Source organism: Diceros bicornis, chromosome 2, assembly GCF_020826845.1.
Source record: "Diceros bicornis minor isolate mBicDic1 chromosome 2, mDicBic1.mat.cur, whole genome shotgun sequence".
Classification (NCBI taxonomy): domain Eukaryota; kingdom Metazoa; phylum Chordata; class Mammalia; order Perissodactyla; family Rhinocerotidae; genus Diceros; species Diceros bicornis.
The window spans coordinates 21,997,372-22,103,593 of record NC_080741.1 but is presented as its reverse complement, the minus strand read 5'-3'; the positions used below and the strand labels follow the sequence as shown (position 1 = coordinate 22,103,593).

The window sequence follows — 106,222 nt, the reverse complement described above, 5'->3', positions numbered from 1 at the left end:
AGTCCTGCCTGACACATTCCGTTTACTGACAGAGACGCAAATGTGAGAAAAACCTCCCTTCTATTTTTAAAAGCTGCTTCAAGATCCACAATTCTGAGGTTGCTGGTGGCTCTGGCATTACCGTTTCATCTGGATAGAATTCTGGGCGACTAGAATAGAAAGGGGCCCCACTCCAGCTGTTTCTAGTACAGCTTTTGCTTTCAGAGTTTGTTTCTCACCTTAGAAAATGCTCGAGGCTTGTGAAATACTTATATGTCCTAGGTGTCACCTGATCAACAAGAACAAGGAAAGCACACACATGCACATACACTCACAAAACCCACTGCTTTGTGGATGTGTAAAATATAAACTGACATTTATTTTTGTTTTAGCTCTTAAAATTAATTGTGTAATGAGCAATTTGCTGAAGGAAGTTGGGGGCTTGAGAAAAGATCTATGTGAGTAGAAAATACCAGAAAATGTCTCAATAATCTGCATTTAAGAGGAAGAGACACTGGGGAATCTGCCTCCGCCACTTCTTCCCACAGCTCCCAGGATGAGCTCTGGGGCACAGAGGTGGCCCCAGAGCCTGTGGGATACGGGCTGTGTGAGTGCAGGGCTGTCCATGCAGTGGCCAGAGCCCACCGCACAGTCTCCCTAGTCCCTCTCATATAGGCGCCCATAGAGTGCTGCCGTCACCAGGCCAGAGGACAGTCCACCCTTCCTCAGGAAATAGTGGTCATTCTCCCAGCCGAGCTGGTCAGGGGTTTCCAGGGTCATCCCTGAGGTCAGAAACAGAGGGAAGATATAGGAAGTACTGAAGTTCCCCCACAGGTGAAACTCAAATAGTCCTGTGGCCTCTGTGATCTCCTGCCCGCAGGTGTCAAAGCCAAGACCCCCACATTTGACCAGGGCACAAACTTGAACATAGTAAGTGCCATGTATGGTGTGGAGGCCATCAAAGACCCCCAGGGCATACAGCTCTTTGGACAAAGTGGGCCTCTGGTAAAGTAAGTAACAGCAGAGGCCATTCGCACAGACTCGGAGATAGCCTTCCTTTCCCCACACAGGGACCAGGGTGAAATTGTCGTACATCATCTCAGAGAAAAATATGGGAGGAGCATTCATGTTCCACTTGGTGGCTCCATCACAATGGACTTCTTGAGCATCCTTTTCACAGTATGGATCACCTGCCAAGATTTTTAAAAACTTAGTATGGGATGGGTCCATTTTACCTGTGGCATTCTCTGTACCAATGAGACCCAGTGGATTTTTGGCTACCTGGGCAATTATAAGGTGACCTTTGGAGTTTTCCATGTCATGGTGCCAAAAGGACTTCAGAGGGGTATGTATGCCACTTCCAGTCATCCCCAGAGACTGGTGGTGGATGTTAGCAGCCAGAAAGTTGATGCCAAAGGCAATGGCAAAAGCACTCTGAATCTGAATAGCTGCCAAGAGCGGGAGCTGGTTCATCCAGGCGGTCGGATACACAATGTGCTTCACCTCAGAGTCTCTGACGAGTCTGATGGCAGGGTCGAAGAACAATATATCAAAGCAAGTGAAGACACCAAACTTGCCAGCAAAAGGGGTATCAAAGATGATGTGATCCACTTTGAGAGGGGCATCAAAAGCTGCCTCAAAGTAGAGGTTTTGTTTGCGGTAGCGGTCAACAAGGGTTCCATTACTGCTGAACACAACATTCGTGTTAAACTGGTATCTTCCATCATTTGGGCACCCTGGGTCACTGCTGTGACAAGGCTGCTTTGTCCCGAGATTGGCCACCAGGAACATCTCTCCCTTGATGGCCATACAACTCAGGCGCTGGAGGACCTAAAGAAAAAGAAAGGTATAAATAAATGGATTTTTAAAATCTTACCTTTTGCCTTATAATTTTAAAATAGGAAAGTACCTGTATTGTGTCCATAATATATACACAGCTATTATAAATCAATAAAAAAGCAACTACCACTGAAAACATGCAAAGAATATGAACAAGTGATTCATAGAACAAATGGTCAACAAACATCTGAGAAGATGCTCAACCTTATTAGTAATAAGGAAATGCAAATTAGAATAATAATGAGATACCATTTTTCACTTTCATAAGATTGGCAAAAATTCAAAAGATTATTCTATCTTGCATTGACCAAAGGGTGGGAAAACAGGCACTCATACACTATGACTGGGGATGTAAAGTGAAACCATAATCTTTTAAAGGGGAAATTTGGTACTCTCTAAAATAATCTAAGATGTGCTTATCCTTCAGATGAGAAACTCATTTCTAGGAATCTTACAGAAAAACTTGGACATGTTTACAAAAGTATGCAAACAAGGATATTCATTGAAACATTGTTTACAATAGCAAGCATTAAAAAAAACAATAAGCATATAGCATGCTAAAAAAGATGTCAATAACTATGAAATGCATAGAAAAGACTATAGTTGGGATGTACAACACATCGTTGATGGCAGTTTCTCTAGGAAGGGAAGTAGGATGAAGGGTGGGGTGTGGTGAAGGTGGACTTCTATTTTGTCACTTCTGTTTGATTTGTTTGTTTTATAAGCATATATCCATGTATTTCTTGTGGAATTAATAAATAGAATGACCAATTGATGAGTAAATGCCTCATAGCACAAGACATTATTTACTGACAATGTTGGCACATGCAGTTTGGGGAGTTTGAGCCTGATTATTAGGATCTGAGGGTCTCCTTTCAGCCTCATTTAACATATCTTGGCTTTTGGCCCCCGGCGTGGTTCATCTCTACATGCTTTTGGCCTACTGAGGAGGAAAGCTGGGACCCTCACACACCTCTGTGTCATTGAATCGATGGGGCTCCAGGCATGGGTTCCATTTGACCAAGCGAGGAGACGGCATGAAATCCAAAAATGGGTAAATGGATGTTCTTGTAAAGTTGAATCCATGAATGCCATCTTCTGGAAACACTATAATCTGTACACCCTGTAAGTCAAAAACATCAAAGTAGAGTATGTTACCAGATAATGGGAAGCACCACTTCATTTGTTTGTTCATTCTTTCATTCATTCATCTGAGAGCCATCAAGCAGTTGCTCTGTACCAGGAACCAGAGGTAAAAAGATGGCGGCTGGACTCTCATCAGATATCTTAGTCTTGGGGAAGCCGTCATATTTGGCCTGATTCTGAGAGAAGAAAAAGTCTTCTAGGAACAACCATTAACTGTGTACGTGGGGCACGTAAGGGAAGGAGGGAATGAGTGAGCTTGGCTGAAGGTAGCAGGAGTTTGCCAAGCAAACAGATAGCACAGGTTTGGAGTTCTTGGTGGTGCAACGGGAGATGGGGCCTATTATAAAAGGCCTTGAATACTGAGCTCATTAACAGACGTAATATCTCCAGTCCAGTGGTTTTCAACCTTCATTGTTCATCTAAATCAGATGGGCAGCTTCTGAAAAAACACTCTTTGTTTAGGGGTGATGCTGGGGGCCACCCCTAAAAAGTCTGCCTTAATTGATTGTGGGTGGGGTCCTGGTAACAGTGTTTGTTTAAAAGTCCCCAGGTGATTTTAATGTGCAGCCAAGGCTGGGACTCGCTGGGCGGGTGGGTAAAACTCAAGAGTGTTGATTTCAGCATCGAAACAAGGACTTGCTATAACTTGCAATTCCCAGATTGGGAATTAGGAGGCTCCCTGCAGAATCCTGATCACCCTACAGGCCTTTCCCCACACCTGGAGACACCCTGGGCTCCCTGACTGTGACAGGCTGCGGCCCCCTGCGACGTCTGCAGCAACCTGAGGAAATCCAAACGGCAGCCCTCAGCGCCGGGGCCTCATTCTGCTGCTGCTCTCCACTCACTCGGCCTAAAACGTCAAGCCTGGAGCACTGCTCCAAAGTGAAAGGTGGAGGAGGAAGGCAGAGAAGGCGTGAATAATCGAAAATAACAGGCAACTTGAGTCATTTATTTCTGGAATGTACGGCAAACTCTTTCTTGGGAATTTTTTTATAGTTCTAAAAGCTTCAAAAGCTTAACTCTAGAAAATTTGGAAAACAGAAAATATAAAGTAAGAATTTATAATCCTATAAGATGAAGATACTTATTGTTACTATCTTGGCTATTTTTATTTTGTGTGTGTGTGTGTGTGTGTAATTGAGATAATAAATACACGGTTTTCCATCTTGACTTGCTCACTACACAGCACATCAAGACTACAAAGACACTTTCACGAATATCATTTGTAATGGCCACATTATACTTAAGAGGACACCACAATTTATTCTCTATTTTTGGACATTTGAATTGTTCCCAGCTTTTTGTAATAAAAAGAAAACTGTGGTGACCATCTGCATATAGGGCGCTCAAAACACTTACTGAATGAGTGTTGTACACAAATCTCCAATTGGATTATTTCTCTAAAGTCTTATAAGTGAAAGTACTGGGTCAAAGGCATGAAACATTTTAAGTTCTCAACATACACTGCCAGATGATGCCAATGTACACTCCCTCCAGCAGAGTATGAAATTGGCCATCTTACTGCACATTATAAAGAAAAATTATCACAAACTTGGAAATAAAGCACGATGAAGAATGTATGCCTTCCCAAGATATACTAGCGTACTGATTACCAGGCTCACTTAAGGATTATTTATCTAGTGAATGTACCACTGTTTGACTTTGTTATTCAATAAAAGATCACCCTAAAGATTACAATTTTATTGTCCCGTAGGACATTAACCAGTTTTGTATTTATTAGAAAATTCATTTCAACATTCATTTGACTGACTGATACACACATTTCTCTTTCTCATATTCTCTTTCGAACCAGCTTTACCATCTTACTGGTTCCTGCCTTAATTAATGAGTTAAATAAAAGCTTTGACACATGTCCATTCTATATGTGTGTAGTCATGTTTTTAACTTTTTGAAAATTATACTGGGACAATATTTTCCTTTATTAAAAACAAAACTTTGAGAGCATTGAATGGTTTCTATGGACAATAACATTTAAGTTATGTATACATTTTAGATTAATATTAAAATTAAATTGCATTTCCTGAATACCTATCTGCCAGGAACGAGGAGAGCAACCACACTCGAACTAGGGCAGCACTTCGGGTTTGATGCGATGACCAATCTGTTTTAGGAATGTTCTAGGAAGTAATTAGCGTTCCTGATAAATGGCTTGAGCAATTTTCTGATAGACCTTAATGAGATCAAGAACTCCTGAGGAATTAAGGATGCTAATCCAGTGACTGACCAGCCTAATATCTTTAAGCTGGACTCTTTTTCTTCCCTATAAATGCCTCTAGCAAGAGAGAAATATTTCATTCGGCTTGTTCAGGAACCTCTGCCCTTATAACAAGTCTGATATAAAACTCTGACACATGCTTGGCATCAATTTATCTTAGCAGTTGCTTTAATACATATAATCCTGTAAGGCAGCCGAGATATCCGTAAGCACTAGGAATGACAAGAACAGTAGCTTCATCCCTGCTCCTCGACCACAAAGAGAAGGAATGGTGCCTTGTAGCTGGCATGGGTTCAACAAGAACATGGTATATGTTTGGGGGGCAGGTTCTCAAAAGGCAGTGCCTACAGGTGCAGTCTCTGGTTTCAGTACGGCATTTGCATATGTCTTAGAATGGTCTTGTGGACAGGACGGAGAAGCAAGAGTAGGGGATATTTTAGCGCCATGCAAGCAAACACTCTGTGCAGAGAAAGCTCTCGAGTGGGTCTGTGTCATCGGGAGGTCTGAGTGCACAGCCTGGGATTTTTTTACACTGGCTTCAGCGGAGACACAAATGAGGTGTGTATCAAATGTGTGAATGACGTGAAGTTAACTGATACACAGGATGTCAGAAAAGGTCTCCAACTAGCTCAACAGGCCCGAATGATGAAATTTAACAGCATAAATGTGAAGGCCTGCTCTCAGGTTAAATACTCAACCGTATAAGTACAGGATGGCAGTGGCAGCGGGTGTATCTGCATGTGGGAAAAAGGCTCAGGGGTTTTAGTTGACAACAAGTGCCTTATGAATCCACAGTGAGATGTGGCTGCCGAAAGTTTTCTGGGGACAATGTCTAGAAAAAGAATGGTGATAGGTCTCCTCCAAATTTTGCTCGTCAGACAGAATCAGGAGAGCCGCATACAGCTCTGGGCACGGAGATAACCTGGAAAGTCTTTGGTAGTAGAGCTGGAAACAGCATCTCTCAAGGAACTGTGAAGGGACTGGGGACATATAGCCTGGGGGTGAGATGCCAAGGGGGCCATGACAGCTGTCCTCAAACTTGGGGAAGATGGCATACCCTGTAAGGGACTCAGTCTGCTCTGTTTAGCTCAGAGGGAAGAACAATGGGTGGCACTAACAGGAAGGCCAATTGTTGCTCACTGAAAGGAAGACCTTTCCAGAAGTTCCCACTGTCCTCAAATGGAATGAGTGGACCTGTGAGACAGGGAGTTCTGGGCCACTGAAGGTGTTCAAGGAGAAACTGGATGTCAGGCTAGGAACAAAAGAGAGGAGTGTCACCCGTCAGAAGAACCTGGACCAGGTCTTTAAGCTCCCTTCTAACATTAGTTTTAGATATAGTATTTATATGTACCATAAGCTAGAATTTTTTAATGTAGCCACAGTGGCCGTCCAGGCAGTCCTCACCACCCTGAACAGAGACAGGGACCACGTGTGGCAGGACCTGCTGGCAGGACTGGGTCTGCCCTCCCGGACACAGGGAGGTTTTGCTGGCATGGAGTCTACCTCCTGCGCAGGCAGAGCAGGGCTTCGTCAAGCAGCTAGGCTTGGTCACCCCACCACCAGGGTTAAAGGCCAAGCTTCCCTTTGGTTATGGGTTTCCCAACAGGGCATTTTCTCTTACAGCAACATCTGGCACCGACATGTCCCTCTCTACCCCACCCTTCCTGCCAGGAGTGGGAAATGCGGGCCAAGCAGGAAGCCTTCACAAAGGCTGGCACCATTCTCCCTTTGTCCATTTGGGCTCGGTTCTGTCTGGACTGAGACCTCAGACTGTTCATGGGCTGGTACAGAGACCAGAAATGAGCCCCCAAAACTCTGACAGCAGCAAACTGCAGTTCTGTGGACGCTCACTACTTCAGTTAAACACTGAATGCCTCAAAGAGCACGAGAGGCCATCATGTCCAGTGGTTTTCAAATTTTTCTGCACATCAGAATCCACTGGGGAGCCTTAAAAGTCTCCATGCTCAGCCCACACCCCATCCAACTCTGTGGGCGTGGGCACCCACATATGTTTACAACTGGCCACGACTGCTCCGCACAGCTACATTTGAGAACCAGGGATCCAGCCCCTGGCTTCTCAGACTTGAGGTGCAAAGCATCACCTGGAGATCTTGCGAAAATGTAGATTCTTATTCAGCAGGTCTGGGGCGAGGCTCAAATTCTGCACTTCTCACAAGCTTCAAGGGGATGCTGATGCTGCTGGTCCAGGGACCACTGAGTAGTGAGACTCTAGCCAACTGACTGCTTCAACTCAGTGTTACCAGCTGGACTGATTTTCCAGAGGGGCTGCAGGAACCACTGACCGAGGGCTAAAGAGCAATTTGCTCTGTTCTGTGAGACAAGCTAACGTTCTAACCCAGGAGCATTTCTTGCCTTTTGGGCTGCAGTCATCACTTGCTCTTCGTAGATGTCAAGGTTCTGGTTCATTAGCTCCAAGGCCTCCTTGCGGCTGGTGAGAGCTAGCGGGTTCGGACTCAAGATTGACTGGTGCTCGTACACGGCAGCCACGTAACATCCAACCTCTTGATGTTCAGCCACGCAATGCTCTCCGGTGTGGACTCCCAGGGCAGCCACGTAACAGCCGCAGAGGAAAAAAGCTAGCTGGCTGCTGGCTCCAGACATAATGCAGACCATACATCTGGAATGTAACGGGGCAAGGGGAAAACAGCTGAATAAAGAATCCTGCCAAGAATTTCACTTTCGCAGCTGTGATTTATTAATCCCAGCAGTTAAACTCACCCACCGTGATCCTGCAGCTCAAAGAGTTTGTTTCATGTTCCTAATAGAAGGGTACGTGTTTCTCTCCAAACACGTAGCAAGCTATGTTTAAAATGCCTCACTGTGTTAATAGCCTGGTTTTAGAACATTTCCAAAACAGACCCAATGTTTGCCAGGATTTTCTTACCCAGTCTTCAGCAAGACGGCAGTGTGTCACTACACGCTTTTCTAGCTGCGCATTTAGGTTTTAGGCAATAATAATTATTCCGATTATTTTACAAAATTCTGGGACATATTCCACATCCCACTGCCTGCCGTCCTTACACACATACATCCTACAGGTCAACCATACCAGCTACCACCGTGGTGATCCTAATAATACAGCTCAGCCTTCCAGGCCACAAAACCTGAGGGATTAGAATTCTTCCCGCATTTCTTTGGTTAGTAATGCATATAAAGGCTAAGTCTCCCTTTACTGAGCACAACACTCTTTATTGGGACCAGGGAAACTGCTGACTTCTACTCAAATGCCAGCACCTACTCTCTGGAGTGGACAGGTGAAAAGAAGTCTCTGGATCAAAGCATGGCTTTTTTTCCTCTTTGAACTTGAGAACTGCCATTGCACATCAACTTCTGTCTCTGTGACTCCCGAACTCTTGGTCAAAAGCATACTCGTCTGGAAATAAAATCTTTTTGCAGGGACAAAATGCAATTTTCTAGAAGACAAACTAGAATTTTCTAGAAAGTAAACTCAGCTTGGTAGCTCCTACCATAAAAGATTAGAAGTAAATTACATCACTTATAATGACATCTTTGTGTGCCTTTTCTCCCCAAGAATAGGGATTTTATTTCTAAGAGTTACGTGTTACTGTTTTAGAGTGAACAATCCAATTCTGCCTTGAGAATCAGCCTGCCCTCTGAGCTGAAGCCCCTTCCGTGGCACACGGACCTATTGGGGGGTGTGCCCAGGCCAGGCCACTTGCTCTGTGGAGATGTGCTGGGGCTGACCAATCGCCCAGGAATCCAGATTAAACATCAAGGTAACAAAGACAAATCAAGGAATCAAGTTGCTGCTCTTTAAAAAGAAAATGACACCCTGCCCAGTCTGACTCATAACTCCTGCGTTTGCATTTCAACACCAAACTCTCCAGGCCACAAATCTCTTTTTAATTTTCTCTCAAAAGTTCCAGAAACAAAAGTAACAATAATTATTTTCAGCAACAGAACAGGGACTAGGGATGCTCAGTCAGAATCCTCACAAAGTCCAATACTTAGAATGAGCGAGTTCTCCCCGCCAACCATGCCCCATCTCAAACCATTACTTCTTTCCCCAGAGAATAACTGTACCACCCGAATACCAAACCCCAGGACTCGCTGCCACTCATCTGGGACACTGTAAACAATGTTTTAAGATGAGAACAAGGGGCCTTTGAGTAAGCAGTCATGAGTTTTTGAGTAGAAACAAAAGTATATTTGATAAGCTTTCTTATCTGAATTTTGCCTCTGAAGACCAGCAAGGAATAATTTAAAAAGTCTCAAAATCTATTTTCTATTCCATCTCTAGTTTCATAATGATGGTAACAGGGAATGGTTTTGGGGGGAAAATTTTATCTTCAAAGTCATATTCACCATATTTCTAAAGTATAAGGCTATGGCCTCACTAAGAGGTGGGGAAACTGAGGCTGGGGGACGGGCGTGCGAACCAGTGCCAGTGGAGGCAGGTCGAGAGTTCCCAGGGCCGCGAGTGGTGTTCCCAGCACCCCCCTTTCTCAGGCAAGAGCTGTAAACCACCAATTTGGGGACACAGAACATTTGTTTAAGTTTCAGGGACTTGCAATCCTGCAAAACAAGGAAACTGCGGAACCAGCAAGATATCACATTTCTTTCTATTTTGAGAAAATAAAATTTAGATTATTTACAACAGGAGCCTGGTAGGAGAGCTGGAAACGGCAATCACTGTGTGTGAACAAAGGCAGGTCGATAACAAGAGGTTATGCAGATTCAACCAGGTATTCATGCTTGAAAGAAGCAAGCTTAATGAGGTGGGAGAGAATGAGCAATTACAATAAAAATAGGTACAACAGTTTGCCCTTCCGAAGAGTGGTGAAATAGCAGCCATTTTCACCAAGTCCGCCAATGCTGGCTTTCCCTCTTTATTTGGCACCACTCAACTGTCGCAGGAAAAACCAAACAAGGCCTGAGGCAGGGATTTTGAAGGGCTCGGCAGGCAGAAGAGGGGGCGTTAGTGATGAGGCAGGACGGGAAGGGCTGAGGCAACACCAGCCGTTTCCAGGGGTTGCCAGGTGCTGGCTCATGATAAGCGAGCACAGGTGGGCTGGGGTGTGGGGGCTCCCTGGGAACAATGGGGCCCTGGAAGTCAGGGGGTTCTTGGGAATCCAGCAACTGATCTATCTTGAGGGCTGGCCAGGACCTGGACCACAGACAAAATGGTGACCAGAGACGTGTGCCTGGTCTGACAAGGTAGGTACGCACTCTCTGCCATCGGAGGGCATTTGCCACGTGAGACTACACTGCAGGAAGGGCCCGGCATGGATGCACCGTCGAGGAGACGGTGTGCTTCCCTACCCTGCTTCATATACTCTCAGGGCTCACCACAGCCCACTGGGATGGGGGCATCAGCCAGGGAGGCGCCGGGAATCCCGCTGCCAGGCAACAGCAGAGCTGGGAGGGCGCTCACCTCGGACACTCATGGGACTCCGGGGCGTGAGCCAGACGCGGGGCAGGTGTCAGGGACACAGCAGTGAACGAGCCCAGCCCTTCCGCGTGGGGCCCCCGCTCCGGATGTATGAGGAGACCGATCACAGTCAAATACATACCTAGTATGGCGCATGGCGGTAAGTGCAGAGGAGAAATACAGGGGGGAGGACAGGGAGGGCCCGGCCTGGGTGGGGTACAATTTTAAACAGTACGGTCAGGGAAGGCCTCCACGAGAAGGCGGTGTCTGAAGGAGGTGAGAGAGGAGGCCTGGGGGAAGTGTTCCAGGCGGAGGGAATGGCTCCGTCAAAAGGCCCGAGTGGGATTTTGCTGGGTGGTTCAAGAAACAGCAAGGAGAGCAGTGGGTTGGAGCCCGGGGACCAGGGAAAGGCGGCAGCAAGTAAAGTAGGAGAGAGAAACAACAGGGGCCGGCTCACTGGCCCTGCAGTTGCCCGTCCTCTTCCATTCTCCTCTGTTACAGCAGCCCCGTGAGAGCCAGTGAAAGCCTGAGTCAATCTCCCAGTGACTCCCCACTGCCTGCGGAGTAAAAGCCAAAGAGCTTAGAGCAGCCAACGGGAATGAGCCCGGAGACAGGAAATCACTGATGGGTGGCCAGAGAACTGCTGGGGTGACATCTTTAAGCAAGCATCCTGATCTTTTAACTGCCCTACAGAAACCCCTGCTTCTCATTTCATAATGAAAAATGATCCCCCGACGCTAATCCTGATCAGGAAGGTTCTTTCGATCTATGAGGACAAGAAATCAAAGTCTAAATTACATGGAAATCTATTTTGTGGAAATTTGGTAACATGTCAATCACTAGATATTTTTACACCAAAGGAACTTTTATTTTCCACCTTGCTAAATGACTCATCTTGATAATTAGCTGCGTTTCCTTCCTAGCCATGCTATTACAATAATGTCTTTTGCAATAAAATGAAAGGATTATTATTAAGGTATTCTTAAGATAATTTCAGAGGCAGGTGTATATATTTAAAATTTTATATATAGACCTATTCATCTTTTTAATAAAAGATCTTGTCACTCTTACTCGTCAGGGAGAAAAACAGTCCAATGATTGGAAAAAGAGGCAGGAAAAGTCAGCAGAGGAAATGTCATATCCTCTGGAACAAAGCCGGAGGGACCTGCTAAGTCACTAGGAATCAGCACAGTACACGTTTCTATGTATATCTTGACAGTGCTTGCCAAGAAAAGCCCTGTGATGTTCCAAAGAGAGTTTTAAATTTATTCTCAAGATTTTTGCCAATTCCTTGACCAAATCCTTTTACATAAGGAGGAGAAATAATGTCCATCTCCACCTAATTTACATAATCTGAATTTAAAGCAGTCTCAAGAGAGATCTTTTATTTCCTCGAAAGCCTTTGTTTCCTGGTTTTCCCCTCTGATGATGCTAGAAGTGAGCTGTCCAGGACCGACCCCGGAAGCAGCAGCCCCACAATGGTTTTAGCTTGGACAGCTTCGTGCAAACCCATCCACCAACAAAACTGTTGACGTCTCAGTTGTAAATGTCAAGTGTAAACACTTGGGAGCGGCAACGACGATGACGTCGAAATTCAAAGCTGAACTCAAAATGGTGAATGAATTACCAAGTCCTCTGAGTTGAACTGGTAAGTTGTAATTTCACTTTTTAAAAAATTCCAGCTATTATCTTCAAACAAGAGAGTGACATACAGGAGCATACCTTTGGACCAGGCCTTTGATTAAGGCCTGTTTCTGCTCCATTGACTAGAGTAAGTCATCTTAGGACACGAAATGAGCAATCAGAGGACCGTGACACTGGAACCTACATACGGTACGTCATCCTTCTTTTCCTCAAATTATCTTCATAATTTAAAGCAAATAAAACTTCTCCCTGAAATGCCCAGGTGTTGAATGCAAGAAGGCGCTTTCTTTCTCGTTTTGTCGTGCGGATGGAGAGCCCCAGCTGAGGCTGCCTCCACAGGATTGCTACTGCCATCCTGTGGACAACTCGAGTATCATCAGCCCAAGTGGGTATGTGCTCTTAAGTCCCACAGCGCATAGGGGTTCTGAAGCACTAAATGGACAGTATGTTTCCTCTTTGTCTTCTCCTTTTCACTTCTAACACTTCATCTATCTCTTTTACAGTAGAAAAACTAGAAAACATTTGATTTTCCAAGATCTGGGTCTCACGAAATCTGTTTTTTATTCGTCATGTTTCCAGGACCTATTGTGTCTTCTATATTCAAAGTTCCAAATTTGTTGCAATTTCTTAGCTTACAGTTGTGCACTCCATAGGATGTGACTGGACGTGCAAAGCGACACGGCCAGCCACACTGTGACACAAAGCACTATGCACGGGGACATCTGGCTGAGTTAAGGGATCTATAGGTTTATACCGACGTACATTGCATTTTACATGTTAACATTTTCAAACCATTTTAACATCCATTATTTCATTTTATCTTCCTGTCACATAAAGCAGTGAAAGCAGATGGTAAAATTCTATTTTCATGGTAAGAGAAAATCTCAGGACTAGTTAGTAGTGAGAACAGAGTAGAAACCAGGGCTCCTGGTTCCTGGTCCAGCCCTCCTAGCACCTGTTGAACAAGTGGGGCAATTTATCAGTCAAACCTACAAAGACCACTGTGGGGTCTTCAATGCAGCTGCAGCAGAAATAAACAGAAATTCAAAGTAGCACTCCCAAGGGAGATGCTGGGTGGTCAGACCAGAAAAGAGGTTCTCAAATGTGAGTGTGCCATCAGAATCACCCAGAGGGCTTGAACACACAGATCTCTGGACCCCATGCCCAGACATTTTGATTCAGCAGGTCCGGGGTAGGGCCTGAGAATCGGCATTTCCTACAAGTTCCCAGGTGATGGTGATGCTGATGGTCCTGGTGTGGGGTCACACTTGGGGAACCACTGGGCTAGAGGCATATACAACCTATACTCCAACCCCTACCTTTCCCTCATGTCAAAGAAAGGCACAAGTTATAATCATCACCTTTATTTCCCAGTGCCTCTCCAATAGGGCTGATAGAATTTGGGCAGATTTTAAAGCATTTCCACCAAATTTGGTGAAAATGAGCAACACAGTATTTCAATACTCAAACTAAGGGGAAAAAACCTCCCCCAATTTGGTCAGGTTCATGCCTTAGCCTTGACAGGAACGTCATTGCAGACGCAGGCTGTTTCTGGTTCTCATTTGTTTAAACAGAGTTCCTGATTTTAAAAAAATAAAACAGGGGCAACAGACAGATATTCTATTATATAGAGATATTCTACTACATAAATAGATAGTATGACTAGATATTCTATTATATATAATATGAATAAATAAACATGAATAATTTATATTTATAAATTTAATTAAAATATTTTTAATTAAAATTCTTATACTTTAAATTTATTCATAAATATATATTTACAAATAAATAGGTAATCTGAAAAATCTTCCAACTATATTCTGCAAAAACGTATCAGATTTTCTTTTCAAAAGTATATCTGAAATCCTTGGGGGTCAAAATTGAATAGCTGTGGAAGTAAGTCTTAAACTGAGTCCAGAGACCTTGACCAAAGAGCAAGGAAAGAGCAGAGAGAAGGCTTTTTTCACTGCCAGTCAGTCTTGGGAGAGAAGAATGGTGGGGCCACTTGCAGCTACTCTGCTCTTCTAGAATGTTTATGGCTTCCAGCTGGGCTTTACCTTCTTGATCCTCCAAGAATTATTATCAATTTCACTAAAACGAACCTCAATGGGTGTCAGCAAGGAATTGTTTTTCAAAGCCCTTGGGAAATTTCTCCTCCATTTCCTTGTTGGACTACCTTCAATCAGAGTCATCAAAAGAACCACCTTCTAGATAATGAGGACCTGAAGGCTGGACATCTAGGAGAAACACAACGAGTGCATGGAAAATCTGATGTCCTAGAACCACAGGTCAAATTTTTCAGGGAAGATGTGCTCAGAAACGTGGGCAATTTAAAGGCTCTTCATGATTATTAAGTGTATGGTGGACACAACGTCTCTAAGGGTATGGTGGGCAAAACATCACTACATCAAGTCCTATCACCCCTCTGCTCTTATCTGCCAGTGCTCAGGAGTCAAAACCAAATCACAGGACCAACATGATGGTGGAGATGCCCTGGATGCAGACAGTTGAGAACAATGGAATGGGTAATAGAGCCAAGGAACCGTGTTGCCCAAGTCAAAAGAACAATCCTTAATAGGACAGTCTGGAAACACTGAGAATGAATGACAGTAGGAAGTATGAAAGAAACAACAAAGAAAGCTAAAGTAAAACACAGTGCTAGAGAAAAAATGCCAAAGGCCACTTCCTCCTGTGGAGAGGCCAGGAAGCACATATCTGGGAGGGCAGAGTCAAGATCACCAAGAGAGACACAGCAGAGAATCAGCAACTAGGTCCAGACGCTGTCAGTTCCGAGTACCTGTGGAGAATGCCCTTGACACAAGCATGGTGGGAAGATGTAGGCGACCCACAGCATAGGCAGGTCAATGGTGTTCATTTAGAGGGCAGCATACAATCAAGAACAACAATGACCTTTCCAGACCCATTCACAAACTTGGCAGTCTTCTCCATCCATGGTAGGGTAAACGTGTAGAGAAATGGTTAGTGTCTCCACCTTCCTCTCTCTTCCTGGAGGCACTGAGCATTTCTGTTTTCTTCTGCTTTGGCCAGACTGGTAATTACCTGTGTGCCTTTGTTCCTCTAGCAAAGGTCCCAGCTCAGCCATAGTTGCATCCTCATCACTGAAACAAGTGCCATTGCCCTATGCCATCCAGACCCTCCGGGGGGCAGACAGCTGACTGGCTCTCCTATGTCCAGCAGCTTTACCCGGCATGAAGGCCCAAGTCCTCCAAGCTTGGGGCTCCCTGGGGTTGGTGCAAGTGTGGGGTTGGGTAAGGGAGGTTTCAGACTCTCCCATGGTAGTTGGAGCTACATTCCTCAGCACTAGGGGAAAAGCAGAGGAGGATATTCTAGCTCTTTTTTGGAAAGAGGTTACTGCTAAACTTGAAGAAGGATCAATATCCAGAGCCAGGATTTAAGCCAAATCGATTTTGTCCAAAAGCCTACATTCTTTTTATGCCACCACATTCAAAACAATGAGAGGAAAAGTGTGATTGAATAAGTGATATTAGGATGACTGAATAACAATTTGGAAATAAATTTAAACACTTTAGGCCATATACAAAAATAAACTCAAAATAAGGAGTTAATATTGAATGTAAGGAAAACTAGCATAAATTAGAATTTGATATGAGACATCTGATGAAACAACTTTCTAAAATTTAAAGCAGTTAAAATAACAGCAGAAACAGATAGACAAATTAAAATTTACATGCAAAATATACACATCAAGACAACATTTATAAACAGGCAAGGAACAAGAACAGATTGAAACAGGAAGAAAAATCATAAACAAACACTTTGAAAGACTTTGAACTTATGTGCAAAATAAACACTAACTGGTACTATTCAAATATATTAAATTTGGGAAAAAATTAAGGTAAACTAGTAGAGTGATAGTGAACAGCAATTTCTTACTGGGGAAAAAAAAGTTTGACAATTTGTATTATGAATCACACACCGTCTACTTCTGGAAGTTTATCTTAGGAAGTCATTCAAAAGAAGAAAAAAGTTAGTTGAAAAAACAACACACCATGGAAGTCAAGACCATGGGCTTTTGGGTTGCAACACATCTGAGTTGAAATCCCGGCTCTGATACTTACTCATTATATAAACTTGGGTAAATTATTTTAAAATAACTAAGCTTCAATTTCTCCATCTATAAGTTGGAAATGAAAATATCTGATATAAAGTGCTTAGTGTTCAATAAGTGGAAGCTAGCTAAAACTGAAGAATAAGTCCCAATAGGTGAAAGCTGGAAACCAACAATACAGAATATGATGAAAGTTATGAAAGTTAATGTATATAAACCAGGTGGAATACCAAGCAAAAATTTAAAAGACAGTTATGAAGACTCTGCTAATGGAATATGTTTAAGATATGCTAAACACATACTGAAAAATTTTCTATATTTACAAGGATAATAGCTAAGTAAAACATGCACACATTTTTTCTCCTGCTTCGTTCTTGAGCTCTGCCAGATAAATTTCATGTCAGTTCTTCCCTACTTAATCTATAGATTTAATGCAATCCCAGTCAAAAATCCCAGCAAGTTATTTGGTGGATATGTACAAACTGATTCAAAAGTTTATATGGAGAGGCAAAAGACCAAGAACAGCTAACACAATATTGAAAGAGAAGAACCAAGTCGGAAAACTGATACTACCCGACTTCAAGACTGACTATAAAACTACAGTAATCAAGTCAGTGTGGTATTGGCAAAAGAACAGACAAATAGATCAATGGACAAATAGAGACTCCAGAAATAGACCCACATAAACATAGTCAACTGATCTTTGACAGAGGGGCAAAGGCAACATAATGGAGCAAAGATAGTCTTTTCAACAAATGATGCTGAAACAAGTGGATATGCCCATGCAAAAAAATCAATCTAGACACAGATCTTACACTCTATGTGTGTAGTCCAACACCACCAAGCAATTAACTCAATTCTGATACTATCTACCTGGAGATAGCCTCAGATCCCACAGGTTAAGGCTCAGTCCTACAAGACTGCCCCTCTCCCTCACTTTAGATGGCAATCGCAAATCCAGGTTGTTATCTGTGCTTCTGACCGACTGGCTATAAATTGGAGGTTCCCACAACCCTCTCCTCCTTTTCGATTAATTTGCTGGAGCAGCTCACAGCACTCAGAAACATTTATTTACATTTACTAGTTAATTATAAAGGATATTATAAAGAATACAGATAAAAAGCCAGATGAAGTACCTAGGGCGAGGTATGTGGGAAAGGGTGCACTCTCCCTGCCTCTCAATGTGTTCACCAACCCACAAGCTCTCTGAACTCCATTCTTTTGAGTTTTTATGGAGGCTTCATTATGTAGACATGATTGATTAAATCACTGGCCACTGGTGATTGAACTCAATCTTCAGCCCTTCTCCCCTCCAAGGAGGTCAGGGGTGTGGGGGGAGGGAATGAGCCTAAGCTACAATCCTTTAACACATGCTTGATTCCCCTGGCAATCAGAAGCCATCCTTAGGGGTTTCTTGAAAGTTATCTCATGAACATAAACTCAAATGTGGTTGAAAGGGGCTTGTTATGAATATCAAAAGACACCTTTATCGCTTTTATCACTTAGGAAATTCCAAGGGTTTTAGGAGCTCTGTGCCAGAAATGTGGATGAAGACCAAATATATATTTGTTATTATAAATTACATCACATACTCTTCACAAAAATTAACTCAAAATAGATCATAGACCTAAATGTAAAGTGCAAAACTATAAAACTCCTAGAAGATAACATAGGTAAAAATCTAGATGACCTTGGGTTTAGTGATGACTTTTTAGATAAAACACCAAAGGCAAGATTCATGAAAGAAAGAATTGATAAGCTGAACACTTCATTAAAATTAAAAACTTCTGCTCTGTGAAAAACAATGTCAAGAGAATAAGACAAGCCACAGACTGGGAGAAAAATATTTGCAACAGACACATCTGATAAGTGACTGTTATCCAAAATATACAAAGAACTCTTAAACTCAACAATAAGAAAACAAACAAACAAATTAAAAAATAAGCAAAAGATCTGAACAGACACCTCACCAAAGAAGATACATAGATGACAAATAAGCATATGAAAAGATGCTCCATGTTATCTGTCATTAGGCAACTGCAAATTAAAACAACAATAGATACCACTAAACACCTATTAAATAACCAAAATTGAGAACACTGACAACACCAAATGTTGACCAGGATGTGGAGCAACAGGAACTCTCATTCATTGCTGTTGGGAATGCAAAGTGGTGCAGCCACTTTGGAAAACAGGTTGGTAGTTTCTTAAAAACTACCATATGATCCAGCAGTCGCACTCCTTGTATTTACCCAAATGAGCTGAAAACTTATGTCCACACAAAAACCTGCACATGAATGTTTATAGCCACTTTATTCATAATTGCCAACACTTGGAAGCAACTGAGATGTCCTTCAGTAAGTGAATTGATAAACTGTGGTATGTCCAGACAATAGAATATTATTCAGTGCTAAAAAGAAATGAGCTATCAAGCCATGAAAAGATATAGAGGAAATTTAGATGCATACTACTAAATGAAAGAAGCCAATCTGAAAAGGGTACATACTATACGATTTCAACTATATGACATTCTGGAAGAGGCAAAATTATGGAGACAGTAAAAAGTTCAGGGGTTGTCCAGAGTTGGGGGGAGGGAGGGACGAATAGGTGGAGCACAGGAGAATTTTCGGGCAGTGAAACTATTCTGTATGATACTATAATGATGGATACATGACATTACACATTTGTCAAAACCCACAGGATGTACATACAACACCAAGAGTGAATTCTAATATAAACTATGGACTTTGGGTGATAATGATGTGTCAATGCAGGCTCATTGATTGTAACAAACGTAGCACTCTGGTGCAGGATGTTGATAGTGGGGGAGCCTGTGCATGTGTTGGGGCAGGAATATATGGGAATTATACTCCTGCTATACGATACGATACGATACGATACTATAGCCATAACGAGTATATGTACTTCACGGTCAACTTTGCTGTGAATCTAAAACCACTTTATAAAGTATTTTAAAAATAAAGTAAAAAATAAATAACTGAAAATCAAAGCAGTTAGGTGGTACTGAGACATTTCTCAATCTTGATATCCAAAGATTTTAGATTTTAGTGGCTACACAGGGCAGAAGACAAGATCTTGAGGTTGGAGTGAGATCTGTGCATATTGGAGTGATCTCTCAATGGGCTATGTCTTCATTGAAAGGATGGACAAAACCAAACAAACATATAAACACCTGCTTGCCAGCAAAAGTAACTATCTGACATGGAAACTTGTATATCTCATCTTGGGCTTCGAGTAGGGAAAGAAAAGCATCCCCTGAGAAGTTATAAACAAAGGTTTCCTTATGTGGGTTTAAAGATTCATATTAACACAACATACATGACCCATGTAACCCCCCAAAATGAACACAAAATAGTCTTGAGATGTTAACAGTCCTGAAGTGCTTGGAAAAGTCAATCTACATCCTCTCTAAAGGAACTTATCTTCAACCCAGGCCACCCATAAGTCGCACAATGAGAGATCAAGTAAGCATGATCTCACAATTCAAAATTATTGAACACATAAGAAAACAAACTAGCATGCAAGAGAAACCATCAGAGAAGAGAGTCAAAATAACACAGCAAAATCATACCCCCACAACCCCCAACAAGACTTAAATATAAAATATATATGATTATGTTTATGGAACACAATAAAAATTTTATAAACTCTGACAACATAGAAATTATAAAACTAATAAAAGGTGGGTGGAGATGGGGGAAAGAGTAGTGTAGTATGCAGGAAAGCAGAAGGAAGGAAATAAAACTGGAAATCAATAAACTAGAAAACAGAAAAATGATAGAACTAATCAATAAGTCCAAGAGGATTTTATTTTTTTATTTTATTTATTTTATTTTATTATTTTATTTTATTTTTTGTGTGAGGAAGATTGGCCCTGAGCTAACATCTGCCAATCCTCCTCTTTTTGCTGAGGAAGACTGGCCCTGGGCTAACATCCGTGCCCATCCTCCTCCACTTTATATGGGACACTGCCACAGCATGGCTTGCCAAGCAGTGCGTCAGTGCGCGCCCAAGATCCGAACCGGCGAACCCCGGGCCGCCACAGCGGAGCACGCGCACTTAACCACTTGTGCCACTGGGCCGGCCCCAAGAGGTTGTTCTTTGAAAAACAAAAAACAAACCAATTATATAGATAAATCATCAGCTAATGTAATTTTTTAAACAAAGGAACAACATATACAAAATAGGTAATAATGAGGAGGAAATATCTACAAATGCAGAAGAAATTAAAAGAACAATGAACAATCTCCTCATTCAATTATATGCTGATAAACTTGAAAATTTAGATAAAATAGATAATTTCCTAGGAAAATGTATTTTATCAAAACTTACTTTAGATAAAAGAGAATAGTGAACCAGGCCAACAATCACAGAAGAAGTAATAAAGTTATCAAACAACTATTCCCTCCCATCTTCCACCCTTAAAACAGGCCCAGATAATTTCCAGAGGAATTCTTCCTAACTGTAAAGGGGCAGATTATCCTAATAGGCTACTTGGTGTTCTAGAACATACTAAAAGAAGAAAAGTTTTTCTTATGAAGTGATAAAGTTCTGAAAACAAAACCTGACAAAGGTAGGAGCTCCACAGTGTTAGCTAGGACCAGGAGCCTTCTCTCTTTGTGCCTCTCTGTCCTCAGCACGCAGCCTCCACCTTCAGTGTCACCTTGTGATGGCAAGAGGCCTACTACAACTCCAACACCATGCTGCATGGAAGAAGAGTAAGAAGGCATCTGCCGGTTCAATTAGCTTTCCCAAAAACCGTGTCCGCGGACTTCATTTAAATTGCTTTGGCCTACAAGGAGACTCATGACCACTCCTAGCTACAAGGAAGGCTGGGAAGTAAGGTGCATTACCATCTTGAATAAAATCAAGATTTTGCCAGATAAAATACAGGAAGCCCAGTTAAGTTTGAATTTTGGATAAACAAGTATGTTAGGACATAACTTATGCTGAAAAATTATTCATTGTTTTGTTTTTCTAAATCTGGGAACTCTACTCGTAAGTGACCAAGTAACCATTACCCTGACTTTTACAGTTATCACTTCTTTTATTAAAAAAAAAAAGCTTTATCACCCAGTGTGCATCCCCAGGCATTATAGTCCAGTCTTCCCAATTAAATAAAATTGATATATCCTTTAAGTCTCTTTTAATCTACCAGTTCCTTTTCCATCCCCTTTATTTCCTTAAAGTCAACTGATTGAAGAAGCTTGGTCATTTGACCTATAGCTTTTCCAACAGAATGAATTTTGCTTGTTGCACATGCATGGCGAGGTTCAAATTTTACCTCTTTCCTTGGTATTTCTTGCAAATTGGCAGCTGGATCCAGAGACTGGATCAGATCACATTCCATCCCTTAGGCAAGACTAGGGGTGGTAGTGTGTTCTTTCATCATGAGGCATATGTCTGACTCTCTTTTCATGATCTTAACACAAAACATTAACACTTTATGCCTTTATTTATTCATTAGGGGTTGCAAAATGCCAGTATTCTAATTCTATAATTTCATTTTTATTTATTAATTGAAAAGCTTCTTATAAAGAGACATTTTATTTTATCTACTATTTGGTGATCTAGTGGTACAGTTCATATAGGAAAGGCAGGATAAATGCTAGATTCTCTCCCATTCTTTTTAAAGTCCGTTTTCAAGATAATGAATTGGTTCTTTATTATTCTCTGAAGGTGACAAATTCTTAAAAATATCATTTTTGAACTCATAGATTTAAACATATTTGATGGGTTTCTCTCCATTGAATTATTATCATTACTGAAACTCAAACTATCCCATCCTTGGCCAGTCATAGCCTCTTCAAGTTCGCTCTTGATTCCTCCTGACATTACCCTAGTAGTTTCTGATAGCTTCTTTGTAATCTGACATTAAGAGATGTCCTAAGCTTATCTTGTACATTTCCTGGCTCAGATCTGGAACTGGCCATTTCTCCAAGAAGCCTTGGGTCCAAAACTGATCCTTTGAAAAGACTAATGAAATAAACAAACCTCCATCAAGATTGATCAAGGACAAAAGCAACAAACATACACGAGCATAAAGGAAAAATTAAAACGGAACATAACTATGATTACAACAAAGATTTTAGAACTGATTATTGGATGCTCTGCAACAAATGTATACGGAATGGATATGTGGATAAAATGCATAATTTTCTGGAAAATAAAATTTACCAAAATCCTCAAAAGACTGAAAAATGAAGCAGACCAATTACCCAAGAAAAATTAAATTATCAAATACTCAATCTAGAAACGCTAATCCTGGTCTATTTTTCAGGGGAATTCTCCCAAACATTCAAAGAAAAGACACATACTGTGTCTTTTTTATACAAACATATTTATACATAAGTATTTTATAGAAAATGTTCTAAAAATTTTGTGTGTGTTCTTTCCTTTTCTTATTCCAAAATTTTTTTAAAAGATGATATAACCTTGATACCTAAGCTAGATAACGATAGTTCAGGAAAGGAAAATAATGTCTGACTCTCACTCTTAAGCACAAATGCTGAAAGCCTAAATAAAAATAATAGAAAATTGCATTAAGCAATGTATAAGAAGAAAATCATCATGGCCAAATTGGGTTTATCACAAGAATGATGAATCATTTAATATGAGAAAGTATATCAACTTAATTCACCACATTAACAGATTAAATGAAACAAAAATGCTACTTACTAGTGCTTCTTATCTATATTGTACTGGAAGTCTTAGCCAGTGCAATAAGACAAGAAAAAGAAATACAAAAGCTATAAGAACAGAAAAAGAAGAAACAAAACTGTCACTTTTGATATGATTATCTACAAAGAAACCTAAGAGAATCTATAAACAAATTATTATCATTAATAAAAAAGCATAGTAGGGGCCGGCCCCATGGCATAGCGGTTAAGTGCGCGAGCTCCGCTGCTGGTGGCCTGGGTTTGGATCCTGGGTGCACACCAATGCACCGCTTGTCAGGCCATGCTGTGGCGGCATCCCATATAAAGTGGAGGAAGATGGGCACGGATGTTAGCCAGGGCCAGTCTTCCTCAGCAAAAAAAGGAGGATTGGCATGGATGTTAGCTCGAGGGCTGATCTTCCTAACAAAAAAATAAAAATAAAAAAAATAAAAATAAAAAAATAAAAAAGCATAGTACAGTAATTAAATTTAAGACCAACATATGAAAATTAATTGCATTCTAATACATTGGCCCCCCAAAACTAGAAAATGCAAATAAATAAATAAAAAGTAAAGTACTTAGGAATAAATCTAATAAAATATTTTTATTGAAAGACATTACGGAAGACTAAAATAAATGGAGAGATATATCATGCTAATGGCAAGATAGACTCAATAATATATAGATATTGTTCTACCCAAATTAACCTATAAATTCAATGTAATTTCAATCAAAATCCCAATGAGTATTTTATGGAACTTGATAAACTGATTCTATAATCTGTACAAAAGAGAAAAAGGCCAAAAAATAGGTCTAGTAGACAGAACAATGGCCCCTCAAAGATGTTCACATCCTAATCCCCAGAACCTGTGAGTATGTTAGGTTACATGGCAAAGGGGAATTAAGGTTGCTAATCAGCTGATGGTGAGACAGGGAGATTATCCTGGATTATTCAGGTAGTCTCAATGTAACCACGAGTGTTCTTATGAGGGGAAGAGGGGAGTAGAAGAAAGAGAACCAAGGAGATGGCAGCATGAGAAAGATTTGACCTGATATTGCTCACTTTGAAGATGAAGCCAAGAATATGGGAAGCCTCTAGAAGCTGGAAGGAGCAAGGCATGGATTCTCTCCTAGAGCTGCCAGAAATGAATGCAGTCCCCCCAACACCTTGATATTATCCCAGTGAGACCCATTTCAGACTTCTGAACTACAGACTGTAAGATATCTTATCTTACAGACTGTAAGATAAATTTGTTGTTTTAAGCCATTAAGTTTGTGGTAATTTGTTACAGCAGCAACAGAAACTAATTACAATAGACAAGATGGTTTCAAAAGAAGAAAGTAGAAGGACTTGTCCTACCAACATAAAGACTTACTTTAAAAATATAAAAATTAAGATAGTGTGTGATTGGTGTTGGGATAAGAAAAGAACAGAGAGTTCAGAGACAGACCACAAGTATATGGAAACTTGATATATGACAGAGAAGACATTATGGATCACTGGGATAGGAATGAACTATACCATAAATGGGGCTTGGACAATGGATATTTTGGTAAATTGATTGCAAAAAGGGCTAGCAATTATTCCTCTCTCCTTATTCATGTTTCCTTACCATGTAACTTGAATGCCATCCCACTCAGAGTCTGAGTTCAGCCATGTAACTTGCTTTGGCTAATGGGATGTTAGCAAACATGACACACAAAGGCTTCCACAATGGGATCTGTCCCCTTTCGCAACCTGTTGCCATCATATGAAGATTCCCAGGAAAGCTTGCTGAATGAGGAGAAACACATGGCTCAGTGGCTATATGTCTGCCATTCCAGTGGACAATCAGTCAGTTTCCAATGGCAGAGTGACTTAGCTGATTAGCAACTGACCACAGACACCGGAAGAAGCCCAGCTGAGCCCAGCCTCACAGGATTATAAATTCAATAAACGATGGTTGGGTTACTGCACAAAATTGGTGTTCACTTGCCCGATGCACATAAACAAGCCAATTAATTATGGCATCAGCCTTTGGGAAAAGAAATCAGCTTTATTTTGCGAGATCGATCTGCAGGGAGAACAGGGGGCATGTGCTCAGATCTGTCTCCCCAATTTAGGATTGGGGTGAAATTTAAGAGGGTAGGGAGAACAGGCTGGCATGCTGGTGGGACAGGCTTTGATTGGTGGGCTTCAAACATTTATGGTTATGTTTTAAACATTTATGACAGGGTTCTAAACATTTATGATGAGGTTCTAAACTTTAATGATAGGGTTCTAAACATTTTTGATGAGATGGGGAAGGAATTTTAACACCAGATCTTCCTGAATGAGGGATCCCTTGCTTCTGATAAGAGTCCAACTTTCAAGTTCCAGTCATGTCCCGGTCCTTGGTTCTGTGGGAAGGAGGATCTTTGGTTCCGTGGTCATTTCAGGTCAAGGTTTCTTCTTTTGTGTGTGCTCTGGCTATGTGACTTTGCAGATTTTCTGAAAGGCATTTTTTTTTTTTTGGTGAGGAAGATTGGCCCTAAGCTAACAACCATTGCCAATCTTCCTCTTTTTGCTGAGGAAGATTAGCCCTGAGCTAACATCTGTGCCCATCTTCCTGTATTTTGTACATGGGATGCCACCACAGCATGGCTTTATGAGCAGTGCATAGGTCCACACCCGGGGTCTGAACCCGCAAACTCTGGGCCGCTGAAGTGGAGCATGCAAACTTACCCACTACACCACTGGGCCAGCCCCTGAAAGGCAATTCTTAATCACTCTGTTGATAAGAGATGGGGTCAGTTGAACTGGTCCTGGAGGGCCCGCAGTTACAAATCTGCCCTTTTTGTTGCTCATTCCTCAATCTTGAGGGACACAAGAGCGATGACTGCTCTAGCTTCTTCCTGCTGAAAAGGGGTGTAGGTTGTTTCATCTCATTAAACCAGTCTCTTAGTAAGACAGTGATGCAGGTGGGCTCCCAAAGTTTGGCCTATGTTGTGTAAGCAAGTAACCAGGTATTTAATAAAAAGCATTTTTAGAGAAACAAAAAGAAAAAGAAGGTCAATAGTTGGAGCAAATTATAAACCAGTTTTTGAGCCCAGGGGGCAGCCAGTCAAAGGATTTCTAGATGTCAGAATCAAAAGCATGTTTGCAGCTTGAAATGTCTCTGATAATGTCATCGGGTGTTCAAGTATCTTTCTGAGTGGCTTACACAGCAACAGACATGAATCTCCCTTAAGCTTATATCAATATGTCCAGCTTCAGTTTGCAAGGCTTCAGAGAAAAGGGCAGGTTCGGTTCTCAATGATTCCAAATGAAAATGATGGAAAAAATTGAAAACATTAGTTTGGAGATTTGTAGCCAGATATTTCAGGAGACTAGAATAATTCAGGATCTAGTCTAGTTAACAGATATAAAACAAAACCTCAAAGACAATTATCAGAACTAGAACCTAATATCCATGAATGTGTATCACAGTTTGTATTGAAACATAATTTTCCTCTCTAAAATCACCCTCATTTTTACTAAAGATAGCCAAATTAGGACTAATTGGTTGGCAAAATGAGTCTAGTTTCAATAAACTTAGCCCAATTATTTACATAAACACAGCAAGAATAGCAATTGATCATATAGGCTCTTTTAAATCTGCTTTGCTGGGACTTTTCACAAGGAATCTCAGATTGAGCCTTAAAGGCTCCTTAAGGCCAGTAAAGCCAAGCCAAGGACTTTTCATCAGACTCTGCCTGCAATACCTACAGATCTGGAAAAAAAAGTGAAATCCTCACTTTTCCAGGTCCCCAAAATATCCTGAGGTTCCTTGCACCTGTCAGGGAAGTGACCTTCTTCATTCACTTGGTAACTGCTGGGAAGCCTGTAAGCAAGGTACCAGGCCAATATTTCCAAGTGGCTTTATTGCATGAAGTCCAATCTTTGTTCCTCAGAAGCTGTCTTGTCATATCTGACTCTGCAAGTTTCTCTCAAATATGACATTCCAGTGAAAGCTCTGGTAATATAACCAATGTTTACAATTTTGCCCTGTTATAAGGAGAAGAGACTCTTATTGAACTTATGCAAATAACTGTATTGCCATGAAAAAAATACTCACTCACTAAGAGTTTCCAAATTCTGGAGGGATCAGGCAGGGAGAAAAAAGAAATAAATGTTTCAATTCTGCTTATAAAAGTATAATTTACCAAATTGCTATAAGTCATAGTTAGCTTAAGAGAAAAGAGAAAAAGGTTTCCTTAAATCTGGAAAAAAACAAAACATTAAAAATCAGCAATATTTCAAATGAAAAGTCATAAAAATTATAATCATCCTCATCAGTTCATTCAGTCTTGTGTAATCAATTCTTGATCTTAATCTTCTGTTAGCAGATTCATGATATCATCAGTTTCTCTGTTAGAGTTCTGTAATTTCTCACCCAGTTCAGTTTTATGATCTGAAAGTTTATCAGAAACCTGTATTCTAGAGCAAGTGTCAGAGTCCTTTCCATGAATCTCTCTGAAGATGAAATACATCTACAAAAACATCACAGTAAAACAACTATCTGCAAATGACAAAAGACTCAAAAAGGGCACTTGATAAAGAAACTTGGCTATTTCTGTGACATACAACACTTCAAGATAATAACTAGAATTATGGCTGACAGCTGGGACAGATCAGAATTTTAGGAATGTTATATAATTTTTAAAACAATTATATCAATAATATTTACCTGCATAATATCATAGGTCCCTGTGAAACAATGCTTAGTTATCCATTTAACCATAGTGACAATTAAAGATTTTCAGGCCAATGCAGAAAATTAAATAGCTGTAAGAAAAACCTTAGCACCTGTGATTAAAGACCTGATAAAAACAATACAGGAAATTTATTTTGATAAAACATAAAATCCCTACCCTTCTGGTAGGCTACTCAAAGGAAAAAAACCTTTCATAATCTCTTCAACAAGAGCAGACTAAAAGTTCAAGAAAATTATCCTTTTAAGAGTGAGAAAACCAAATTCTAATTTTGTACCAGCTTGCTTTTGACAATAAAACTGATTTACTTAATTAGATTTACTTCAATCTTAGCCAACGTGACCATACATAAAACTCTTTTTTAGGGTTCCTCTTCCACAAACCTTCTATAACTTTTTTTTACTTCAAAATTTGTCCCATACCTTCCTTTTATTTCCCATCTAGTACTTTGGGACAAATTTATCTTTCTTAACAAAACAACCAAAAATGTTTCCATTATTTATACCCTCTTTACTGAAAACATACATCTTACTTTCCATGAATACAAAGAATTTCCTTTCCCAGCTTTAATTACGTATATTAACCAGAACTTTTAACCCTTACACACCTTAGTGAAAACTAAAAAGTAAGAAACTATGAACTCTCTTTTATATTAGCATTCTAAACACTTTTCATAATTTCTAGAAACGTGCTACTTCATAGTACAATACATATATATATTTTTTGCTGGGGAAGAGTCGCCCTGAGGTAACATCTTTTGCCAATATTCCTCTTTTTGCTTGAGGAAGATTCGGCCTTTGCTAACATCTGTGCCAATCTTCCTCTACTTTGTATGTGGGTCGCCACCACAGCATGGCCGCTGACAAGTGGTATAGGTCCATGCCTGGGAACTGAACCCAGGCCACCAAAGTGGAGCACACCGAACTTAACCACTAGGCCACAGGGCCAGCCCCTCAGTACAATTTTTAATAAATTACAAGACATGTTTACTAATAGACCCAAACATCTTTTAGTTTCTTTGTAATAAGAAGCCAAAAGTAGATAAACTGAGACATGTTTAGCAATAACGTTTCAGTATTTTATCTTATTTGAAAATGACCCAGATAGTCAATGAATTTTTTTATCATTTAATTTCATCTAGCCAAACTTCAAAGTTTCAAGTTATAAGAGAGATTTTGGAAGTTATCTTAAATATACATGACATAACACATAAAAAGTTCACCCAACACTTTTATCTTTTTCACATCTATTTAGTTTATTCATTCCCAATAATTATTTGGATTGCCCACAAAACTTCGTGAGACGTTAAACAAAATTAGCTATCATTTTTAAGTTATTTTTGCTAGCCAGTTTTGCAATAGCGATAATATCAGCTTATTTCACCAAAAAATGTAGAATAAAGGCTGCATGTCTGCATCATATCCAATGCTGATAACTCTGAGGACACGTCCATTTTTTTTTTTTTTTGTGAGGAAGATCAGCCCTGAGCTAACATCTGTGCCAATCCTCCTCTTTTTGCTGAGGAAGACCGGCTCTGAGCTAACATCCATTGTCAATCCTCCTCCTTTTTTTTCCCCCAAAGCCCCAGTAGATAGTTGTATGTCATAGTTGTACATCCTTCTAGTTGCTGTACGTGGGATGCGGCCTCGGCATGGCCGGAGAAGCGGTGCGTTGGTGTGCCCCCGGGATCTGAACGGGAGCTGCCAGTAGCGGAGCACATGCACTTAACCGCTAAGCCACAGGGCCGGCCCATGTCCATTTTAATCAAACCAACAAGCTTAAATAAGTTTTCAGTTACCAAAGATTAATTTATATCACGTTAACTTGGAAGACATTTGGGTTAGTTGCTATTATATTTAGAAATAATTTATATACACACTTACTTTAAGCCAAGTGAATAGAGCTCTTTAGAAATTATACCATCTGGAGGTAAAATATCACACATATGTAACATACATATAGACATACATACACAGAAACTCCACAGCTATTGTTTTAAAATTACTGCCATTAATCAGGTACAGTAATACAAGGCTCCCTAGTTATGAATCCAAATTTTGTTTTAAGCCTTCTTTACTAATATTTGTGGAGAAGACACTCAAGATGCTAGATTTTTGGTGAGGGTGCTCTTATGGCCATTTTTCTTTCCTTTTTTCCTTCAGTCTTAGGAATTGGTGATGGCCTAGATATTTCCTGGTGAGTTTGTAAGCTCTTTGAGATAAGGGAAATGGGTGGAATCTGAACTGCCTCTAGAGCTGCATTTCCAGTCTTGCAAGGATAAAAGAGGTTGACCCATACTTTCAGATACATTTTTTCAATTTAGAAGTTTTTCCAATTTAAGGACCCATCCTCTGACCTTTGACAAGCAGGATATTAATAGTGACTCAAACCAATAAGCTTTTATGGCTTAAGTATGGATGCAAGAGGCATTCCCCAAAAGAGAGTGCAAAAGAAGCAGCCAAGATCCAGAAATTCACTCCCAAAAATAATCCAAGAAAGCAAAGGCTTCTGCTGCACAGGTGGTAATGCACTAACAAGCAATGAAGGTTGAGATGACAAAGGCCCCTGATGGACTGGGACCACTCATGAAAAACACCTCTGAGAGCTGATACAGCTGGACAAAGAGAGTACATCTCGGAACCCCAGTCAACTCAACTGGCCACCAAGATGCACACCAGTACGTGCATCCTCCAGATGGCAGAGACCAAAGCAGTCACAAAGCCAAGCTCTCAAGACACAGAACAAGACAAAAGGAAAAAACCCTCATCTTATACGCACATTAACAGCTTTAACTACGCCTTGGGTCTCTTGGAGCCAGATTAATACCTAGGAGGAAGGTGTTGTGGGGCTGGGGATTGTGTGTGCTTTACAGAGTCCGTTGCATGGACATTTTCTTGAGGTCGGTGGAGGACTCATCATCTACCCCATTCCATAACCAACTTACCCTACCACAGGAGTCTTCTCGAGGTGGTGAGCGCCCTAATGGCTCTTAACTTCTCGATCTGTGCCCACCAATTTTTCAGTCTTTTACGGTTTCCAAGATGGCCCTTAGCAACACCTTCTACCTTATGTGCATACTCCATAGGTGGGCGCTACAGCAAAGTTTATTGCGGCCCACCCAGACAACAGGCTTATGGATATGCCTGCTTCTTGCCCTATGGTATTTTTCCTTTTTATGACAAATGACCCAGAAGACAGAGACAAGGAAAAATAGTGAGCATCTCTGGGAGGAGAAGGATCAATAAACCAATGAGCACTTAGTAGCTCATACTACATACTCATAGCTAAAAGTTGCCCAGTTTGGGAAAATGCAGCCTAAGGGGCTACAGGTGGGGATCTGATTAGTGTTTCCTATTGTTTCAAAATTTAGACATGGCGGGTCAAAAGTATACTTATGCTGCAGCTAGAACCAGATCATGAAAATTTCAGGTATCCCCGAAACCAAGACCTTTACAATGAAGGCCAAGCCAAGGCTTCCTTCTTGTGGCTAGTGTAATTCCCTTGAGGCTGACGCGGTTTGGTAGGACCCTTAGCCACAAACAGGAGTGCAACCTGCATTTCTCCTCGACCATCTCTGACCGCAAAATGGAGTGCAATCACATTTTCGTCCCACCGTAGTTTTGAAACCATCTGCCCCCCCCAATCCTGAAGATTATCAAGCCAAGCCCTCAGGACACAAAACAATCTTGGTAAGATTCTGCAGTTCTTTGTAAACATATACAGCCTATGGAGCCTTTAGGTTGAAAGGTAGAGCCCTTGACTCTAAAGATTTCTTTGTTTCTCGGTTTAAAAGCTCACAAGGAGCCCAAAGTGGCCACTGTAATTTTAAATTCCTGGGTTATCGTGTCAGCTGTTTACAGTTATCCTCATTTTAGGGGGCTTTTCCCAAGGTGACTGCAACAAACAAGGTAATATCTAAAGAGAGTTTGTTACAATCACCAAGAAACTCAGTCCCCAACAGCTAATTTTAATGAATAAAACAGTCAGACATAGACAAACATGAACAGACACCGAAATCCAATACTCTGGGACCCTATCCCATAGCTCGGGACTCTAACTCAATCCTTTTGAGTGCCCCAGTGGCTGGAACCTTTTACATTGTCTCCCTTAAACCCACGATCCTAGCTTTGGGACTTTAATCCAGCAAAAATCACCAGTGGGGCCTCTAACCTACGATCCTGATGAGATATTAGACAATTTTAGGCACAGGCACATTTTAATGAGGTCACTCACCCAAAAGACATCTGATCCTTGAGCTGTTTTCTTCTCCCAAAGCAAAAAAAAAGGCCTTGGGGCTTGGAGCACCGCAGCGGGAAACAGGAATCCAATCAGTCGAGCCTCTAGACAAAATCATCTAGGCGCGGCTCGATGAAAAGACCCCATACCCCATCAGGGGTTCCAGAGCCTTGGGCGGGTGGTCACAGGACCCAGTACCTTTGTGGTCACCAACTGTTACTGCACAAAATAGGGGTTCACTTGCCCAATGAGCATAAACAAGCCAATTAATTATGGCATCAGCCTTTGGGAAAAGAGATCAGCATTATTCTGAGACAGATCTGAGGGCACACTCCCCCTGTTCTCGCAGATCGATCTTAAAGTGAACCCCAATTTTGTGCAGTAACAGTTGTTTTAAGTCACTGAGTTTTAAAGTGGTTAATTACACAGAAAATCTAATTGATATAGATATTAAATGGAAAAAAAACCCTGGATTGCTACCTCCCATCATATATAAATATGAAAAACTAAACTTTTTGATAAAAATATAGAAAAAATATCTCTGTAACCTCAGGTTAAGGAAAGTTTTCTTAAACAAGCTACAAAGAGTATAAAACATAAAGGAAAAGAATTGTCAAATGTGACCATATACCAAAAAAACCCCCACAACTTTGCACCTCAAGAGTAACTATAAACAAAGTTAAAAGGTAAAGAATTCAGAATATATAAAGAACATCTACAAATAAATAAGAAAAAGATCATCCAATAAATAAATGGGCAAAAGATATAAACAGGTAACTCACAGAAGAAGAAATCCAGATGGTATATTGATGTCTAAATCTATATATCTAAATTCATATCTCTATCTCTTCATTAGTAGTCAGGTAAAGGGAAATGAGAAGCCATTTCACATCCATCAGATTGGCAAAAAATTTTAAATTCCACAATTGAGGATGTGGAGAAAGGGGAGTTCTCCCCCATACACAGATGGTGGGAGTATAAACTGGCACAGTAACTTGGAGACCAATTTGGCAATATATAACAAAATTGATGATGACCCACTCCTAGATACATATACATAAAACTCACACATGTGCACAAGGAGACATGCAAGAATGTTCAGAGAAAACTGTGAACATCGACAAACTAAAAACAACCTAAATGTCCATTGCCTAAAGTACAGATAATGTGGGAATCATAAACAACAAATTCAAGACAGCAGTTACCTCTATGGCATAGGGAAGGAGGCGTAACGGGGGAGGGACACACAGGGGGCTTCGCTGTATTTGTAATGTGTTTCTTAAGCTAGGGGCTGGGTTCATGAGTGTGTATTAATCTCTGTTGCTATTCATGTGTCTGACAGATGTCATAAATATTAAATATATTTTAAAAATTGAATAAAACAATAAATCACAGCTAAGCTCTGAAGAGGAACTCAAAAGTTATGATGCAGAAAGAAGTCCAAGGGCTTGAGTTTTTCATCTTGAAGATGTCCTTCACCTGGGATTACACCCCAGTTCAAATCAAACCCTAGGAATCATTCAGAGATTCTGCCCTACAGCTGATTCTTTGTTTCTTGGACAGAGAATAGGTTAAAATCAAAACAAAACAATAAGGTACAATTTAAGAAGCTAAAGGAAGGGGCTGTAATGAAGGCTAATGGCAAAACGGAAGAAACAAATGAAAACAGAAAAGCATTTGAATCCTGGTACCATGTTTCCAAGCTAATAGCTGCCACCTTCCTCTCCCATGGACCACCCCCAAGTGTGTAGTTCCATCATATTAAGAAATACTAGATTATGATTTCTAAGCCATTTGAGATAAATCTCTTATGTCCTCATAGCATGACATATAGTTGTCACCATTTCCTGGTGCATTTTACACAAAATAAAAATCCTTATCAGTGATTTAATAATTGCTGATGTCAAATTACCCCAATTTTGCTTTAAAACACACACACACACACAAACACAATGGACTAAGACAAAGCTAAAACAGGGAAACAACAGGTTCCTTCAGTTTCTGCCCCGCAGTGTTCCCTGCTCCGGTTCTGGGTCTTGCTGGCATTAAAATGCAGAGGAAAGATGAAGGGCTTGCAGGAATCCGACCTTTCTCCAGGTCGCATGATGACTGGGAAAAACTCCAGTTCCTGTCCACTGGCTACGGCATTAAAACTGTCCCTGACAGTTCAGTCATAAAGTTGCTTTTCTCTGGTTTTGCTTTAAGCCTCTCTCCGACCTTTGGTACTCTGCGGTCCATAAATTTAATGAGAAGCAAACAAAATCAACTTAACCTGTTTTATTTAAAGAACCAGTTTATTATATTATTTTATTTCCTGCTCTATGTTGACATATTTCCTACAGCAGATTTCCTGCTGTACAGTTTTCAACGGTGGTTTTAAAAATAGTGTCCTACATAGATTTCCTTTTTTGTTATTGTTGCTTGCTTTTTGTTTGTATTTAAAATATTCAGTTTCAGTTGTTTTATTTCAGCCATTTTACTTTTATTTTCAGCCATTCTATAATGCATCACAAATAAACCCTAATTCATTTCTTCATTTGATAATCAAATGCTTATCATTTTGATAAAATAGGTTTGTGAGAATATTTTTCACAGGTTCAGTTAGTGTTATGCCTTTAAATAATCACAAAGATTTTTAATGACTTTGTTAGTTTACTGAAATTAAAACATACTATCATACTATTTGGGCCTAAGGAGTTACTACCTGTGCAAGCTGGATATTTTAAATCTCTAGAGAGTATATTTTCTCTAGACACTATATTTGCAACTTTTACTAAATTACCTGGTTGCCTGGACATTCTTTTCACCCTGATGGAAGAAAGCCACCAAATAACTCTCTCATAATCTCAGGTCCAGAACCCACAAATAGAGTGATCAGTATAAAGACTCTTTGATGACTGGCTCTGCACTTTGGAGAGCATGTCATCACTACCTTAGCCTTTTCTTTAAAAAAAATTAGATTTGGGCCAGCCCAGTGGTGTAGTGGTTAAGTTTGTGTACTCCACTTCGGCAGCCTGGGATTTGCAGGTTCAGATCCCAGGCACGGACCAATGCACCGCTCGTCAAGCCATGCTGTGGCGGCACCCCATATAAAACAGGAAGACGGGCACGGATGTTAGCCCAGGGCCAATCTTCCTCAGCAAAAAGAGGAGGATCGGCAACGGATGTTACCCCAGGGCTAATCTTCCTCACCAAAAAAAAAAATAAATAATTAGAGTTATTCCTCTTTTGACCTCCTTCCACCAATAAATAAATAAACAAAATTCCAATAATATATCCAACAAATAAAATTCCACACCTACCACCAATGAAAGTAATAAAGAATGTGGTTAATGCTTACAAAGCCTGCACCAAGGGCCCTGGATAAGTTACAAAAGAATCCTGGAACCCTGTAATTACAATTGGATTGAAAGGAGTTGCTCCCAGTGCCTGCTAATCCTGGGGGTGAGGACTCTCATCATTTCTGCTGAATCATCAGACCTAAGTGAACAGTGGAACATTGTACCCTGAACAGAAAGGTGTAAGCAAGTTTAAACAGTCTGACTTTTCCCTTTGCTAAAGGGCAGAATCCAGTCAGTTGAGAATTTATCCATTTGCAAAACCAGTTAATCTGAATTCAGTGGGTTTGTTCCAATTCATAGTTCAATTCTCACTAGACTTTATTACTGAGTGATTCTGTCAGTGATCCTTTTGACACAGAAGTAGGCACAAGGCCCAGGAACTGACTACCATCTGTACAGTCTGTGCTGCCAATGTTAACCCAGCCCTGAACCTGTAAATCCAAACTGATCAAGAGTATTACTTTGGTAACAGACAATCACACATTTAATTGCTATTAATTCACGCCTCTAGTATGAGTACAGAGCCAGTGGTTCTCATGTTGGGCTGCAAATCAAAATTAGGTAGCAGCTTTAGAAAAACACGGGTACCTAACTTCTCCTGAGAAGCTGATTCAGAAGATATGGGATAGGGTTCAAGCAACTGTATTTTTAAAAAGCTTCCCAAGTGCTTCTGATGCAATGGGGGTACAGATTGTCACACAGATATGATATAAACAATACTACAGAGGGGGGTTGAGTCCAGGCTTCTCAAACAGGGACAGAAGACACTATGCCAAGGTGTATGGCCTGGGCCTTGTTTGTTCAGCAAGAGCCCACAAGCCCATTGCAACCATGTGTCCTTCTGGCTCCCTTCTGGGCAGGATTTGTAACCATCCAGGGCCTGGCCAGCCGGGATCTTACCTTATCTCACTGAAAGAACATCACGTCTTAAAGGGACACAGAGCCCCTCCACCTGAGCTACTGTTCCTGGGAACGCCAGTCATACCAGGGACAGCCTCTTGGCAAGCATATAGCCTTTGTGTCCCCTGCCTATATAAGCAACCCCCTCCCCGCCCACGGTTGCAGGTGCACAGTGCTGTCCAGCTGGCAGCCACTGGACCTCCCTGTAAGTTACTCCCAATAAACCTGTATGTCTCGTTCGCCGTCTCTGGGTCTTTTCTTTGGTCTGTCCGCAACCTATCCCGCACTGCTCACCCAACTAGGGGTGCAGCCAGACACAAGGACTATTCAAAGCCACACGAAGAACGTTTTGCATCTTTCTGGAATGTCAATTTTACTTGACAAGTAAGTAGATTAACTAGGTTCAAGAAACTCATCTCTTGCGGCCTAAGGGCTGAACAGTGACTACAATACAAGATTGGGAGTGTGTGGCATGGTCTGGATCCAAGAGCTCTGGGCAAGTTACTTATTTCCTTGCCTGGGAACTCAGTGTCCTCATCTATAATAATATTGATACCACCTCAAGACAAGGTTGACATAAGGGAAGCCATATTGTAGAAAAGAAACTCTATTGTAACTTTGAATGACCTCTGATTAACCCAGCAAGATATGCACCCTCCAGGAGATCTAACTACACTGTAGATTTGACCATCCCTGCTTGTGCAAATACCTCCCAGCTGCGATAAGATAACCCCGTTCTTCTGCATTCCTTAGGAATGAGATGACCTCCAAAAAGAGAGTCTATGCTGATAGCCATCATCAAGGAAAACTGAAAGATCTGGCATGGCAACCCACAGTCTGTAACATCAGAGGGTTGATATCCCTACCCCCCTCCCTTATAATCCACCAGGCTAACTGCTATCAGATTTTGTGCCCCCTTAAGATGGTTTTTTTGGACATTAGTCAGCCAACTTCCCTCCTGCTAATGAGCTGTAATAAAATGCCCTTTCTCTCCTACCACCTTGCCTCTTGACTTGTCTTGTAGCACGCAGATGAACCCCCTTTCCAGGCGGTAACAATATGGGAGTAAAGGGTGCATTCTAGATTTAATTGACGCGTATTACTACGCTTCACGGACTACAAAGCCTAAGCTAGGAAAGCGTAAACCAAAAAGGGTATAAGTAAAAGCCTAGAACCCAGGGGAGCAGAAGCAATGACAACACGAGCCAAACATGACCTTGCCCAACGACCCGCGACATCTAGCCCACCTGGCTCCGGTAGCCCGCAACCCGCCCCCGCCACCCCCCGCAGCGGCCGGGAAGGAGGCGGGGCCGGGAGAGTGCACCCGTGCCACACCCCTCCGCCCCCGCTCCTAGCCCTCCTCCCCCTCAAGTATGCGCATGCGCTACTCGCCCTTCGCGGCCCGAAAGGGCTCGGGGAGGTCGGCAGACATGGCGAGAGGCTACCGAGGTTTAGCTTCTTACCTGCTCGGCACAAGCCGCAGCCTCCCGCCCGTCCCGCCTCCTCCTGACACTCTGACCCACTGAATGGAGAAGCCGGCTCTCATTGGAGAAGGAGTGTGTTTACATTCTGCCCTGACAGCGGACTGGTTGTAGCCCCGCCTCTTCCTTCTCGCTGTTTAATTCGGTTGGTCGCTCTCCTCCTGTCAGTCAGAGGAGGGGTCCCCCAACTGCGGCCCACCTGTCTTCCGGGTTTCTTTCGCTGGGTGACTCCGTGTCAGCTTGCTGTCCACCGCGAGAGGGCCGTGGACATGTCGGAAAGTAACTTGGCACAGCGCAAGGAGAGAGACGAGATGCAGGTGTCTGGTGCTAAAGTCATCGCCCAGGCCCTGAAAACGCAAGTACGACAGTCACGACAGGATTGAAAGGCTCCTACGGAAGCCGACGCGGGCCGAGATGTTGTCTTGGAGACGGGGAGCGCGGTGGGAGTGGGAGGGAGGGAGGTTTGCAGGTTTTCCTTTCAGCGCCTCGGGAGGGAACGGAGTGGCGGGCGTTTATTTCGCCCTTGTTGGTCCCCAGGGTGTGAAGTACATGTTTGGCGTCGTCGGCATCCCAGTGATCGAAATCGCCGTTGCCGTCCAGGAGGTGGGCATCAAATACGTTGGGATGAGGAATGAGCAAGCGGTAAGTATGGACGCTGGGAGCCGAATGCGTGATTGGGAATGATTAATAATGATGGCAAATATTCATTGTAGACACTCAGCGCTTACCGCTATTCCAATACTTTACACATATCAATCACAACAATCTTATGAGGCAAGAACTAGTGTTAATCCTAGTTGACAGGGGAGAAAAGTGAGGCACAGAGAGGTTAACTAATGTGCCCAAGGTGACAGCTGGTATTGGCAGAGGCAGGATTCGAACCCAGGGACAGCTGGTATTGGCAGAGGCAGGATTTGAACCTAGGTATTCTGGGTCTGGAGTCCATGCTCTTAATTCTATATGATATTGTGCTCTGCCAAGTCTAGAGTGTCAGAATTGGAAGGGACATTTCCTGGTCTGAATCTGGGCCCCCTGTCCTTCAGTCTCATATCTGTTATGTGTCTGTTTCTGTGTATTGTTTGTCTTGTCTGACTGTCCTATTAGACTGTGAGCTCCAGGAGGCAGGGATATTATTTATTCTTGACACATCTGTATCCCCAGCCGAAGTGGTGCCTGCAGATGATAGGTGCTCAGGGAGTACCTGCGAGGTGAATGGGTGAAGGCCAAGTCTCCTGTTAGATAGTAGGCGGCCCTGCAAAGTGATGGATAACACAAATGGTAAAGCCATGGCTGGAACTCAGGTGTCCCAAATCCTACTCCAGTCCTCATTCTTCCATATCACACTGCCGCCTTTCTTAGATCTTACTGGGGAGCACGAGAAAGGAAGATAGAACTGGATGTTGTCCAGTTCTGGACAACTGGATGTTGTCAATCCAGTCTCAGTTTTGCCTCTGTCAGCCCTGCCTCGTCCTTCTCTCAGCAGTGCTAGCTTAACAGATCAAGAACCCACTTCCGCAATGCCGTATGCTATCAGTCCATCTAAAGCTAACTGTTCCTGCTTGCCACTCCCACTGTTGTGCTCTAATTGAAGTTCTTGCCAGCTGTTGCGCAGACAGCTACCTTGACCTCCTTCAGAGGTGCCCTTCCCTGCCACCCCCTGTGAGCTCCTGGAGAGCAGGAATTGTGGTTCATTTGTGTGTTACATAACCTGTGGGAGATATAATGAAGAAATGAGGTTTAGTCTTGACTTTCAAGCTGGTCACAGTCTGGGAAGGTGAGGGCAAGACACAGAAAAAAATTTATCTAGTATAATAACTCAGAATAGATACATGTATAAGGAACAGTGTATATAAAGAGTGACTGGTTCTCTTTGTGTGGGGCAGAGATTACCTGTAGAGGCAATGTTTGTTCATGCTATTTCATCAAGATAGCTTAAAGGCGTGGTGGGCTGTGAGACTGGATAGGTATGCCAAGCTGAGGTGGTAGAGAGTCTATGGCTGGAAAAAGAGTGTGGATGTTTCTCAATAAACATTGGGTGAAACTGTAAAGGTTTTTCTAAATAGTGGGAGATGTAATTAGATTTGTACTTTAGAAAGATTATTTTCATAGTCATATAAAGTATGGATCACAAGGGCAGCTTGAAGTTTTATTTCAGTCCCTATAAGCTTAGCTGAGGGCCTCCCTCAGTCCCAGGCGCTTTGTTGGGCACGGATATGGAGATGAATGATAGACAGTTCCTGTCTTTGAGGGGCTTATAACCTGCTGTGGAGACAGACACAAACAGACAATTTTATTATAATGTGATAAGTGCTGTGTTAGATATATCCAGGGTGCTATGGAAGCCCAGAAAAGGGTACCTAGGCTCAGCCTAAGACCTCAGAGAAGGTTTGCTGGAGGTGTCTTGAAGGATGAGTAGGGACTAACCAACTAGGAAGCAGAGGATAGGCTCTTCTGGAGATGATTCCTCGGTTTAGACTTGCTTGACTGACTAAGTGGGTCATGGTGCCGCTGACTTAGACTGGGAATACAGAGGGAATACAGAAGGAGGAGTCAATTTGGAGGGAAAAGGCAATGAATTCAGATTTGGACATAATGAGTTTGAGATGCCTGTAGGACACTCCCCGTGCCTATGCCCCTCAGTCAGCCTGACTCTTTGGAGTAATCAAAGGAAGCCTGAGCTAGTGCCTTAACTAAGGGTAATGACCAGGTGATTGAAAGAGAATGTGAGAACAGAGAAGCCGTTCAAGAGGCAGAAGAGGACTTGGCGTCCAAGGGCAAGTTTGTACTAAAGAGAAAGGTGTAGTTGGTTGTGATTTGGCTGTCTTTCATCAGATCCTTAGAGTAATCAAGACATATATTGACCAGTATTCCAGGAAGTAAGCATACTGTGAGGAATTTCACTGTTATGGAGAGCTTACTGTGTGCAGGCACTATTCTGAGTGTTTTACGTGTATTGACTGATTTCTTCCTCACAGCAATGCTGTGAATTATGCTCATTTTATAGATGAGGAAGCTAAGGTGCAGAGTAACTTGCCAAAATTACACAGTAGAAATTAGGAGAGCCAGGATTTGAATCAAAACAATTTGAGTCGGGGCCCAGTCCCATGGCGTAGCGGTTAAGTGCACGTGCTCCACTGCTGGCGGCCCGGGTTCGGACCCCAGGCGCGCACCAATGCACTGCTTGTCAGGCCGTGCTCTGGCGGCGTCCCAATAAAGTAGAGGAAGATAGGCGCAGAGGTTAGCCCAGGGCCAGTCTTTCTCAGCAAAAAGAGGAGGATTGGCATGGATGTTAGCTCAGGGCTGATCTTCCTCACAAAAAAAAACAAAAAAAAACAGTTTGAGTCGAGTCTGCTCTCTTAAGTACTATGAACACTGTTCTGCCTGTAAGTAATTTGGTAGAGAAATAGATTTTTTTATGATCATAAAACCAGTTCCTTTTCCACTTTGAGTGTCTGTTACCAGAGAAATATAATTTTTGTTATATGTAGTTTTGTATTTTGCATTCTGCAGCAACATTTCTTACCCTGCTTTTAGTAAGTGAGCAATGTTCCTGCGTCCAAACAAGTGTTCTTGTTGCAGCAGATATTTTATTTTATGCATTGCCTTTCTTAGGAATTGTCTTAATTATTGTCCTATGTGAATTTGGCCTTATGTGCAGAAGGGAAAAGAGACAAGGGGCAATAGAGAATAGCAACACAGAAAAAGTAGAGCCTTTGTGCAGCTTCTTAGTTGGGCATATGGTAGTGGTGCTGGTTAAGAGTATGATTCATAAAAACTTATTTTTAATTTTTTACACTTATAGTCCTCACGTAGATTTATTTAAGTTCAGTATACTACACATAAAGTTGAATGAAGGTTAGAAAATGTATTATTATTATTTCTAAAAAAATGAGAAGAAATAATACTGGAAAAAATGATGTCCCAGACTAAGAAGAAGGATTTGTTTGAGAGGGCATTTAGCATTTTTCCAGGTTATCTTATATTTAATTTAGCACCTCCCTTCTCTTGCTGTTATGAGCTGAAGTGCAGTTTCAAAGTAAAAACTAACTATATGCAGGCCATAAAGGAAATCTCAACAGATCTCCAAGGATTGAAAACATACAGTATATGTAGCCTGACCGTGTGGAAATAAACTAAAATTCAATAACAGATAACTAGAAAATCCCAAAACATTTGAAAATTAAATAACACATTTGATACTTGGTAAATATTTGAAAAGATTAGTAAAATCAGTAAACTTCAGGGTAGACTGATCAATAATAGAAGAGAAAAAATATAAATTACTAATATCAGGAATGAAAAAGGAGACATCACTGTGGACCCTAATTAATCAATGGGTTGAAGAAGAAATCACAATGGAAAATGGAAAATATTTTGAATTGAATGATAATGGAAAGGTGAGATGTCAAACTTGTAAGCTATAGCTAAAGCAGTTCTTAGAGGAAATAGTTTGAAATGAGTCTATTAGTAAAGAAGATCAAAAACCAATACCCTAAGCTTACATTTTAAGAAGCTAGAAAAAGAAAACCAAATGGGACCCAAAATGACAGGAGTAAAATAATAAATACAAGAGCAGAAATCAGTGAAATAGAAAACAAATGAACAGTAGAGAAAAATCAACAAAGCCAAAAATTGGTTCTTTGAAAAATTTGATAAATCCCTAGCAATGCCAATGAAGAATAAAAGAAAAAAAACACAAGTTGCCAATATTAGCAATAAAAAAGAGAACATTCCTATTGATCCTCTAGATATTTAAGCAACTGTAAGAGAGTATTATGAATAAACTAGATAATATGGACAAATTCCTTGAAAAAGTAAAAACCAGATTAGATATTAAACTGTTATTTGAAATTTACAGGTAGAACATTACTTGTTAAAATGGAAAGCATTTCGATTCCTCCTTTACCATTAACTTCTAGTCTCTTACTTAGTAGTAAATTATCATACACTGATCCCAATATGCTTAAGTCCCGGTGTTTTTTCTTTGTAGGCTTGTTATGCTGCCTCCGCGGTTGGATATCTGACAGGCAGGTAAACTGACTTTAAAAGAAAGTCAATTTCTTTTAAAGACTGTCTTAAACAGAGGTTCTTAAGAAATTACTTTATAGGGGCCAGCCCAGTGTCGTAATGTTAAGTTTGCGTGTTCTGCTTCAGCGGCCTGGGGTTTGCCGGTTCGGATCCTTGGCGTGGACCTATTCACTGCCCATCAAGCCATGCTGAGATGGCATCCCACGTTGAAGAGCTAAACTCTACAACTATGATACACAATTATGTACTGGGGCTTTGGGGATAAAAAAGAAAAAGAGGAAGATTGGCAAAAGATGTTAGCGCAGGACCAATTTTCCTCAAAAAAGAAAATAAATAAATAACTTTATAAATGCAAAATGGCAAACCGAATTATATGGAGATACCTTTTCCTTGAGTGCTTTAAGCTTAGAAAGTCATCTACGGTAAAGCATTAAAGTTTGATTAAAAAAAATTGGGGCAGAACCCTCACCTGACCATGCTGGCATCCTAATCTCAGACTTCTAGCTTCCAGAACTGTGAGAAGTAAATTTCTATAGTTTATAAGCTAAAAAAAAAAAGAAAAAAAAATTGGGGCGGAATGCTACATTTCAGAATTACTTTCTGTTAAAGATCAATTGATGTTATATTTATTTGTTAAGAAATTTTTAAACAACATTTTATTCCCCACACAAAAATGTACTCAGCAGTCAAAAATTTGCTTCTGTATGCTGTCAACTTGATTTAGCCCAAATATAATAGGAACAAGATATGAAGAGGTTAGTGAAATTTAAAAAAAAATTCTGTTTTGCTTTTAGGCCGGGAGCATGCCTTGTTGTTTCTGGCCCAGGTCTCATCCATGCCTTAGGTGGTATGGCAAATGCAAACATGAACTGTTGGTAAGTAGATTGTTATTATTGAAAACGTTTTCTTAAAAATTTCAGTACATGATTTTACTTAGTGGAGCAACACTGATCTGGTGTGGGAAGACGTGGAATCAAGTGCTTTGAGGGAATGGCTTAGTAAAAAGTTAAATTAAGAAGAGTATTAGGAAGAAAATAAAAAAAACATTAGTAATTTCTTTACCTAGAGATAAACACTGTTAACATCTTGGAATATATATGTATATATTACCTGTATCTATATATGTATGTGAATGTGAAGAATTATTTTTTAAAGATCCCAGCTCAGTATGCAAGAATGTATTTAATTCTTCACTTTGTCTTGCATAGTTAGCAAGAAAATTGAAATTCTTATATTTATTGAGTTTGTTGGTTATGTTTTAATCAATTCATAAGATATTTAATCTTCCTAGTGCAAGGACATTGTTTTCTTTCTTGACATGTGTTTCTTAAACTTTCTTCTTTCTTCCTTCCTAGGCTTTCTCTTTCTTATCTACTTTAGAGTCTGATATTTTTTGAGTAACTTTAGCTTTTTTTTTTCTCCTTGAAGGATAAGAATTTTATTGCTGAGGAATTTCTCTCATTCTGCCACTTCCAAAATAGACTCACTTCGGAAAGTGTGAAAAAATTTTCTCCTCCTCTTAATCCCAAGAATAATAGTAAGGGCCTAAAAATTCATTTTACATCACCACACCTGGAGGTTTAGCATCAGCATCTAAAAGGGGAGGGAAAGAGAGGAGCATGGAGGAAAAACATTTACTATAAATTTTAGATTTTTCTGAAATTGAGGAAGGGTTCTCCACATCAGGTTGTTTCCTAAATCTTTATAAATCTACAGTTTTTAAGGGAAAATGTAATTCATTCTCTCTCTCTTTTAACATTCATTGAGAGTTCATTATTCGTTGGGCACTCTGCCGAGTATTTTATATGTTGATCTCATTTGTAATTCTCCTTTAAAAAATGAATGTTTCAGGCCCTTAATTGTGATTGGTGGTTCCTCTGAAAGAAGTCAGGAGACAATGGGAGCCTTCCAGGAGTTTCCTCAGGTACCCAACACTAAGATTTTTCCTCCAGAGTTTAGTAGCATAGTCACACACCATTAAAATTTATGGAGAAGAAATTAAAACTTCTGGCTGCAAAATAAACAAAATAAAATAGAGGTGGCTGAGGTAATTTAAAGGTGATTTTTCTTAACTACAGGACAACCTCAGTGTGGATATTAAGAAAGTGTAGGCTTTGGTTAGGAGCAATCTTCCAAGAAATACAGCTTTTTGACAGGCTTTTAAACTCTGAAAGTATGTTCTTCAAAGAGTCAAGAAAATGCGGGAATAAAAATGATTTGGGACTATGCCTCTCAGACTATGGAAAAGTAAAAAGTTGAGAGTAAAAATCCTACTCAAATGACTATCAGTAGACTCTGGACAAGTTCATTTTTATTTTTGAAGGCTGAGGGAAAGTATTTAAAAATTTTTAAAAACTTGAAAGAATTTATCAACAAAATGCTACGGTTTTAAGAATAGTTATAGAAAGCACATAGGTGAGAGTGAATGATTAACACTTAAATATGAATTATTTGAGCATTTACAGCACAAAGTTATGAGCAAAGTTAAAACCATTAGGGAAAGTCTATTGTTAAATCAGAAATCATTATGAGAACTTCAAAGTATAAACATGGAATTAATATAAAATACTAGATCTTGGTATAGGTTAATGAAAAAGTTATATTTTTATACTCTTAAAAGGGAATTGAAGTTTTACTTAGTTAATGGTAGAGAATAACAACAGGTATTTACAAGATGCTGATATATTTGAAAAATAAGTAGAGAAGATGTTATTTAAAAGGAAAATTAGGGGGACTGGCCCAGGTGGCGCAAGCAGTTAAGTGCGCACGCTGCGCTGCCGCGGCCTGGGGTTCGCCGGTTCGGATCCCGGGCGCACACAGATGCACTGCTTATCAAGCCATGCTGTGGTGGCGTCCCATGTAAAGTGGAGGAAGATGGGCATGGATATTAGCCCAGGGCCAGTCTTCCTCAGCAAAAAAGAAGAGGATTGGCAGATGTTAGCTCAGGGCTGATCTTCCTCACAAAAAAAAATAAATAAATAAAAAAATAAAAGGAAAATTAAAGTTACTGCAAAAACTTGATAGATGAAAAAAGAAAGCAGAGGATAACGTTCATGACAAATATTTTTTCCTGAAAAGGGAAATAGTAGTTTATTAGATGAAATTAAAAATTTGAGGAGAAAGATCACAGATTTTATTGAAAATCCAAATATCTGTTTCTTGTGGGAATACTTAAAACTAAACGACATGACCAGAACAGATTGAAAGTTAGCGGGTAATCTTAATTCTGTCAGGCTTGTGGGATTGAGACTACCGACTGTTCCATAGATTTCTATCATTCCTGTGGGACTAACACCACCAATTGTTGCATACATTCCATACCAAAAATATCAAGAGAAGTAGTTTCTATATAATGCTTCAAAGTACATTAAACAGTGAAAAATTACCACTACTGAATTTATGTAACCCAAACAGCACAGCAACAAAATATGTAACAGGAAAACTGCGAGAAATGTAAGAACAGATTATTATTGTAATGAGATGTAAGAGAGGAAGGTGTGTATTCCTGGCTGTGGAATTTCTGGGTCCCAGGATATCCTCATTTTAATTTTTAGCAGACATTGCCAACTTCCTTTCCGTTTATACTCTCACTAGCAGTTTATGAAAGTGCCTGTTTTCCTGTGTTGTGATAGATGCTGAATGTTATCTAACTTTTTCATTCTTGCCAATCTGAGAAATGAAAATGGTATCTTATTTTTATTTGCTTCCCGAATCATATTGAGGCATAAATTTGACTGTGCTTTGCATAGGCTTTTAAGAAACAGTCCAGGTAATGCATTTTCTCCGTCTTTCCTCTAGACGTAGTAGAAAGTAATGACTTCACATTTTGTCTTTCTTCAGAAGAGTAATATGATCTGTGAGCTGAAGTGGTTTTCTTTATGCATATAGGTTGAAGCTTGTAGATTATATAGCAAGTTCTCTGCCCGGCCAAGCAGCATAGAAGCTATTCCCTCTATTATCGAAAAGGTACAGTATTTAATTACAAGCCCTCAAAGTCAAGTGGTTTTTCTCAGTTGCTCGTACCTGTATTATTTTTGTTGTCAATAGAATGAGCAACATATTCAGGGCCGGCCCTGTGGTGTAGTGGTTAAGTGCGCACGCTCCGCTGCTGGTGGCCCGGGTTCGAATCTGGGCGCGCACTGACGCACCGCTTGTCAGGCCATGCTGTGGCGGCGTCCCACATAAAGTGGAGGAAGATGGGCACGGATGTTAGCTCAGGGCCAGTCTTCCTCAGCAAAAAGAGGAGGATTGGCATGGATGTTAGCTCAGGGCTGATCTTCCTCACACACAAAAAAAGGAATATATTCAGGCAGTTAAAAATGATATTGTTAAAGAGCTAGTTACATTTTAATGTTTGTTGCAATTATATTTAATTATAGAAAGAGAAAAGTTATTTTTTGGAAAAGGTTTCTCCTGTGCTTTAGTTAAAAAAATTTTTTTTTAATTATAGAAAAGTAAAACGAAAGATATAATGAAACCCTAGGTGCTCTTTCTCTTATGCTTTTGTAAAAGATTATTTTTGAAAATTAGTACTAATGCATATAAGACCATCTCTTAGTTAATTAAACAGCATATTATAAATTAATTTTAGTTAACCAGCATTTATATGTAAATTACATTTGAGCTGTTTCAAAAGCATGTGTTACAGAAACCATTTGACACAAAGTCACAGTTTCTGAACTTTGCTCAATCATTAGGATTAGGAAGCGGTGAAAGTACATGTTACGAAGACTTGGCAGGCAGAGCCTAGTGAATAATTTCTAAAACTAAAGAGTAATAGAATATGAATTTTAAAGCCCTAAGTGAGTATTTTCTTTCCTATCTCTCTCCTTTTAAACAAAAATATCTTTTAAAATATATAGAATTAATAGTGAGCCTTTTAATTTTAATTAAAATCATTTCTCCAACTAAGGATGTCCAGAAAAATTGAAATAGTGTTCATTTCATAATTTTAAGTTTTTTTTAGTGGAATATGATAATAAGGATTGAGATTTTTAAAATATTTTCTTCTATTGGTAATAAATTTAGGCGGTGAGAAGCAGTATTTATGGTCGTCCAGGTGCTTGCTATGTTGACATACCTGCAGATTTTGTGAACCTCCAGGTGAAGATGAATTCTGTAAAGTGAGTAATAGTTATAGTGGAGTTCTTTCTTAATTGTGTTATAATGCTTACTTTTTAAAAAGAATTTACCTAGCAGCTTATAAGTTAATCTTCATTTGTCTTTTGATGATTTAGTAATTAAACTGAATCCTAGCCAAAGAGCTTAATTCTCTTAATTAAAATGGTATAATTTAGTAATTATTTTGGAATTTAATTACTAACTCAAATACTTAGAGCTCCTGAGCTCCTCATTGAAATTATTCTTCCAGTAACCGTAAATAATACATCCTCATTAATATAGTGTGGTTATTTAGTCTTTATGGTGTAAATCAAAAGATGAGATAGCTGTTAAAAAATTATTGAAACTCAGCATAAAAAATTTTAGTCTGTCTCTGATTTAAAAATATTGCAACACCAGATGTTACTATGATTTGCCAATTTCCCTTATTCCTTAAGAAACACTCAGTGAACAATAGGTACAAGAAACATTTTTCACTGGTATCTAAGTCACCCCTGGTAAGGATGGGTACTTGGGTTAATGCATCACCCTGGGTACCATTTAGTACATTCCTGCTCTCATGGACCAAGTGGTCCTCTAGTGACTACAGAGAGACAGGAGGCGTTTCTGTACACTCAGTATACCAAGGAGCAGTTTCTATTGGGGAGAGTCACATAAAAAGGACATCTATTCCTCATCATACCTATACGTGATAATCAACATAATATTATTGTGAGGGGGAGGGAGAGATGAGCCTCAGGTAAGTTAACTCTGTAAGCCTTTTTAAAAATTTTTGTAAAGATTTGAATGTCCTTTTTTTGTATTGTATCCTCAAGTTTTGTACGGTATAATGTTTATTAATTAGAGTAAATGAAATAAAACACTGAGGACTTGGTGTCCAGAAATACTTAACTATGACAGTTTTAATATTTCTTTTACTAATGCATATTGTGGTACTAAAATATTGACTTACTCAGTTAGTAGAAGTATAGTTAGGTAGTTGAAAGCATGGCCTTTTGAGACAGAATGACCTAGCTCAATCTGTTTTTGCCACATGCCATTTGGGGACCCTGGCAAGTTACTTTCTAAGTTTTTTTTTCCCCAGTGGTGAAATGGAGATAATGGTAATACTTGATCTCATTGTTTTGAAAATTAAATGAGAATAAATGGCACATAGTAGATGTTAAATATTAGCTTTTAGTATGTTTTTTGCTATTACTGCAACAACCACTACTACAATGCAAAGCCAGTGACTCAAATTTGCTGTCAGTGAATTACTCATTTTGTTATTAGATGATATTACGGAATAACTGTTCATTGACTCGATGTGATAAGGATATGATAGTTATATAGGAGAAAGTCTTTATCGTTTAATGGTGCATGGGGAAGTTTTTAAGTCTTAACGTCTGTAATATACTTTAAAATGGTTCAGGAAAAAAATTCATATGCATGTTTGTGTGTGTGTGTGAAGCAAATGTGGTAAAATGATATAAGTTGTTGAACATACATGGTGGATATATGGAGTTCATTGTATCATTTTTTTCTACCTTTTTATATACTTGATATTTTCACAATAAAAAATTTAACATGTGGCCTCTTTGAATTAACAGAATTCTTTATCTCCAGGTACATAGAGTGCTGCATGCCACCTCCTGTTAGTATGGCAGAAACCTCTGCTGTGTATATGGCAGCATCTGTGATTAGGAATGCTAAACAGCCCCTTCTCATCATCGGGAAAGGTAGCGTTGAATGGAACTCTAAATCTTGCAAGGCTTTTGAAAAAATGCTGATCTGTTTAGAAATTGTCTTCATTATTTATTAACATCTGCTCTAATGTTTGAAATTGGAATGAGAGTTCTCTTCATCCATTTAGCATTATTTATTAGTTTTGAAATCATAGAATTATTCTAGAATGCCCAGAGATCTTGCCCTTTTAAGGGAATATCACCAATTACATTTCTTTGGTCTTATGTGTAAAATGTATGTATTTTTTCCATTATAAAAGTAATATGTGATCATTATAAAAAATTTTGGAAAATCCAGAAGATTAGAAAAAAGAAAACCTTTCATCCAAAGATAACCATTTTTAACATGTAGTGCTTTTCTATTCCCTTTTGCATGTATATTTTGTATACTGTGGTCATACTATATAGACAGTTTTATATTCTACTTAATTCATTTAACATTATAACAACATATTTTCATGGTCTTAAATTTTTTTCCTAAGTATAAATTTTAATGTCTATTCATGTATATACTAACACTTTGCTGGCAAATATTTAAATCTTTGCCAGTTTTTGTTTGTTTGGAATACCTGTGACAAACATGTTTGTGCTTAAGGCTTTTTCCATATTAAGGCTATAAGATAGATTCCTGGAATGAAAACTGAGTTAAAAGGTACTCGTATTTTAAGGCTTTTCGTACATATTGTCAAATTGCTTTCTCGCAAGGTATTGTAGCAAATTCAGCAATTTATTATAGTATTCATTGTATGTTCTAGAACTGAGGGGATGTGAATCGCCTATGACCATACTAGTCAATTATCAACTACTTAGGAACTAACTACATAGAAACTAAAATAGTTTTAATGAAAATGGTGGACAACAGAAAACAATGCACGTCAGAGCTGAGTCGAATGCAGCTATATGATGTATTAGCTTTGCCATCTTGGCGACCAACTGCTTTTAGTCTTAGTTACCTCACTTGTAAAATAGAGATATTAACTACCTCAACAGTATTGTTATAATCAAATAACAAAAGAAGTGGAAAGAGCTCAGTGGATGCTGATTTTCATTCTTCCTTTAACCAGCATTTGATGAATGTTTATGATAAGGCAGGGATTATAGAAAATATTTGTGAGGTATACAGAGAAATAATGGTCCCTACCTATAGGAAGATAGAGCTGGTAACAAATAAGTGTGGTATACTCTTAAGTGGTGTGTGTAGAGAGGTGGGGTGGATTCTCAAGGGAAGCAGCAACAATTTGCTCCTGTAGATGGTGTGGAAAGACTCCAGAAGAGATGACATTGTGGCTACACTTTGAAAAAATGGATGATACGTCACCAAGTGGATGAAGAGAACAAGGGCAATCCAGGAAGAGAGAACCAACTGGACAAAAGATATTGAGGCAAGAAGGAGAATACAAGGAAACTTGCTGGATGAAAAAAAGGAACTATTTTTCATCCTACGTGTATGAGAAAAGATCCTAAAAGTAGTTTTATTGGGGGGATCATTTTGTTGAATCTGGATGTACACTATCCTATATACTGGGATTCAATAGAGAATTATAAGTTCCAAATATGGTGTGATATTTTACTAGCCTTGAAAGAATATAAAACTAAATAACTAAAAAGAAATATAGTGACCTTGATGACATTAGAAATTAAATCATCCCTATATTCAAACAGTGAGTTGTTTTCATTGTCATTGAGGGCATAGGGCATATGGTTATTTTGCAGGCACACAACCATAAAAACAAATGATATGTGAGCCCTGTTGGAATCACAAAATTGTAGAGCCTATGAAGAGATCTACAGAGCTTTAGAAACTTATGCCCCTTGTTAGAATTTCCTTGCCTAGACTAGGAAACTGTACAGTCCAGATTAGCTGGTGGTGGGGATCAACATGTGAGGTTAAGGAGAGCCTTTCTCTGTCAGGGCAAAGTCCTTCCTTGCCCACCTGGGCCTACCAGTAAAGATAGTGTGTTCAGAGAATTGTGAGTAGTAATTCAGTAGAACTGTAACATAGAACAAGCACATGAGAGCAGCAAGAGATGCAAGATGCAACTTTGTTTTGGGGTAGACATCCTTCAGAATAATTGGGAATATTATTGGGGGTAGGGTGATTAGAACTATTGCTTTCTTAAACATTTTAAAATACCAAAGATAAAAACCATAGTCACAGTTTGTTTTGGGTTTAAGCCCTGTATAAGCAGGAGCATAGTTGAGAAATTCTAAAAGCAATTTCTCATCAACTATTTTAAGGGTCACAGTGCCTGGAGCTTAACTGACTTGTCCAATATATTTGCATTTCTTGTAGGTGCTGCTTATGCCCACGCAGAGGAGGGTATCAGGAAGTTGGTAGAGCAATGTAAATTGCCTTTTTTGCCCACCCCCATGGGAAAGGGCGTTATTCCTGACAACCATCCAAACTGTGTAGGTGCTGCCAGATCCAGGTGTGTGGCATTCCAGATTTAAAATACAATGACTTGGCAGATTTCAGGCTAATTTAAATTATTTTATGACTTTAATGAATCTAGAAGTTCTGAAAGAATCATGTCGTTTTAAGCACACCTGTTTCTTTTTAGATTTTTCAGTACTTTAAATATGTTGGTCACTATCTTCTGATCTTCGTGGTTTCAAATGAGAAATCTGCAATCGTTTGAATCATTGTTCACCTATATGTAATATGTTGTTTTTCTGTGACTGCTTTCAAGATTTTTTTTGTGTGTATGTGAGGAAAATCAGCCCTGAGCTAACATCCATGCCAATCTTCTTCTTTTTGCTGAAGAAGACCGGCCCTGAGCTAACATCTATTGTCAATCCTCCTCTTTTTTTTTTTTTTTTTCCTTTTTCTCCCCAAAGCCCCAGTAGATAGTTGTATGTCATAGCTGCACATCCTGCTAGTTGCTGTATGTGGGACGCTGCCTCAGCATGGCTGGACAAGCGGTGCGTCGGTGCGCACCTAAGGTCGGTGCGCGCCTAAGATCTGAACCCGGGCCACCAGTAGCGGAGCGTGCGCACTTAACTGCTAAGCCACGGGGCTGGCCCCATCTCAAGATTTTCTTTCTCTTTGATTTTCAGCATTTTGATTATATGTCTGGACATAGTTTTCTTTTAGTTTATCCTGTTTGGAGTTCTCTAATCTTGAATCTATAAATTTATGTCTTTCACCAAATTTGGAAAGTTTTGGACATTATTTCTTTAAATTTTTTTTCTACATCAATCTCTTTTTCCTTTCCTGGGGTAACACAAATATTAAACATTTTGATGATGTCTCACAGGTCCCTGAATATCTGTTCAATTCTTTTCAATCCTTTTGTCTCTTTTATATTTTTTATTTCTCTTCTGAGAACTTCTGTCTTCTCATTTATTTCAAGGGTATTTTGTTTACCTTATGGAGCATAGTTATAATTAACTGCTTTAAAGTCTTTGTTTACTAGTTCCAACATCTGGGTCGTCACAGAATTGGCATCTATTCATTATCTTTTCTTGTGAGAATTGGTCACATTTTTCTAGTTCTTTGTGTACTGACTAATTTTGGATTGTATCCTAGATTTTTAAATATTATGTTGTGAGATTCTAGGTGGTATTAAAATCTTCTGTAGAATGTTTGTTTGTTTGTTTTAGCAAGCAGTTAGCCTGGTTAAGTTCATAATGCCAGTTCTGTCTTACTGTGGGCAGTCATTCCAGGCTCAGTTCAGTTTCAGAGCCTTTGCTATGCTGCTTTGGGTCTGCCCACACATGCACAGCCCAGGGGTGAGCCCCAGATGTGTGGCGGTTCATATCCAGAATTAGGGATTTCTTTTCTCTTTTCTCTAGTCCCCCACTCTGCCTGATTTCCAGGAGTCCCTTTTCCTGGCCCTTGTACGACACAACTAGGGCTGCCTTTGGGGCAGAGTGGCAGAAAAAAAGAAAGACAAAAAATAAGGGCGATTGCCCCCATACTTTTCAGACTACAGAGGCCCCTTTTCTCAATTCCTCTTGCCTGAAAAATGAAGTTTCTCTTGGAATTTTGGCTTCTTTGGAGCTGCCACAATGCAGCTGTGCAGCAGGGCTGCCCTCAGAGCATGGCTGGGAGAGAGAAAAAGAGAAAAAGAAAAAGATCTGAGCTTTTTCCCCCCATGCTCTCTGACTTGCAGGGGCCCCTTTTCCTGATCCTCTGGCCAAAAGGACAGGGTTTCTCTCCAAGTTTTTGCTGTCTTCCAGTTCTATAAGCAGGGCTGCCCTGAGTCAGAGCCAGGAGATAAAAGAGGGGGGAAAAAAACCTTGGAAACTCACATCCTGTGTGGGTCACTTCTTTGACTCCCCTCCTCCCTCTACCTACTATGGTTTACTTTTCCGAGTCCTCAGGTAGTTGCTTTTTCTATTTTGTTGAGTTTTCCATTGTAATCAGTCAGAGAGCTAGACTGTAGTGGGCTCACCCAATCCTGGCTGGCACTAGAAGTCTCCTCTTTTTAGATTTTTAAAACACACTCTTTGATAAGCTATACATTTTTTCTTTTAATTTCTTGAAACTTCTTTATTATGAAATATTCTAAGTATACAAACAAGAAGAGAGAATAATTTAATGAACACTTATGTAACTACCACTCAATTTTATCAAATATAATGTAATATTAAGTAATACATTGCTTTAGGGTTCTTTATTTTTTTAAGAAATAAAAAATTACAGATACATTTGTAGTCTCCTGCATATCTTTCCTCATCTCATTCCCTCCCTCTCTCTCCACAGTTCACCACCATTATGCGTTTCATGTTTTTCATATTCTCATGCGTGCACTAAAATTAATTTTGATGGTTTTTAAAATGTAATCTTTGCTCACTTAATGCTTTCTTAATAGATTATACCTTAATCTGTAAAAGTATAGATTACACCTTTACTTTTTATTCATGTTACTATACATTGTATAGTAGCCAAATTAATTCTTACACTACTAAGTTGTTTTTTTTTTAATATAGTTTACCTTGCGTTGAGCTGAAGTTTATCTTTGTTCTAACCAAATTTTAAGAAGGTGATATTAATGACATTAATAGTGTAAAAAAAGATTGCAAAGGGCTATAAATGAGTCAATGATGTCAAGGGTTTTAGAGCATCAGTAAGAAAATCCATCCTTCCAACTGCAGTTTTTATCTCTTTGTTAAATTGGGTGCCACAGGACCAATACAGTGTATGAATCAGAAGCTGATTCTGAAGACTACTAGAAGCTCTAAATTATTTAGACTTTTATAAATACTTTAGAAATTAATTTTAGAATAATTCAAATAGGAAATACAGATATACTTTTTGTGTTATATCAGATTTTTCTTTTTAATAGGGCCTTGCAGTTTGCTGATGTAATTGTGTTATTTGGTGCCAGATTAAATTGGATTTTGCATTTTGGACTGCCTCCAAGGTATCAGCCAGATGTGAAGTTTATCCAGGTGCGCAGAGAGGCAAGGTTTAAGATCAGAGCTGTCTCTAGTGGACTCTCCCTCTCAGCCATTAGCAGCGCTGCTTTCTTCGTGGCTTTTGTAAAGAACCATTTCTCTTCTTACAAAAGTAGAATTTTACAAATTGTCTGACGTAATTATAGGTACCAAAGGAAGCTGCCTTTTCAATCCTGTGAAATGTAATGTACCACTTTATTTCTAACCAGAAAACCTTTCAAAAGCAAGTTTTAAATAGTTTGGAAAGCATAATTTGCCTCTTCTTCATAGTTCAAGTATATTTAAAGGTAAACCAAAGAGTTTTAAGTAGGATGGTAAGTTAGAACAAAGCATTCAGTATTGTTAGGTACTGAGTTGTTCTTTTAGATGCCAAAACTTTCAGACACCTTTTGGTTGGAAATCTCTAAACAATGCTGCTTTTACCCATGTCATTAAACAGAGTGTTTGGAATATACTCTGATCTCTCTTTGAGGACTCTTATATCATTGTGACCCTCTTTATAAGCCAGTTTTCTTACTGGTGTGGCAAGTACTGCCTACATAGTGGCAAGCAAACCTGTTCACCCTACACAGATTGTGTATTTAGGTCTTTAGGTATTTGATGATCCAGTTGCAATTGCTATCTTCTCCGTATTTACCTTTTACTTCTTAAGAAGTCAACTTCTAATGGTCCCTTTCCTCCTGGGGCCACTGAGAACTAAAACCACAAACAAGCAAGACCTGGGTTGTACCTGGAAGATGCTGCCACTCTTGATTGTCCCTGTTGATTACAGAATATAGTGCATCCCCTTTGGGGTGGGTCAATTTCTCCTCCTTACACAAGCTATTTTCACTTGCCCATGGCCATTCAGAAATGGAGCTTCTGAGTAAGTGGGACGTAATCATGCCATGTCCTAGGAGTGGTTCTCTACTTCTAGGTCCTTGGGCGAGCAGCATCCGCACAACCTGGGAAACATGTTAGAAATGCACATTTTTGGGCCACCCCAGACCCATTGAGATCAGAAATTCTGAGATAGACTCTTGCAGTCTACAGTTTAACAAGCCTACCAGGTGATTCTGACAGTTCAAATTTGAGAACTCCTGCTCTAAATAGGAATTCTAGTGTAATTAAGTGGAACTTTATTATTGATTAGATTCAAAACTATAATTGATCAAGTCAGATGCATGCCTGTGGGTATAATGGAAAAATACCAAAATTCTACAGAGTAGATTTTAAAATGAGAGAAGATGATGAGGTTTCTATACTAGCTATGACACTCATAAAGTTGTATGGATTTTTACTTTTATTGAGAAATTTCTTCAATATCAGAATTTCTTTATCATATGTCATGTATACACAGTTCATTTATTCAGCCTTAATTGACTTCTTAAAGATTTTAAGAGTAAACATGGTTTGTTCTTCAGCCTTATCTCTTTTTTAGGTTGATATCTGTGCAGAAGAATTGGGGAATAATGTAAGGCCTGCTGTGACTTTGCTAGGAGACATAAATGCTGTCACTAAACAGGTAAGAGCTTTTGCCTGGGTTTTAGTTTATGTGGCTTGGTCTTTAGAGAATAGTCAATTCTTGAAAATGTTACAATCTTGATTCACTTGGTGACAGGTCTATTAATATCTATTTTTTTTTTTTTTTTTTTTTTTTTTGTGAGGAGATCAGCCCTGAGCTAACATCCGCCAATCCTCCTCCTTTTTTGCTGAGGAAGACGGCCCTGGGCTAACATCTGTGCCCATCTTCCTCCACTTTATATGGGACGCCGCCACAGCATGGCTTACCAAGCAGTGCATCGGTGCGCGTCCGGGATCCGAACCAGCGAACCCCGGGCCGCCGCAGCGGAGCGCGCGCACTTAACCGCTTGCGCCACCGGGCCGGCCCCTATTAATATCTATTTTAAACAAAATTTATTATGGAAAGCTATTCTTAAACATAAGTTTGGAACTTGGTAAATCCAACTCCTTGTATATAACTCCTTGTGTATACAACTCCTTGCATAACTCCAACTCCTTGTATCATTTTTATGTAAGTTAAGCAAGCATTTTTGGAAGATGATTTAAAATTTAAAGGCATTCGGGGTGGGGCCGGCCCCGTGGCTCAAGCAGTTAAGTGCGCGCGCTCCACTGCGGTGGCCCAGGGTTTGCAGGTTCAGATCCCGGGTGCGCACCAACGCACCGCTTGTCAGGCCATCCTGTGGCAGTGTCCCATATAAAGTAGAGGAAGATGGGCATGGATGTTAGCCCAGGGCCAGTCTTCCTCAGCAAAAAGAGGAGGATTGGCAGATGTTAGCTCAGGGCCAATCTTCCTCACAAAAAAATTAAATAAATAAAGGCATTCAGTAGGCAAATAGTGATTTACTAAGTAGGATTCAGCTATCTGAAAAATTATAATACAGCTTCCAGAGGAACTGAACTTACAGCCAAGAAATGGCTTTATGTACTGGAAGAATCTAACTTAGTATTTCTTTAGGCAATAAAGAGATTTTTAACTCTTCAAATTGTAATCAGTGACTTGTCCAGATTCTTATTATTTGTACATAATTTATACATCTCATTGTGACAGAAGATAAAATATAGTCACATTTATCACTTGATTTTAGATACAAATTGGTATTTTTATCATGATTGTACAATATTAGGATGCAGTCCCCAATCACATGTTAAAGCCCTCTGGAGCATTTGGTCTGTATCATGGGAATCCTAGGTATTCGGGGCTCTCGGCCTTCCTGCAAGGGTGCTATGGAGGGGGTGATTTTGTTTCTTGTGTCAAAGACTGAGGAGGGCTTAAAAGCCCCTGCCTGTGTGGTGTGGAAGAGGTAGCCCTTCCACTGTGTCCTGTGGGAAGCCCGGCATCTGGCAGAAGTCCACACTGACCCAAATAAAAGCTTTCCATCTTACCTATTTATTGTCTATCAGTTGTTTGCTGCCTAGGGGAAAAACAAAGCGTATGAGTGATGTGAAGGGCAGGATAGTAGAGCAGTGTTGTCTTCTTTAAGAAGAGATTTTTGCATTAATATGATTTAAGTTTATTTTCAAAAAAGAAAGAAAAAGTTTGTGTTCTTTTAGCTTTTAGAACAATTTGATAAAACACCATGGCAGTTTCCTCCAGAGAGCAAGTGGTGGAAAGCTCTGAGAGAAAAAATGAAGAGCAATGAAGCTGTATCCAAGGTAACACGGGACCCACTGAAACGCAAGAATGCTTCAGTTCATGGTTCATTCAGTTCTGTCATGACGTAGGCGTTCCTAAAAATCTCCCTGCCATGCGAAGTCACGCAGGAAAAACCACAGGGCTCATGGGAAAAAGGGTTTAGGGGCACAACTCTCAAACACTTTGTGAAACATTAAGATAGGAACCTAATAAAACTGGTGGCCAAGTTTTATACATGTTAAATGGTTAAGAAATATATATAACAATAAATATGGCACTTTACCTTGAAAAAGACCTGAAGCTTCTTGTGGAAGTGGGCATCGGAAGGGTTATAGCTTGTGAATTACTGTAAAGTGGTGGAAGGAGGATCTGACATTGGACAGAAAGTTGTAAGAGCCTGTGTGGATGAGTGTCAATGTGTGTCCTCGGTTTGACCTTGGCACCAAGTCACACTTAGATCTTTTGGAACCTTAAATCCTGGGGCATGTTTTTCTACCTTTGAGATGTAAGTCCTTCAAGGCATATATTTATAATAGATAGGTGTTTCGTCAAAATTGAAAATGTGATCTAATGTGTAGCCTTCTTTTTCTTTTTTTTAATTTCAGCTTTATTGAGGTATAATAGACGTATAAAATTGTAAGATATTTAAAGGTACATCATGGTGATTTGATATACATATACATTGTGAAAAGATTCCCCCCATCTAGTTAATTAACACGTCCCATCACCTCACATTTATTTATTTATTTATTTATTGGTTAGAACATTTATAGCCTTCTTTTTCAATTAACTTTTGTATCACTGCTGGAAATTCTTTTGCAACTTCCTTGTTTGCACTCATGGTTTTGCTTGATAACTGAAGGCTTTGGAAATTGTAGTAATATGTGAAACCACCAAACCATCCACTATGAGCACTAAAATGAGCCACTTCTGCAGGATTTGGCGATTTCTGTTTAAAAATCTTCGTGTATAAATAGTGTTTTCTCTTTGATTGTGAGAAAGATTGTTCCTGATTTTTTTCAGTTTTGTGTATTCCTATGCATCTTGGTTTAGCTGGGTGCAGTTTTCTGTGTTCATGTGGTATTTCTCACTGATGGAATCACGCATAAGCAAGTATGAAGTTTGAGTTGTGCTCATATTGTTCCCTAATATATTAGTTGTCTTGGAATAAATTTGCAGTTTCAAAACAAGCAGAATTGATTACACATGATTCTATCTTTAATTGGAATTTTAATCAGTGACTCTTTCTCCTATCAAGAGCCAGTCTCAACTCTATTTCCTGAATGGTGTCATGGTTAATCCCTTCTTTTCCCTAGGAATCACCTTAGTATAAGATGGAAGGAACTTGCCTCTCTTCTCTGGTATGGGAGTATAGGAGTGTCCCTCGTCTATCTTGGGTATAATCTCCAATGGACTAAAGTAGCACAAGTGAAGAGGCAGTGCTGGGACCAGATGGGACTGTTGCTGCTAAAGCCCCACGTGGCTTTCTCTCAGCTCTGAAAAGCAAATGGCCAGACAAAGGCATTTACCTTGCTGTTTTTTCCTCCATTCAGAGATTCTTTAGAATAGTGAATGAAGCATATCTGCTTTATCCTCCAGTGCATGTGGGGAAGAACCAGATTTTCATATTTTCTAAAATTCTGACTTTACTTTAAGCTTAGGGCCATATTTCAGATGAAAATATTCTAGTATAAAAATTTCACTTTTTCTAAGGCAGTGTTTTCCTCAGAGTGCTCAAATAAGACTGTTTAGTTTTGTTTAACCTAGTGTTTCCAGCTAGCTTTACTATAGGAATTCTTGGTCTTTAATATGCTAATGTGCATTGTGGATCTCCAGGAGGAGGGACGTTCCCTGGCTTATTTGATTGTATCCCAAACTGGGACTGCAGAACCTCTTTTTCTTAGCATGTCCTCCAGGACTGTTCACAGATCAATTAGCTTCTCAGAGTGGCCATTTGGTGGCCGTTTGGGAACCTCGTAGTTTGTAGTTGTTGCCTATTTGCAAATAAGTTTGGTAGTAGCTTTTTGGGACTGTTTATTTTCATTGTATCTCAATCTAATTTGTTTATATTTCCTTCTAATATTTTAGAAATTAGCTTCCAAGAAATCCCTGCCTATGAATTATTATACAGTATTCTACCATGTTCAAGAACAACTACCCAGAGACTGTTTTGTGGTAAGTGAAGGAGCAAATACTATGGATATTGGACGCACTGTGCTTCAGAACTACCTCCCTCGTCACAGGTAAGGCTCCTAAAAAAGAAATTATATTGAATTATATTGTGTTAAATTTGAAACTACAATAATGCAGACTAATAAAACGTTTGAGAATTATACATGTTCAGTGTTTAAGGACATATTTCATATAAAGGTATTCTTAGGTGAGGTTTTGTAGAGTTTTAATGCTTGATATGTCCTCGATATCATGTGATAATTTGTATTGTCATTGTTCTAAGGATATATTCACAGTCTTCCAAGCAATCACGAGTGACTTTTTTCTCTCATTCTGTTTATCCTTGACAAATTAGTTCCTCACAGTCTAAAAACTTCGTATTAAAGGAAGAGAATGTTTTTATGGTTCTTTATTTTTCAGTGAACCATGTGACTATAACTAGATTTATAACATGCTTCAGAGGGTTTCATTCTAACTTTGTTCCCCAACAGGCTTGATGCTGGTACTTTTGGAACAATGGGAGTTGGTTTGGGATTTGCCATTGCAGCTGCTATAGTGGCTAAAGATAGAAACCCAGGACAGCGGGTCATCTGTGTGGCAGGAGACAGCGCATTTGGGTTTTCTGGCATGGAAGTGGAAACCATCTGCAGGTAAAACAGCATTCTGAATCAGAGCATTTCTTTCTCCAAAATGTGAAAAATTATACACAAGACCCACTAGCCTAAGTATTTGTTAATACTTACCAGGCATTCACCATGTGCCAAGGGCCCTGTGCGTAGTGGTGTGCCGCATCCTGAAAATACTAAATAAATAATCCCAAGGTCTTTCTCATCCAGGATAGCATGTTCATGACCTCTTTACCGCATGCCAAAAACTTGCAAAACTGTAGGGAGTGGTTTTGAGGTCACTGAAAAAAAGTTCTGGTCTGAGAAAAGCTTGTTTTCTGTGGGGAGACAGCAGAGCTTGGTGGGTAGGAACACAGCCTCTGGGTCAGATGGCCTGGGTTTAAATACTTGCTCGACCACGTCAGAGCCAAGTGACTTGGGTTAAGTCACTTAACCAAACTTCAGTCTCCTCTAAAATAGGGATAGGAATAGTAATAGCTCCTACCTCAGAGGACGGTTGTGAGGAACAAATGAGATAATCTGGGTAAAGCTCGAGGTGAATGTCAGCTTTTCAGATTGTGTTTATAATTATGAGCATTCATGGAGAAATGCATGGGTTATAGCTCCTACTGTAGAAGTATGGGGAGTTTTTCTCCCCAATTATTTAAACTCTCGTAAAACCATTCTATTCTTAGCCAGGGCTCTTATTAGGACTTTTTAAAATCATGTTTTGGGGCTTTCAAAGCTTTGGCATATAAAACTTTCAAGATTAGAGGGAAAGTATGTGCCTGTTAGAGTGTCTGTGTATGGACAACCAACTGGTATACACCAAAAAGATGATTTATGGGGAAGTCGGCCTTCTAGAGGGTAATGATCCCCTTTGAGCATGGAGAGCAGATAGTTACCACCATCCTGTTACTTAACAGTCTGCAGTTTAGATTTGTTTTTACACCTGGTCTCAGAAATTATGTTTGTAGAAAATAAAGCCCAGGTTCTTTTGTCAATCAGTAGTGCGGTTTAATCTGCCTTTTTTTTGTCTTTACCATACTGTTTAGCACATTGTTAAATACTCTCTTTTTCTCTCGTCATTACACCGTGTAATGTTTTTCTAATTCTGGGTGAAGTGGTTTGAGAGGAGAGAATATATGCTAGTCACTTGTGTGCCTCTCACAGCATCTTGCAAGTGCTGGTTGTCTATGAGGAATTCAATAAATAGATACTTTTCAGACAGTACTAGTGGGCACCACCTAGAAGTGATGCTTTAGAGGGTGTTAAGTATGGAAGGTGACATCATTAACACCTGGATCTATGAAAACCAAAGTTTAGAAAAGCTCAGGTGATTTGCCTGAGGTCCATAGCTGCATGGTGGTAGAACGGGGTCTGCCACCCCCTAATCTGTCGTTCTTTCTACTACTCCGTGATATTTCTGTTAATGATTTGATATTCTTATTAGGATAACATATGCTTAACTTTTAGTCTTACCCTAATATTACAAAAAAGCTTATGGAAGACTATCCATTTTTAAGTTAAAATTTCAGCCCAAAGAAAAGAAATTACTTTAAATTTAGATTTTCTTTATATTTTGCTCGTGATTTTAGGTACAACTTGCCAATTGTGCTTTTGGTGGTGAATAATAATGGAATTTACCAAGGTTTTGATATAAATACTTGGAAGGAAATGTTAAAATTTGGTGACGCTACTGCAGTGTAAGTAACCCAGAACGATGTATATTTACTTTCTCATCTATTTTAATCTTTTTTTAAAAAGTCTGCTGTATTGGAATGTGCTTGTGGTGTGAGTATTGATGTTTATATTGGCAGCCCCTCTAAAGGGCAGGAACCCTGTCTGCATGGTTTCTCTTTGCACGACCATCCAGGATTGGGTGCTTCAATAAATAGTTTATACTCAGGGAGCCACTGAAGACTCAGACGAATGAGTTTGAGTCTAAGCCTTGTTAATGGAAGGGCTTATTGCAAAATGCTCCCGGTCCTACTATTCCTACTACATCATGTAGATATGTAGATGTTTACATATTTTTATGATCCAGAGGTCTTCCTTCCTTTTTACCACTTAGCTAAATCTTGATCATCTAGTCGCAGAGCCAAACTGAGCCAGCGTAGTAGCTGGCGATGGGGTATGAGAGAGATGTGAAGTTGTGACTGGAGCAGGGTGTGGTGTGTTTGCTTATGCCTCAGTGACTTCATTTGTTATTTTGTTGGTTTTTTTTTTTTGAGGTAACCATTTCTTTTTTCCTCTTTTTCTTTTGGATTCATAATAGTTGATGGTGTAGCCTGCACTGTCCAGTATAGCCACCACTAGCCACATGTGGCTATTTATATTAAATTAAAAATTCATCTCATTTTAACTAGTCACATTTTAAGTGCTCACAGTAACAGATCACTAGTGGCTACTATACTGGATGGCACAGATATAAAATATTTCCATCATCACAAAAGGTTCTACTGGATATTCTTGTATAGACAATAAAAAATATATGGAAAGTTTAGTGTACTTGCATGTCAGTCTAAGTGTTGGACATAAAAGTATGCCGTTCAGTTCAGCCTAAAATTTTCCACAAATTATTTCAGAGAATGACTTTTTTTTCTATTGATTTGTGACCTTCTTTTTCAGGGCCCCTCCACACTCTCTTCTGCCAAACTCACATTATGAGCAGGTCATGACTGCATTTGGAGGCAAAGGGTATTTTGTACAAACACCAGAAGAACTCCAAAAATCCCTGAGGCAGGGGTTGGCAGACACAACTAAACCTTCTCTTATCAACATCCTGATTGAGCCGCAGGCCGCGCGGAAGCCCCAGGTAAATGCGATAGCCAAGCAGAAAGCAGAAATGCCTCTGCTCTCTCACCCCCAAAAGCATCGACCAAATAGAACACCCTGTTATTCACTGAGTCGTTTCTAAAGCATTTCTGAGTTTGGCACTTTGATTTGTTTGTTCAGTGACTATTTGTTGAGATATGTGTTAGGGTGTGCTGTGTCAGGTAGTAAGAATAGCATGGTGAGCAAAACCAGGCTCAGCCCTCACCTCATGGAGCTTATAGTACTGTATGGGAGAGGGACAGTCCAGTCACCTCACAACTGAATGCATTATGACAGAGTGAAGCATTGCGCTGAAGGAAGGGAACACGGTTCTGAATGAGCATACAACAAAGGAATCTGATTTATATTGGGGTCACAGGGAAGGCTTCTCAGAGGAAGTGATGCTGAGATCCAAAGGATAAGTAGAGACAAACTCAGCAAAGAGATGAGGGAAGAGATGTGCAAAGGCTCTGTTGCAGGAGGGAGCATGACAAGTCTGAGGAACTGAAAGGCCAGAGTTGCTGGAAGACAGAGAGTGGAGAAAGCACAGTAGGGGATGAGACTATAGTAGGATGATTTGTGCAGTTATATTCAAAATTTGTTACTTTGGCGTCTAAAGCAAAACTACAGTATAGATTACAGCATTAAAATAAATTACAAGATGTGTAGCATGATCCTCTCCCATCCCAGATTAAGTTGCTTTTCATACCTAAGTTTGTACTCTGATCCTGGTCCTGCCACTTGCCCTCTCTTATATACCTATCCTCCATTCTTACACCTTGCGTATCAGCTGCTGTTTTCAGAGCAGATAATTTTTTCAAGTAGTTTCTGTCTTGGGTCTTCATACATATATCTGCTGTGAGATCTTTTTCTTTTTTGAACAAGGCAGTGGACAAATGGGTAAATAGACACCTGGACAATCAATGAAATGTAAATTAACTTGGAAACTATAAAATATATAGAATTCTACTGAAATTCTGTTTCTGTAAAAACAGATATCAGAGACTTTGGCAGAAGGAACAGAAAGGAACTACAAAACAGCCAGAAAATGAACAAAAATGGCAATAAGCACATACTTATCAATAATTAGTTTAAATGTGAATAGACTAAATTCTCCAATCAAAAGACCTAGAGTGGCTGGATAAAAAAACAAGACACAGGCCAGGTGGTTTAGTGGTTAAGTTCGCACACTCCACTTCAGTGGCCCAGGGTTTGCAAGTTAGGATCCCAGGCGTGGACCTACACACTTCTTATCAAGCTATGCTGTGGCAGGCGTTCCACGAATAAAGTAGAGGAAGATGGGCACAGATGTTAGCCCAGGGCCAATCTTCCTCAATGAAAGAGGAGGATTGGCAATAGATGTTAGCTCAGAGCTAATCTTCCTCACCAAAAAAAAAAAAAAAAGCAAAAAAACAAGACATATCTATATGCTGCCTACCAGAGACTCACTTCAGATATAAGGACACACAGACTGAAAGTGAAGGGGTGGAAAAAGATATTCTATGGAGATGGAAACCGAAAGAAAGCTGGGGTAGCTATGCTTACATCAGACAAAATAGACCTTAAAACAAAGACTGTAATAAGAAACAAAGAAGGGTATTACATAATGATAAAGGGGTCAATCCAGCAATTTTAATTGTATTTACATTTGTACATATTTGTGCACCCAACATAGGAGCACCTAAATACAATCGTCCCTTGGTATCCACATCCACGGATTGAACCAAATGCAGATCATAAACATAGTACATGATCCATGGTTGGTTGAATCCACAGATGCAGAACACGTAGATACAGAGGGCCAACTGTATATAAAGCAAATATTAACAGACCTAAAGGGAGAAATAGATAGCAATACAATAATAGTAGGAGACTTTAATACCCCACTTTCATCAATGGATAGATCGTCCAGACAGAAAATGAATAAGGAAACATTGGCTGTAAACAACACATTAGACCAGATGGACTTAACAGATATATACAGAACATTCCATCCAAAAGCAACAGAATACACATTCTTCTCAAATGCACATGGAACATGCTCCAGGATAGATCACATGTTAGGCCACAAAACAACTCTTCATAAATTTAAAAAGATTGAAATCATACCAAGTTTCTTTTCTGACCATAATGGTATGAAACTACAAATCAATTATAAGAAGAAAACTGGAAAATTCACAAATGTGTAGAGATTAAACAAGGTGCTATTGAACAACAATGAGTCAGAGAAATCAAAACATGCCTTGAGACAAATGAAAATAGAAATACAACATACCAAAACTTATGGGCGCAGCAAAAGCTATTCTAAGAAGGAAGTTCGTAGCAATGAATGCCTACTTCAAGAAACAAGAAAAATCTCAAACAACCTAACTTTACACCTCAAGGAACTAGAAAAAGAAGAACAAACAAAGCCCAAACTTAGTAGAAGGAAGGAAATAACAAAGACTAGAGTGGAAATAAATGAATAATAGAAAACATAATAGAAAAGATCAACAAAACTAAGAGCTGGTTCTTTGAAAAGATAAAATTGACAAATCTTTGGCTAAACTCACCAAGAAAAAAAAAAGAGGACTCAAATAAATAAAATCAAAAATGAAAGAGGAGACGTTACAACTGATACTACAGAAATAAAAAGGATCATACGCAACTATTGTGAACAATTTTAAGCCAACAAATTTGACAACCTAGAAGAAATGGATAAATTCCTAGAAACATATGACCTACCAAGACTGAATCATGAAGAAATAGAAGCTCTGAACAGACTGATTACTAGTAAGAAGATTGAATCAGTAGTCAAAAACCTCCCAATAAAAAGAAGTCCAGGACCAGATGGCTTCACTGGTGAATTCCACCAAACATTCAAAGAAGATTTAATACCTATCCTTCTCAAACTATTCCAAAAAATAGAAGAGGAAGGAATGCTTCCAAGCTCGTCTTACAAGACCAGCATCACCCTGATAACCAAAACCAGACAAGAACACCAGAAGAAAAGAAAATTGACAGGACAATATCCCTGATGAACATAGATACAAAAATCCTCAGCAATATGTTAGCAAACTGAATTCAACAATACGTTAAAAGGATCATACACCATGATCAAGTGGGGTGTATCCTGAGAATGCAAGGATGGCTCAATGTCCAGAAATCAATCAATGTGCTACAACACATTAACAAAATGAAGGATAAAAATCATATGATCATCTCAATAGATGCAGAAAAAGCATTTGACAAAATTTGATGTACATTTATGATAAAAACTTTCAACAAAATGGGTATAGAGGGAACGTACCTCAACATAATCAAGGCCATATATGACAAGCCCACAGCTAACATCATACTCAACACTGAAAATCTGAAAGTTTTTCCTCTAAGATCAGGAACAAGACAAGGATGCCCAATCTCACCACTCCTATTCAATCTAGGACTGGAAGTCCTAGCCAGAGCAGTCAGGCAAGAAAAAGAAATAAAAAGCATCCAAATGGGAAAGGAAGAAGTAAAATTGTCTCTGTTTGCAGATGACATGATATTATGTATAGAAAACCCCAAAGAATCCACCAAAAAGCTGTTAGAACTATTAATGAATTCAGTAGAGTTATAGCATACAGAATCAATATGCAAAAATCTGTTGTGTTTCTATACATTAATAATGAACTATCAGAAAGAGAAATTAAGAAAACAATCCCATTTACAATTGCATCAAAAAGAATGAAATAACCTAGGAATAAATTAAATTAAGGAGATGAAAAATCTGTACACTGAAAACTATAAGACATTGCTAAAAGAAATTAAAGAAGACAGATAAATGGAAATATATTCTGTGCTCTTGGATTGGAAGAATTAATATTGTTAAAATATTCATACTACTCAAAACAATCTACAGATTCAATGCAATCCCCATCAAAATTCCAATGACGTTTTTCGTAGAAATAGAACAAACAATCCTGAAATTGGTATGGAACCACAAAAGACCCCGAATAGCCAAAGCAATCTTGAGAAAGAACAACAAAACTGGAGGCATCACACTCCCTGATTTCAAATTACATTACAAAGCTATAGTAATCAAAACAGTATGGTATTGACATAAAAACAGACACGTAGATCAATGGAACAGAATAGAGAGCCTAGAAATAAACCTGTGCATATATGGTCAATTAATTTACAACAAAGGAGCCAAGAACATACAGTGGGGAAAGGACAATTCTTCAATAAATGGTGTTGGGAAAACTGGATGGGCACATGCAAAAGAATGAAACTGGACGACTATCTTACACCATATGCAAAAACTAACTCAAAATAGATTAAAGACTTGAAAGTAAGACCTGAAACCATAAAACTCATCAAAGGAAACATAAGTGGTAAGCTCCTTGATGTTGGTCTTGGAGATAATTTTTTGAATCTGACACCAAAAGCAAAGGCAACAAAAGCAAAAACAAACAAAAGAACTACATCAAACTAAAAAACTTCTGCACAGCAAAGGAGACGATCAGCAAAATGAAAAGGCAGCCTACTGAATGGGGGAAAATATTTGCAAATCATGTGTCTGATAAGGGGTTAATATCCAAAATATATAAAGAACTCATACAACTCAATAGCAAAAAAACAAACAATTGGATTTAAAAATGGGCAGAAGATCTGAATAGACATTTTTCCAAAGAAGATATACAGAAGGCCAACAAGTACATGAAAAGATGCTCAGCATCAGTAATCATCAGGGAAATGCAAATTAAAAGCACAATGAGATACCACCTCACACCTGTTAGAATGGCTGTTATCAAAAAGACAAGAAATAAGTGTTGGCGAGGATGTGGAGAAAATGGAACTCCTGTGCCCTGTTAGTGGGAACGTAAATTGGTGCAGCCACTGTGGAAAACAGTATAAAGATTCCACAAAAAAATTAAGTCTAAAACTACCATATGATCCAGCAATTCCACTTCTGAGTATCTATCTGAAGAAAACGAAAACACTAACTCGAAGGGATATATGCACCCCCATGTTCATTGCAGCATTATTTACAATAGCCAAGATATGTAAGCAACCTAAGTGTCCATCAGTGGATGAATGGATAAAGAAAATCTGGTATACATACACAATGGAATATTATTCAGCCATAAAAAGAAGGAAATTTTGCCATTTGTGACAACGTGGAGGGACCTTGAGGGCATTATGCTAAGTGAAATAAGGCAGACGTAGAAAGACACATACCATGTGATCTTACTTACATGGAATCTAAAAACAAACAAGCAAACAAAAAACAGGCTCATAGATACATAGGAACAGATTGGTGGTTGCTAGAGGGGAGGGGTGCGAGGAGTGGGGGGAAATGGGTGAAGGGCGTCAAAAGGTACCAACTTCTAGTCATAAAATAAATCAGCATGATGAGTATAGTTAATACTGTATTGCATATTTGAAAGTTGCTAAGAGAGTAGATCTTAAAAGTTCTCATCACAAGAAGAAAAATTTTTGTAGGTATGTGTCATGATGGATGTTAACTAGACGTGTTGTGATCATTTCACAATGTAAACAAATATTGAATCGTTATGTTGTATACCTGAAACTAATATAATGTTATATGCGAGTTACACTTCAATTAAAAAAGAGAGAGAGATATTTGCATTTACCTCATAGCAGAGAGGAGAGATACTCAAGAAGAAGTATGATGAAGAGGAAGATGAGCACAGAGAGACTAGGCCAGAAAGGTGATGTGCTAGGTGGCATTAGCAGGTGGTTATGTGGAGCAAGCAGGCAGACTGTTTTAAGGTAGGATTAACAACTTTCAGAATCTACTCTGTCCTTCTGTGAGCTTATTGATTGCCTTTCCTTTTTTAAAAATCTGTTTGTTGAAATGATTTCTGCTAACCAGACACCCAATAGACAGGTTTTTAAATCTCATGTCATTTTATTTATAATTGAGCATATACTTTCTAGTGACTGGAATGTTAGTTTGCAACCCAGGATGCCCTCCTCCTGGCATCAGAGAACGGGGGAAACTAAAGCCACTATGAGAGGCTTGATAAACAGATATTTAGAACACACACACAAAATAGGCAATCTTGAGACCTGTGTTAGTCACAAAAGAGCCCTAATGAATTGTCCCCTCTCTGCTAGTTCATTCACGTTTCCAATGATCTGCTTCTAATGATCTGCTCTCAAAGTCTCTATGAATTTTTGGAGGTATTGCTGGAGATATACAATTTCTTATCTCCTCTTTTATAATTCCAGGAGGATTATCCTTCTCTTTCTTTCATCTACCACTTCAACATTATTTATCCTCATTCCAGTAGAATTCTGCACATATTATAGTTTCTAAGCTGTTGGTTTTCATTGATTGTCTGTGTATCCATCTGCCACTTGTCATTGATGCTCAGTGAAGGCTGGCTGCTTCCTACTATAATAGACGGAGGACCTGATCTCTGCGTTCGCTTACGTCCAGGCCACGTGTGTAGGATGGTATTAGTCCTGGAAAAGGCTTCTTTGCACTGCTCTTCCTACCCAGGTCCTTAGACCTGGGAGCTTGGCCCTCTTTGGGCTGCTTTCTTTTCTTCTTTTCAGTGTACTTGTGGTTTTTTGGACTCTATTAACGGAGGAGGGCCCAGAAAGTCATTTTAGATTGTTTTGAAGACAAGACAGAAAGGTTCACTATGGATTTTTAGCTTCTTTTTGGGAAAAGCAGTAGAGCAAAGACAAACCTCATTTACCACCATTGTGGTAATTGTGGTTATAATGGGACTTCTAGATTTTAGAGGAAGCAAAACAGTGAGAATATAGTTTGAGACACTTATTTCTTTTCACTGAATGTTTGTTGTCTTTTCTACTTCTAGGATTTTCACTGGCTGACCCGCTCTAATCTTTAAATAAAGACGCCAATGAGTGGTCTTGAGGAGTTTTCTCTTTCCTGTAAGATGGAACTTTATTTACCACAGCAAAATTACTATAATGTTAAAGTTGTTGTGCAAAGAAAAATAACATTTCTAAATGACATTTTATAGTAAAGTAATTGATTAAAAACAGAAAAGTAATCAGTATTCTACCACAGAAATAACCATTTACAGATGAAAGAAGAGGAAAATTTTTATTGAATAATAGCATTGTAACTGCCTAACCGCTGAGTTACATATCATTACGCATTACATTACACATTACGTATTTCTTTTACGTAAATCCATTCTTAAGGTCACATATCTTTTAAAAACATCTTCTGAAGAGAAAAGCTCCAAGAATTGTCTAATGTAGAGGCATGTTCAGGAAGCTGGAGTACATGGGCTCTTTCTTCTTCATCATTTATGTGTTGACCACTTTGTACCTTAGTCTCCCCAGTATTTAATGGAGCTTGTTCTATACTTTATGAGTTGGGTTTTTGTTTTGCTTTGGTTTTCTGGAAAGAACTCACTGAGCCAAAGGAGAAGTCACACCACACCCAGACTAATAATTTCGGGGTATATTTGGATTAGCAACCTTAGCTTATGTCTACCCCATTGAGAGCAACAGAGTCAACAGCCTTAATATATAAAGAACTTGTATAAATAAGAAAAATATTAATGCACTAATAGAAAAATGGGTAAAGGGCATGAATGCATAATTAACAGAAAAAATATAAGTGGTCAATAAAATTATGAGTATGAACAAATATAAATATGTAAGTTAGGCTGAAAAACCTTTTTTTTGCCTATCCACTTGGCAAAGCACTTTCTAAATTATAATTTGCAGCACGAGTGAGGGCGAAGTGAAATAAGCCCTGCTCTGCAGTGGTGGAAGTTGAAATTGGTGCATGTTTCTGTAGAGTAATTCTAACAGTGCTTCTATTTGGAATCTTAAAAATGTTCATATCCCACAACTTAAGCTAAGGTGAGGCTGTTTGCAGAATGTATCCTAAAGAAATAATAAAATATTTGATCTATAATATTTATATATGAGACCATTCAGCATAGTTTTATTTAGGAACAACTCCAGTATTTAATAATAAGACATTGGTTACATACATTATGATCTGTCGACATCATAAAATAAAGTTGTGTTAAAGAATATTTATTAATGGAGAAATAATCACAGTATAATATTATGTAAAAAAGGCAAGCTACAAAATGTGTGATCCAGGTCAGGATATATGCGTATACTCGTGCACACATACATACTCAGAGAAAAAAGATGGGCCCCAAATAAACCAAAATTTTAATATAGCTTGATGATAGGATTATAGGTAATTTTTATTTCCTCTTTATTTTTTCTCTTCTATTACAAAATTTTAAAATAAAAATAATTATGTAATTTTTTTTTTTTTTTGTGAGGGGGACTAGCCCTGAGCTGACATCTGATGCCAATCCTCCCCTTTTTTCTTTGAGGAACATAGGCCCTGAGCTAACATCCATGCCCATCTTCCTCTGCTTCATATGGGACACCCCCACAGCATGGCTTGAGAAGAGGTGCGTCAGTGCGCGCCTGGGATCTGAACCTGCGAGCCGGGGGCCTCTGAAGCGGAGTGCGCACACTTAACTACTTGCGCCACCGGACCGGCACCAATAATTATGTAATTTTTATTATCAGAAACATATTATTTTAAAAGAATATTAGAAATAGAAAAGTATCACTTATTTTCAGGGTCATTCTTGTTTATTGTCTGCAATTTTGTATGAATTGTAGCATAGGACTTTATTTCCAAGTTTGGCTTGTTTGCACTGTACACATCAGACTTGTCTCCATTGGCTAGTAAGGGGCATAAGTGACCTCCGCAAAGTGGCGGACGTCACCTTTGAGGTGTGAACTTGGCAGATACTTGCAGGGAGCTGTGGTTTTACCCAACAGGCCCCTGAAATCAGGCCCAGTTGGCAGGTACTCCTATGTACCCCTAAGCTGTGCACTAGAGAGCCTGGGCTGCATAAGAGCATAGAGAATATCAAAATGAGTATCAAATGAGTATCAAAACGAGTAGAGTGGGTAGCTCATGTAACCTCATGAGTGTCCTACTCTGTCCATGGATGCTTGCCTCCGGTGGCAAATACAAGATTTTGCTGTAAGGTAGTGTGGAGGGCTTGATGAATATTTGTGAATTGAACTACATAAATCTAAACACTAGATATAATTTGGGGAAAATGCTGCTTCCCTAGCCGTGTTATCTCAAGAGAAAAAAAAAATGTTGGCAGGTTAGTAGACTGTCCAGCAGAGGTCAGACTGAGCATATAAAGACCAGGTTAGTCCAGGAGCACTTTGATGACGCTGTCTACTGACTGCTTATTTTCTAAAAGTGATCTTGAAATTAGTCTCCTGTTAGGAATTTTTCCTTAGAAGGATAATATAGTGAATAAGCCCGTCTAAAATGAATCTGTCGATTGACAGTCAAAACTTACTTTGATAAAACATTTTGCAGCCCCCTAGTTTAATAATGAACACTCTTACGTCATCATGGTGTATTGAATACTCAAGTGCCTGATAAAGACTGAACTTTGCAAGAATATGGTTGTTTTCTTGATTTAGGAAAACTAAGAATCCAGGGTGGGAAATGACTTCTAAGGGCTAGTTCCTCTAATATTCTTTCCAAAATCTTTCATACTTCGTGGGGTTGTTTGGGGATTCACAAAGCTGTCCAGAAGCTCCTAGCCCAGGCCTGGCGTTAGTAGTGTGGCTTCACTTTTCAAGTAGGTAGGTCTTATTTCCCCAAGTTGATTAGTCATTTCCTAGAAAACAGGCTGTGTGTTTTTACTTCCTTACCCAGCCACCTGCTCTGCAGGGGTTCACTAAATAGTAGTTCAATGAGAATTCAGGATGGTTAGAAATAGCTCAGGGGATATTTTCTATGTTTATTTCACATATGCACCTTTGAAGTAGCTCAGCTTCTCTGAAGTGAGTATATTTCCCTTAGGAAAAAAAGTCTGAGACCTGTTACAAAGAAATAATAGGACTTTTGAACACCGAAGTTTTGTTCCTTTGCTATTTTCAAGACACTTAGCTAAGCAGTGGGGAAGCAGTGCATTCCAGCGAAGAAGTGGCACGTGACTAAAATAAATGGAAACTTAGAGTGACTACAGTAGAATTTCATATGAATGTATTAAGAAAGTTGGAAACCAGTTAAATTCCGGATGGGAATTATGACTAAGAAACCTTAATAAAACTGACTCTGCGGACTGCTGTGGAGAGTGAAATGTATAGAGATGAAGTTTGAATCATCTGGGTTTTCCGGTTGCATTTGCTGCTGCTAATATGAATAATAGACTAATGTGGATAAAGAGACTTGAAGATCCTGTGAATTCCTCCCATAGCTAGGATGCAGATAAAAGTACACCTTGGACTCACATCTGACAGGCAGGACTGCCTGCACCCTGGTTTTCACTGTGTTGTCTGGCATCTTCCCTCCCCGCCAAGGCCTTTTCTTCCAGGAGAGGGGCTAGCTGGTCAGTGAACCTGCAGTAAATCCAGGCTGTCTGGTTACCCCTCCAATTTGGGAGCAGAGGAAGACACATCTAGAAACCCCTGGATCTCCGGTTTCAAAGTTTGAAGGGAACACTTTAAATTTTGACTCAGGCCTGGAAATATCCAGAGATGCATCATCCATAATTTCTTTCCTTCTATCCAGTGGTCACTAGAGCTGGCTCTGTGGAGTGGTTAATCTACAGCCATATAGTTCTTCTCAAGGCTCATTCCCTGGTCCTAGCATGTTCCTGGGAATTGCCGCCTCACTCCGCTGGTCAAGGTGGGCTCAGGAAACCAGACCCGGTTTTGCCCTAGCCTGAGCTTTGCTCATGCTGTTTCCACTGCATTGCTCTGTGCCCTCCCACCCATTTTTGTCATGTGGAATCAGACATGTCCTTCAAGATCCAGCTCAAAAGTCACCTCTTCCATGAAGCTGTCCTCCCTCCCGGTGCTCCTGCAGCACCCTGTGTGTGCGTCTGTCACTACTCAGGATGTTTGTGGTGAATTGAATTCCCGTCTTCCTCCCCAACTCCACTGAGTACCTGTGTACCCAGATGTCACCCACCTCTCATCTTCCAGGGCCTGCGTCATCTTGCTCTGTTTGGCAGGGTCCTCTATGAGTTCACCCCTGAAGAATCCACTTCCACATGACATATAGCAATATAAACATCACAGACGTTTTCTTGTGGGGCAGGTGTCCCAGGAGGGGTTTATATCACAAAAGCTGCAGCAAACAATTTCAAACAGGATGTAGGGTGGATAGATGAACTACCAAGGATCAGAAGCCCACCCTGATGCCTGGGTATTAGATGAGCCCGACAGTTCTTAGAGCATGTGGGGGATGGGAGTTGTCGCCATGAGGGCCTGACATGACTGAATTTAGTTTCTACCCTGGCAAAATGGAGGTCAAAATTGAAATTAATTTGAGTTACCAGAAATAAGTATTTCTTTCACACTGATTGCTGTGTGTGGACTGAAATTTATATCCACTCCATTCATAAAACCATTTCATAACTCATAGTGACATCCCTGCCTGCCCACCCTCCGTCAGCCACTCCATCTATCCTCTCTCCCCACCTACGTTATTTTTCACAATTTTCTTGATCGTCTTCACTTGATTATTTTTCCATATTAACTGTAGTAGTGTTACCAAACCAGGTGGGCTTGCCTCCTGGTGAGTTAAGTAAGACTCTACACCAGTGCAAGTTGTCTCACAAAGTAAAGTGTAGCAAATAGGAGGCCATGAGGAATCATTTCCAAAGTTATGGCGTCCTCGAACAAAGGGAAGGAGGAACTTTTATTTGGTTAGGAAATGAATATTCAAAAGGAAGAGGTGGGTACACTGCAGATTATGTAATGAGGCTTAATCTCCTCTTGAAGAGATCTTCACATTAAATATAAGGTAAGGTCATGGCAGCTCTCTAGGGAGGCTTGGTTAGCTTCAGGGTGGCTACTGGTTGTCTCCTTAACATAACAGTTAAATGCTTCCAAACCCACCCTTGAGTTCCTCGGGGCAGTAGTTGGTGACAAATCCCCCCTCTAGTTTTATCCTGCTCCTCATTCTTGAGGGGCACAGGTCGAAGGTCCGTCTTCTGTAACTGCTTCCTGATGAGCATGGGTGTTGTCAAAGGGACCAGTAGAGGAGCAGAATTTACAGCTAATCTTCAAATAGGTTTGCAGGTCACCAGAGGCATAGCCCCGAATTGTTCATAAAAGTTAGGCCTATATTGTGGAAGCAAGCAATCAGATATTTAATAAGAAGCATTTGTATGGAAACAAAAGAAAAATAAGGTTAATGGTTGGAGCAAGTTATAAAGCAGTTTCTGAGTTCAGAGGACAGCCAGTTAAGAAGATTTCTAGATGTCAGCATCGAAGCATCTCTTGTAGCTTCCCTTTGAGTGGCTTACACAGCAACAGGCATGCTATCATGGTGATCTCTCTTAAGTTTATATCAAGTTGTTCTGCTTCAGTATGGAGGGCTTCAGGAAAAAGTGTAGGTTCAGTTTTCAGTGCTTCCAAATGAAAATGATGGGAAAATTGAAAACGTTAGTTTGGAGATTTGTAGCCAGATATTTCAGGAGACTATAAGAATTCAGGATCCAGTCCAGTTAACATATATAAAAGAAAAACCTCAAAGACAATTAACAGAACTAGGATCTAATATCCACAAATGTGTACTATAGTTTCCACTGAAATAATTTTTCTCCTTAAAATAACCTTTATCAGAGATAGACAAATTAAGACTAACTAGTTTGTAAAATAAGTCTAGTTTCAATAAATTTGGCCCAATTATTTACATAAGTACAGCAAGAATAGCAATTGATCATACAGACTCTTTTAAATCTCCTTTGCTGGAACTTTTTACAAGGAATCTCAGGTTGAACTTTAAAGGCCTCTCGAGGCCAGGAAAGCCAAGCCAAGGACTTGACATCATCAGACTTGCCTGTAATACCTACAGATTTGGGTGAATTCTTCTCTTCTTTTGAGTTTTCCCAAAATATTGAGGTTCCAGGCACCTGCCAGATAAGTGACCTTCCTTACTCATCTGAGTACGATTGCTTGGAACTTCTGTAAACAAGGTTCAGGGCAATATTTCCAAGTGGCTTTATTCCAGAAAGTCAACCTTTATTCCTCAAAAGCTGTCTTGTCATATCTGAGTCTGTATGTTTTTCTCAAATATGATATTCCAATTGAAGCTTTGGTAATACAACCAATGTTTCCAATTGTGTGCTGTTATAAGGAGAACAGATTCTTATTGAACTTATGCAAATAACTATATTACCATGAAAAAATACTCACTAAGAGTTTCCAAATCCTGGAGGTATCAGGTAGGGAGAAAAATATAAATGTTTCAATTCTGCTTACAATGGTATAATTTACCAAATTGCTGTAAATCATAGTTAACTTGAGAGAAAAGAGAGAAAGATTTCCTTAAATCTGAAAAAAACAAAACATTCATAGAAATGATAATCATCCCCATCACTTCATTCAGTCCTGTGTAATTGATTCTTGATCTTAATCTTCAGCCAGCAGTTTCACGAAGTCATCAGATTCTCCATTACAGTTCTGTAATTTCTTACTCAGCTCAGTTTTATAATCTGAAAGTTTATCAGAAACCTGTATTATAGAGTAAGTGTCAGAGTCCTTTCCATGAACTTCTCTGGAGATGCTATTGTTTTAAAATTACTGTCATGGGCCGGCCCCGTGGCTTAGCAGTTAAGTGCATGCGCTCCGCTACTGGTGGCCTGGGTTCGGATCCCGGGCACGCACTGACGCACCGCTTGTCCGGCCGTGCTGAGGCTGCGTCCCACATACAGCAACTAGAAGGATGTGCAACTATGACATAGAACTATCTACTGGGGCTTTGGGGAGAAAAAAAAAGGAGGAGGATTGGCAATAGATGTTAGCTCAGAGCTGGTCTTCCTCAGCAAAAAGAAGAGGATTAGCATGGATGTTAGCTCAGGGCTGATCTTCCTAAAAAAAAATAAATAAATAAAATAAAATAAAATTACTGTCATGAATCAGGCACAAGACTCCCTAGTTATGAATCCAAATTTTGTTCTAAGCCTTTTTACTTATTTTTGGAGAAGACCTTTAAGGTGCTAAATTTTTGGCGAGGGTGCTCTTATGGCCATTTTTTTTTCTTTTTGGCCTTTCTTCCCTTTTGTTGTTTTTGTTTTTGTTTTTTTTCAGTCTTAGGAATTGGTGATGGGCTAGATAATACTTACCAGAGAGGTGATAATCCTTTCTGAGATAAAGGAACTAGGTGGAATCTGAACTGCCTCTAGTGCTGCTTTTATCAGAAAAGCACGGTAAACAAGAGTAAGGTTATTAGGTAGATGTGAGGCCTCGCCTTCTGCATTGATAAGTTTCTAGAGATGTGATCATCCTCCCCTCTTCCTGGTACAGAGAGGGAGATACCTTTACAAGTGGAGATTTCTCTTACAAATGTAAATGTTTGGTAAACAGCACTTTGATTAGAATGGGCTTAGCAAGGACCCTCCCATTTTATCGATAACCAGAGTTATCTATTGTGATGGCTTGTCCGGGGGACAGTCCTCTTATCTTAAATTCTTTCAGGCAGTGAGTGGTGGGGGAGGTCAAGTCTTCCCTCAGATTCCCCTGTTCCCAAAACAATCAAGGTAAAGAGACACGTTTTGAGGTGACCAACCTTGATCCCCCACACGTACATATAGACACACATGAACACACAGGTAGACACAGACAGAGGCATTAAATTTTTGTTATGAATCAGGCGCAATACAAAACTCACTAATTTCTGAGAAACATTTGCATTTCCAAGAATGGCTCTTGGGTTCTAGAGAAGATGGGAGCAGAAAACCCACATCATAAAGACACAGAGAAAGCAGTCAAGTTTTCTTTAAATAGAGTTTCTGGGGCATAACCCATCCAGTTGAAAGTGTTTCCAATCAGTCAAAATGCACCCAAGGAGTGAGTCTCCAGGGATGCCTGGGGCACTCCCCATGGGCGCAAAGCTGATGTCCAACTGACAATGGGCTGGAGAAGGGTGCTGAGCCCATCTGTGGGCATTAATATAGCTACAAGATCCAGTCAAGTCCCACTCAGCCCAGGGAAACTAGTCCCTGAGCCAGCACAAGGCAAGCCAGGGAGACCAGAGGCAAAAGCCTAGAGGGGGCTGGGAGCCAGGGCTCCCATTGCTGGGGTTGAGAGTTAAATCCCTGGCAAGATGTTTTGAATTTTACAGAAGGTCCAGGTTCTGCTGAGGTCCAGCCTGAACTTAACCTTGACTTGCTGACAAAAGAGGAGATGATGACGAGAGGAAAAAGAAGGGAAAAAGGTGATCAGGCCTTGCCTTCATGGCCTCTTCCCGAGGATTATCAAGATAAGGGTCACATAGACAACAGTTCCTGCACTGAGGTAACACAACCCCAAAGGACGGTTTACAGAATACAGGTTTCTTGTCCCCATAACTGACCAGATTGTCAGTCAAATGACTGACCCAGGGGCCAACCTGGAATCACCCCAGATAACCACAAACCAGAGGAGAGCTCCCAGAGGTGGAGCATGGACTCTCTGAAACCAGAACCCAGAGGAGAGCTTTCATTAAGACCATGAGAGGAGGCTGAGACTACAGATTTGGTGAAGTTACTAGTCATTGCAAGAGCTCTCTGACTGTAGACTCTAGCGTCTTTTCTTGTGGTCTGTTTCCAACCTCCAGGGAGCAACCTGTAATGGTTAGTGGTGATGCAGATGCCGCAAGGTTGTGCCAGAGGAAGTTTAGCGCCCTAATAGCCTGAAACTAGACCCAGGCCATGTAACTAAATCCTTAAAGGGAAAATAAAATGGGTGGATGCTGGGTGAAATCACTGATAAGGAGGGCAAGGAAAAAAGAAAGACCTAGGAGTCCAGAAAAGCTAGACTGTGGAAAATGTCTGGCATCCTCAACAAAAACACTAATGTGGAGTGTCCTCAACTAAAACACGCAAACAAACAAACAAACAACAACAACAAAAAACACGCTTGGCAACTCCAGAAGGGTTTAACCCCATCCAACAGGACCCCTCCTCTGATCACACTCACAACACAAAGACAGACTCAGTGATGGTCAGGGGTCCTCGAACCCGCACCTCATCACTCCAGATGAGATTCAATCTCTAGATGGAGTTTGACCCCTGACTAGTCACCAGAGATTGCTCCCGTTTCGCCAGAACCGAGCATCGCCCCTTCCGGAGTGGCCGGGTCATGCAGTCCTTCTAGACAGAGGGGACTCGCACTCCCCTGAGCCAGGCTACCTCCCGGTGGGGACTCAAACCCTGAAGCCAGGCCCCAACAGACAGGCTTTGTGAGACAACTTAAGAAAATAACTCTTATAGCCATGCCGTGGGGTTGGCGCCACTCACCTCCGTGGAGAGAGCCTCTGAGCAAAGCGCTCAGTGCAGCCGCTGGGTCTCCTGACGGGGCAGTGATGTCAAGCAGGCAGCACAGGCACCATGAAGGGGTAAGTCCCCTCTCAGTTGCCAATTTGTTACCGAACCAAGTGGGCTCGCCTCCTGGTGAGTTAAATAAAACTCTACATCAGTGCAAGTTGTCTCACAAAGTGAAGTCTGTTTGCAGCAAATAGGATGCCATGAGGAATCATTTCCAAAGTCATGGCATCCTTGAACAAAGGGAAGGAGGAACTTTTATTTGGTTGGGGAATGAATATTCAAAAGGGAGAGGTGGGTACACTCTAGATTATGGTAATGAGGCTTGATCTCCTCTTGAAGAGATCTTCGCATTAAAAATAAGGTAAGGTCATGGGCGCAGCTCTTGTAGGGAGGCTTGGTTAGCTTCAGGGTGGCTACTGGTTGTCTCCTTAACATAACAGTTAAATGCTTCCAAACCCACCCTTGAGTTCCTTGGGACACTAGTCGGTGACAGTAGCAAAAAAAAAAATCTGATATTTCATTGGATTATGTTTTAAAATATAGTGTACTAATAGAAAAACTTGAGGTTCAGGAGATGATTGCTGTTGGAAAGATAGTTTCTTATTCACAGTTCCCAAGAGTAGTGGGCATGCCACACCACACAGGACCACAGGAGAAAACATCAGGTTGGCCTCAGGCATAGAGGGAATGGGAACTAGTGGGTTGAAGCCTTTTTTATGGTTTCCTCAGGAAGAAGGAGGTGAGGCAGGGTAAACAGGTTTAGGATTGGCTAGTTTGAATAATTTCCCTGGGCTCTGGGGTGTAGGGGCTGCCCCTGGTTGTCTGGTACGTGGCCCTGGGGTGATTAGGCAAGGGGATAGAGGCCAGGAATGTGAGGGTTTGATAAGGAGTGTGATGAAGAGAGAGGTTGGGGATATGGGCTGAGGATTGGTTAGTTTGCATATGAAAGATGAGTTGTTTGCTTTCTAGGAATTAGCTAACCAGGGAGGGGCAGCCCCTCCAGGGTCAGCAAGGCGCCAGGTGTCAAAGCATCAGAAAAGAAAATAAAAAGACATGGTTACTACAGAGTGGCATTCAATGGATATTTATTAAATATTCATGTAAATATTAAATTTAGAGAATTGGATCTTAAAATATCAATTATTTCTATTCAAGAATAAGGTATCTTCGAATATATTAAAGAGTTTTTTTCTGTCCTTCAGTGGAAGTTTTAAAGTTTTCATCATATTGGCCCTACACAACTTTTGTTAAATTTGTTCCTAGACATTAATCTGTTTTGTTGCTATTGTAAATAAGTTCTTATCTTCCACTATATTTATATCTAACTATTGTTTGCATATTTTATATATTAATTCCATACCTTAATTAATTTTTTTAAACCTCTTCTTCCATTCTCTTCTCTAGTGCCACTGGCTAGTACTTCTAGAACAATGCTACCTGATACTGGTGACTGTGGGCATGCACCACTTTCCTTCTAGGTGTTTTAGAATCAGCATATCTTTTATCTGCTTTCTTCCTTCCGGGGCAAAAGATGACAAGAAAGTCTCCCTACAAGGAGTTACTGAGGCTGCAGAGTTTGCATGTCTTTCCCAAAGGATGTAACAATGTCAGAAAGGAATCCGTACCGTTTCGAAGTTGGCCCTTGTGCTTGTGGTTACCTGCAATAAAAGGTGACTTCTTGGCAATTGAATTAGGGCTAGTTGGGGTGCTAGTCAGTTACTTGTGGCCTACACTTCCTTCCTTCATGGCACTGAGACCAATGATGAAAGCAAACTTACTGAGAAATCTGTTTCTCTGTAGTCACTTTCAAAATCTCAGACCAAGTTCCCCCAGGTGAGTCAGCAGAAGGTGGCCTCCTTTCCTCCCTCTTTCCTCCCACAGTGATGTGTGTATGGTTGGGGCACCAGTGGGGAGGCGCATTGCTTTAGTCCAGGTCCTCTGAGAGGCAGATGCCAAGATAGGATTAAACATGGGAGAATTTTATTAAGGGAAATATCTGTGTGAGAGAAAACAGGAGAGGAGCGGGAAAAGGCTGGGAGAGCCCTCAGACTGCAATGCAGACCTGACCCCAGGAAAGGAGGGAGGGAAGGAATGTTGGGTGGAAGCATCCTGGTTGCCACACAGTCTAATTTGGCAAGGCTTCTGTCAGGGTCTCACGTCTCCCAGGAACAGGACCCCCTTCGTGTCCTCCTGGACGCAAACATTGGAGGGGAGCAGCACAGGGCCTAGGGCCGTGGGCTTGGTAAAATGCAGGTGGCGGATTTCAGAGAGCAGCAGCTGGGGCAGTTCCGCTCCTCATGGCTGCCACAGGCCTTCTGGAGGTCTCTTTACTGCTGCCTTTAGGCTGTTAGAGCTGAAAAATAGGCAAAGTTTGTCAGCAGGACTTAAAATCCAAGGATCTGACCCAAGTCCATCTGCAGCTTGTTTTTCAAAGCTCTGCTTTGGCGGTTATATAGCCTCTCTGAGCCTCAGTTTCCTCATCTCTGTAATGGGAGTAATAGAATGCCTACCTCATGTTTCCTGGAGCGTATGCTGTTTATAGAAATGCTTAACACAACACCTAGCACAAGAGAGCTCCTCGATCACCATTAGCCCCTCAGCCTTTACTCCCTCTTCACACATCTGACCCCCAACCCTCACAGAATAAAGGCTCAGGAAAAAGCTGGCTTTGTCCTGCTGTGGAACCCTCTGGTAGGAGAAGTCCCCGTGTCCGTATAGTTACTGTGTGCCTTTGACAGGCTGTCTGTGGCCCACTGGGGAGCTGGCCATGGCCAACATTTAATTTGGCCACCTTCCTTCCACACCTCAGCACAGGCCTGGACTGTCAGTTTAAACTCAGGAAAAGACACATTCATTTGAGCCTAACTGAATTAGCCAGGCCAGTCTGCGGCCGGGAAGTCACGTGCTGCTTTCCCAAACCAAATAGAAATTATTTTTACATTATTCACTGTTTGTCGTTATCCAGGCCGCAGCTCCCTCTGTTAGGGCACATCAGAGAAAATTGGCTGCAGCCAATTAATGGATATTTTGCAAGCTATTTGTCAGTACTGGGCCTCGGTGTTCTCATTTGTGAAGAGTGTTTGAAATTGACCAGTGGTTCTCAACCCTGGCAGCATGCGGAAATCACCTGGGGAACTTTTAAAAATCCTGATTCCTGGGGGCCGGCCCGGTGGCGCAGGTGGTTGGGTGCGCGAGCTCTGCTGCAGTGGCTCGGGGTTCGCCGGTTTGGATCCCAGGCGCGCACCGATGCACTGCTTGTCAGGCCATGCTGTGGCAGCGTCCCATATAAAGTGGAGAAAAATGGGCACGGATGTTAGCCCAGGGCCAGTCTTCCTCAGCAAAAAAAGAGGAGGATTGGCAGATGTTAGCACAGGGCTGATCTCCTCACCAAAAAAAAAAAAAAAAAAAAAATCTTAATTCCCACGCCACACTCCAGCCCAGTTACATCAGAATCTCTAGGGTGGGACCCAGGCGTCAGTATTTTTTAAAGGTCCCCAGGTGATCCCAGTGTGTAGCCCAGTTTGAGAACCAATGAAAGATGACTTCCAAGTTTCCTTCCATCTCTAATTCCAGGGACAATGACCTTGAGGAGGATATAGTCTACTTCTAATTTAATTCATAAAATAGGAATTGTGAGAGTGAATATTCCAGTAATTTTGTAATTTTATTTTGTTTTATTTATTTATTTATTTATTTTTGTGAGGAAGATCAGCCCTGAGCTAACATCCTATGCCAATCCTCCTCTTTTTTGCTGAGGAAGATTGGCCCTGGGCTAACATCCATGCCCGTCTTCCTCTACTTTATATGGGACGCTACCACAGCATGGCTTGACAAGCGGTGCGTCGGTGCACGCCTGGGATCCAAACCTGCGAAGCCTGCCACAGAAGCAGAGCGTGGGCACTTAACTGCTGCGCCACCGGGCCGGCCCCTGATTTTGTAATTTTATATTCTTCTTAAATTCCCTGCTCTCAAGCGTGTTCCTCTTTGGCATCTTGGTCAGTCCATGTTTAGACTCATAATTAATACTTTTTTCCTACATAAATATTTGTTTACTTCATGCATCTGTCGTAATCTCTTATTTTCACTTATATAGTATGTTTGTGGCCGGTATACATTTCACGGAATTGATTAACTTTTCTTTATTATTATAATAAAAGTTAGCTCCTGAGCTCCATTTCTCCTTGTTGTCTTAAGTGTACAGCTCAATGAATTCTTATACAGTTGCATCCATGTAACCACTGCCCAGATCAAGATATATAACATTTCCAGAAATCCAGAGGGCTCCCTCATGCCCTTCCAGTCAACCCTCCATCCTTCAGAGGTAACCACTCTCTGACTTCTATCGCTTGAGGTTGATGCTTAGTCTCTTTGGACTAAGTGCTTCATCTAATTTAGGTTCACTCTTCTCCCCCGTTTCCTTCTTCCCTGTGGATGAACTAATTGTTGGGGGTCCTGTCATTCTGCCCTCAGGGGAGAGGTCTGCTTCAAGCATGGCTCGTTCAATAATCAATTTATGTGTAACAAACCATCCCCAAACGTCGGGCTAAATACAAGACATTATTATCTCTTACACTTTTGTGGTTTGGTGGGGCTCAACTGATTCTTTTTTCCTCACGTAAGGTCTCATGGCAGCTGGAGCCACCAGGTCCTCTGCAGGCTCTGCTGGGCTGGAAGGTCTGAGCTGCCTTTATTCTGAGAAAGTAAAAAAATCAGCTCAGACTAACGATGTAAAAAACCCGCCTGGCTGTGCATCAGGCTGGAATAAGAGACATGGATAAAGTCACATGCAAATGTAACAGTAGGAAATATCTCATCCAAGAATACACTGCAACAAGAAATGCCAAATAACCGTCTTTCTTATTCATGAGAAACTTTGTTTTCTAAAAATCACAGATTATCAGAAACTTTTATCAGGAAGAATGACACACCCCAATTTTGCCTGGAAGAGCCAAGTCACTTGGACACAGAGAAACAGCCTTGATTTGCAACTTAGATGCAGAGTTGCTGGAGACAACATTCTCCATCTATCATAACTTTGAGTAAGCAGGAGCCTGGGGGCCACTTCGCGGTCCAGACCTGACGTTGAGTGCTTTACACAGAGTCTGCTTTGCTTTGAGCCTATCAAAACTCTGATTGAATACTAAAAATCACTGAATCGTACACTCTTTTTTTGTGTGTGTGTGAGGAAGATCAGCCCTGAGCTAACATCCATGCTAATCCTCCACTTTTTGCTGAGGAAGACCGGCTCTGAGCTAACATCTATTGCCAATCCTCCTCCTTTCCCCCCGCCCCCAAAGCCCTAGTAGATAGTTGTTATATCATAGTTGCACGTCCTTCTAGTTGCTGTTTGTGGGACGCCACCTCAGCATGGCCGGAGAAGTGGTGCGTCGGTGCGCGCCCGGTGCGAACCCAGGCCGCCAGAAACGGAGCGCGCGCATTTAACCGCTAAGCCACGGGGCCGGCCCTAAATTGTATACTCTAAAATAGTGAATATTATGGTCTGTGAATTCATGACCTGTGAAACGTGGCATCTCAATTTTAGAAAATGATAGACATTAAAAGAATTGGAATGTGTATACAGACCGACATCAAGATTCTGGAATGATGTACATAAAAGTGACAGTGGCAGTTGTCTGAGTTTTCAAGTTAAAGGGTAATTTTCACTTTCTTCTCTGTACCTTTTTAGTCTGACTTATTTTTTTTACAATAAACTTAAACCCGTTTTATAATCATAAACTTAACAAAGTTATTTTAATCTGAAAGGAAGAGTGAAAGCTTAATTTTGCTTTTTAATAAGAAGTCAGCTCTGCCTCCTTCTGTGTGTTTGTAACATTGTGCTTCCTGTTGGTCTCCTAGGGGTGAAGCTAAGTAGCCTCCTGGTAAAAAGGGAAACTTGGAAAAACTCCAGAGCTACTGGGAAGTCGGATTTTTTCTTGGGGGGGCAGTGTCCTGGCCAATGACCACCTGAGAGTCATTCAGGTATCAGAAAAGCTTTTCAAACTGAACACTAGCATGGTAATAGTAAACTGTTATGTGTTTATACAGTTATTTTTAATAAACACCTCCTATCATTAAAAAAAAAAAAAAAAAGAATTGGAATGTGTATATGACTTTGAATCCACTGGCAGTTCCCAGGCCAGCCAGACACAGTGGTGTCTTATTCCCGTTGCCCGGCTCCTAGCGGATCTCCATTGCTCCAATTTGTAACTGGGCTAGGACACTGAGACCCTCTCATGCCCCTCCTCTCCCATCCTCTGTCTGCACCCCACTCATCCTCCTTGAGCCCCCTCATCCCTCCTCATATAATGAACGTATATTCTTCAAATGCTTTTCATGAAAATTGTTGGCTCTTAATGTCACTTTACACTGAGTTTCCTTGATGACTTCAATTTGATAAAGTAGTTTTTCAATTCCAAAATGAACAAACAAAAATCTCAGCTTTGTTTGTATTCCACCTAAACTCCACCCCTCCCTCCAATCCTGTACTAACTCTACCTTTGTTTGGTGAGACGCCCCGCGGTTCCTCTGGGGTATGGTCTATCTCATTGCAACGGAGCAATAAACCTGACTTCGTCAGACTACAGGTTTGTTCCTGATAGTCGTAAGCTGGTTCATCGAGGCCAGACCTGGTGCCTCCTCTTCATGAGCAGTGTCTTCCCCTCCAGGGCCTCTCCACATGTTTTCTCTCCGCAGCTGGGTAACCTGGGCTTTTCACACGGCAGCTGACTTCTACAAGGGCTAAAGTAAAAAGCTGCCTGGCTTTCTTAAGACATAGGCCTTTTGCTTCATTCTTTTGGTTAGAGTGAGTGACAGGGCCCACCCAGATTCAGTGTGGGAGGGGACTCACGGACATGACTATGGGGAGGTGTGGCTCGTTGGGGGCCGACTTTGGAGGATGACTTCTACAACTGTTCTCTCTCATGGCAGCCCCTCCTGAGGCTTCATCTGCCTTGGGTTTCATCCCCAGGCCCTGCTAATCTGCAAATAGCATCCGCTCTTTACCAACTACTGGGGCTCTTCCTGGCAGGAATCTGTTCATTCCTTCCACGTCCCTCTGGGGACGTGGGGAGTTTCTTGCCACATTCCCCACACTATGCTGGGATGTCCAGGTCTCTGCGGGCCTCTCTCAGGCCCATCTGCCTGGACTTCTCCCTCAGACATTATAATGCTCCCACCAGGTGATGTGTTGGACGTTGGTTCTCCTTGAGGTCCACGCTCTGGGGAGTCAGGCAATGGCCCCTTCTGCTCAGGAATTCCCCAAACTAGGCTGACCTACCTACCCACTGAGGTAGTGAATGCCACTGACTCAAGGATTGGAGGGCTTTGGGAAAACAAGAAAAAAATGTGGAAGAGAAAAAGGCTAAAATCTAAATACAGTCATTTGCCACATAACAATATTTCTGTCAATGATGGAGCGCATAAAAGATGGTGGTTCCAAAAGACTAGTACCATATAGCCCAGGTGTGTAGTAGACAATACCATCTAGGTTTGTGTAAGTATACTCTATGATATTCGCACAATGACGAATCACCTAATGACACATTTCTCAGAATGTATCCCCGTCATTAAGTGACACATGACTATATTATAGTATAACTTTTTTAGGAAAGCTCTAACAGTGAGGGCTGTTCTGTTTTAGGTAGCAGTAAATGTTGATTATTGGTATTGTTGTGATCCGAATTTGAGATAATGATAATGATAGTCAAATTCGCATAGTCCTTAAGAGCTTTCATACACATGATTTTATTTCATCCTCACAGCAACCTTTAGAAAGGAGCGATTATTATCCCCATATTACAGCAAGGAAATGGGCTCAGGGAAATTAAGTGACTTTTCCCAGGTCACATATTGTGTGGTTTTATCTTGAAGGGAAAATTTTAAAAGAGAACAAATGGGCCTGTAATTTTGAATTGAGAGCTTTTCGATTTTTCCATTTTGATTATCTTGCAAAATACTGGGCTTAAAATTTAGAAAAAGAATATCTCAGGATAACCTAAAGAACAGCAGTGGCAAAGTATAAGGAACAGCAGTGATAAAGTGATAAAGAAATAGATCATAAAGTTTCTATTTAATTCAACATCTATTGAGTCACTACCATGTGCCATTTGCTTTGCTAACCCTGTGTGTGGCAAGATGTAAGCCTCTGGATTTCTTCACTAAGAAGACACGAGACAGTTCCCTCCCACCCTGGAACAGCTAATGGGACCACTAGACCAACTGAGATTTGACTCAATAAGATTGCTAACGAAGAGGATGCAGATGAGATAGTGTTTCTCAAATTGCAAGAGAGCATGAGGGGGACTGCTCCAGGGATGTAGAAGGGTTCAGGGCTATGAGGGATGGCCACCTAAGGATAAACCTAGCTCCTCAGCAGTAATAACAAGTGGCAACGTGCCTGACTGTGTGCAACTAAAGCTGCTCCTCAAATTCCTGCCCACATGGAACTCAGCAGACCAGGAGACAGCTTTCATGCTGGGAGACAGTTCTCCCAGCAGACATGGGAGAGAGCAGGCTCACCAAAGACTTTGCCTTTGAGGTCTTAACTTTGAAAATTGCTTCCCAATAGATCTTTTAATACATCTTGATCTTGCCTTTAAACCATTACATAATAAACACTTTACATTCATTAATTTTTAAAAGCCAAACTCCATTTTAAACTTTTTTTTTTTTTTTTTTTTTTTTTTTTTTTTTTTTTTGTGAGGAGATCAGCCCTGAGCTAACATCCGCCAATCCTCCTCTTTTTTTGCTGAGGAAGACGGCCCTGGGCTAACATCTGTGCCTATCTTCCTCCACTTTATATGGGACGCTGCCACAGCATGGCTTACCAAGCAGTGCGTCGGTGCGCGCCCGGGATCCGAACCAGCGAACCCCGGGCCGCCGCAGCGGAGCGCGCGCACTTAACCGCTTGCGCCACCGGGCCAGCCCCCAAACTCCATTTTAAATAAAAATAGACCACTAGATGGCTGGAGAGAGAGGTGTCTCCAATAAAATAATGGTATATATTGGCGTTATTTTCTTTTTCTCTAAATGTGTTTGTAATTGTACACCAGAACTAACAAGTTGGAGTTATTTGAATATAAACCATTTCAGCTTTCTTTGACAGCATGACTCAACTTGGGTAAATAGGGTTGAGAATGATCCAGAGAAAAGGAGAACAAATTGTCTATTTATGGAACCAACTAATAATATAAATGGAAATACTTTAGCACGTGTTCTTTCCAGGAATCTTCCAGACTGACTGAAATAGAGCAGGAATAAAAATGGAAAATTACTTTAGAAGGTCATTTACGTATTGGATGCTACCACTTATCAGTTGCCTTGAGTTTGTGAAGTTCCTGATTCAAGAACTGTTAAGCTTTAAAAATGGAATTCAAATGGATATGTAAGGGGAGAATTGTAAAAGAAATTTGGAATGTGTAAGAAAGGCAAAAAAAAAAGGTAATCAGATATATTTTTAAATTGGCCTCAATTCAAAACATGTTTTTGAATTTGCAAACCACAGGCCTCTTCTAGGGTGCCTCAGTTCTGAGAATTTGTGCACCAATAAAGTGAAATATAGTTACAAACAAAAATCTGAAAATATGGTTATATATGCTTTTAGGGTGGATGTGATGTTTAAGGGGAGGAGAGGAACGTAGGGAGAAGACAAGAGACTAGAAGAACACTGTTACAAAGTAGAATTTTCCGGGGAAGTTGTAAGTAAGTTTGTCCAGAATTCCTTGCTGAAAGTAGTCATCTGGATAAGTATGCCCCAATAATTCAGTCACTGAAGATACACTCATTTTGCTAACTGAACTCTTAGATCAGTGGTTCTTAAAGTGTGGCCGGTGGACCAGCAGCAGCAGCAGCAGCACCTAGAAACATAAGAAATGCAAATCCCCACCCAACTTCCAAGACATTCTGAATCAGAAACTGAGAAATCTGTGTTTTATCAAGTCCTCTAGGTGATTTGATGCATGCTCAAGTTAGACCCGTTTACCCCAAATTCATAGGTTTTTTGTTTCAGGCATCTAAGAGAGAAAACTTGGCCTGTTTTTCTCCTTTCCATGTGTGCATGGACGTTTGGCCTCATTTCTGAAGCACAGGATGTCAGAAGGAAGGGAAGTGGGTGTTGGGTGTGAATTGGTTCTGCACAACAGTGGCATACAAGCTGGAGGCGAGAGTGCTGGGCTCAAGGGAAGGACTAGGATGTGTGCCCCTTGCAGATTCAGTGCAAAGGGCTGATGAGGATGCTAGGATCAATTTGCATGAGGAACCAAGAAGACTCATGAGAAGGCAGTCACCCTAAGAAAAGAGAAAATTGGTATGCACAAACTTGACTCAGGAAGAGCAGACGAATGGGAGAACGTGTCCATGAATTCCTTGGTACTCCTCCCTTCAAGAGATGGAGCTTAATTCTCCTTCCTTTGAGTATGGCCTCAACTTAGTGCCTTGATTCTAGTGACAGTGTGTCACTTCCAGGACTAGGTCACAAAAGACATCGTGGCTTTTTCCTCATTCTCACTCTTGGATCACTTGTTCCTGGGAAAGTGAGTTGACATGTTGTGAAGACTCATGAAGCTATGAGGAAATCTGTGTGGCAAGGAACTGAGGTCTCTGAAGATCCTCTAGCCCCAGCCAAGCCTTCAGATGACTGCAGAGACTGAGCCCCCTGCAACCTCCTGCAACGTGACTCAGCTTGCCCTAGCTCCTCCCTCTACCCACCGCTGGTCGCCCACAGTTGCATTAGAGCCCTCAGAAGAGAAAGATCTTAAGTCATCAGGATCTCTATGTAGGGGTGGGAGTGTATTTCTCCCTCTTTAACTTGCCGACCATCCCTGGAGGGGCGGAGGGAGGAGCAGTGGTTGTCGCTACACAGCAAACATGACAGAGGATGTCTCCCTGCTGCCTGCCATTATGGCACCAAAAATGCCTTTACTCGGTGCTGGAAGAGCCACGGATGACCTGTGATGGGCAGGAGCTCCACATCTCCACCCCCTTGTGAAGAAGACATCAGGATTAATAGGTTAGGGCTATTCGACTATAGACTTGAACAGGAGTACGTCCTGAATTAGAAGGAAGAGCCTGGGAGGGCATTGAGGGTCTGAACTTCCCACAGAGAGGCTGAGCTCTTATTATGAGCCTTCGTACCTCCCAGCCTGGGGAAACCCGTTTTACAAGGACAGAGGCTGCAGTTGTGTTGGCGGCACCTCAGTTTCAGTCTGTATTATACTTTTTTTTTTTTTTTAGTGAGGAAGATTGGCCCTGACTTAACATCTGCTGTGAATCTTCCTCTATTTTGTATATGGGACGCTGCCACAGCATGGCTTGATGAGTGGCGTGTAGGTCTGCACCCAGGATCTGAACCTGCAAACCCTGGGCCACTGAAGCAGAGTGTGTGAATTTAACCACTACACCACCGGGCCGGCCCCATGTATTACACTTTTCCCCCCAGCTTTATTGAGACATAATTGACAAATAAAAATTTTATGTAAGGTCTATGATATGTTTTGATATATGTATACACTGTGAAATGATTACCACAGTCAAGCTAACTAATATATCCATCTGCTCACTTACTTGCCTTTTTTTGTGTGGTGAAAACATTTAAGATCTACTCTCTTAGCAAATTTCAAGTATACAATATAGTATTATTGACAATAGTCACCGTGCTGTACAGTAGATCTCCAGAACTTATTCGTCCTGCATAACTGAAACTTTATAGCTTTTCACCAATATCTCCCCATTTCTCCCACCCCCTAGCCCCCGGCAACTGCCATTCTACTTCTTGCCTCTATGAATTTGACTTTTTTAGATTCCACTTATAAGTGACATGATGTAGTATTTGTCTTTCTATGCCTGGCTTATTTTATTTCACTTAGCATATGTCCTCCAGGTTCATCTATTGCTGTGGTCTGAATGTGTGTGTCCCCCTAAAATTTACATGGTGAGATGCTAACTCTCAAGGTGATGGTATTTGGAGGCGGGGACTTGGGAAGATGATTAGGTCATGAGGGTTGAGCCCTCATGAATGGGATTAGTGTCCTTATAAAAGAGGCTCCACAGAACTTACTTACCCTTTCCACCATGTGAGGACATAGCGAGAAGTTGGCAGTCTGCAACCCAGAAGAAGGCCTTCACCAGAACCTGACCATGCCGGCACCCCTATCTTGGACTTCCAGCCTCCAGAACTTGAGAAATAAATTTATGTTGTTTTTAAGCCACGCAGGCTATGGTATTTTGTTATAGCAGGCCGAGCTGATTCAGATATCCATGTTAGCACAAATGGCAGGATTTCCTTCTTTTTCAAGGCTGAATAATATTCCATTGTATACATATAATATATGTATTGTATTCCATTGTGTGTGTGTGTGTGTGTGTGTGTGTGTGTGTGTATGTATATATATTTCATTTTCTTTATTCATCCATCAGCAGATGCTTAGGTTGCTTCCATGTCTTGACTGTTGTGCATAATGCTGCAGAACATGAAAGTGCAGATATCTCTTCAAGATAGTGATTTTATTTCCTGTGGATATATACCCAGAAGTGGGATTGCTGGATCATATAGTAGTTCTATTTTTAATTTTCTGATGAATTAATTTTAATTAATTATTTTTTCAATTATTGTATTGAGGTCATAATGTGTAATTTCAGGGGTACATTGTTATTTATCAGTTTCTGTATAGACTGCATCGTGCTCACTACCAATAGTCTAATTTTTATCCATCACTATATATATGTGCCCCTTTACCCCTTTTGTCCACCCTCCAACCTCCTTCCCATCTGGTAACCACTAACTATTCTCTTTATCCATGTGTTTGTTTATCTTCCACATATGAGTGAAGTCATGTGCTGTTTGTCCTTCTATGCCTGGCTTATTTCGCATAACATAATACACTCAAGGTCCATCCACGTTGTTGCAAATGGGATGATTTTGTCTTTTTTATGGCTGAGTAGTATTCCATTGTGTGTATGTACCACATCTTCTTTATCCATTCACCAGTTGATGGGCACTTGGGTTGCTTCCAAATCTAAGCTATTGTGAATAATGCTGCAGTGAACATAGGGGTGCATAAGTCTCTTTGAATTGTTGATTTCAAGTTCTTTGGATAAATACCCAGTAGTGGGATAGCTGGATCGTATGGTATTTCTATTTTTAATTTTTTGAGAAATCTCCATACTGTTTTCTATAGTGGTTGCACCAGTTTGCATTCTCACCAGAAGTGTATGAGGGTTCCCTTTTCTCCACATCCTCTCCGACCTCTGTTATTTTTTGTCTTGGTAATTTTAGCTGTTCTAACAGCTGTAAGATGATAGCTCATTGTAGTTTTAATTTGCCTTTCCCTAATAATTAGTGATGTTGAACATCTTTTCACGTGCCTGTTGGCTATTTGTATATCTTCTTTGGAAAAATGTCTGTTCACATCCTTTGCCCATTTTTTGATCAAGTTGTTTGTTTTTTTGTTGTTGAGTTGTATGAGTTCTTTATATATTTTGGAAATTAATCCCTTGTTGGATATATGATTTGCAAATATTTTCTCCCAGTTGGTGGATTGCCTTTTTATTTTGTGCATGGTTTCCTTTGCCTTGCTGAAGCTCTTTAGTCGGATGTAGTCCCATTTGTTTTTTGTTTGTTTTCCCTTGCCTGAGTAGACATGGTATTCAAAAAGATGCTGCTAAGACCGATGTCAAAGAGTCTACTGCCTATATTTTCTTCTAGGAGTTTTATGGTTTCAGGTCTTACATTCAAGTCTGTAATCCATTTTGAGTTAATTTTTGTATGGTGTAAGATAATGGTCTACTTTCATTCTTTTACATGTGGCTGTCCAGTTTTCCCAACATCATTTATTGAAGAGACTTGCCTTTCTCCATTGTATGTTCTTGGCTCCTTTGTCAAAGATTAGCTGTCCAGAGATGTGTGGTTTTATTTCTGGGCTTTCAATTCTGTTCCATTGATCTGTGTGTCTGTTTTTTGTGCCAGTACCATGCTGTTTTGATTATATAGCTTTGTAATGTATTTTGAAGTCAGGGATTGTGATGCCTCCAGCCTTGTTCTTTTTTCTCAGGATGGCTTTGGCTATTTGGAGTCTTTTGTTGTTCCATATAAATTTTAGGATTCTTTGTTCTATTTCTGTGAAGAATGTCATTGGGATTCTGATTGAGGTTGCATTGAATCTGTAGATTGCTTTAGGTAGCATAGACATTTTAAGTATGTTTATTCTTCCAATCCATGTGCGTGGAATATCTTTCCATTTCTTTATGTCATCTGCTATTTCTTTCAATAATGTCTTATAGTTTTCAGTGTATAGGTCTTTGGTTAAATTTATTCCTAGATATTTTATTCTTTTTGTTGTAATTCTAAGTGGGATTGTTTTCTTAACTTCTCTTTCTGCTAGTTCATTATTAGTGTATAGAAATGCAACTGATTTTTGTAAGTTGGTTTTGTACCCTGCAACTTTACTGTAGTTGTTGATTATTTCTAATGCTTTTATTGTGGATTCTTTAGGGTTTTCTTTATACAGGATCATGTCATCTGCAAACAGCAAGAGTTTTACTTTTTCCTTTCCACTTTGGATACCTTTTATTTCTTGTTCTTGGCCAGTTGCTCTGTCCAAAACTCCCAGTACTATATTGAATAGGAGTAGTTAGAGTGGGCACCGTTGTCTTGTTCCTGTTCTCAGAGTGATGACTTTCAGTTTTTCACCATTGAGTATAGTGTTGGCTATGGGTCTGTCATATATGGCCTTTATTATGTTGAGGTACTTTCCTTCTATACCAATTTTATTGAGAGTTTTTACCATAGATGGATGTTGGATCTTGTCAAATGCTTTCTCTGTGTCTATCGAGATGATCATGTGATTGTTATTCCTCATTTTGTTAATGTGGTGTATCATATTGATTGATTTGCAGATGTTGAACCATCTATTCGTCCTTGGTATAAATCCCACTTGATCATGGTGTATGATCCTTTTAATGTATTGCTGTATTCAGTTTGTCAATATTTTGTTGAGGATTTTTGCATCTGTATTCATCAGTGATATTGGCCTGTAATTTTCCTTCTTTGTGTTGTCCTTGCCTGGTTTTGGTATCAGGGTGATGTTGGCCTCATAGAATGAATTAGAAAGTGTTCCATCTTCTTCACTTTTTTGGAATAGTTTGAGAAGGATAGGTGTTACATCTTCTTTGAATGTTTGGTAGAATTCTCCAGAGAAGCCGTCTGGTCCTGGACTTTTATTTTTTGGGGAGGTTTTTGATTACTGCTTCAATCTCTTTACTTGTGATTAGTCTATTCAGATGCTCTGTTTCTTCTTGATTCAGTTTTGAGAGGTTGTATGAGTCTAAGAATTTATCCATTTCTTCTAGGTTATCCAATTTGCTGGCATATCGTTTTTCATAGAATTCTCTTATAATCCTTTGTTTTTTTGTGGTATCTATTGTAATTTCTCCTCTTTCAGTTCTCATTTTATTTATTTGAGCCTTCTCTCTTTTTTTCTTAGTGAGTCTGGCTAAGGGTTTGTCAATTTTGTTTTTCTTCTCAAAGAACCAGCTCTTAGTTTCATTGATCCTTTCTCATGTTTTTTTGGTCCCTATTTCATTTACTTCTGCTCTAATTTTTATTATTTCCCTCCTTCTGCTGACATTGTGCTTAGTTTGTTATTCTTTTTCTAGTTCTATTAGGTGCAGTTTAAGATTAGTTGAGATTTTTCTTGTTTGTTGAGGTGGACCTGTATTGCTATGAATTTCCCTCTTACAACCACTTTTGCTGCATCCCATAAGAGTTGGTATGATGTATTTTCATTTTCATTTGTCTCCACATATTTTTTATTTCTCCTTTGATTTCTTCATTGATCCAGTGGTTGTTTTGTAGCATGTTGTTTAGTCTCCACATATTTGTGACTTTCCCAGCTTTTTTCTTGTAGTTGATTTCCAGTTTCATAGCATTGTGGTTGGAAAAGATGCTTGATATGATTTCAATCTTCTTAAATTTATTGAGGCTTGCCTTGTTTCTCAACATATGATCTATCTTTGAGAATGTTCCATGTGCACTTGAGAAGAAGGTATATTCTGCTGTTTTTGGATGGAATGTTCTCTATATATCTATTAAGTCTATCTGCTCTAGTTTTTCATTTAAGTCCACTATTTCCTTGTTGACTTTCTGTCTGGATGATCTATACATTAATGTAAGTGGGGTCTTGAGGTCTCCTACTGTTATTGTGTTGTTGTTAATTTCTCCCTTTAGGTCTGTTAATAGTTGCTTTATATACTTTGGTGCTCCTGTGTTAGGTGCATATATATTCGTTAGTGTTATGTTATCTTGGTGGAATGTCTGTTTTATCATTATATAGTGCCCCTCTTTGTCTCTCACTGCCTTTTTTTCTTGAAGTCTGCTTTGTCTGATATAAGTATGACAATACTTGCTTTCTTTTGCTTTCCATTTGCTTGGAGTATTGTCTTCCATCCCTTCACTCTGAGCCTGTGTTTGTCTTTAGAGCTGTGCTTCCTGGAGGCAGCATGTTGTTGGATCTTGTTTTTTAATCCATCCAGCCACTCTGTGTCTTTCGATTGGAGAATTCGATCCATTTACATTTAGAGTGATTATTGATATATGAGGGCTTAATACTGCCATTTTATCTCTTGTTTTCCAGTTGTTCTGTATTTCCCTTGTTTGTTTTCCTTTGTATTTCTGACTGCCATTTCAGTTTGGTGGTTTTCTATGATGGTTTTCTCTTTATTTATGATATGTATCTCTGCTCTGATGTTTTGTTTAGTGGTTACCATGAGGTTTGTATAAAAGATCTCGTAGATGAGATAATCCATTTTCTGATAGCCTCTTATCTCCATTAGCCTAGGGAGGTTCCATCCCTTTCCTTGTCCCTGTCTAAGTTATTGTTGTCACAAATTATTCTATTTTGTGTTGTGAGTTTGTGATTAAAATGAAGTGTTTATAGTTATTTTTGATGCTTTCCCTCCCTTTATCTTTTATATTATAATTAAGTGTTTGTTAACCTGTTCTGAAGAGGGCTGCAATTTTCTGATTTTGTCTTTCTATTTATCTCCTTGCTCAAGGCTTTGTAAACCTTTGCCTTTTTGTTTCAGGCATGAGGGCATCCTTGATGATTTCTTGTAAGCTAGATCTAATGGCAATAAACTCCCTCAGCTTTTGTTTATCTGGGAAACTTTTTATTTCTCTATTGTATCTGAAGTATAGTTTCACTGGATAGAGTATTCTTGGCAGAAAGTTTTTGTCTTTCAGTATTTCTAATATATCATTCCAATCTCTCCTAGCCTGTAAGGTTTCTGCTGAGAAATCTCCTGAAAGCCCAATAGGGATTCCTTTCTAGATTATTCTCTTATGCCTTGCTGCCCTTAATATTTTTTCTTTGTCATTGACTTTTGCCAGTTTTACTATTATATGCTTTGGAGAAGGTCTTTTTGCATTGATGTAATTAGGAGTTCTCTTGACTTCATATACTTGTAAGTCCAGTTCCTTCCCCAGGTTTGGGAAGTTCTCAGCTATTATTTCTTTGAACAAGCTCTCTGCTCCTTTCTCCCTCTTTTCTCCCTCTGGAATACCTATAATCCCTATGTTGCATTTCATAATTGAGTTGGATATTTCTCAAAGAATTTCTTCATTTTTTTTTGTCTTAGTTCTCTCTCCTTCTCCACCTGAAGCATTTCTATATTTCTGTCCTCTGAATTACTAGTTCTGTCCTCCATAACATCAGCTCTATTTTTTAAGGTTTCTAGATTGTTGTTTTTTTTTTAAATCTCATTCACTGTGTTCCTCATCTCCAGAATTGCTGTTTGGTTTTTTTTTAGAGTTTCAATGTCTTTTGTGAAGAATTCCTTCTGCTCATTATTTTTATTTCTGAGTTCATTAAAGTGTCTTTCTGAGTTTTCTTGTAACTTGTTGAGTTTTCTTTATGACAGCTATTTGAATTCTCTGTCATTTAGATTGTAAATTTCTGTGACTTCAGGGTTGGTGTCTGGAGACTTGTCATTTTCCTTCTGTTCCAGAGTGTTAATGTAGTTCTTCATGGTGTTTGATGAAGTGATCTTTTGCTGGTGCATAGTGGTACGTACTATCAGGTCGCAGATTCCACCTCCCACCATTGGGGGGGTGGGCTGGAGCTGTGTTTTCTGAACCTGTCACATCTGCTGGAAGTTGTGCTGATAGGCCTTGTTTGTGTTTGTCCACTGGATGCAGCCGCTTGACGGGACACACACACGCACATGCAGGCGCTCTGGTGTGGGTCCACTGCCTTGGCTGGGAACTGGCTGAGCTGGTGCACTAGGTGAGGGGAGAGGAGTGCTTTCTTTCACGTAGGTGTGGGCCTGCTCTGCCCTCATGGGCTGATCACCTGGGCTGCTGTGCTTGGTGGGGGCACCCATGTGGTGGCTGAGCCATGTCACTTGGTGTGGAATGTTTTTGGGGATGGGGCTGCAACTTAGCAGGGAGAGACTAGGGAACAGCTCACTCCACCATGATGCTGACGTGAAAGTGAAAGCAGTCACGAGCAGGCCTCCTTCCTCCCCGACCTCCTCTTACAGTTGTACACCAGCTGCTGCATAAGGACCCGCAACCTAGATTGCTGCCACTGGGGATCTGCTCACCTCCTTCCATTGCTTCCCAGGGATCCAATATCCCCACCTTCAGATGTATGGCTTTGTGGATCTCTCAGATGTCCTATTGTGCTTTGTAGGGAATCCTCTGTTGGTTAATAAATGTCCACTTGGCTGTAACTTAGCGGGAAGAGACTATAGCCATTCTAACAGGTGTGAGGTGATATCTCATTGTGGTTTTGATTTACATTTCCCTGATGATTAGTGATGTTGAGCATTTTTCTTATACCTGTTGACCATTGGGGTGTCTTCTTTGGAAAAATACTTATTCAGGTCCTTTGCCCATTTTTTAATTGGGTTATTTGTATTTTTGCTTGAATTGTTTGAGTTCCTTGTATATTTTGGATATTAACCTCTTAGCATATGTATGGTTTACCAATATTTCTCCCATTCCATAGGCTATCTCTTCACTCTGTTGATTGTTTCCCTTGCTCTACTTTGCAGAAAGTTTTTAGTTTATTGCAATCTCATTTGACTATTTTTGTTTTTGTTGCCTGTGCTTTTGGGGTCATATCCAAAAAATCATTGCGCACACCAATGTCAAGAAACTTTTTCCCTGTGTTTTATTCCAGTAGGTTTATAGTTTCAGATCATATGTTTTAGTCTTTAATCCATTTTGAGTTGATTTTTGTGTATGGTGTGAGATAAGGGTCCAATTTCATTCTTCTGCATGTGGATATCCAGTTTTGCCAGCACTATTTATTGAAGAGGCTACCCTTTTCTCATTGTGTGTTGTTGGCACTTTTTTTTTGCAGATCAATTCACCATAAATGTGTGGATTTATTTCTGGGCTCTCTATTCTGTTCCATTGGTCTATATGTCTATTTTTATGTCAGTACCATACTGTTTAGATAAATATAGCTTTGGAATGTATTTTGAAATCAGGTAGTGTGATGCCTCCAGCTTTGTTCTTCTTGCTCAAGAGTGCTTTGGCTATTTGGGGTCTTGTGTGGTCCCGTATGAATTTTGCAATTGTTTTTTCTACTGCTGTCAAAAATGCCATTGGAATCTTAATAGAAATTGCATTGACTCTATAGATGGCCTTGGGTAGTATGGACTTTTTAACCATATTAGTTCTTCTAATCCATGAACACAATATATTTCCATTTCTTTGTGTCGTCTTCAATTTCTTTCATCAATGTTTTATAGTTTTCAGTGTATAGGTCTTTCATCTCCTTGGTTAAATGTATTCCTAAGTATTTTATTTTCTTTGAGGCTATTGAAAATGGAATTGTTTTCTTAATTTCTTTTTCAGATAGTTCATTGTTATTGTATAGAAACACAACTGATTTTTGTATGTTGATTTTGTACCTTGCAACTTTACTGAATTCATTTATTAGCTCTAACAGCTTTTTTGTGGAGTCTTTAAGGTTTTCTCTGTATAAGATCATCTCATCTGCAAATAGAGACAATTTTACTTCTTTCTGATTTGGATGCCTTTTATTTCTTTTTCTTACCTAATTGCTCTGGCTAGAACTTCTAGTACGGTATTAATAGAAATGATGAGGGTAGGCACTCTTGTCTTATTTCTGGTCTTAGAGGAAAAACTTTCAGCTTTTCACCATTGAGTATGATGTTAGCTGTGGGCTTGTCATATACGACCTTTATTTTAACATGCTTTTTTTTTTTTTTTTTGTGAGGGAGATGAGCCCTGAGCTAACATCTGTTGCCAATCCTCCTCTTTTTGCTGAGGAAGATTGGCCCTGGGCTAACATCCATGCCCATCTTCCTCTACTTTATATGTGGGACGCCTGCCACAGCATGGCTTGATAAGTGGTGCCTAGGTCTGCACCCACAATCTGAACCTGCAAACCTCAGGCCACCAAAACAGAGTGCATGAAATTAAACACTACACCACTGGGCTGGCCCCTTAACATGCTTTTTTAAAAGTGCTTTGTGAGAGGTTTGGGGTTTTCTGTCGACAAATGGTAAAATTAAGTGATGTATAAGATTTTATTTAAAGGGGAAAACTCAATTAGGAGAACGCTTGGGATTGACCCTTGTATTGAGGGAAAAAGTTGAAAGATCTGAATTTTTGATGCTTTGAGGAGTATTAAGAGATATAAGAGACCAAAAAGACAAGAAATAATAGGTACTGATAGTCAGTTTATTGAAAGTTTTAGTCTCTTAAACTTTATCACATCCCCCTTCACAGATCTCAGACAATAGTTCAAGCACAAATCATAGCTTTTACTGTTAGTTTCAGGTATTAACCAACTCTCATTGTCAGGCTTTAGAAAGTCCAGCCCAATCTATACCAAAACTTCAATCTCTCATCCAAATCAAATCTCATCCAAAGCAAGGGTTGTTAGGTGCCCACACCTAGAAAGAGGTACTGACCCTCTCTGTGTGCTTGATACTAGGTAGCTGAAACCTAATCTGTTTCCTGTGCCCCCACCAGCACCGTGGTAGAAAAAAATGCCCTTAATGCGTCTGCTCCATAGCAGCCTTCTTTCTCCTTGGGGTAGGACAAGGCTAAAAGGAACCATAAGTACTCTTCTCCTCCCATCCCACCAGGAGTTCATAAGCAAGTTGCCTTGTATGCCCAAGAGGCCAAACATTCCCACATATAGGCTGAGAGGAGAACCAGCCCTTAAGCAATCTGTGTGCCAGGCACTCTCTACATTGTAATTCCTTTGATTCTCACAAAACTGGTTTGTAAATTAGGAAGTGAAAGCTCAGACAGGCTTAGCAACTTGCCCATGATCACACAGCCAGGAAATGGACTTGAATCTGGTCCTTCTAAATTGTGTCCACCCCCCCAAATTCATATTTTGAAGCTCTGACACTCAGTACCTCAGAATGTGACTGTATTTGGAGATGGAGCCTTTAAAGAGGTGATTATGGGGGCCGGCCCGGTGGCGCAAGTGGTTAAGTGCACGCGCTCCACTGCGGCAGCCTGGGGTTCGCTGGTTCGGATCCCAGACACGCACCGATGCACTGCTTATCAAGCCATGCTGTAGCAGCGTCCCGTATAAAGTAGAGGAAGATGGGCACGGATGTTAGCTCAGGGCCAATCTTCCTCAGCAAAAAAAAAAAAAAAGAGGAGGATTGGCATCAGATGTTAGCTCAGGGCTGATGTTCCTCACAAAAAAAATAAAAAAGAGGTGATTATGTTTAAATGAGACTTCATGGGTAGGCCCTAATCCAATCTGACTGGTGTCCTTATAAGAAAAGGAAATTTGGACAGGCACCAGAGATGTGTGTGCACAAAGAAAGACCATATAAGGACACAGCAAGAAGGTGGCTCTCTGCAAGCCAAGGAGAGAGGCCTCAGAGGAAACCAAATCTGTAGACACCTTGATCTTGGACTTCTACCCTCCAGAACTGTGAGAAAATACATTTGTTGTTTAAGCCACCCAATCTGTGGTATTTTGTTATGGCAGCCCTAGCAAATGAATACACTGGGCTAATGCATTTTCCAGACATCATGTGGAGAATCACAAACTGTAACTGAGGGTGTGTCACCATCTTCCCCCCTGAAGACTATTTTTCAGGAGTCGTTGACATCGCATTTCCTGAAGCCAGGATTGGGCAGAGTGGGTTCTTTTGTTCCAGGCCAGGTGGCATCCCTGATGTGGGAGGTTTCTGGCACATGGTGCAGAGAGCCTGGGGGAAGCAGGTGGGAGCCAAGGCACTCACTCAGTCGCCAGCTCACATAGGAGACTCTGGAACCTCACATTCACAGGCCAGACTGTGTGAAAGGTGCCTTACATGTGTCATTTCATTTAAAGCTGAGGCCTCTGCAGCTGCAAATTTGTGGTTCCCTTGGCAAGGGGCAAGTCTGCTCTGAGACTTTGCAAAGGGAATGTTGGCCCAGGCTGAATTACTCTTAAGGTTTTGGATATATTGCAATGTAGTTTATCTATCTTGTATGTACCATGAAATCAATTCATTAATTCATTCAACACGTATTGAAGGCCTACTGTGTATCAGATGTGACACTTGGAGGAATAAAGAGATGAAGGAGTCATGGGCCTTGTGCTCAAGGAATTAATAATCTATTCAGAGAAATAAAACACGTACCTAAATAACTATATTGCAAGGTTGAAAGCACAGACTAGAGCTACATTTACATTAGCACATATACATATACACAAACATAAGTATTCTTATTTCTGAATAGTTTAGATCACTCCTACCACATGACCAGGCATTGTATAAGGCATTTTAGAAGAGGTATATTGAATCCATAATATCGAATCCACCCTGGGCCACCCCCTTCTAAATCTGTGTCCCCATGCCCTCCAAAAGAAAAGTTGTTGTCAGTCTAATTGGTCAAAACCCAGGACATTCATAGGGCCATTTTGCTAGTGGGTAGGGTCACTCTACCATAAAGATCAGCTCTGCAGCCTGGACTGCCTATCTTTCTCCTGTGCATGTGGTCAAGAGGCTTCCTAGGGGCCACTTGCCCAGGTCTGGCCTATTTTCCACCCTCCTCATTCCTGTTCCTGCAGAGGAGGCAGGTAGAAGCCCAAAGAAGGGAACCGTATAAGGCATTTTAGAAATTAAAATGGCAACCTCAATTCCTTGCAGAGGAAGCAGACAACCTCTGTGGCTTCCAAGCCTAACCCACACCCCCAACTCAACTTTTGCCAGAATCTGTCATGGTTGTTAGCACAATTAATAAAGTGTCTCCAATTCCCACTTGGCTGCTACGGTTTGCATGGAGCCCCTAGTCAGGAGTCCTGAGAGGGAGAGATGAGTCCTGAGATCTGGCTAAGGAACCTCAAGGTTAATCCCTAACACTTCATCAGAACTCCATAAGAAACTGTTATCTCTATTGAACTCCCAAAAGTTTCCTCAGCTAGTGAGTGGTGGATCCAGGATTCTAACCAGCTACTGTTTGAGTTTAAACCATGTTGCTCTTGCCACCATGTACACTGCCTTCCAAGTGCTAAGAATGAAAATCAGGGAACACACTAGGCAAGTTCCCAGAAGGGACCACATCCCTCCTGGCACAGTCTTCCTGGAGGAGGGAACATGTAAATTTGGGAGAACTGGGAGGATTTGGACATGAAGGGGTGGGGACATGGTTCTCCAGGTGGAGGGAAGAGCAGAAATTCTGGAATAGGCCATCAGGCAGAAGAAAACACAAGGCAAAGAAAACACAAGGCAAACTGTCCCTGCTGGCAACTCCCAGCGTGAGCAGGAACTGGAATGCAGTGAGCACATGTAAAATATCCCCCCCGTTGGCCAGCCATTCAAATTTGAAAGTGACCTTCTGGTATCCAGGCCACCAGAATCGGCCTGCATCTGCCATCTTAGCTCATCTCATTCTATTTTCCTCTGAGTCCTCTCTGGCCAAAAGTCCCTGCCACTGTCCTCTGAAGGGCCATGATCATGCCCACTCTGTGCCCTGGGCCGGGGCAGGTTCCCTCACCTGCCTCCCCATTCCCTGTGGTGTCTGGCTCCGGGGCTGGGTGGTCTGCTGTAAAGAACACAGGCTTCGGGATATGCAGCCAGCTTTGCGTTCTAGCTCAGTGGTCTTGGGCAGATTACCTAAATTGCCTTTATCAGCCTCTGTTTCTTTATCTGTAACACAGAGATAGTAACACCAGTGTCGCAGAGGTGCTGCGAGGCTTTCAAGAAATGATACGTGTACAAGCTTAATAGGTGCTTAATGGACAGTGATGGTGATTGGTGTTGGTATTTTTATCTCTTAAGATCAGAATTGCCTCAGACTCTTCCATGAATCTACAGTGAGAACTATAGTCAAAACTCATCTCTTACCTTCTTCATCTCTTATCTCTTACCTCCCTTCAGGGAGGCCTTCTTGGTTAGTTATATCTCTCCATTATTCTGCATTACATTGAGTGCCACTGGATTATTATATATGCTTCTCGTCTGTCTTGAGACCCCCATGAGAATGTAAATTCCTGCGGGCAAGAAATTTTGTACATTTGGTTCATGCTGAATCCCCAACTCCTAGATCTTTGCCTGGGGCACAGTAGGAACTCGGTATATATTTACTGAATGAATGAATGAATACTCTGACCTCTCCCTCACCTTCCTGAATCATTCGTTTTCTGTTGCCATCTTCTCCAGGTTAGCCTTGTCCATCCACTTCCTGAGGACACACGTGCTTTGTTTTGTTTTGTTTGAGGAAGATCAGCCCTGAGCTAACATCCATGCCAATCCTCCTCTTTTTTTTGCTGGGGAAAACCCCGGCTCTGAGCTAACATCTATTGCCAATCATCTTCCTTTTTTTGTCCCCCCCTTTTTCTCCCCAAAGCCCCAGTAGATAGTTGTATGTCATAGTTGCACATCCTTCTAGTTGCTGTATGTGGGACGCAACCTCAGCATGGCAGGAGAAGCGGTGCGTTGGTGCGCACCCGGGATCCGGGCCGCCAGTAGTGGAGTGCGCGCACTTAACCGCTAAGCCACAGGGCCGGCCCCCGACACACATGTGTTTTTAAAACATTGCAGTTACGTTCGTTCGGCAACTTTGTTTATAAGGAAACAAGTAATCACAGAATCCATGATAACGGGAGGGAAAATTTTTCTCTCTCTAGTGCTTACAAAAAATCACCTGTTCTTCTCATTGCAGATTGTATAGATACATATTTTGGCCTTGCAGATAGCCCTTTCCCTGTGGCTATTTTTAAAGCACTTTAAGTCTTTAAGAAGTGGATTAAATACAAAACATACCGAGGTTTCTGATTTGCAGTTTGTTCCCCACCAGCCTGCAGGATGGGAGAACCTTCTGGTTATGAGAGTTACAGGGCCTCATTGGGACGCAGACCCCAAAGCAGTGTGGGGCTGGGTGCCTCTGTGTGTTCTCCTCCATCTCTTAGGTTATTGTTTCCTAAAAGTCTAAAATACCCCTCACAGCTCCCGACTATTGCAATATGGGCCAAGATCTCCCTTCCCACGATAGGGATGGGAGTTTGCATAATTATACGTCGCAAGGGTGGTGCCCCTTTCCCACCCTTTACTTCGGAGTCTTGGTCAGCACTGGCCTACCAGTGTGCTAGGAACGGTCCTATTCTAGGGCCTTGCCAGACACACAACCACATGCCCTGATCGCCACCTTTAGCTGTACAGAGACTAGATCCAAGCTTGAAAATAAATAATGCTCTGTCTTTACCTTGGGCCAAACTGAACTGTGAGGTGGTCCTTCCTACCCATCCATCTGATCTCTTACAAGAGGAACCATTGTCTCCAGGTGGGATGGTGGTGGAGGTGATGGGGGTAGGGAGTGGGGTTGAGGTAGCCGGGAGGCAATGGGGTTGGGGATGGTAAAGTTTTTGCCAATAAATATATAAAATATATAAAAGTAAACATTTGCAATGAACACCTGGTAAGTACAGAGTGAACAGTAAACTAGGAACATGCATTTGGACTGGCTAGAAGAGAATGGGGTGAATGTCAACTATGTTTTCTGGGGTTCACCCTAGGGGAAATCTGGGCAAACCAGCTGCCCCACCTGCGAGACGGGGGCTGAGATTTGCTGTGCCCTTCAGTAGCTTTACTATTATTTTGAGCTATTTATTTCTATGATTCTTGAAATGCATAACATTAAGAAACTGGCTTTGCTCAGGATTCAAGATGTTTTCCCTTCCTACGGGCTTCAGTTCAAGAACCATCAATCCTCAATTGTCA

General features: G+C 40.4%; 2 protein-coding genes across 3 annotated transcripts; one reads left to right on the top strand and one right to left on the bottom strand.

Moving 5' to 3' along the window:
* Positions 1-338: 338 nt before the first annotated feature.
* On the bottom strand, positions 339-37,971 carry BTD (biotinidase). Of its 2 annotated transcripts, none has more exons than XM_058553470.1 (4): positions 37,684-37,971; positions 7,574-7,838; positions 2,792-2,941; positions 339-1,809 (listed from the first exon to the last, which is right to left on the bottom strand). In XM_058553470.1, the coding sequence occupies exons 1-4, from the start codon at positions 37,764-37,766 to the stop codon at positions 637-639; spliced, it is 1,671 nt and encodes a 556-aa protein (XP_058409453.1). In that variant the 5' UTR covers positions 37,767-37,971; the 3' UTR covers positions 339-636. The 2 variants fall into 2 exon arrangements, with proteins under 2 accessions (XP_058409453.1, XP_058409461.1); XM_058553478.1 differs by having other exon boundaries at positions 37,901-37,971.
* HACL1 (2-hydroxyacyl-CoA lyase 1) lies at positions 37,971-70,670 on the top strand. The gene is made up of 17 exons (XM_058553455.1): positions 37,971-38,060; positions 38,239-38,343; positions 42,692-42,732; positions 43,524-43,604; positions 44,581-44,653; positions 46,618-46,695; positions 47,758-47,852; positions 49,456-49,568; positions 51,868-52,003; positions 54,866-54,971; positions 56,398-56,481; positions 58,032-58,133; positions 60,202-60,356; positions 60,777-60,935; positions 62,489-62,596; positions 63,522-63,708; positions 70,526-70,670. The coding sequence occupies exons 1-17, from the start codon at positions 37,971-37,973 to the stop codon at positions 70,556-70,558; spliced, it is 1,746 nt and encodes a 581-aa protein (XP_058409438.1). The 3' UTR covers positions 70,559-70,670.
* The last annotated feature ends 35,552 nt before the right edge of the window (positions 70,671-106,222 follow it).

Bases quoted from the DNA above. Each gene is read 5' to 3' on its own strand.
- HACL1 (XM_058553455.1), top strand. From the start codon at position 37,971: ATGTCGGAAAGTAACTTGGCACAGCGCAAGGAGAGAGACGAGATGCAG. The intron at 52,004-54,865 runs GTGTGTGGCATT...TCTTTTTAATAG, and splicing joins GTAGGTGCTGCCAGATCCAG to GGCCTTGCAGTTTGCTGATG. The intron at 60,936-62,488 runs GTAAAACAGCAT...TCGTGATTTTAG, and splicing joins GAAGTGGAAACCATCTGCAG to GTACAACTTGCCAATTGTGC.
- BTD (XM_058553470.1), bottom strand. From the start codon at position 37,766: ATGAGAGCCGGCTTCTCCATTCAGTGGGTCAGAGTGTCAGGAGGAGGC. The intron at 2,942-7,573 runs GCAAGAAATGCT...TTTGACTTACAG, and splicing joins TGATGACTGCAGCCCAAAAG to GGTGTACAGATTATAGTGTT. The intron at 1,810-2,791 runs GTGTGTGAGGGT...CTTTTTCTTTAG, and splicing joins ATCGATTCAATGACACAGAG to GTCCTCCAGCGCCTGAGTTG.